Source organism: Ictidomys tridecemlineatus, chromosome 2, assembly GCF_052094955.1.
Source record: "Ictidomys tridecemlineatus isolate mIctTri1 chromosome 2, mIctTri1.hap1, whole genome shotgun sequence".
NCBI classification, from domain to species: Eukaryota; Metazoa; Chordata; class Mammalia; order Rodentia; family Sciuridae; genus Ictidomys; species Ictidomys tridecemlineatus.
Genome location: NC_135478.1, coordinates 17,005,021 through 17,132,378, shown reverse-complemented (window position 1 = coordinate 17,132,378; position 127,358 = coordinate 17,005,021). Strand labels below are relative to the sequence as shown.

The window sequence follows — 127,358 nt, the reverse complement described above, 5'->3', positions numbered from 1 at the left end:
ATTTTCATCCATGTCATATTTGGGGTGAAGCCATTTTACAATTCAGAAGCTAGAATGCTGCTGGTAAATGCACCCATGTCGTACACAAGGGCTCAGCCCAAAAGTCTCCAGGGCACAGATGCATGTCATTGATTAGAAAAAAACTAAATACACCTTCTGGAGAGCATCACCTAAAGTGGAGTGCTCACACATGAGGTGGAACACTGGGGGCCTTGTCAAGAACATGGCAACTCTGTACATACAGAGATCAGCAAGAGAAGAAGCCAGGTACTAACCCTGAGGGAAGTCATAGATCACTGGAGCAACTCTCTAGGCTAGATGGCTCCGTCTGGCCAATATGTGACTCTAAAATTTGCTTCTCCTGAAAGACAGGTCTTGACCTTGCTTTGATTTCTTGGTAGTAAAAGTGTTTCCTGGAGCAGAAGAGCCATATTCCAGGGAGCCAGCACTGCACGGGGTGGTGTGCAGTAGGCACTCAGCCTGGAGAAACAGGTCCAGCCTGAGTCTGAGAGGCCATCCCTGGATGTGGATCTCACCAAGGCACGAGGGTGCTGTCTGATCAGGGGGTCCTGCTTGCCTGGTGCAAGAATGCGGTTTGGGGTTTGGTGCTAGAATGACCTGCTGGGGTTTGGGGTGATAGATCCAGGACCTCTCATTTGGAAACAAGATATCGCAACATTGAAAGTTTCTTTCATCAATAATTGCAATAAGTCATTTCAAAAAATGATGAAGAAATGCAAAATTGACTAACCCTCAGGAGTGCCGAAGCATCTTTTGTACCTGAATTAGCAACTAGGCCTTGCCTTTTCATATAAAAGTATTAAGAAACATTATAACCCAGGTTTCTCTCTGAGTACAAGTTAGGGGGGAAAAAAAAGATGAGTTGGGAGGTCAGAAGCCCCTAAACACTGGTCTGTATGTTACAGTGTTAGTGAGAACAGAGAAGCTGGAACCACAATCCAGAGGCTGAGCTGAGGGGTGCCTGGAGGCAGGACCAGTCAAGCAACAAGGTTGTCTGTTTCCCATTGGATCTGCTGTGCCAGCCCCAGGGCAGAGATGCTCTCCTGTAGATACAGGACAGAGCAGTCTCCAGCCTCCGAGGTCATATCCAAGAAGCTGATTAGAAGATGCGTCTGTAGAAAGACAATTGAGGTTCTTCTGGCCTGATTTCAACACTCTTTCATTCATTCGTTCATTCATGCCAGAAATGATGGGAGTCATCAGAGACACAGAGAAGAGGGGTCTGCCCTTGCCCTCAGGAGGTAGAAGCATGGGCTTCTGGCACACGGCCCAACCTGGGGAAAGGTGAGGCAGCATAAACCAAGCCAGGGTGGGATCCCAGAGGAGGATCAAGAGGTCCCACCATGAGAACTCCAGAAGAGTTTGAAAAAGACATTTGACCTGGGTACCTGAGAGGCAGGCAGGATTCCTACAGGTAGAGTATTCCAGATAGAATAGACAACCCAATGAAGGCTTGAGAACATGAGCCCAATTATCAATTATCTGAGGGACAACAAAATGTCACTCTGGATTTGCGGCCAGAAATTCTGGCATAAATAAAGCCCTCCTCCTCTACCCTGAGCGCAACCTCTTATGTCCATTTGCCTCTGGACAGCAACTTCTGCAGGTCCCTTGGATGCTTTAATGCATCTAAAATGCAACTCATCTGTTCCCTGCAGCCTGGCATCTCTTATATTTCTTACCTCTTTCCACAAAGCCTCCCAGACAAAGGCCGCAAAGTCTTCCTCAAAAATCTTCACCCAGCAGGGAACTGTGGCGCACACCTATAATCCCAGCGGCTCAGGAGGCTGAAGCAGGAAGATCACGAGTTCAAAGCCAGCCTCAGCAACTTAGCAAGGCACTAAGCAACTCTGCGAGACCCTGTCTCTAAATTTAAAAAAAGGGGGGGTAGGGATGTGGCTTAGTGGTAGACAGTGGTAGAGCACCCCTGGGTTCAATCCCTAGTTCAAAAAAAAAAAGAAAAAAAAAAAACTTCCACCAGCTAGTTCCCTGCATGCAGTAGACAGTTGATAATCACTATCAGTCAAAGGAATGAATGAATGAGGAGGATGTACCAGCTGAGAGAGGGACAAAAGTATTCTGTAGAGCCTGAAGAACAAAAAATGGCTGGGCTACTTAAGCCAGGCCACCCCAGAGCCTGTGGACATGGCCTTACTCACCAATCCATCAATTCACCTTCAGTGTGCCAGGAGGTGGGCCGGATTTGAAGAGCGTGAAGGCAAGTAGAGTGCAGGTAACCAATTGCCGACGCAGTGGGATGAATATCTGGGATTGCCTGGTGGCTCAACCCAGCAGAGCCTGCAATCAGTCATGGTGGATGTATTCACACCATGGAAACCAGCAAATGACTCTTCCCATGAGAGGAGTTTGCCAGCACGCCACTCCCTGAGTTCATCATCATTAGGTGGCACGCGGTGCCCATGTTAAGTGTGGGTAAGTTCATATGTGCCTGGCTCTGCCATCCCTGGCAGAAAGAGAAGATTTTTTTTGGTGCTTGTATGGTGCTTTTAACTTCAAACAGAGCTGTTGGGAACCATTTCACATGACACTAACTGCAGCTTAAAGTTCCCATTCTAAAGACAGAGAGATGAGAGCTGCCTGTGGTCACATAGTGAATGGGACACAGGCAGAACTGACTTCCCTGAGTTTTCCATTAGGCCTTTCCTTCCATGGGGACTGATAACCCACGGCTCAGGATGCAGAGACCAAACCAAGACCCAGGAATAGACAGACACAGCCTTTGTGAATCCCAGAAGGAAAGAAACCAACAAGGACTGTATCCCTTCTGGGGACCAGGCACATCCAACCCCTTCCACACGTCTCTGCTTGCTCTTGATCCTTGCAGAAGTACCCATCAGACAAGGGGATGCAGGCAACATGACCTGTCTAAGGTCACACAGCTGGTGAAGGATGGAGAAATCCATCCAGTGACTCCTTGGGGCACTTGGTGCCTTGGTATTGATCATTTCTTTGCTGGTCATCGGAACAGAAGGGCAGAGACTGGACAAAAACGAGAGAGAAATGGAGAGCTCCCTATTCCTCTACCAACCCCAAGTCCTCAAGATCCCAATCATCTGCAGAGGACACCTCAGCCTGTGGCCCTGCATCATCAGTCCCTTGAGTAGATCCAAAGGCCCTTGGGTGTCTAGACATGTTTCTGTGGAGGATGGAGAGGTGGGGGACCACCATCAGGAGGAAGCTCAGCTGAAGGGCAATGGGCAGGAAAACACTGGTTTGTTAACCAACAGGCCTCATTGCCAAATGTCACCCGGTTTACAAACAAAGAGCTTCTGTCTTCTTGGCTCAGCCCTCTTGTTCCTGTTCCTGCTTCTCCTCTGCTTGCCCACTTCTCCTCATAACCGGGACCCCTCTATCCTCTGGGGTCTCTCTTCCCAGGGACCAATCTTCCTGGATCTGATTTAAAAATAAAAATTAAAAACCTGCTAAGCAACTCCCCAGTGATGGAAACAGCTCAGGTCTCCATCCCTTCCCCAATTCTGAGATTTCAACTCTCCTGGCTAGGGTAGCGCCCCGAGTCCCTGGCAGAAATCTGAACTGCGTGAGCACGTAATCACCACATCTGTTGGAATGAAGAATGTGCAGCAGGTCAGGTTCAGGGGAGTCTTCTGGGAAGGAAGTCACCAGCCAAGGGCAGCCTGGAGGGTATCAATGACTGGCTTAGGGCCAATCATTAAAACTTCTTCCCAGAAGGAATGAAGCCCTGGCCCAGGGAAAGCCCCAGCCAGGAAGGCCCAGTCCCCCTTTCTTGGGGCTGCACTCTGGCCAGGGAGAGGGAGGACTCTGGGCCTGCTTTCTACACCCCGTGAGGACAAGGTCAGGAGGACCCTTCACTAAGGAGGCCGAGATGGACACAGAAAAGTCAGGAGCCTAGAGTTTCCTCCGTTTCCCTGAGTGAAGCGCTGCTCCTCCATTCTCTACGCCAAGAGAGCTGCTACAATTTCGTTTTGCCTCCTTTGAATTTTATATAGAAGAAATCATACAATATGTGCCCTCTTGTATCTGATTTCTTTCATTCACCACTATGTTTATGAGGTCATTCTATTTTTAATTTTCTAATTTTGATTTCATTTTGTAATAATTGCTACTATTAGAAATGCAACCTGTTTTTTGGTATTATCCTTAGGACTTGTAACCTTGTTCAGTTCACCTATAAAGTCTAATTACTTAGAAACTTCCAGGAACACAAGAATAAGAGCTCTGTTACTTTTTTTTCCAATAACTTTGTGCTGGATGGGACTTTCAGTACAACTTTGAATAGGTGTGGAGATAACAGCATCCGGGTCTTGTTCCTGATCCCAGAAGGAAGGTTTCAACATTTCCTGCATTAAATATGGTATCCTCTTGCTTTTGGTTTGTAGATTTTCGTAGATTAAAATGTTCTTTAGATACCTACTTTTGAACATAAGTGAATGTTGAATTTCAGCAGCTATTGAGATCATTGATTTTTCTTTTTTTTTTTTTTGTTTAAGAGAGAGAGAGAGAATTTCAATATTTATTTATTTAGTTTTCGGTGAACACAACATCTTTGTTTGTATATGGTACTAGGGATTGAACCCCAGGCAGCATGACAGGTGAGCGTGCTACCGCTTGAGCCACATCCCCACCTTGATTTTTCTTTTTTGTGATGAATTGCAATGATTTATTTTCCAATACTAAGCCAGTCTTATATTCCGGAGTGTGTTTGTGTGTGTGTATATATATTCTGAACATGTGTGTGTGTGTGTGTGTGTGTCTGTGCACGTGTATTCATTCAGTCTCTAATATGGTAATATTTGGTTTTGAAAAAAACTTTTTATTAAAGTATAACGTACATACGTATATATAGCATATGTAATATAACAAATGCTCAGATGATAAATATATAGTTTGATGGGTTGTAAGTTTTTTAACACCTTCCTATAAAACAGCTCTCAATTTAAGAAATAAATTAGCACCAGCCCCCAGAAACCCCACGCAAGCCTTTTTCCAGTCAATCCCAAAGATAACCACTGTCCTATCATCTAACACAATTAATTATTTCTTATTTTTTGTAAGTTTTTATCAATGAAATTGCATAGAATGTACATGAGTTCTCTTATTTGAAATTTTGCTTATGAGATTCTCCCTTGTTTTCCCATATAGAAGTAGTTCTTGTATTCTCAAGTTCTTATTTATGTGAATCTATCATATCTGTACATTATCTGTCCCTTCTCTGGATGAAACGCTGAGGTCATTTTAACTGGGGGGCTATTACATAGTGCTGAGTTAAACCTGCATGTTCTCTCTACTGGGCTTACACCAAGAAGTAGACTTGCACAGCATGTGCATATGTTCTGCTTCAGAAAATTCTGCCAAACACATTTCCAAGAGTAGTCGTGACAATTCTTTCTCCCACCAATGTTAAGAGAGTTCCAGATCCTTGCCAAGGCTTGGAATTCTCTCTTTCCCATTTTAGTCACTCTTTGGGGGAATGTAGTGGTGTTGCATGATGACTTTAATTTGAGCTTTCCCTGAGGACTAATAAAGTTGAGCACCTTTTCCTGTTTGGGGAGGGCATTAAGATACCTTCTTTTTGGATGGGGCTGCTCATGTCTTTAGTTTTTGTTTTGTTTGGTTGATTTGTTGGTTTGGTGGGGTTCAGTCTGTTTCGTCCTGACTGACCTGCAACCTGTAAATACTCTTTGGAGGTACCACCATCTCCCTCCATGAGCCTGCTGCTCTCCCCCCTCACTTCCTACAAATCCAAATATAGTCTAGCTTCTCTGAGTTCATCCCAACCTGCATTCAGATGATTCCTTTTCCCTTCTTTCATTCGACTAGATGGTCTAGTACCCTGAAAGGCAGGGAGAGTGACCAGAGTGGTTAAAATTCACAGGAGTGGGAGTTTTAAACCAGCTCTACCTTTTGCCCTGAGCTTTGGTTTCCCCATATGAAAATAGGAATAAAATCCTTCATAAAAATAAAATCATTCATAAACCTGCTTAGAACCATGCCTAGCATATGGGGGATGCTCAATGAATATTTTTTCATTCACACCTGAATGAATGTAGGATGTTCAATACAAGACCAAGCCATATTTGGAAACCTTAGTAAATATGCTATCATTGCCATTGTTTCCAGACGTTTCTGAGCCTTGCTACAAGCCAGGGCCAATGCAGAATGCCTGAGGATCTGCAAGGGGGTCCCTTTCCATGGGCTGCAGATGAGTCATGATCCAGGGTGGGGACAGAATGGACAGAGGCAAGCCCACCTACAAGGGAGGACAGGGAGAGAGGAGGAACCTTGCAAAGTGAGGACCACCTTCCCCACAGTCTCCTTCTTGAGACTAAACCAAGCAGTGTGCTCCGAGTCCGGACTCCAGACATCTGTCTTATTGTCTTTGGACACCCATCCCCAACTCAGTTTCCCATACTCTTCCTCTGTCCTGTTATCTGAAACTTTGTGGCTCTCTTTTGTGACCTCCACCTCTTTCTCAGTCACCAGATCTCTGTCTCTTCTCTCTCTCCACAGCTTTCTTCCTGCAGCCCCTCCAGCATCTTCAGTGCCCCCTTTGGCACTACCTGCCCCGTCTCCCAGTCAGCTGCCTCCTAACCCTTAGTCCTGCCTCTGCTCCACATCTCTCCACCTAGGGTCCTCGGGGCTTCAAAGCAAGCTCCTGTCCCTAGGAGCTGAAGGTCACTGGGTTGGAAACTAGGAGGAAGTGATACACTTCACCTCTCTGCAGGCCAGCAGCAGACATGGGCAGACCCATGGAAAGTGCCAACCCAGGGGTGAGCCCAATCCTGCCTGGGTCTTCACCAGCACTCTCCCTCGTTGGAAAGTCACACAGGATGTAACATGGAAGCCAGAGGGCCAGGATGAGGCCTAGAGCAGAACACACTCCTAGAATGAGGAACTGGGGGAGTGTGGACCTGGTAGAGGAAGCAGAACCTGGTGGCTATTTCCAGGATATTTGAAAATCAGCAATTTCCAGGATATTTGGAAACATCTTGGCTTGAGATTGCTCCTATGACATAATTTGACCAAGAAAAATCAAACTCTCTCAGAGCTGAAGTTCTCCTTGTTGCCATTTTACAGACAGGGTCTCCGAGCCCAGGGCAGCAGAGAGCCTACCCAGACCTTCTCTTTGGGGAGGTAGAATCAGGCTCCCTGACTCCTGGCACTGAGAGGTTTTCCCTAGACTGAACACATCCTCATGGAAGACTGACTGTGGCCCAGGTCTTTGTGGAGTATTGAGGTCACCAGTGTGAGTCAGACTCGGTCCCTGCCCCTAAGGACAACAGATAAGGGAGCCAGCAGTTCCCTCTAGGGGAGATGGGAATGTCCACTGACCACAGGGATTCCAGAGGCATGAAGGACCACCCTTGTACCCAGTGCTCTATAAATGGTGGGAGCCCTGCCTTCCACCAGTGACAGCTCTGGAGAAGGGATAACAGGTCCTAAAACAGGCAGGAAAAGCTCCCCCACTCCCCCCCACCAGGGATCCTCCAGCCACCTCCACAAGATGGGCTTGGCTGGAACCAAAGGATGGAGAGAGGGATCATAGGGACAGGATGTGTGGGAGCTGGTGGGTAAGCAACAGAACTTCGGCTTTTACCCTGAGGGAAGCAGAGCCCTTACAAGGGCTAAGGAAGGACTGAGGAGAAGGGGCAGAGAGGAGCAGAAAGGTGATTCTCAAGGCTTCGTCCATAATGCAGGAGAGAGAGGAGGGAACTTAGATGAGGACAGGAGTTGAGAAGCAGTGAGGCAGATTGGATGTCAGACATTCTGAAGGTGGAGAAACCTGGGGTATGAAGGAGAGGAGTGGAGGATGGCACCCGGTGTCTGGGCCGAGACTGGAAGGAGAGAGTCGCAGTGACTGAAATGGGGAAGAGGTGAATCCGGAGCTCCATTTTGGACCTAGTGAGACTGGCGGATCTTGGACACCCAGGTGAGGGAACAAACTCCCCTGGGTGCCACTCAGGGTGCCACCGACACTGCAGAAGTCAAAGGGAGAGGTCTGGAACTTTAGTGAGAATTATTCTGTGAACCATGGTTCCATGACCTCCCTAGGACAATGCCCATATCTATTTACACAAAATGCCGGGTCCAACTCTGGGGGGTTTGTGGGATACTTCACATCACATCTGTGGAAGTCTGGGGTCCCACAATTTTCCTAACCACCCCTTTGAGTCGGACTCTAACCTTTCTGACACACTCCTGCCCTGTACTTGTGGAAGCAGCACGTGTAGCCAAACCTCCATTCCAGCCTTCTGCTCCAAGGACTGAGGATCACCTGCCCTCCTTCCTGCGTGATTCCATCCTTACACATAGACTCAGAGGGGGCTGAGATTTTTTCCTCTGCCCTAGCCAGATCTGGTACTGAGCTTGCCTATGGGTGTTAGCTAAACTTCATGATTGATTGGTGACCTCGTCCTGGCCTCTAGGTGAGAGACCCAGCAGGAAATTTAAGTCCTGGCTTCAAGGACAATAGGCACATTCACAAACCTCAGAAGGATCTGTGTGCAGCGTGGAACATTGTTTATTCATAACCTCACGGGTCACTCTGCCTTGTCTGCAGGCCTCAGTGAACAAAAGAGTTTACTGAAAGGAGAAGGCGGTTTTCCATCAGTGAGCTGCGGTTGGTGAAGCAGGAAATCAGAGGTGTCTGCAGGAGGAAAAAGGAAACAAAGAAGAGTGAAGTCAAACATTCCTAGTGTGTGCTGATAGATGGAGCTGGCCCAATCTGTCTGTCTCCTGGCCGTTCCCCTCCACTGCCTGAGGCCAGACAGGTAAACTCTCCCACGCTGGGCTGGGGAGAAAGGTTCACAGGATGTAGAAGCCTGGCCCCTGGGCCATGTGCCCACCCTTCCCCTCTGTACCCAGCCAACCCCTCTGACTCCCCAGCACCTGCTAGGGCAGGGGGAATGAACCTTCTTCCTTCCCTTTGCTAATTAAATTATGGACCAATTTAGACTGCAACCCAGGGCCCAGTTGGAGTTTCAAAGATCAAGGGAGCTGGTAGCAGAAAGCCCAGAGGTGCAGCCTGGCCAAACCAGAGGCAGGTGACAGAAGGTCACCATAAGGGGCTGCTGACTGGCCCCCAGCTTTGTTCTCCTCTGGGCCCACAGTCCTCTGGGCCCAAGCCAGCTGTGAGAATTGTGACACTGCTCACTGGGAGCAAGGCAGAGCACCTTGCTGGGGAGCAAGAATGAGCAGAAACTCCCCTGGACCGAGGGAGGGAGGGAGGGAAGGTGGGGTGGGAAGCTCTTCCTCAGGGATGGATAGGACAATCTGGTAGGAAAGAGGGTATGGTGTGGTGTGCGGCTGCCAGCTGTCAGTGAGGGACCATGTATTCACTTTATGGTAATCACAGGGACTCTGAGGTCACAGGCCAAGCTGGGGAGGGAAGAGTAGGCAGAGGCTCCAACATGGCTCCTAGGAAGAGTTATAAGAGCCTACAGGAGGCACCCCAAACCGAATTCTCCCCTGGCCCAGACCTTCACCCCTTACAGAACTGTTGACATGGACCAATTCCCTCACTTTCCATAGGTCTTGACACGCACACAGGTAAAGTCGTCTTCTCAGAGCTTTGGCATCCACGTTCACTGCTGTCATGCCATCGGTCGCTGGCGCACTATATTTGCTGGTTGCAGAAACCAAGGCAAAGTCAGATCCACCCTTCAACAATCGTTGCTCAGGCTGAAGCTTGGAACAGCCGTGGATGTGGGCCAGACCTGTGCTATAGCCCACTGAGCAAGGACCTTCTGCTTTGTGCAGATGCCTGAGGAGGCCTTCAGGCTGTAGCTGGGCACTCACTTCTTCCCAGAGGAGGAACCAAGGCAACAGAATGGATGAAACCAGGAGGATTCTGGAGAGACCGAGGCCAGAACTCCACTCTCTATGCTTCACCCAGAAAGGGCACAGGTAGGAACCTAGGGGGAAAAAAAAAATGTCCCAGAGAAACTTCTTCAGAATCTTTTAAGGTCTGCCTGAGAGAAGAAAGACAGAAAGGGGAGGAGAGAAGGAGGTTGGCCTGTCCCCTGGAAAGGAAAGGAGTGAGTGCAGGGTTTTGGGCTCTCACAACTCTGTGTCACTAGGCCTGACTGAGGACTCACTCTGCCCCAGTCCTAGAATCACAGGTGTTTGAGCTGGAAGTCCCTAAGGGGACTTGGCCAGCAGCCTCAATTCCTACAAGGCCCACATGGAGGGATAAAGAAAGCTATGGGGCCAAGAAAGTCCAGCTCAGCCCCAAGGGCAGGATCAAGGTGACCTACTACAAAACAGTATGCTGTGTTGCCAGGCCAGACCTTATGTTTTCCTTACCTCTTGATTGCATCAAGAGGCCATGTCACAGGGTACACACTACGATGTTCACACGAGGAAATCACCCAACGACACGTGCTTCTTGGAAAGTGTCCCAGCCTTAAGCAGTGCTTGAGTATATATGCTCTGGCATAAATTCTTGAGGCATCGCTCCTTTATAAGGAGCACCATGATAACTGTCTTGGTACAAGGCGCCGGAAGGACATTGCAAGGAGGGACACTCTTGCAGTTTCCATCATGGGCCAGCAGAGGGCAGTGCAGTGCAAGCACGCGCTGGGTACTCTGCGCCCTGGGTGTGCTGGCAACCTTTTCAGCACCATGAGTGGGTCCTGGAGCAGCCTATGTGCTCTGCATGCCTACTGTCCAAGTCTCTCTCTAAGCTTCTGCCCAGCTTGCAGCCCCTACGATCACATATTGAGCTGCCACACCACCTGTACATGGCTCAGGTGCTCAGAAGGCCCCTTGTCCTTCCAAATACCCATACCACTGGTTTTTGACCCAGGATGGCTTACTGCTGGCCCATCAGCTCCAGGTCAGGACTAGTCTGACCACATCCCTATCAATAGGAAACTTCTCCAAGTTTGTCCTTCCTTGGGCTGTCAACCTGGAAGGTGAGCTCAGGCACACCCTGTATGGGGATAAAGTTTATTCCAGCCAATGGGTAGATGATTGTCCAGGGTGGGGGACAAATTCTAGATACTTAGTGCCAAGCAGCATCAACAAAGGATCTTGAGTAAGGGTGATGGGAGATGGAGAAAAACACAAAGAAAACACAAATTTTCAAGTAAAGCTGGGGCCAGGGGGGACACAGCACGCTGATGGAGGAACAGTGACCCAGAACTAGCTCCACACGTTTATTATATAGGGTCTCATAATTAGGAAGTGAAACTATAGGGACATTGTAAGTTGTGAGTTTTCAAGGCTTGGGAGTTATCAAGAGGCTTCTTTGTGCACTAAAAGTTACAGAGCTAGAAACTCTTTGTGGCTATCCTGCTGTTCAACAGTGCTAGGAACATCCTGCAATTATCTTTCTTCTGTACCCAGGAAGCCCATTGTACTGGAATGTGTGATAACTGTTAGTGTCAGAGCCAAGTGTCAAGGCTGTTAACATCTTCGCCTTTTGGAAAAGGAATGTTTCCCAGGCTTGGCTTTTGCCAGCACCACAGGATCAGCCAATGACCGGGCTCTCCTCTCCTCTCCACAGCTTAGAATTGGTACTCCCGAAGGTCTGGGATTTTTTTTAAAAGGAGAATGAGGAAACCGCAAACTGTTTGTTGCAATTATATTCGTTGACAATAACAACACAGGATATTAATCAGCGGTGGGTCACTTATGTTGTATGACCCAGTTAGAAATTGTGATAAGAAGGAAAAGGCTTTTAATGAGGTTATTCATTATCTTCATAGCATTAAGCAGTCTGCAGAAACCTACCACACTAGGTCAAAATGACCTATGTGACCGTGGTCTCATGCCTCGCGGTTCCCAGAGCTGAAGAATTTTGTAACTTCATTTCTGTTTGGGGTGTGTGACATTTTCAATAACCTTTCTCAGTGACTCTTACTCAGCCTAGGGTACAATGCAGAGTCTCCTTACTAACTCCTCCACTATTCTAGGAACATTCTCTCTGGGACAGAAAGTGTGCCTTGGTCCTAGAGGAGTGTGTCCTAATTTAATAGAGCCGCCCAATTGCAGCACCTCGGGGTTGAGAAAAAGTCAGCGGGATGAGAAATGCAAGCTCGGGCTAGAGTTCTGTGCACCTGGACTGGTGTCGGCAGCAGCTGGCTAGCGGCCCACCCCCAACCCCAGCCTTGAGCATTCACCTGGATCTTGGTCCCATGTGGTTCCTTCCTCATTGCTCTTCCTGGTTTTCCTCTGTGACACTGGAGAGTGTGTCTGATGCCCCCCGGACCAGGTAAGCTTCTCTGAGACCCTTCAGGCCTAAGGGGGTAGGGGCAAAAAGGAAACTAGACTAAAAGAAACCCCAAGTTACAATAAACTCTCATCTGAGTCTGGGGTATTCTCTATTCCCTGAGCTGACCCGTGGCATCCTTTGCTGGCTGAGGCTTCTTGCAGCATTTAGGGGATAGAGTGCATTCACTCTCTCGGGCCCAAGCTGGAAAATACTGACTAGTGCTGCTTCCAAGACAGTCTGCAGCCACATGCCAACCACAGGCTCTCCTGGTTCCCCGAGGAAAGGCCCAAATCAGCACCAGACCACCCAGCAGCACCCAGTAGCCCAATGGACTGGGGCTCTTAAAGAGGCTCTGTAATTGTTCCCTCATATTTTTTTTAATTTATTTATTTTAAACAGTTATACATGACAGCAGAATGCTCTTTGTTTCATTGCACACAAATGGAACACAATTTTGCACTTCTCTGGTTGTACACGTAGTGGGGTCACACCATTTGTGCAATCATACATGTACCTAGGGTAATGATGTCTGTCTCATTCTACCGTCTTTCCTATCCCCATGATCCTGTCCTTCCCTTCCCTCCCCTTTACCCAATCCAGAGTTCTTCCATATTTCCCATACCCTGCCCACCATTATAGATCAGCATACACTTATCAGAGAAAACATTCAGTCTTTGGGTTTGGGGGGATTGGCTTATTTATCTTAGCATGATTTTCTCCAACTCCATCCATTTACCTGCAAATGCCATAATTTTATTCTCTTTTATTGCTGAGTATTATCCCATATGTGTATATAACAGTTTCTTGATCCATCCACCTATTAATGGGCATCGAGATTGGTTCCATAGTTTAACTATAGTGAATTGTGCTTCTATAAACATTGATGTGGCTGTGTCCCTGTAGTATGCTGTTTTTAAGTCCTTTGGGTATAGACCAAGGAGTGGGATAGCTGGGTCAAATGGTGCTTCCTTTCCAAGTTTTCTAAGGAATCTCCAATCTGCTTTCCAGATTGACTGCACCAATTTGCAGTCCCACCTGCAATGTATGAGTGTGCCCTTTCCCCCACATTCTCTCGAACACTTTTTATTTCTTGTATTCTTAATAAATGCCATTCTGACTGGAGTGAAATGAAATCTTAGAGTAGTTTTTATTTGCATTTCTCTAATTACTACAGATGTTGAACGTTTTTTCATATATTTGTTGATCGATCGTATATCTTCTGAGAAGTATCTGTGTGGTTCCTTGGTCCATTTATTGATTAGGTTGCTTGTCTTTTTGGTGCCAAGTTTTTTGAGTTCTTTTTATATCCAGAGGATTAGTGCTCTATCTGATGAGTGTGTATGGTAAATCCTCCTTCTGTAAAGAGTCAAATGGTAAATACCTAGGCTTTGTGGGCCAAGAAGAAAATTAACGATATTATGTAGGCACTTATAGGATAAGAGGGAATGAAAAATTTCCACAAATCTCTATTGATGAAATTCAAAATGCAACAATAATGATACAATTTTTTGTTGGTAATACAGGTCTAGAAGAGTGGAGTCCTTTTGAATGGAATACTACCAAAGTTAGAGTTCCTTATCTATTGCAAAGGTCCATTTTATAAACCATTCTTAGTTCTGAGATATACAAAATTAAATAATGGGCCAGATTTGGCTGAAAGCTGAAGTTTGCCAAACTCTAGTCCATTCATTTTCACTTCTATATAGTATTCCACAGGTTGGCTCTAGTGTAATTTGTTCAATAATTCACTAAGGTCAGATGGAGGTGATTCTATTTGGTTTTGTTTTCAAATGGTATTTCTGTAAGTATTCCAGTACATATCAGTGTTCTAGATACGTGTTTCTCTGTTAGTTAGTGCACATAGAAGTAGAATTGCCAAATAGAACATAATCTTTAATGCCAAACTGCTTCCAAAGTGGTTGTACTAATTTCTACCAATAGCAGCAGTAACATTTGTCCCTATTGGTCCACGTGTATATCAACACTTGGTGTTAAAGAAGTTCCAGAACATGCAAATCTCACAGCCACATAGTGCCACATCATTTTGACTGTCATTTTCATTTCTGGATTACAAGTGAGTTTGAACCCCATCTTTTCAAAAGCTCATCAGGCCAGGCACGGTGATACATGCCTGTAATTCCAGCAGCTAGGTAGGCTAAGGCAGGAGGGTCACAAATTCAAAGCCAGCCTCAACAAAAGTGAGACGCTGAGCAATTCAGTGAGACCCTCCCTGTTTCTAAATCAAATAGAAAATAGGGCTGGGGATGTGGCTTAGTGGTTGAGTGCCCCTGAGTTCAATCCCTAGTACACACACACAAAAAAAAGTTAATATTCTCTCTTCTATAAATTGCTGAATCATATCTTTCACCCATTGGGTTGTTTATGATTTTCTATTGGGTTGTGTATGATTTTCTGACTGATTTGTACAAGTTATTCATATAGTCTATTAACCTTTTCTTAGTTTAAATGGGTTAATGACACCTTCTCCTATTTTGTGTTTTCCTTTTTCAAACCACATAGATCTTTATGTCCTCTAAGTATGTACTTCAAAAAGTTTCTAAATTTTGTTTTCCTTTATTCTACAGGAAATTAAGATAGGGGACTGTTGTTTATTGGATGGTTTATAATCCTTGAGCAATTTTTAATAACTATCTTTTCTAAAAATCTTCAGTATATCACCCTCACTTACCATATTTCTGGGTACCAATTGGTCTATTTAGGTGGCCAGTTTCTGCACATTGCCTTGATTGCTATAGTTTTCTTTATTATTACTATAGTTTCTTTAAAAAAAAAAAAAAAACAACAAGCTTTGATGTTTAGTAGGAAAAATCCCACCTCAACTTGATCTTTAAAATTTTCTTGGTTACTTTGGCCCTTTGCTCTTCTGTTCAAATTCTAGAACCAAGCTTGACAATGAAGTCTTTGAAAACATCCATCATGATTTTGACTGAAATTTCATAGTGCTTGAAGATTAATTGAAGGAGAATTGACATTTTTTGCATATTTAATGGTGCATTATCGTTGTACATAATGGTGGGATTTGTGGTTACATATTTGTACATGCACACAATATAACAATATAATTTGACCAATATCATATCCCAGTTTTTCCTCCTTTTCTCTCCTCCTCCCCCCCCCTGGTCCCTTACTCTGCTGATCTCCTGTTGGTTTTTAGGAGATCCCTACCAACAACACCCACCTTTCTTTCCCCTTTTTCCTCTCTAGCTTCCACATGTGGGAGAAAATATACAACCCTTGACTTTCTGAGTTCGATTTATTTTGCTTAACATACTGTTTCCAAGTTCTATTTTCCTGCAAATGACATAATTTCATTCGTCTTTAGGACTAAATAAAACTCCACCCACCACATTGTCTTTATCAGTTCATCCACTGATGAACATGTAGACTGGTTCCCTAGTTTGGCTAATTGTGAATTTTGCAGCCCCCATCTGTCTGGTTCCTTATCACTTGTTTGTCTCAAGGTTGAACACTCAACCCCACTCAAGGCTGAACATTCAACTCCCACCCGCCTGGTGCAAGAGAAACCCACAACCAACATCTGCCCAGTCAGCCTGAGGGCAGAAGATGACACCCTTAGCAACTACTGTATGATCCAATCATGGTACACCAACAAGGCAGCTTGCAGACCCAGAGACCCCATTAGATTTTGGCTATAAAAACTCTCTCCTGCCGGGCCCCCCTCACTCTCTCTCACTCTTTCATCTCTCTCTCTCCCTCTCTCTCTCACCCCCCTTTTCTCTCTTTCTGTTCTCTCTCTCTCTCTCTCTCTCTCTCTCTCTCTCTCTCTCTCTCTCTCTCTCTCTCTCTTCTCTTTCTTCCCTGTCGATCAGACACCACCACAATAAAGATCTCTTGGTTGCTCTGAGTGTCTTGGTCACTTTCCTTTCATTTTGGATATTAATCCTCTGTCAGAAGAGTAGCTAGCGAAGATTTTCTCCCATTCTATGAGTTCTTTCTTCACATTCTTAACTGTTTCCTTTGCTGTGCATAAAGCTTTTTAATTTGATGCCATTCTATTTATTAACTCTTGGCCTTATCTCCGGAGCTTTAGGGGTCTACTGAGAAAGTCATTGCCTGCCCCCATATGTTGGAGTGTTGAACCTATGTTTGAAAAAAATCAACATTTTAGTGATGTTTAATCATCTGGCCCATGGACACAGTATAGCTCTCCTTTGGGAAAAGATTTGGATCTTATTAGTTAATGTCTATTATAAGTTAAATAATTTTTCCCTAAATTTTTTTTCAACATTTTTTGTTAGATTTACTCTTAGGTCCTTTTTTTTTTTTTTTTTTTGTAACTGTTATTGTGAATGTCATTTAAAATATCTTTCATTTTCTAATTGTTGTCAGTATATAAATATGCACATGGCTTTGGTATATGCCTCTTATAACTTGAACTTTTATAAATTTTCTTCATTTCTCTTTAGATTTTTTGGGGAGTTTTCTTCTATGTAAGTAATCATGTTCTCTGTGAATAGTCTCACTTTTAAATTCTTCCTTATAATCTTTCTTTTAACAACTAATTGGGCTGGCTAGGACTCTAAGGTTGAATAGTTTAGTTAAGTAATGATGTCTACCCTTGACTCACTTCTGATTTTAAAGGGATAAATAAGCTTTTGCTATTTCACCTTTTGGAATGGTTTTTTTTTTTGGTTGGTTTTTATTAGGGACTCTTTATCAGACTAAGTAATTCCCTTCTATTCCTAGTTTGCTAAGTTTGCTTTTTTCGGTTTCAGTGGGTGGTTTGTTTGGTTTTGGGCTTACATGGACTTTGGATTTTACTGAAAAGCTTTTTTTTTTCCCAACAGTTTTGAATGTACAGGTTATTATGATGAATTGCAATAATATAATTTTCAAAGTTTAAATATTTTTGCATTCCTTGCAAAAATTTAACTTGATCAAGAAATATTTTTAAGTATATAGCTAGAGTCATTTTGCCAATTTGTTTTGTCTTATTTAATGACTTAAGTTGTTAGAGGATATTGGTAATTTGTTTTCTAGGCTGCTTTTAGGATCAAAGTTATACTAGCCCAATAAAAATGATTTACCAACTGTGATATTCTTTCTATGACACATGGAGGGAGAAATTATGTAAGATTGGAATTATCAAAGTATTTGAATACTTTGTAGAAGAATCTAGAACACAGAACCTGCTGCCATTCTCTGTAGTTTTCTTTAATAATTATAGGACTGTTCAGATGTTAAATTCTCTTCAATAAGTTCTACAACTTTAGAAAGCTATCCTTTTCCTCTATATTTCCAAATTTATTGTTGTAAAGATCCCCAGAAAAGACTTGATACTATACAGGGGCTGGGGATGTGGCTCAAGCGGTAGCACACTCGCCTGGCATGCGTGCGGCCCGGGTTCGATCCTCAGCACCACATACAAACAAAGATGTTGTGTCCGCCAAATACTAAAAAATAAATATTAAAATTCTCTCTCTCTCTCACTCTCTCTTTAAAAAAAAAAGACTTGATACTATACAATAAAGCATCAACAAAAGGTAGTCACCATGAATAGATGTTAAACCTCAACATTAATCAGGGAAACATAAATTTAAACTATGATGAGATAATCTCCACATGCCCCCCTTAGAAAGGCTAAATGTTAAAGAATAGTAATATAACTGTTGGTGACAATGCAGAGCAATTGAAATGCTCATACAATACAGGAGGAAATGTAGACTGGTACCACTTTCAAAAACTGACAAATCTCTTGGAAGACACATCTAAGAATTTGCAATATTACAACAGGCAAACACTGAAAGCAATACACATGCTTAATTACAACAGTATAGATAAATATATTGTAATATTCATTCAATGGAATATGAGGAATAGAAAATGCATAAATTACTGTTATGTGGAGCAACCTGGGTGAATCTCACATATATACTGTTGAAGAAGCAAGACAAAATGATGCATGTAGTTTGATTTTATTTATGCAACATTTTTAAAAAACAAAGTGAAACTGTATTGTTTACACCATTACATCAAGCTTAGTGTTATGGGGAGCTGCCTCAGAAAACACTCTAAGTCCAAATTCAAATCAAAGAGATCTTTATTTACCTGGCCAGGGACTGTCACCCACCCATAGAGACTGAAGCTATGTAAGAGAACAGCAATTTCCTGGCCTGTGGCTTGGGAATTTAAGGACACAAACCACAGCTCAGGGACTTTCCTTAGCATCATGCAAGCAAGTCAATCATAGAAGCTAAGATAGCAATTAGCACAGCAACTCAAGACAATCGCATCTTGGACTTGAGCAGGTGTTAGACAACCATATCCTGAGTTTTCAAGCAGATGGTTAGTAGGGGGCGAGAATCTAGTGCAAAGTCTTGGATCACCAAGGCCACCATATCCTGGGTTGAATACATTTTGTAGGGTACTAAGTACAGAAAACAATACATTATAAGAAAACAGCCTTTATTTCAGTTTCTCAGAAACAGCTCTTGTAACAGTGTTTTATAGAAGGCAGCACAATGAAGTCTTAGGGCTGTCTATGACAGTTCTTGCTTAATAATTGCCTTATCTCACTTAACAAAATCTTATATCTCTAATATATATTTTTTACTAATCTAGAACCTATAACTTACACTCTTATTGACTGTATTTATCAGTTCACACCACAACATTCCCCACTGGTTTTATGAGACTAAATCAAATCATTGTTTATTTAAGTTTCATGTTATCTAAGTTGACCATGTCATAATCATATTTTTCAAGGACCAGCAGTCTAATCTTTAAAAGCAGGCTTCCTGTCTTTTTCTGGCCTCAGGAATTTCCAAGTACAGCTGGGTGCAGTGTGCATGTCTGAAAGGAAAACAAAACAGAAAGTAAAAATCTAGGGTACTGTTCATCGTTGGTTGTCCTCGGCTGTATCTTCTGTTGGAGCGGGCTTCTTGATTTGGAAGTGATGAATCCAGTGTTGTTTTCCAGTGACTTTTACAGCAGTAGAAGTGGTCAGGATGGCTGGAAAGCGTCTGTGCCCGCAAGGTTCCAAGGTAAATGGATAATGGCTCCGCTGGAATAGGTGAGTGAAGTTCTCTCCCGCAACTAGCTGCCGGACTCTTTGTTAAAGCCTGAGTCTGTGGGAGGCTTGCTGGAGAGCCTGGAAGGACTTAAGAAATGAGTGGTCACTTATTTCAGCTAGTTTTTTATCTTTTAGTCTGGGAACCAGCAGGGGTGGTCTTAGAACAAAGGGAAAAAGAAGACCCGTCCAGTCTATGCCAATCTCCAAGTGTAATTAGTCAGGGTGTCTTTTAGATTTCTATTTATCCTTTTTACTTGTCTTAAACTCTATGGCCTATATACAATGTGCGTCCCATTTAATTCTAAAGACTTTAGAAAATTTTTGAGTTATCTTAGCTATGAAAGCTGGGCCATATTGGACCCATGGCTACTGGGAGGCCAAATTGAGGAATTATCTCCTGAATAAGTGTCCACATATATCAGCAAATATTTATAACCATATTGTCTAGGTTTTACTTTAGTGAAGTCCACCTCTTATTTTTCTCTTGGTGTTTTTCTTTATAGAGATGTCCCTGTCTGTACATGAACAGTAGCAAAACCATACCCACTTCAGTGTAGATATTAATAGATTTTCCTTTGCTGGGTCTGAGAGCCTAGGTAAGTGCAATTAGCTCTGCCTTTTGTGCAGAAGTTCCAAGTCCCAGAGGTTGATCCCAGACAACTTCATTTAAAGTAACTTCAGCTATCCCCACATACCTGATTCCATTTTGGACGTAGCTATTGCCATCAGAGTAGCATGTCTCGTCTGGGTCTGGCCACGGTGTGTCCATCAGGTCCCACTGGACATTCTGGAGTGACTCCAAGATTTCCTGGCAGTCGTGCAGTGGCCCAGAGGGATCATCATCAGTCTGAGTTCGCATCCTTTTGCTATTCCCCTGATTTCATGTACAAACAGCTGAAATGGCTTCAGAACATCTGAGAGGGCCAATGCAGGTGCAGAGACTAGGGCTTGCTTACGTTTGTCAAATGTCTCTTGTTTTTGTTTGTTTGTTTGGGTTTGTTTTTTCAGTCCAAGTCAGAGAGTCCTTTTTCCCCCCCTGTACTAACATACAGGGGCTGGGCTAGTTCAGCAAAACCAAGGATCTAAAGGTGGCAATACCTAATAGCCCCGAGGAATTCTCGAACCCGACACTTAGTCTTGGGGCGAGGAATCTGCATGATTGCTTTAATTCTGTCCTGCGACAGAGTCCTTTTTCCTTCTTTCAGGTGGTAGCCCAAGTAGGTGGCTGTTGAGGTGCACAATTGGGCCTTTCTAGGTGACATCCGGTACCCTAAGGTCTTGAAGGTTTCTAACAAGTTGCTGGTGGGCTGTTCACATTTAGTCATAGTTTGGGTTGCTGTCAGGAGATCACTTACATATTGTAAAAGTTCAGTCTCAGGGTGTTGCTGCCTATAAGCTGTGAGGTCCCGGCTTAGGGTCTCATCAAATAGATTTGGAGAGTTTTTAAATCCTTGTGGCAACTGTGTCCAAGTCAATTATCCTAAAAATCTCCCTTCTGGATCTGACCATTTAGAAGTAAAAATTGGTTGGCTTAGCTTAGCCGATGGCAAGTTGAAGAAGGCATCTCTGAGATCCAGGAGAGTGTACACTTGGCGAAAAGGAGGCAATGAACTGAGAAGAGTGTAGGGATTTGGTACCGTGGGTTGAATGCTTTCCATCCTCCTGTTGACTTCTTTTAGGTCCTGTACCAATCCGTAGTCTTTTGTCTCAGGTTTCTGGACAGGCAGCAATGGCATGTTTTAGGCTGATTGACAGGGGATCAGTATATCAGCTTCCCTGCAACCTGTGGATGTGAATGCTGTGACTTTTTTAGCTTCCAGTCTGATAGGATAGTGTCGGATCTGCACAGGGGTGACAGTGCTATTGAGCTGCACTATACTAGGTGGCAGGTGCTTCGCTAAGCCAGGAGAATTGGATTCTGCCCAAACCCCTGGGATTTTTTTTTTTTTAATCTGGTGAGATCAGAAGGTGGGGTACAGGGGTCTTTTGTTAAGAGCAGGTATTCTTCCTCAATTGGACAAGTATGTGTGTGTGTGTGTGTGTGTGTGTACATATATATGCATATAAAAGCTTCTGGCCCTTTTAATGACAGGTTGGCTGTGCCTCACAAGGAACACGTGAGTTATCCTCCCTTTTTTAAGTCAGTTCTCATTAGAAATTGGCCCCTTAGTTTCCATTCCTGGGGGCTATTGTTATTTAGGGAGTAGAGCTCTTGGGGGTTGTTGTCCAGGGGCTTGAGGCCTTAAGGTGCCTTGAGACTCTGACATAGCCATCACCGTGACTCTTGTCAACCTTTTAGCCTGTTTTTCTTTGTTGGGGGGTCTCTGCTATTATAGACCCTTTAGGCTATTTCCACCCATTTTGACAGCATCTTTCCCTTGAATCCTTCCTGTCTCTGTAACTTTTTCCTAATATCTGGGGCCGATTATGTTACAAAAGCAATATTAAGAGTGCTTCTATTCCCTGGAGCCTCCGGGTCCATGGGTGTGTACACATGATAAGCCTTGAGAAGGCACTCCAGGAAAGCAGTCAGGGGCCCATCTGGTCCTTGAAATGTCTCACTTACCTTTGCCAAATTGGTGGGGTTTCTACTGGCTGCTTTGATCTCTCTCAGTGGAGCCTGGTGTACTGATCAGTCCCCTCCATACTTGTGTTTGTCCAATGGGAAGAATTGGAGGGAAAATGAGTTCCACGTGAGCTGGATCATCAGAGGGTTGGCCATCAATGCCTAGAGAGTAGTTTGGGGGCTTTTCTTTTGATTTTAACAGAGAAAATATTAGTAGAAAAAGGAACATATATTATGAAAGGGCTTCCTCTTTCTCCCGATGTGGTAGGGGGAGCCTGACAGAGGGGAAGTGTAGGGGTATAGGATGGGAAGGCTTGGGCATCGAGGGGGTACTAGGCACCTGAGGGACAGAGGGATCCAGGGGAGGAAGATCCGGGTCCTAGGAGCTCTCTGGTAGGACCTGTTTCTTCAGGGAGGAAGGTTTTGTTAGCAAGACAAGTTTTGGTTTGGGTTTTTTAGCTGTTCCTGTAAGGCAAAATCTTAACCATCTTGGCTCCTCTAGGAGGATTTCAATCCAAACCTGTATATAGGGCAACTGATCCGGATGGTCAGGCCACCCGGAGATGACCCTATGAACTTGATAGGAGGTGGAGAGGCCGGTGGTCCCTTCTGGGGCCATCCGACTTAAAGCCTGGCCAGTCTAATTCACAAAGTTTTCTGAGAGAGGAAGCATGACATGATGTTTTATCATTAGTTGTTCTCTTTGAAAACTCTTTAAAGTTAGACAAAAAAAACATTTAAGGGGTTTACAAAACGAACATGGAGTAGACTGATTTTGACCCATAATGAGACTGAGACCAACAGTGAGACACACAACAGACAAGGCGCCATAAACAAACCTAATTGACCAGAGATTTAGATGGAGTTTCCAACCCCCAGGATTTTTAAACCCAGATGGGCCAGAGAGCAACGTCTCCACACTGCCCTGGACCGGGAAGTATGTGCTGCATCCAGCCTTACCTGACGTTCCCAGACTGTGGAGCCACACAAACCAAGTTCCAAGTTTCAAGCTTACCTAGTCGCAGGTGCAAATTGCAAATGCCCTCAAATAGGCAGTTTGCAGGTTTGGGAGGAGCCAATGAGGAGAGGACCCAGGGCTGGGGAGTTCTCCTCAGAGGCCTTCCCCAGCTTGTCTCTGACTCACCAGGTCTCTTGGGTGTTTCTGAGCATTCTCTCATTTCTGAGAAGAGAAATATCTCTTTCATCCCAAACAAGCCCCCAAGGGGTTATTGGGAGCTGCTTCAGAAAACTCTCTATGTCAGAATTCAAATCAAAAAGAGCTATATTTACCTGGCCAGAGACTGTCACCCACCCATAGAGACTGAAGCTATGTAAGAGAACAGCAATTTCCTGGCCTGTGGCTTGGGAATTTAAGGACACAAACCACAACTCAGGGACTTTCCTTAGCATCATGCAAGCAAGTCAACCATAGAAGCTAAGACAGCAATTAGCACAGCAACTCAAGACAATCGCATCTTGGGTTTGAGCAAGTGTTAGACAACTGTATCCTGAGTTCATGCAGGTGGTTAGCAGAGGCGAGAATCTACTTCAAAGTCTTGGGTCGCCAAGACCACCATATCCTGGGTGGAGTACATTTTGTGAGGTACAAAGTACAGAAAACAATATATTATAAGAAAATAGCGTTCATTTCAATTTCTCAGAAAGAGTTCTTGGAACAGTTTTTTTTATAGGAGGCAGCAAAATGGAGTCTTGGGCCAGTATATGACAGTTCTTGCTTAATAATTATCTTATCTCACTTATCAAAATCTTATATCTCTAAATTTTTTACTAATCTATAACCTATAACTTACACTCTCATTGACTGTATTTATCAGTTCATACCCCAACACTTAGAAAAATGGTTTCCTTCTAGAGATGAGGAAGCATTTTTGATGAGAGGAGGGAGGGGACACTTGGGGACTTCTACAATGATTGCAATATTTTATTTCTTGAACCTAATGGTATTTATATGAGTAGTTGCTTTATAATTCGGCTGACAATAAGCATATGTGTTTTACCTGCTATTCTGTAGTTACATGGCATTTACAATAAAACATCAAAGTTCAAGATCTTAAAACCAGGATGTATGAAAGAGAAACAGATGTGTACTTATGCCTATTTTTTTTAATGTGGCCTAAATATTTGAGCCGTACTTAGGGTTATCAGAATAGCTGCAGGTTAAACAAACAAACAAAAAAAAAAAAACAAACCTTAAGGAAATACATCAAAGAGTAAACTGGAAGTCCTTCCAGGAGTCAGTAACAGGTGAAGCAGGGGTGCCTATGGTGAGACCCTGGGCCACCACTCAATAGTTCCCTAATTAAAGTTATAAAATGCCCTCCACTGTCTCTGCATAGTGTATAGTATATAGTGTCTGTGAAAAAGCGTTTGCTTGTTTTGTGCATAACTCTTTATTCAGGAAGTCTACTGTAATTCTAGACAATTCACTGGGACTGAGGAGGATCCGGCTCAGGCAAGGGTGGGATTAACATAGAGTTTTAAGCCTGGGCTTGGCTCACTCAGGTCTTTCATCAGTGAGACTCCCAGGGACTAGGGCAGCACAGCCAGCCCAGGCCACTCTCCTCTGCAGGTCACCTCGCCGCTGCTTTCTCCCTTTCCCTTCACCAGGGCTTGAGGTATATTTTGTGGGGTGGGAGGATATAAACCATAAAACTTGAATCATTTGGAGAATCATTTGTGAAGGTTCTGTAATGTAGTTTGTAAACTCATGCACACACAATTCGGGCAGAGGGAGGCTGACTCTTCTCACTTCAGGCCCCCAAATGAGAACTTGGCCCTAAGTTCAGACCCAGGAACTGTGGTCCAGATGGTGCAGAGACACGCCAGCCATTGGCCATAATTCTGGCACGCCTGCCACACTTCCGGGACACAGGCCACACTTCCGGGCCCTAAGCGTTCTCGCGAGATTTGTAATGTTTGGCATAGACACCGCTATAGCTGATGCTGCTGGTTTTCGAACCTTCATGGTAGGGGATGCTAGTTCGGAAGCCAGGGTCCCTGCAGCGTCTGGCTGGGGCAGAGGACAGAAGGCAGAGCATTCAGGCACCCGGATTAGGGTATTTAGCAAAAGATAAAATCCAGGATGCCCAGTTAAATTCGCATTTCAGATACGCCAGGAACAAACTATTAGTAGATGATACTGACTTTAGTGTAGGGTACTTGTACTAAGATCGTCTCTCACCTGGAATTGGAAGTTCACTGATGCCATAGTTCAAATGCAGCTGTGATTCCGCAGCCCGCCCCAGCTCCCGCCCTGAGGCAGCCCCAGGAGCTGCTGACTGTTTGCCAGAATTAGGAATTGGGGGATAAAGCGAGAAATACTGAATCCCAGGGGAAACACCGATGAACCACCACAGCCAGGAACAACTGGAACTCACGAGCACGTGCCCTTGACGCATCCCATGTAACTTGAGGGCAAAGCTCAACCAGCCCCAAATTAGGTAGCTCTACCCTGGCTCCACCTCTAGTCCAGAACCTAGAAACAGCCCTCCGTAAGTATTAACACCCCACAGGAAGGAATTGCTGTCTTTTCCCCTGGCGATAGCCCCATTCTCCCTTGAGTAAGTATCTACTTTCATAAATAAACCTCTGTCTATGCCTTTGACTGGAGCATGCTGAAAATCCATCACTGTTGGTCGTCAGTTCCCCCTTCTCCCTGGAAACTACTTGGACTCTCCTTCAGAGACAACTTTCCCGCACCCCCAGAGGCGGGGGTTGTGCTGGACCCAGAACATTTAATAACAATTATTTATATTTAGACTTTTTTCACCATTTACAACAGAATTGTGAAAAACAAGCTTGAAACACACAAGAAGAAAAGGCTTCAAAAAACACTAAGCCTCAGAGCAATGAGGCTGGAGGTGTTCGTTTTCAGAACCAGGGCCCCTGAGCTCCATGACCTCAGACCTTTTTTTCCTCCTGACCTGTGTAACTGGTCGAGATGTCACAGGTACACCTGCTGGGTGGTGGCAGGGGAGTCCACAGGCTCTGAAATCACATGGCTTCGTATTGGTTCTGAATTGCTCATTACATAAGCCGTGGCCTAGGCTGTGAATCTTATCTCAGGTGGTTGGTGAGTTTGGGTCAATGAATTTTGTTGTTGTTCTTTTGTTTTGCTCTTGCATTCAGCACAGGGACAGTGCAAAATGAAAGAAAAACAGTGGAAGCCATATTTATTAAACAGCTTAGCAATAAGAAGATCATAGAGGTTAAGATTGACCAAGTTTGAAAGGGAAAGAGATTTACTTTGAATATACTTACCTCAAATACACTTAAAGTTTGGAATCTGAAAGAGAGAACTCTGTTAATATGACTAGATCGTGGATGATGCCAAGTCCAAGAAAGACTCAGCAGAAAAAGAGGCAAGTTATCAGAGGAAAATGGAGATAATTTCCAAAGCCCAGACCCAGAAAACCATGGACAGTTGCCTTCCTAAAAGCTATAAGACAACTGCAAGACCATCCCACCCCTCTCTCTCTCTCTTCCCATGTCCAGACCTCAAGCCGGCATAGTTCTATGGAACCATAATACAGTTTGGGACAGAATTCACTCAGCACTTAATCAAGCAATTACTAAATACCCAAGCACTATTCAGATAAATCAGAATTCCCTCCTTTTCTGTCTTAGAACTGGCAGATTCCTAAGAACTAAGGCAAGAAGTGATTTAAAAGCAAATAAATGAAAAACAGGATAGTGAGAAGAGAGTAGAGAGAGGCTAAAAGGAAGGGTTATTATTTTATTTAAGGAAATTAAAGAAGTCCTGTCTAATAAGGATATTTGAGAGAGATAGAAGAGATAACAGGAGCCATAGTCCAGCAGATTGTGTTTAGGGAAAAGAGGCCACCAGAGCCAAAGGTGGCATTTGAATTTTTGGAGGAATTCTTCAACAACTCTGTAAAGCATGTTTTTTTAAGAGAGAAGGGAAGAACATGAGCTAAGGAATTAATAAAATTGTTCAGTCAACAAATAGTAAGGCTCTGAACCCATGGAAGTGATAGGAAGTAGGAGAAAGAAGGCCACATGAGTTTAGGCGTGTGCTGAGTTCTCCTCCTGTGCCCTGCACCTGATAGAGAAGCAGGCAGGGGACTCCAGCCTTCAGGACAGCTGGGATGCCCAGGAGGTTTTATTTCCTAGGGCTGCTTTAAAAAATAAAACCCGTAATAAACCTATTCTTTTACAGTTCTGGAAGGGTCAGCAACACAATACCACGTTTCCTCTAAAGGCTCTCAGGAGAATCCTTTCCTGCCTCTCAGAGTTTCTATGGGTACCAGACTTTCCTCAGCTTGTGGCAGCCTTAAGCCAGTCTCTGCTTCTGTCTCCACGTGGCCCTCTCCTATGCCTCTGTGTCTCAGATGTCCCTCTGCCTCTCCCTTATAAGAATATCTGTCCTTGGGTTTATGGCCTACCCTGTGTCTAGGATGATCTAGTAATATAGTTTAGTTTAGGTGTTGTGTTTAGTTTTGCCTGATGAGTTCTTAACCCAGTTTTGAGGCCCTGGCTGGTGGTAAATCCATTTCCCTTCTTGAGCAGATGAAGCCCACACTCCAGACCACTGTACACTTGCCCTAACAGCTCCAGGGCCCCAGATACCAGCTGATTGGGGAGAACCCATGTGTCCCCAGAACCCTTGAAATTATTCAAATTAGCCAATCCACAGGGAGCCCATGAGACCTACCTAACTCCAGGGCACTTGCCACACATGAGCTCTCCTAGCTGTACCCCATCTCCAGACACCCAGTATGGCCCATCTGACAGGCTTCTCTAGTTCAAAGCTGTAAATACTAAAAAGTTCTGCCTTCCATTGGTCTTCATATCATTGTGTCATATTCTATCATCAAAAGAAACTTCAAATCTTCCACAACAGATCTCCTCTCCAGTTCCTTAATTACATCTGCAAAGGTCCTTTTCTCCAAATACACACTCGCAGGTGGACATGTCTCTTGGGGTGCTACATTTCAACCCACGGCACCCTCTTTGAGAAGGCTGATAGCAGTTCTTAACTGGCTGGTGAGAGAGTGCAACTATGGACTTTGGTCTTGGGGACATAGACTTGAGACAGAGGACAGCAGAGGCCCTGGGATTCTGTGGGATCTAGGACTGTTGGCTAATTACACTAGGAGTTAGTAACCTTCTGAACAAAAACTGGATAACAGCAGAGGCTTAAATTCAACACCCCAATTCTACCCATAGAAATGAGGGAGAAGGCAAATCACTAGATAGACAAAGGAGAAGACAGTTGCTTCTTGTTATTTGGTCGTTCTGGGCTCTTACCTGACGCTCCTGAGGGAAATGTAGAATTGGGTTCCTGAGAACCACTGGCCACAACATTTTGGTAATCTGATTGATGCATGACCTTGTGTTTTTACTGTCTAAAGACATTTTACTTAGTATATATTGTTGATTCATTAACATTGAATTCACAACCAACGGCATTATATCTCAGGGCTGAATGAAGCTTACCTACCACTTGCATTTCTCTGTAAGGAGTACTGCAGGCTTCTTGCTGTTAGGAACAGTACATGGCACTTCAACAGCCTGTTTGGGAGCTGTTTCAAACAGCGAAGTCCCCGGTGAAATGCCCCAAAAAATATGAACATGGCAAAATGGACCTCAAAAAAGAACACTTTTTTAGTAAAAGCTGAAATAAGCAGGCAAAGTGTAGCACAGAGAAAGAGACTGAAGAGAGAAGAAGATCAAAAGAGAGACATCGAAAGGGCTTCCCAAATCTAGTTAGTTTATAACTGAGCAAATAATGTTGGGAAACGAAACTGGTGAGGGAGGAGGGGAGACTGCCACCGTGTGAGCCTGCCCGGGAGGAGCTGCATCCGGGCAGAGGCAGTGGGCAGCTGGACCTCAGAAAGTTTTCTTCCCCTCCTCCTCCTCTTTTCCTTCCTTTCCTCCCAGCCAAGAGTACAGCTTTCCTCTTGGGAGAGAGCCAAGGACACAGGTCAGTGGCTGCATTACAGGAAGAACCACCGTGTTCATAGACAATGCCTTGAAGTGTGGCCTCCAGGAATCTCGTCCACCTTCCCTGGGCTGTTGCCACTCTGGCGCTGGCCCCCTACTCTGCCCACCCCTCCTTCCTCCTCCTCCTCCTCCTGTGCCTCTTCTGGAGGAAGTGGTGTGATAGCAAAGCACCTCTGGGAAGAGGGTGGTGGCTTCTGGTTGGTCTGGAACCAGTGGCCTCTCACCCACCTAGAGAATTGTCACCTCATCTCCTGGGACAACATCAGCTTTGGTTGCCAAAGGGTGAAAGATCGGGCTTGAGATCTCCATTCTCCCACTCATGCTAGGAAACTGGAGGCCACTGAGTCTGCAAAACACCCTTGAACTGTGACTAGTCATGAGTGAGGACCTAGAGGGCATGGAACAATGATGCTGGGATCCCTGCGAGGTCCCACAATGGCCGTGTCCTTCTTCTCTGTGTCTCTCCTCCTGGAGCATGAACACAGCATCCCAGTGTTTAAGGATTTTCAAATATTAGGACAGAGAAGAGCAACTATGACCTCCCTCCACCATTGCAGGGACTCCAGAGGTAAAAAGGTGCATTCCAAGTGAAAGGTAGGTAGGCAACAGAGACACACTGAGACTGATTCCAGAGCTGTCTTCTTTGGTCATATTTTGATAAAGCCATGAATTCTGTGTCTTTTGAAATGCTCTCTGGAGCCTGCTGCCAATCTCTGAACTTGGAAACTAACTCAACTGACCTCTGCCCCTGGGGCAGAGATCTGTCCCATGGTCCCAATCTAGGTCTTCACAGCGAGAGACATTCGGAGCCCTCATTCTCTGAAGTGGACAACCTCGCCTCCTGCCACACACCTGTCAGGACTCCGGAGACCCCAACCCGCCCAGGCACACCATGGCGGACAAGAAGGGTCAGGACATAGAAGCATGGAGGCAGGTATTCCAGATGTTAATTCAGGAGGTGAAACCATGGCACAAATGGACCCTCACAGCAGACAAGGGCCTTCTTCCCAACGTCCTGCAGCCGGGCTGGAAGCAATACCAGCTGTGGACTTTCGCCAGGTGAGAGGGGAATGCTATGGTACATGTGCCAGAAAAATCCTTGCTTGTTTCTGACTGTGCACACTTGTCGCTCTTCTTGTTCCACCTCAAAATTGTGTCACTTGATAGAGGTCTGAAGAGGTTCCCCCAGTCGGGAGAGGGCGATCCCAAATCCACCCTGGCGGGTTCTTGACCTACATCACAGAAAAGAATTTGAGGATGAATCAGAAAGAGACCCAAGTGAGATTTGATTAAGAAAATAAGGGATACACAGGGAGAGAGAAAGAGTACAGGGTGTCTCAAAAATAAGACTTGCTTTGGGGGGGTCTAAGACTCTTCTTTCAAAGGAAACTGTATGAATAGGAGTGAGCTCAGTTCTTTTAATTACAGAGAAGAGGGCAGTTGGTGGTGGTCCAGTTCTCATCTTGTGGACATCTGGTTGATATCTGGTTAATAGAATTTGTACCTATATCATAGGTCTCTAACAATATTTTTCCTTTGTTTAGTCTAAAAAAAAAAAGAGGTCGTATAAGCTAGCAATGTATGTAGGCATTAATACTCTAAGAATCATGGGATTTTAAAGAATTCTGGCCTGGGGAGCAAAAGTGAAGGTATTCGCGGACCTTCTTAGATTTGAAGTGTTAATCTCTTTTTCCTTCTGTTTATTTTTTTCTTTATTCTCGCTTGCACTTATTAAAGACTACAAAAAGAAAGAAGCCCATCCATCAAGTTTTGACTTCATGAAATATCTTCTTTCCCATCAGGCATGGTGGTGCATGCCTGTAATCCCAGAAACTCAGGAAACCCAGACAGGAGGATCATGAGTTGAAGGCCAGCCTGAGAGACTTAGTGAGACCCTGTCTCAAAATAAAAATAAAAAAGGGCTGGGAATGTGGCTCTGTGGGTTCAAACTCTAGTACCCCCCACCAAAAATCATTTTTCTCTATATAATTTCAGGCCTCAGCACTGGTTTGGGCTAATGTTCAGATAAAGAATTCAGTCTGCAGAGGTGGCAGGGGAGATGGGAACAGGGAGGAGGAATGGCAGCTGTTTCACTAAAGGGATGTGACACTTGTTCCCTGCCTTGGGAGATTGGGGGCCCACCTGGGTTTCGTGCAAGGAAACCCCTCAGGGAGAATCCAGAGGAGCAGGGTACTGAGCAACTCACATCAATCCTGCCCACCTCTACTCTATGCTGATAGAATCTTTTAAAAATAGGACTCTGGGAGATCACCCAACATTTCACCCTTTCTTTTATAGATGGGAAAATGGGGCCCCAAGACCTGGGGAGGGGGAGGGGAGAAGGGCCCTGCCCACTACACAAGGAGTGGAGTCCTGGGATAAATCCTGCCTCCTGCCCTCTCTGGGAGGGTCCAAGCAGAGGAGGCGGAGCTTCTCCTGGCCAGAGCAGGCATGGGGAGCCCCTGACCAAACTTTCAATCTGTTTGTTTGGAAGAACTTGGAACTCTGGGCTGGCACATTGTGAAGTGAAGCCAGAACACCATGACCAGGCCAAGGCAGTGAACGGGCAGCTCAAGGTGGCCCAGTCCCCTGTGCAAAGCCAAGTCATGCTGACTTCCAGCTTGTGGACATCCCAAGGCTCAGAGCTTCTAGGAGTCTTCCCCAAGGCTCATCCTCAGGTCCATCCCGGTGTGGGAGAGTCCACACTAACTTATTCTGCTCATTCCCCTCTAATTCCCCATCTCAAACTGCCGGCACCCCTGCATCAAGGCCAGCAAAGCTGGGCTCAGCTGCTGTGACAATACACCTAGGTTGAACCTTGCACATGGCTCCCAAGTTCCCTGAGGGGAGAGCTGGAGAGGTAGAAAGAGCACATCACTGCTGCCCATACTCCATGGACCATCTGGTCCCAAGGCCCCCACCTAACTGCAAGAGGGGCTGGAAGTGGGAGGGTGAGCACAGATGTCTCTGCCATGCTGTGGCCCTCTGCCTGTCCTATAATTCCTGTCATGGGTGTACCACGTGCTTCCTGCCTTCTTTCTCTCCCAGTCCTAAGAGGTACTTGTGCAAATATCTGAACTCAGAAAATTACCCTCCTTGCTGAGACACGGTGTTGTTTCCTTGAACCCTGTTGGAGGCCAAGGCAACATTCTCCAGGCTACCTTGAGCCAAGGAATGGGGTTGAGGGGGGCAAAAGAAGACAGTGTTGCAGACAGTGATCTCCCCTGATGCTGTAGATCAGTGGTCCTGGGCAACCAAGGGCCGGCAAAGCTTCTCTCTAGGACAAGGACTTTTCAGTCTCTCTCCCTGATCTATCTGGAGCTTTGTGACCTAACCAACACCCACTGTTGTCACTCGTGGACTTCAGTAGAGGGATCTTGGGAGTTGCTGCTCTGGTGGCCTTTGACCTGTTGGAATTTGAAGGATCCTTGGCTCAGGGTCAAGAGACTGGAGCTCCAATCCAGTCTCTTGTATTCACTGGGCTCTAGAGCATGGAGCTCCCAGAGGTGCCCCCATCTCTAATGAGGGCACATTGGACTTAGAAGGTGCCCAAGGTCCCATTCCCAGCCCAGACGGTTTGTGATAGACCATTTTGATCACAGCACTGTGCACTGGAGATGAGAACAAGGAGCTCAGTGGTTTCTTCCATTGCTAGTCCATGACCCCAACCCAGTCATGTGTCTGTTGTGTTCAGTGACTCCTTCCTCCCTCAGCAGCAGCCCATACTCTGGCTGAAGTTCCCATCTTCTATCTCCACAGGTTCCAGTGTTCTTCCTGCTCTCGCAGTTGGGCCTCTGCCCATGTCCAGGTCCTTTTCCACATGCACTGGAGTGAGAAGAAGCACAGGGGCCAGGTGAAGATGAGGGTCTTTGCCCAGAGATGTAAGAAGTGCCCCCAGCCTCCATTTGAGGTCCCTGAGTTCACACAGGAGAACATCTCAAGGGTCCTGAATAACCTGGTGATCCGGATTCTGAAGAAATGCTACAGAGAAGGATTCAAGATTGCAGAGGAGATTCCTGCGATCAAGGATATCTCTCTTCAAGGGCCACATGACAGTCAAAACTGTGAGGCATGTCTGCAGGGATCCTGTGCTCAGAGTGGGTTGGGCCTGGCCAAGGAGTCACCAGTGCCCACACCCTCCAAGGATGCTGGGGAACCCAGGCTAACTGCTGCTTGTACCAATCTCCCCTGCTCACAATCAGCCTCTAGAGTGGACAAGATCCTTACATCAGCAGTGAGCCTCAAAGTCTCTAACCCTCCCAAGGCTGACCCCAAGGTCAGACACAGCTCAGAACCACCAACTGCTCCAAGAATTCTAAACCCACAGGTGCCACCCATGTCAACAGTGAGCCCCCAAATCTCTAACCCTCCCAAGGCTGACCCCAAGGTCAGACACAGCTCAGAACCACCAACTGCTCCAAGATGTCTAACCCCACAGGTGTCACCCAGGTCCACAGTGAATCCCAAAGTCCCTGACTCTCCCAAGGCTGACCCCAAGGTCAGACCCAGCTCAAAACCAACAACTGCTCCAAGATTTCCAACCCAGCAGGTGCCACCCAGAAGCTCACCTCCCCCTGTGCGGGCCACTCGAATGCCTTCTCCCACAAAGAACAACACAGCAACAGATGCAGCAGCCAGGGTCACCAGACCAAAGGCAGGAAATCCATTGCCCTCCTCCTCCTTGCTGGCTTTGCCCATCAGCCCTACAAACTTCCCCACTTCTTGGAGCCCAGAAGCAAACACCACTTGCCAGATGGAGAGTCGAATCCAGATCTACCCCGAAAGTGGGCATTTCTATTCCAGCCCATCCCGGAATTGCGTACCAGGGCGCTTAAGCACTTCCTGCTGTTGTCTCCTTCTAATCATTGTTGTCGTTGTCACAATGATTATGGTAAAAAATACTTTCTGAGCCTCAAAAACCTGACACTAAGTGAAACAAGAAATTAAAATCTGGACATGAAATGTCACATGTTAGTATGATCCCTGTGATATGAAATGTCCAAAAAATCCACAGATAGGAAGTAGATGGGTGTCTACTGGGGCCTGCAGGAAGGAGGAAACGAGAAGCGAGTTCTTAATCCTTATGGGGGCTTTGTTTGAGATGGGGTGATGAATCTGTTTGGGAATGAGATGGAGCTGGGGGTTGCACCACAGTACCAATAAACTAAAAGCCACTGAATTGGTCATTTCAAAAAGTTTAATTTTGTGATGTGACTCTCACCTTGATATTTTAAAAAGCACTATAGCTTTTTTCATTCTTGAGAGAACTGAATCTGAAGTGGTTAGAACTCAGAAATTTGGAGATCTTATGAAACCTGTGAGCCTTTTTACCAGTAAATTTTGCACAAATCCTCTGATATCAGTCTGTGGAGGCATTTGCAGTAAAGGTTTTAGGCTGAAAACCCAGGTACTCAAAAGACAGTGGGTGGGGCTGGGGTTGTGGCTCTGTGGTAGAGCACTTGCTGGGCATGTATGAGGCCCTGGGTTCTCAGCATCACATATAAATAAATAAACAGAGTAAAAGATCCATTTACAACTAATATATATATATATATATATATATATATATATATATATATATATAAAAGACAGTGGACTCCACAGGGGTGCGTACAGCTTAGGGGTAAGGCAAGATGAGACACTGGGGAGGGAGATATATCCTTAAAAGTCCATTTAAGGGGCTGGGGTTGTGGCTCAGTGGTAGAGCGCTTGCCCAGCAGGCATGAGGCACTGGGTTCAAGCCTCAGCACCACATAAAAATAAAATGATGATATTGTGTCCACCTAAAAATAAAAATAAAAGTTTATTTGTTTCATTTAAAATGTATTTCTTGTAGCATGTTTATAGTATGCTAATATATTAAAATTATATCGTAAATATTCATGTATGCATGAATTATACATATGCACACATTTGGAATGTACACTTGATGTCTTTTATTGACTGTATTATGCAATAAAAAATGTTGAGGGGAAACTGGGTGCATGTCTGCAATCCCAGCTACTTAAGAGGCTGAGGGATTGCAAGTTTGAGGCTAGCCTCAGTGACTTAGACTTATATTCTGTCTCAAATTAAAGTAAAAATTAAATTTTTAAAAAAGTTGGGGATAGGGCAGCTAAGCACAGTGGCACATACCTATAATCCCAGAGGCTTGGGAGGCTGAGACAGGAGGATCACAAGTTCAAATTCAGCCTCAGCAACTTAGAAAGACCCTGTCTCAAAATAAAAAATAAAAAAGGGCTGGGGATGTAGCTCAGTGGTTAAGTGCCCCTGGTACGAAAAAACAAAAAGGGGGTGGGCCATAGGGATGTAGCTCTGGGTTCAATCCTCAATACCACACTTGCAAAGTGTGTTTAATTCATATGGAACAATAATGACCAAGACTTGATGAGCAAGTTATGAAAAAATAGCCACAGGTAGGTCTTGCCTTAGCAGACATCAACGCTGTGATTAGAACATACGATGCTAGCACAGAGTCAGTGGCCTTGCAGAGCAAGCCAGAGCTGAGAACCAGCGCCAGCCAGTGCAGGCTGAGGACAGGCTATGGAGAGCTGAGAGGGGCCCCTGCAGGGTGGGTCCCTATGCTTGCAGAGCAGGAATGCAGTGGGCTGGACAGGACCTTGTTGGGGCTTGAGTTCAGACGTAGTCAGGACCTCCCAGGTCTATTCCACTTTTGCTCAGCCCATGCTCTGCGGCATTGTTAGTTCCAAGGTGAGGTTTTCTGGTGGTCTCTCCTGGAAGCCCAGAGCTGTACCAAAGTCACCCAGCCCCACCTGACTGGGCTTTCCTTTGGGTTTCTGACCTCCTAGCATTGCATAACTACCAAAATTCCAGCTCTAGCCTTTAACCTCCAGCTACTATGTTCATTTTTTCTTGGAACAGCACCCTGTGAGTGCACATCTTGGGAATCAGCCAACTGACATGGGGGAGGGTGGAATGGAATGCAGACTTTGGGGCCTCTTCTCTCTGTAGTTCCCTTCTCCCTGGGATTTCACCTTCAAATTCCAGGGGCTGACATAGGCTCAAATTCTGACTTCTATCTCCTTCCGTCAAACAAAACTCCCTCTTTCTGCTTTGCTTTATTCCTTGGTTGAAATTTAGAAAGTCTCAAGCAAAACCAAGGTGTCTAGGACTTACCTCATGTGTGTTCCCCTTCTAAGGACTGCTCCATGGAGCCCACCCATACTAAGCACTCTCCAATGCTCTCTAACATTTTTCTTGGTTTTGCCCAGATTCTGATGGCTCTTTTTAGTGGAATTGGTCCAATCCTAGCCACAGCCAAAATCTGAAAAGGTTTTGGAATTGTTAGTATAAAATCTCAATAGAGTTCTCCAGCTCCTCACCTGCAGGGTGCCCTCTACCACAGGAGTAGAGATGAACTCTAAGCCAGCTCAGATCATTCTCCCTTAAACATTACCTTCATCTAGGGCAGTCGCATCAAGATAGAGACTCTCAGCCCCAGATGCAATTTAACATTTTCCAGTGACCAAATTTTTAAAAGGAAAAAAAAAAAAAAAACAGGTGAAACTTATTTTTTAACCATTTTATTAACCCAATGTATGAAAATACCATCATTTGAACATGTGATTAAGATCGAAATTCTTTATTTTATTTTATTGTGGTAGTGGAGATTTACTGTGGGGGTGTTTAACAACTGAGCCACTTCCCAGCCCTTTTATTTTTATTTTTTATTTGGGGACAGGGTCTCACTAAGTTGCTTAGGGCCTCACTAAGTCCTGAGGCTGGCCTCCAACTTGCCATCCTCCTACCTCAGCTTTCTAATCACTGGGATTATGGGCATGCACCACTGCACCTGGCTCAAGAGCAAAATTCTCTCTTTTTTTTTTTTTTTGTACCAGGGATTAGACTCAGAAGCACTCATCTACTGAGCCACATCCCCAGCCCTAATTTGTATTTTGTTTAGAGACAAAGTCTCACTAAGTTGCTTAGCATTTTACCGTTTCCAGGTTGGCTTTGAACTCACGATCCTTCTGTCTCGGCCTCCCAAACTGCAGGGATTACAGGCATGTGCCACCATGCCCGGCTCAAGAGCAAAATTCTTAGTGAGATATTTTAAAGATATTCTTTTTCATACTAAATCTTTGAAATTGAATGTACATTTTACACTTACAGCACGATTTTTTCCCCCATAGGAAATACTGATCTGTTTAGACTTCATAAAACTTATAACTAAAGACAGATTTGCCTGCCATGTTGTTCTAAACATAATGACAGTTGTTCAATAGAATAGAGAACCCATTTAAATTTAAATATAAAGTAATATTTTTAGAATCTATGAAATTTAAATGTCAAGTAATATAGTAAAATCAAATTAAATAGCCTTTCTTCAGTCACACTAGCCAAGTGCTTCACAGGCATGTGAAGCTGATGACCACTATAATAAATGGCACAGATCTGGGACATTTGAATGAAAGGAGACTTCACGTTATTATTATTATCACCTGTCATAAGAATCCTCACTCAAGGGAACCACAGGAAGTTTCAAATATTTCTGATGGGGGCAATAATTGATTAGCATACATGATATTAGAAATGGCTTTTTGTGGACGAAATAAGTGGCGTTCATGGTATGCGGTTGTATAGGTACCTTCCCCTCCCCTATAAATGGGGTACGAGAATCTCAAGAGCCCAGGGTCCCCCACTTTGAGAAGGATGCTTGTGCTTAAAATCCTGGCCCTGTGTTCCCCACTGAGCAGAAGATCTCATGACCTATTAAGTTTCTGCCATCAGAGTAATAGTCAGTCGGCCTGGGTGGCAAGCTGAACCCAAAGACTCTCAGGCCAGGTGGCATGACTGGGAACATGCTCACCAATAATGAATGTTCATCCTTTGGCAGAATACACTCCCTATTGCTTGGTATCCAGTTCTGTGGAGAGCAGCCTTCTGCTGAGAAACACAAGGGAGAGCCTGGTTATTTGGGATGGTCAGACAGGTGCGGGTGAGACCCACACTGTTTACTGGGATATGTTTTCTTGAATTTGAGGAAGTCACAAAATAGTTTAATAGAAACACAGGGCTAGGAAGAGTTCAAGGTTAATGTAAGAAGTGGTTTTTCCTTAAAAAATAATTTGGTTATTATTCCTCAAAGGAATATCCAAGGAATTTCTCTCTCAATGTCAGTCTTTTATTTGTAGTCATTCCCATCTTCCTCTTTCTGCAAGCTCAGATATCACTCGTCAAATTCATGTCATACATAGCTCAGAACAGCCTTCTGAAGTAATCAGGGTTCTCCAGAGAAACAGCGTCAACAGGATGTATAGAAATCCATGAGGGAATCGATTATGGAAGTGGGCTCACGCGATTACAGAGGCTGAGGAGTCCCATGATCTACCGTCTGCAAACTGAAGAACTAGGAAGACAGAGATTTAATTCAGTCTAAGTACAGTCTAATTAGCTAATTAATTCCAGTTAAGAATCAGGGGATAGAGTTCAAATGGCCATCCCTAGGTCCAAAGTTCTGACAGTCCAAAGCTCTAATGTGCAAGGTCAGGAGAGCAGGAGCAGATGGGTGTCCCAGCTCCAGTGAATTCGCCCTTCCTCCTCTGGTTCATGCTAACCCGGCCCTCTATGGATTAGACGATGCTCCACCCCGACACTGGTGAAGACAGGCTTCTTTAGCCAGTCCATTGAGTCAAATGCCAATCTCTTCACAGAAATGATGTCTTCCCAGCTAGCTGGGCATTGGGTCAGTCAAGTTGACCTCTAACATGCCATCACACCTTCCTGGTCTAAACCTTTCCAGCTCATGTCTAACTAGGTCCTGAGCCTGTATTTCATCTCCTCAAACTTAGTAAGAGGTAAGAAATGAGCAAGTATTTTCACAATTTTTACTCTTTTTTTTTTTTTAGTTTTTCAAGCTATTTTGCTTGTATATTTTCCTGTAGATATGATAGAATCAACTCATCTAGGTTTAGGCAAAAACGTTTATTGGTATGTTACTGAGATTACATTAAGCTTACAGATTAATTTAGGGAAAATTGAAATTGGTAGCCAGTAAAACATTCCTATCCAGGGATATGGTATATATTCCAATTAGCTAAAGGATTTTGTGTCCTTCATATATAATTTTTTGTTCTGTTGGTTGGTTTTGGGGGGGTTTGTTTATTGGTTTTTTTGTTTTGTTTTGTTTTGTTTTGTTTTGTTTTGTTTTGTTTTGTTTGTACCAGGGATTAAATTCAGGGGCACTCAACCACTGAGCCACATCCCTAATCCCTTTTTTGTATTTTATTTAGAGACAGAGTCTCATTGAGTTTCTTGGGGCCTCACTAAGTTTAGCTGCAACTGGCTTTGAACTTGCAATCCTCCTGCCTCAGCCTCTTGGCCTGCTAGGATGACAGGCTTACACCACCGCACCCAACTCATTGTGTTTTAAAATCTTCCACATATAGGTTTTTATATACACATTATCAGATATTTTTATTATAAATTTATTTTACTTGCCCATTGAATCTTCTAGCTGTTATTGCTATATATGAAGGCCTTTGCTCTCTGTTATTTTAAATCTCACAACTCTGCTGACTTCTTTTAATTTTTATAGCAATGCTTTAGCTGATGCTCTTGAGTTTCCCAGGTAAACAATAACATCATCTGCAAAATGTACTCATTTTACCTCCTCCTTTCCAATCCAACATTGATATCCCTATTTTCTTTCTCTTCTCTACTTATATAATTGTAGCATGGAGTTTAGAAGAGATGTCTCTACTTTTTCCTCATTAACAGCATTGGCCTGGAAACTCATCATCAAGGTCTATATCTTTGAGTATTTTATAATCAAGAGTGGATAGTCAATACCATAAAAACAAAATGTAAAATCCATAAGTAGACTCATATGCAAATTTAGTATTCAGAGAAGGCATAACCTCAAATCTGTGCAGATAGTCTTTTTTTTTTTTGGTAAGTAATTGAACTCAGGGGCACTCAATCACTGAGCCATATTCCACAGCCCTATTTTGTATTTTTTTTGGAGACAGGGTCTCACTGAGTTGCTTAGCACCTCGCTTTTGCTGAGCTGAATTTAAACTCATAATCTTCCTATCTCAGCCTCCAGAGCCACTGGGATAACAGGTGTGCACCACCACACCCAACTAAGATTAGGCTTTTTAATAAGTGTTGTTGTTGTTGTTGTTGTTGTTGTTTTAATATTTGTTTTTTAGTTGTAGGTGACCCAATACCTTTATTTTATGTATTTATTTTTATGTGGTGCTGAGGATCGAACTCAGGGCCTTGCATGTGCTAGGCGAGTACTCTACCACTTTGAGCCACAACCCCAGCCCTTAATAAGTGTTTTTAGAATAAAATAGCCTAGCCAAAGGATAAAAGATAAAATTAGAGCTAGTCTTTTTTTAAATTTTTTAATATTTATTTTTTAGTTTTTGGCGGACACAATATCTTTGTATGTGGTGCTGAGGATCGAACCCGGGGCCGCACGCATGCCAGGCGAGCGTGCTACCTTACCGCTTGAGCCACATCCCCAGCCCCTAGAGCTAGTCTTCAAACCATATACCAGAATAAATTCCAAATAGATTAGAGATCTATCTGTAAATGAAACCTTACAAGTATTAGAAGAAATCATGGGTGAATTCCTCCATGATATGGCCTCAAAAATGAGCACATCCAATCCCCAGCATCTGTGACTATGTACCCTTTATGGCACAAGGGACTTTGCAGATATGGTTAAAGTGAAGGACCTTGAGGTGGTGAGATTATCCTCGGTTATCTTGGATCTCAGGTGGGTGCAATATAATCACGTGAGTCCTACAAATGGTCAATCTTCCCTGGTTCTTATCAGAGAGACATGACTACAGAAAAGGGTCAGAGATGCATCACTGCTGGCTTAGAAGATGGAAGAAAGAGGTTGGGAGCCTAAGAGAACAGGGATGGCTTCCAGAAGCTGGAAAATTCGAGGAAACAGATTTCCTCCTAAAACCTGCAGGAAGAAACACAGGGTTGCTGAAACCAGTTTCTCCACTTCTGCTGGAAGGTGGGGTCTGCATAAGCTGCTGCCCTCTGCAGCCAAAAAAAAAACCCCATTTTAGTGTTAGCAGCTAATCAAGGCAAGAGATGCCTGATGGCATCAGCTCCCAGGATTGAAGCCAGCAAAGCCAGATTCTTCTCCACATATTACTGAGGGGCATGTTGCAGCTCTTAATGGTGGGCTGTGCCCTCCAGTGAGAGTCACAGCAGACCCCAGAAGCTTGATACCAACTTCTTTCCAGTTTCTTATCTCAAGCAAAAGTGAAAAGAGTAGGATTTATTCAAGTGGGAAAAAGAGACAGAACTCTTAAAGGGTGAGAGGGGACCCAATAGCAGTTTGCTGCTTGAGTGTGCTAGCGTGCACTTGGGTCAATGCTATCGATCCAAATTTATATTAATCAGGTCCTGAAAGTCTTAATGCTATTGGTTGGCCCTGCCATCTCCATTTGGGTCTACCTCATTTGTTTTCTTGCCGTGCCTTAGGATATGGGATGGTGGATTGTGGCTGCTTGGGGTGCTGGACTGCCGTAATGTGTGGAGGGACATCCACACCAGGTTGGGTCAGCTGCCTTGGGTGCGACAGGTTGGTGCACCTGGCTTGCCTTGGCCCTGGCTCACCATGCCTCAGAACTGCACCGGCATGGTGAGCTCCATGCCTGTGCTTCAGACCATCCTGCTGCATCTCCTGGGACTAGGGATTGGATTCCCTGTCAGTGCCCTGATTTTAGCCCAGTGAGAACTATATTGGACTTCTGGCATACAGGATTGTAATATAATACCTTTTTATTTTAAGCCAACAAATTTGTTGTTATTTGTTAGAACAACAATATGCAATTACTACATCCTGCCTGTGAAACTAATGGACAATCTCTTGGCCCCCTCTTGGGTCACAATCTAAGCTTCTGACTGCTCTTTCCTAAAGGTTTATTCAGTAGAAATGTTGAAAATAGTGGCACAAGTGGGAAATGTCATAGGAAAGCCCCCCTAGAACCCAGGAGGGGGAATGGCAAGCTGGACTGATGACCTTGAATCCAGCAAATTGTTCCTAAACAAATAAGAAACATCTGGTTACGAGGAACTTCAGATATAGAAGTGGGAGCTGTGCACTAACAGAAGTCTCCTGTGAGGAGTGTTATTTTAATTTGTCAGATTAAATTACTACATACAGAGCTTCCCCGATGTCATTTCTCAGCCCCAGAGGATTTGGCTTCTAAAAGACTCTAATTACCTAAATTATGATGTCACCTTAATTTCAGTGTTAGTTAATGATCATTCTGTCTTCTGTTCTATAATGAGAGCGTTTTTAGAGTAAACTGGCAAAGGTGACAATAACAAGAAGTTAACTGGAAAGGATCATTGAAGAACAGAAACTCAGCACGAGACTTCAGAGAGCTTTGATTCACAGAAGAGGTAACTGTAAGCCAGACTTGACATTGGAGTTTACAAAACAAAATGTCATTATTTTTAATTGTGGTGACACACACACACACATAAAATTGACTATGTTAACCACTTTAACAAATACAAAGTACAGAATCAAATAGTTACTTTCACATTGTTGTGAAACAGATCTTCAGAACTCTACACCTATTTAAAAAATAACTTTTGGGCTATGGCTATAGCTCAGTTGGTAGAGTGCTTGCCTCTCATGCACAAGGCCCTGAGTTCAATCCCCAGCACCATAAAAAAATAATAATAATTTTCTCTTTCTCCCTCCCCTCCAGACCCTGAAAAAAATCACCATTCTACTCTCTTTCCATGAACTTGATTATTTTAAATACCTCACAGAAGTGGAATCATACAGTATTTGTCTTTTTGTGACTGGCTTATTTCAATCAGCATAATTGTCCTCAAGGTCCATCCCTGAGGGCTGAGCATGGATCTCAGTGGTAGAGCATTCATGCCTTGGATTCAATGTGCACGCCACACCCAATAAAGTTCATCCAGGTTGTATCACGCACGTGTCAGAATCTTCTTCTTTCCCAAGGCTCAATGCTATTCTATTGTATGTATATACCACATTTTGTTTATTCATCTATCAATGGATATTTTATTGGTCATTGTAAATTGTGCTGCTGTGAACATAAAAGTGTGCACATCTCCTTAAGAACTTGCTTTCACTTATTTTGGATAGACACCTACAAGTGTGATTGCTGGATCCTGTGGAAATTCTATAAGTTTTTAAGGAACCACAGTATTGTCATAAGGGTTTCAATTCCTCCCCATCCTTACTAATATTTCTTTCTTGATTTTTGTTTATCGTGGCCATACTAACGGGTGTGAAGTGATATCTCACTGTGGTTTTGATTTGCATTTCTAGAAAATGCAATTTTTGTGGTGCACGTTCATACTTTTGAGGCAATATCATAAATAATATAATTATCTACTGGAAGTAATTGTTGGGAAAACAGCAAAAATGCAAGTGCAAATTCTCTGCAGACTCGCTATTGGTCATCAAACTTTTGAGCACAGTCTAAATGTATTAGCCAAACTCCAGAAACTTAAAATCTTATATGAGACAAGACAGATACTGAAGGGATCCAGTTCAACCCAACTGCAGAATATCTAGACTCATAAACTCTATGATTGCCCCCAAGTAACCCTGGTCTGTTTCCCCCTGCATAGTTTCCATAGCTATAAATAAAACAAAACCATTAGAGTGGCATGTGGAGCTTTGGACTAGACACTGTCACCATCAGCACCGGGAATGCTTCTGATGTCCTTGTTGTTCAAACCAGGTACACTCTGATTTAGACATAAGTCACTTTTGTCCTGGCCACTATATCTCCTACACCAACATGCTGGCTGAGGAATCCCAGGAGAGATGCCCTAAAGAATCAGAAGTCTCTTCCAGCTCACTCGATGAGGGTAATATTTCCCTTTACAGGATGAACATTGTTCTTAGCCTCATGAATATTGGAAAAAGCAGCTTGAAGAGAAGTGTTTGCTCTGTACAATTTTATTTTTTTCAACTTTAAATACCAAGTGCTTCTCACTGGCAATTTTGAAATAACTCCTCTAACAAATAATAAGAATTCTCTGGGGCTCTAATTACATTGCCACCCAAACATACTAAGCCTGGGCTACAAGGAATACCGTTTAGCAAGGACCTGGAGGATTCTGCACGGGACTTGGCAGAACAGGGCTCTGTGTTGTGCCTTCAGTTCCAACATTCTTGATTGCACACAAATCCAGCAAAGGCTGATTCATAAGAGCCGCAAAGGACTCTCCACAGATATGGCATATATTTTAGGAAGACTAGGCCTCTGGCAAGGAGTGAGATAATTAAACTAAAATGAATAAAGTTCTGGAACCTCCACTCCACTTCAACTCTTTCAGAGCGTAACTTCTCTCCTGATTTATGCAGTGGTCACCTTTCTAGCACCATAACAAATACCTGAGATGAGCAATTTGTGGACAGAAAGGGTTATTTGGAGTCAGTTGTGGAGGTTTCAGTCCATAGCTGGTTGGCCTGTCGCTTTAGGATCTGTGGCAAGGCAGCACATCGTCAGAGCAGCACAGGGACAGCAAAGCCACTCCCCTGATGCCCAGGAAGAGAATGAGAGCGAGGGAAAGAATAGGTCCCACAATATCCTTCAAGAACACATCCCCAGTGACCCAAAGACCTCTCAGTGGGACCCACTGCCAGGCATGGTGACACTGGCCTGTATTCCCTGTGGCTCAAGAAGCTGAGGCAGGAAGATTGCAAGTTAGAGGCCAGCCTCAGCAACTCAGCGAGGCCCTAAAAAAACTTAGTGAGACCCTGACTCAAAATTTAAAAGAAAAGGAAAAGAGAGAGAGAGAGAGAGAGAGAGAGAGAGAGAGAGAGAGAGAGAGAGAGATGCAGATTCAATCCCCAGTTAAAAAAAAAAAAAGTTTTCATCACCTCTCAATAGTGCCAAGATGGGGACCAAGCCTCGTAACACATGAACCTTTGGGGACTCTTGTCCTGCAGCAGTCCATGAAAGAATCTTCTCACTTTCCTCTCTGAAGTAGTTTATAACATCCTTATCCCAGAGTATCCCCACCATATGCAAAAAAAAAAAAAAAAAGGAAAACTCTTCTTCACAACAATAGAGATGCCAAGAAGCTTCTGAACAGGACTGGCTAAGTTCCCCCAGTCTATCACCACTAGTCATTCCCTTTGGTCCTCCAATCGTGTGTCTCTACAACTACCTACTTCTTTATCACACTTACAAAAAAAAAAAGCTTACCTGTTTCTTTGGATCTTCATTTTTGGGGGGTGGCGTGGGGCACTGGGGATTGAATCCAGGGGCACTTAACCACTAAGCCACATCCCCAGCCCTTTTTTTTTTTTATATTTTATTTAGAGATAGGGTCTCCGTGAGTTACTCAGGGTCTTGCTAAATTGCTGAGGCTGGCTTTGAACTCGTGATCCTCCTGCCTTAGCCTCCTGAGCCACTGGGATTACAGGCATGCGCCACCGCACCCCCGTGGATCTTCATTTCTGAAGGCTCTTGTATCATGTAAAACTTACATTAAATGTGTTTTTCTTGTTAATTTGTCTTTTGTTATCAAAGTCTCAGCCATGAACCTAGCAATGGATGAGAAAGGAAATCTTTTCTCTCCTACATTTCCCTCATAGAAAAAAATGGATGTTGTTGTCCATTTTGAAACCAGAAGACCTTTCTTCTAAGAAATATTTTATTCTTCTCTCATTCCTTTAATGTTCCTACAAATATTCTATTATGTAAATAACGTTTCTAAATTAAGCATCAGAAGCCAGGCATGGTGGTGCATACCTATAATCCCAGCTGTCTCTGGAAGCTGAAGCAGGAGGATAGCAAGTTACAGGCCAGCCTTAGCAACTTAGTAAGACTCTATCTCAAAATTAAATTTTTTAAAAGGCCTGAGCTGGAGGTCAATGGCAGAGCACTTGCCAAGCATGTGTGAGGCCCTGGGTTCAATCACCAGCCCCGAAAATAATAATATTAATTTATAATAATTATAATAATAATAATAATACATGGTTCCATATGGATCATGTAAAATTTTTTATTTTAAATCTCTAGGATATTTCTACTCAGAAGCATTTTCTACCTTTGGAACTTTCTGTATTTTTATACTTATATAAATAAATTAAGTAGTATTTTAATACTACTTAATTTTAATACTACTTAATTTTTAACATATTCAAATAACATGCTTCTTTTCAGAGTATTATATAACATGAAATATATATATAAATGCAGTTTTTTTCACTTATTTATATGTGACACTGAGACAGCTGGTTTTAGTGAATGAAATAAAATGATATAAATTATAGACAGCCTCTCTGTGTGAAAACCCACTCCCCTTTTCACTTATAGTTTCCATTTGGCTATAGATGGCATGAGATAAAACTTCAAAATCCTTCAAGTAGTGCAACCAATAATCTTGATTATATTTTTAAAGTGTTAATGAAAGCAATTTTTCATTTTCCTACTCTTTTTATCTTTTAAACTTCTCAAGAGTTTGTTTTCAAGTTGGAACAACCCTTTATTGAAGCATTACCAGGTGGTTTTTAGAATGGTCTGCTTATTTTCTATCTGATGAGGATTAAATATTTGAACTTGTCCAAAACATTGACTTGAACAAAAACCTGGGGTGTTAAAAGTAACCTTTTTGAACTGCATGCCTCTGAGAACAGATTAGCTCTTCGGATAAGAAAAATAAAAATCACCTTTCATTAACTTCCAAAACCTCCAACTGGCTATACCTTGTTGTCACACAGGGCAATTACTTGTGGCTATCTGAATTAAATTCCACTTAAAATACAGTCCTTGAATCACATCAACCACTGTTCAAGTGTTCAAGAACCCTGTGTCCGGCAGTTACTGCGCTGGGTGACAAAGATACAGGACATTTCTTTCACTGCTGAAAGCTACTCTTGGACATCACCAGGCTAGACCATGAAAGTCAATGTGTGCACATTACCCTTCTTAATCACAAAAGCTAGTTAAGCATTTCTTCAAGACCATCAGTCACATCTTGTTTATCTTAATCTAAGACAATTGTATAAAAATAGGAACTTTGTAAGATTTATCCAAATCATGTGATGTGACCTAAGATCACAAAGCCCTGAAGTGAATCCTACTATAACATACGGTCCCACGGGCCTCCTGGGCCATGGTCACTGTGGGTGGAGTTTCCCTGCAGTACCCACAGGGAAGCCTTGCCCAGGATGAACTCAGCAGTGTATGCAGTGGGTCTCCCAGACTCTAAGTGGACCCCTGGGAGGGAAGACCCCCTGAGGGCATTGCTTCTGTTTTCTGTGCTCAGGTAGCTCCCAGAACCCCCAAGGTAGCCACTCAGGAAAGGATGGTTGCTGTCCAGGCAGGCCATTCAAAACTTTCCACCCCAGCAGGGCTCACACTTCTTCCTTGAGGGACTGCCACACCCCAGCTGAGTGTCTGGAACCCCATGCACGGGCAGCCTTCCCACCCCCAAGGCCCAAGTCACACCCTGGGTCTCTTCTGAGAGCCAAAACAGAGCTCCAAATATTCTTGCCAAAATATAATTTAAAACATCACGGAAGTAACAGTTCATTTCAACCCAAGGAACATTAGTTACTCTCAGTAAAAGAAAGAATGTATTAAACATTTTCAAATAACAAAACTCTGATCTGACTTGTCCAATATGAAGGTTCTTTTCACGACCCTTTAGCCCTTGATTTCTGAAAACAGTGCATTCAGTGTCAGAATTTGGTCATTAAATTATAATTTTTTAAAAAACCTTCTATAATATTAAATGTGCATTATTTGGAAACAATTGTATGCAAATGAACCTATAAATACCAATATATAAACTAATTTATCAATTCTTGAGCCCATAGAGGAAGATTATTCATACATTTGAAATTTGAAAATTATTTTTCTTAATGACTATGACAGTGGTTAATAGACTTTGTCCTAAAACTCAAGCCATGATTCCTATATGACATGACCTCTACACAAAGTTGTAAAGCTCCACAGGATGGTGAGATTTTGCAGTCTTCTGATGAATGATGTTAAAGTTGAAGGCTAAAAGATACCTTGGTAGTATAGCTGGGCACAGATTCTATGAGGAGAAAAAAAAATACTTCATTAGTCATTCGCCCTTTTATTATTATTGCCACTTAATATTTTAAGCACGGAGATAATGTGTAAGTGGTGAATAATGAATTCATCACCGTTAAGTTAACCATCACTAATGGGTAGCCAAGCTTAGGAATGTTTATATGTAAGATGGAGTCATTAAATCTTGTCCTTGGCAATCTTTCCAAACAACTAACACAGCTGTGTCAAGGATTTAGAAAGTATACAGCCCTATAATAATAAAAGTTGAAACAATAAAAATAGAAATAGATGGGCAAAGACAAGGGACTATAGGTATCAGGTGGAAGGAAGGCTGGTTTATGAGAAAAATTTGGGCTATCCTAAGCCAAGCATGACCTTAATAAGTGCACCTTCTCTCTGCCTTGCTCTTTCCACTAGTTACTACCCCATCCCTCGGCCTTCACAGCTAAATTTTGTCCAAGGATGTTTTATACCAATGGTTCTCAGAAATGTGGGTTGTCTCAGACTGAAGGCACCAACACGACCAAGAGTTGTTAGAAATGCTCCTGTGGAGACCCCATCCCAGACCCAGAGTCCAAAGTTCAAGGAACAGTGAGGGCTTCAAGCTCCTCATCAACCTCAGACCACAGGAGGTTGTAGGTCCAGGTGGACTGGCAGAATCTAGTGTTTTCTGCTGATAGACATGGATTCTATAACTGATGGGGAAGGAGAGAAAAAGGGAAGACTTCGATAAAAGCAAAGCAAGCAGGTGGGGTGCAATGGCACCTGCCTGTAATCCCAGCAGCTCGGGAGGCTGAGGCAGGAAGATTTCAAGTTCAAAGCCAGCCCTAGCAACTTAGCGAGGCTCAAAGTAACTCAAGGAGACCCTATCTCTAAATAAAATATTAAAAAGGGTTGAGGATGTGGCTCAGTGGTTAAGTACCCCTAGGTCAAATCCCTGGTACCAAAAATAAACGAATGAATGAATGAATAAATGCAAAAGAATTTTTAAAAATTCAAAACACACACATGACCATATCTAACTTGGACTTTAAGAAATTGCTATTTCTTGGGTTGGGAGGATATAGCTCAGTCAATAGAGAGCTTGCCTCACATGTACAAGGCCCTGGGTTCAATCCCAGCACCACCAAAAAAAAAAAAAAGAAAAAGAAAAAAAGAAATTGCCATTTCTGTAGGTCAAAACTAGCTGCATATTAGTAATATCATTTGATTCAACCTAATATGAATATATTTTTAAAGGATCAAATTATTACAATTGTTCAGAAATAAGTGAATGGATCAAAACTCATCATCACTAAAGGTAATTTTAAAAACCAAGTATCTTTCATAAATGAGGTATTTAATTTAAGTAAATACATTTCTATCTATTTGTCACTATTAATAACTACTGAATAATAAATAAGTTTAACTGATTGACTTTAAAAGTGAATTATTATTTCTGTTCTCATAGATTCAAAACTTCATATCTATATCCTCTAGTTCTTTCTGGTATTTTTACATAATAGCACTATTATTATGTATTTTTACATAATAGCATAAAAAATGAATAAAGTAACAATAAAGATAACAATAAAGTATTTTTGTTTTTGTTTTAGTTTTGGTACCAGGGATTGAACCCACAGGCCCTTAACCACTGAGCCACATCCCCAGTATGACCACCCCCACACCCCCTTTTTGTCCAGCTGTAGATAGATACAATACCTTTATTTTATTTATTTTAATGTGGTGCTGAGGATTGAACCTACTGCCTCACATGTGCACTGAGATACAACTCCAGCCCAGTCCAGCCTATATATTTTAGAGACAGGGCTCACCAGCAGAATCTGGCCTCAAATTTGGAATCATCCTTCCCCAGTCTCCTGAATCACTGGGATTACTGGTGTGCACCACTGTGCTGGGCTTAGGTTTCATATTTTGCATAAATTTCTACTTTATTTCAAAATAATTCAGCACTTGAGATTAGGAAGAGCCAGATTAGAGGTAGCAATAGAAATTATCTTCATTTTGTTAAAAGTTTTTTAGTTTACCAAATAAATGGCATTTTTCATTAATGCCAATGAAATCTCTGAGTGTCTGAATGACTAATTCTTCAGACACCTGCTAATGACGGGGAAGAGTGCTCACATGTATGGTGTCTCCTGAAGGGGGCTGAGGCAACCTGCCCACAGTGCCCATCCCCAAAGGCAGTGGAGTCCGCACAAACTCCTCCCTAAATTCTGTGAGGCTTGCACCTGGACTATTAAAGAACCGGAAAATTAAGCAGTGATTATTAGGCATCTTGCATTTTTCCTTGTGTGAGTTTGTTTTGTTGTTGTTGTTTGGTGGGGGGTGGGTAGTGAGGATTGAACTCATTCAATCACTGAGCCTCATCCCCAGCCCTGTTTTGTATTTTATTTAGAGACAAGAGTTTCACTGAGTTGCTTAGCTCCTCACCATTGCTGAGGCTGGCTTTGAACTCACCATCCTCTTACTTCAATCTCCTGAGCCACTGGGATTACAGGCGTGCACCACCGTGCCTGGCTCTTTTTGTGATCTTTACACAGGTATTTTTTGATTTAGATGATATAACTTTTTCCAAAAATGTAAGCAGACTTTTGAAATGGAATCGTTTATTTTCCCCTTAGCATAGAATGTTGTTTTGCAAATATGATTTAGTTTAAAACTCACAAACAGTTAATAATAGAGCCCTTGCATCTCGAGTGTATGTTTCTCAGCCTCTCTGCCCAATACTTGATGACGTGTCCGGCATTCAAGGACGATTTTTAAGGAAATTTATCATTTGGGTTCTTTGGTGAGGAGTAAATGGTTACAGAGTAACCTGACTCCCTAATCAATGAACTTTTTGTCAAAATGATTTATGTTAGCAAATATATTGTATGATCAGTGGAATTCTTCATATTTGTTTTAGATAATTTTAAATATGAGCAACTCACCTCTTTCTTTAAGATCCTCAATATAGGCTTTCATAAATTCTTTATCAAAATGTTGCCGTTCCTGTTCACTTTCCATTATCTCATCATCATCTTGACCCTGGGCCTTATCAATAGGATTATCCATCAGACTTATGAATCTATTCAAGAAAGCATGGAAAATACCACATTTCCAACTGTTCATGTTTAAGCAAAAAATTCCTAACGTTAGAAGCCAACCTTTTGCAGAGAGCAGTGATTCACGCCTGTAATCCCAGCAGCTCGGGAGGCTGAGACAGGAGGATCACAAGTTCAAAGCCAGCCTCAGCAATGCTCCTTTATCAACCTCCCAAATTGTTGGAATTATAGGTGTGTGCCACCATGCCCAGCCTGTATCTAATCTTTTTATTGAACATTTGTCAGCTCAAAGAGCTTTCATCCGTTACTCTGAGATTGCCAAATTCTACAGCTGCACCACTGGAAGTTATTTCAGTGATGTGATGGGTTTACCCTGACTTCTCTCAGATGTTCCCTGGTGCCCAAATGGGTTGGATCCTCCTACCTGTCTCACCAGTGATCTTCTCCCCAAACAACATTCCTAACATAGCGGAGGAGGACCCTGGAAGACCCATTCCAGGGGAAGGAGTAGAATAGAACAGGTGGGGAATGTCTTGTACCTCTACTAATCTTGCATTTACGCAGGCATGAAATGGGTCTCTCTCTTCCCAGCAGTGAAACCTCTGTATTTGTTTGCCACATGTCCTACTGCAGTGACAGAGAGATAAGGAAGACTTAACTCTACGTTGATAGTGAGCATTTACCAGTGAGAGAGAACCTGTGGCCTTCACAGAAGATGGGTCTCTGGACACAGAGAGAAGGTGGTTCTCGCCAGAGCTTCCCTGGGTGAAGGTTCTGGAAAGGCTCCAAGCTGCTAAGGCTCCAAAATGGTCTCAGGGTAGAAGGGATAGGGGAAACCCCATGGCTCCAAATTTTGGCAGGATGTGCTCCAGGGAGTCACACCAGCTGTCTCAGAGTTATTTGAGTGAATGATGGAGCTGGGGCTTCCACGGCCAGGGTAAGAAAGACTATGTCTCCCCCAGATCCCAGGCTGTTTGTATCACATTTGCAATGGATGATTATCTTAGCTTAGGGTGGTTTATGGGTTCGTTTAGAAAATCAAAAGGACAAGGCACCCAGGGAGGGTTTCGTGAACAGTGGCTGACCTCCCCAGGAACAACAGGCGTATCTGTGCTGAGCAACAGGGGGCTCCTGGCATCCGTCTCCCAATGCCTTCAATCAGCAAGTAGCATTTGTGCAGAAATCCTGTTCCCTGGTTCCCTGAGCTCTATCTTCCCATGCCATGTGCACCAAACTTCCAAATCCAATGAAAAGCAAACTGGGATCAGGTTCTCTAGGGTAGGAGAACCATCTAATCTGGTTTTGAGACAGGCTCCCAGGCTCTGGAGGCTCTTTGCTCTCTCCCTGTGTCTGACTGTGTCTACCAGGATCTCTGGTCTACTCACTTCACTGGCGTGGAGGAGTCACAAAGGGCAGTTGGGAGCTCCACCAAATGGTCCCCACTGACAACCAGCAAAGTGAGCTTCTTGAGGTTCAGCAAGCAGTACGGGAGGTAGGTCAACTTGTTCTTATACAAGAGAAAGCTCTGCAGTTCTTCCAGCCTGAGGAGAAGTAGAGAGGATCAGAACACGAGGACTTGGCCTCCTAGCCAGTTACAGATTCCAGAAGGCAACCCCTACTGAGCGGATTCCATCTATGTGATGGGTATGAGAACAAGCTGAACTTTACATTTTAAATAAATAAATAAATAAAACCACATCAGATACCATGATTTTTTTTTTTTTTAAGTTTTTGCTGACTTAATCACCAGTGGAAGACACAGATAAAGCAGCAAGGTAGCTGGACGTGGTAGTGCACCCCTGTAATCCCAGCTGCTTGGGAGGCTAAGGCAGGAGGGTCACAAGTTCAAAGCCAACCTCAGCAACTTAGCAAGGCCTAAGCCACTCAGTGAGACCCTGTGTCTAAATAAAATATGAAAAAGGACTGGAGATATGGCTCAGTAGTAAAGCACCCCTGGGTTCAATCCCTGGTACCCCCGCCCCCGCAAAAAAAATAAATAAAAAGCAGGATAAATACATTGTACAATTCACAGTAGGTCACCATGGGGCCTCAAAAACCAGTATATCCCTTCCTCTCCATGTCTCCTGTATTTCCAAGGGCCAACAGAGCACAGGAAAGAAATCACACCAGTGTTAGAATGAGAACAAACAGATTTTGGAAACAGATTTCCTTTCACACAGTTTAGAAGCATGGTTACTCTTCTCCCACCATTATATTCTCACACTAAAATGGGAAGAAAACCGCAGAGTGAAAAGGAAATGAGCAAAATATTTTCCAAATATATTTAACTGTTTTCCATTTTATTCTAATTCACTGACCCTCCCTCCATTTGTCCAGAAATCCTGTTCCCTGGATTTTTCTTTCATTCATTTGCAAAGTCGTGACTAATCCCACAGATATTTCACAAAGTTCCTCTCATGTTTCAAACTTGGACAGTCCCCAGTTATTCTCATCAAAAATCCTCTGAGCTCTGTCTTCTCATGCCAGAGAGAGCATTCTACGCATGGTGTGTACAAGAGTAGGAAAATGTCATCTGGGGTGGCACTCAGGCCCCGGCCATTGCTGGCCTCTGTCCTAAGAGCTTACTTCTATCTCTTGATAAATAAGATTGTAGATTCAGGAGGCCAGAGATTGTGTTCCATTCAGCACTTTAAACCCAGCCCACTCATGGGAGCCTGATAATATTGGTGAAATGAATCGATCAATCAATCAGTCTTATATATTTTAGTATAATAATTATTTTTTGAACATGAAATAACTACAAGGATACAGTTTGAAAACAAGCATACTAGTTGTTGTTTGAAAGATTGTGTATAAAAAAAATCAGTAAATGAAAATAATAAATATTGTCCTCACTAATATTCTAAACATAGAGTGATAGGTTTCTATTTTATATGTAATCATTTTCTACTTCTATGGAGCAATGGAAAGGTAATGGTGCTGTTTTATGAAAGAATGAAGCAAATTACAGTTCACCAAGACAGTGAAGAGGTACTCAAATGCATGTATCCATATACATGTGTGATGCCAATTAGAAATTGTTTTATTCTATAATTTCCTAGGAGCAATACACTCTGAAAAATTAATTGATCAATTGATTAAAATGATTAATTAATTGATTCAAAGCATATTCAAGTGTCATGCATCTTAACAATGTTCACAGCGTTAAGGCGTTAGTAACTGATTCATATACCTCACCTTCGGCAGGCAAGTAGCTACCTGTCTATATCTTGTGGCAGGTCATTCAGGTTATTGTTGCTGATATCCAGCCACTGCAAATTAGACATCCTCAGGACACAGATCGGGACACTGGAAAACTTGTTTGCTGAGATATCTACGAATGTAACTTGCTTCAAATTACTTAGCTAAAAAGGAATAACAAAATATTCTAATTACCATTATAAGAGTGGGAATTAAGTTCGATTAATAATTTTTAGATTGACATTTCTTCTTCAAAGGCATCTCTAGGAATCGATGCAAAGCAGACCAATCCAGTATGTATTTTGAAGCATCTCCTATGGATCTTTTCCTGGGTTTCCAGGATAAACTTCACACTGTGGCTGCCTTCAGGGAGCTTCTACTTTCATAAATTAAAAAAAAAAGGAGGGGTGGGAACAAAATAAAATCTAGACCCTTCCCTCAATCCATATGTGCTATAACATGAATGAAGAACTTCAAAAATATCATGCTAAGGGAAAGAATTCAGACTCAGAAAACGATAGCATGATTCCATTTCTAGGAAATTTCCAGAAAAGATAAGCTTAACAGAGATATGAACAGATTTGTGGTTGCCTACTGCTGAGGGCAGAGCAAGGAATAATAGCAAGCAGGCAAAAGGAAAATTGGGAGATAGGTGAAGGAAATATCCTAAAACTGAATCATCCTATACACTTAGGATGGGTAAATTTTATGACATGTACATCATACCTCAATGAACGGGGGTGGGGAATAGAAGAAGGGGTGGATACAGCAGCCTACCAGGGTATGCCCCAGTCCAGATGATAGACAGCTCTGGGGTGGATCAGGGTGCTAGGGGAAAGGTTATGAATGAGCAGTGGTCAGACATGATATACTCTGAAGGACCAGCTGGATGGGATTTGTTTAGGTTATACATGGCTCATGAGAGCAAGAGAGATCAAGGATGAATTGATGTACTTCCAGCCAGAACATCCAAGTGAAGACTGAGCCATTCCTGGATTGGGGACGACTAGAGGATAAGCAGATCTGTGCAGGGAATCCAAAACTCTGCACCCTCACAGAGACAAGCATCAGATATTGCTGGAATGAGATGGGTGCTAACAGCAGAAGCAGCCACATCCTCCCACCCAGGAAAGGAAATAACACGCTTCCTGGGTGGCTGGGTAATAATCATTTTTAGTAATAATCATTTTTAGCCCATGCCTCACTGGCAGAATTGTATGGTCCTTTCTCCGTTTCAGCACAGGAAACTCATTGAGTTTTATTTGACAATGAAAACTGTATACTTTTATCTTCTCCATTTTATCAAAAAAATTATTCAAAATCATTTCTCCCTGAACACAGACCAAAAGAAATAAATGAATCTTTTTAAAAATTCTGTGCATTCTGTGCATTTCTTGAATCCTATGACAATTCTAGACATCTACACGTCGGTTAGGAGCATATGAAAAAAATGTTTTACCCCTGGATTTATCTGCAGTTTAGCCATAGTAGATAAATAAATAAGGATTTGCATCAGAGACGACAGGCATCAGATATTATATAGGCATAAAATTATAATAGCTCATGTGAAAATAAGATGTTTTCCCTCAACAGCATTTCTAAATGCAGGCCCTGGTCTAGTTTCATAACATTTTTAAAGATGTTATGATTATGGTCATAAGGTAATTGAAATGTCAGAAAAATGTGATGGATTTTATCTTCTAAAAATTCTTGCCCACACCATGGACCATTCCTGTAGGGAACTGAATGAAAGTAAATCATGAAGCAGAAATGTTTTCATCTTACTTCAAATGGGAGCTCCATTAATTCCAGATTTCCAGAACAGTCCAGTCTTTCTAGATTTTCACAGTCCCCTAGTTCTGGAGGAATGCTCTTCAGATGGTTGAAACTCACATTGAGTTCTTTCAGGTTCTTCAAACGACCTGGCATCAGAAAAAGTTAAGCTCCCGTGAGTAGGTCCTTCAGGGTCTTTAAGAACAAAAGCGAGCCAGACTTGTTGGCACCCGCCTGTAATCCCAGAGACGGGAGGCTGAGGCAGGAGGATCCAGGGCATCCTGGGCAACTTAGTGAGACCCCTGACTCAAAATAAATCAATTAAAAAGGGGTGGGGATGTGGCTCAGTGGATAAGTGCCCCATCACCACCAAAAACAAAACAAAACTGTATTAAGTCACTTATAAGCACTGTGAGCCTGCCCCCAAATGAGCTGGATATGGTAAAATCTGGCTTCTGGACCAGGCTCTCAAGAAGTCCTCAAGTCAACAGCTGAGTGACGGTGGCCAAGTCATCTGACCTCCCTAGAACTTGCTTTCTCCAATCCATAAAATGAAGGGGCAGGAGATAAAACGGCCCTTTATGTCAAAGTTAGAACTTTTCAGCACTAAAACTTCTAAGCTCCTGTCTGCCTTTCCAGAAACCAGGCAAGGAATAGAGGCATTGACCTTGCCTTGTCTTGACTTGACTTCACACTATTCCCCTGCTTTGTGGATCACTAGTAGAAGAGACAGCACACGTACGTGGGTTCCCTTTATAATCAAGTCCACCAAGGGTGATACAGATGACCCGGGAAGATTCTGCACACGTAACACTAAAGAACACCAAGCTCAGGAAACACAGGGCTTTTACAGCAAGCAGCCAGCAAGCCTGCTCTCTGGGGGAGATGTCACCTCATCCTTTAAAGTCAGCAGCGGCATAAACAATCCTGAGGTCAGGCTGGGTAAGAGGGTGTTCAGGGGCCTTGTGGTCTTGACACACCTGGTAAGGTATGTGCAAACACCAGAAAAAAGCTCTGAGACCCCTGGAATAGCCCTGCCCAGTGACATACTTAAGTACTTGGAGGAGGAAACCCAGTATTGGCACAGTGTCACCTGCCCAATAGCTTCCTGCTTACCACAGACAGACAAGAGCGCTGGAGTTTCCTGCTACACCACATACCAATTTCAGCTGGAAGACATGAGATTTGGTTTTTTGGCAGATCCAGAATCCTCATTGCTTGAAACAGCTCAATGTATGTAGGAATGATTTGAATCAGGGTATTGCAAATGTGCCATTCTTTCAGGTGTGTCTGCTCCTTCAACGAGTCAGGCAGCTCCTAAGAGAATGAATGACGTGGATCAGAACCAGTCCTCGGTGTGCACAAAGCCCCCTGAAACCAGTTCTTATTTAAAGAACAAAAAGCGATGCTGGGCATGGTGGCACAAGGCCTGTAATCCCAGCCACTCAGGAGGCTGAGGCTGGAGGATCGCAAAGTCAAAGTCTCAGCAACTTAGCAAGGCCCTAAGCAACACAGCGAGACCCTTGTCTAAATAAAAAGTGCTGGGGGCAATTATGAAGAATACAAGCAATAATAAGTGTTGGTGAGGATGTGGGGGAAAAGGTACATTCACACATTGTTGGTGGGACTGCAAATTTGTACAACCACTGTGGAAAGCACTATGGAGACACCTCAGAAAACTTGGAATGGAACCACCATTTGACCCAGCTATCCCATTCCTCTGTTTATACCCAACATACTACATACTACAATGACGCAGTCACATCAATATTTATAGCTACGGAACCAACCTAGATGTCCTTCAATGGATGAATGGATAAAGAAAATGTGGTACCAAAAATGAAATTATGGCATTTACAGGAAAATGGATGGATCTAGAGAACATCATGAAATAAGTCAATCCCCAAAAAAAAAAAAACCCAAAGACCAAATGTTTTCTGATAAACTGATGCTGATCCATAGTGGAGGCAGGGACAAGGGGGGTGGGGGTAAGGGAAGAAGGAAGGAACTCTGGATTGTGCAGAGGGGAGTCAGGGGATGGGAAGGACAGTAGAAGGAGACAGACATTATTTCCCTGTACACATGTATGATTACACAAGCCAAATGAACCTGAACCATGTACAACCAGAGGAATGAGAAACTGTGCTCCTTTTGTGTACAATAAGTCAAAATGGACTCTACTGTAAAATAAATACATAAATAATTTTTAAATAGTGGGGGAGCTGAGGATGTGGAATAGTGGTTAAGCACCATGAGGTTCAATCTCTAGTACTAAAAAAAAAAAAAAGAATTTTTTTAAAATATAGACTATGCTGTCCTAGGGAGGGCCACAAGGTCCCAGCTGCCCAGCCTTAGAGAGGTCCAAGAGGATCCCGCTGTTCTTTTCTATGCTGCCATTTCTCAGAGGAAAAGATGGGCAAACCCAGTCCACAGCAGTAATGGGCTCCTGTTCACCCACTGGAAAGCTGTCTCAAGGCCAAGGCCTGGGGCTCAGGTCACTCCCACTTCCTGCAGACAGTGGGCTGCACTCACCTTCCAGTGCTCCCCCGAAAGTTCCAACACAAATGGGTTGCTCTGCTTGCCCTTGTCCTTGGCAAGTGAGCTCAGCCTGGAGAGCGAGTTCCTCTCGATCTTCTCCAGAAGCCTCACGCTGGTGTCAATGAAGCCATTCTTACAGTACTGAGCCTGGGGGATGCCCTTCCTCCTGCACTCGGCAACGAAGTTCCACTCCTCCTTTATCCTGAAACAGGAGCAGGGGCCACAGTCACTCTCTGGGGGAATGGCCACCACGGTCTTGAGAAGCAATTTGGGGCCTGGAGCATTGGTTCATGCCTATAATCCCAGCAGTTTAGGAGGCTGAGGTAGGAGGATCACAAGTTCAAAGCCAGCCTCAGCAATTTAGCAAGGCCTTAAGCCACTTAGCAAGACCCTGTCTCAAACTGGACGCAGTGATGCACGCCTGTAATCCCAGCAGTTTAGGAGGCTGAGGCAGGAGGATCACAAGTTCAAAGCCAGCCTCAGCCATTCAGCAAGGCCCTCAGCGACACCCTGCTTCTAAATATTATACAAAAAAATGGCTGGTGGGCTGGGGATAGAGCTTAGTTGGTAGAGTGCTTGCCTTGAATGCACAAAGCTGAGTTCAATTTCCAGCACACCAAAAAAAAAAATGGCTGGGAATGTGGCTCAATGGTTAAGCACTGGATTCAATTCCCAATACAAAAAAAAAAAAGTGATCCCTCCAAAATGTTAATGACCTATAGCACCACCACTGTAAATTGTTGTATTCACAGAACTCTTCTCGATTCATGTCTCTAACTTTTCTTGCCTCGTTTCTTAAACCGAACTTGAAGGTAAATTTTGGCAATAGTATGAGATGGCGGCTGATAAGCCCTATATAATACATCTTTCCTAGGTCACTAATTGCAAATTGACATAAATATTTCACAGATTTTGTATAGCCAATGCAAATGGAGAAAGGGAAATTAGACAAACCCCATTCAGAATGGATTATACACCAAATACACTTTGTGTTTCTTTTTGAAATGTTTTGTCTTATTGCTTCTGAAACCTAATGAAAGAAAAGTCATGATGAGAATATAAACTATTTCTTAAATTTCCATTCTCTTCCTTGAGAGGAATTAAAATAAATAAAATGTCATTAAGTTTATGCTTTATCACCCACATAATTGAATCTGAAAACTTCTCCAGAATTAATTTTCATAGAACTTCAAATATGAGATAAATATACAAAACAAATGCCATTAGAGTGTTCTACTAATTTTTATTTATTTATTTGTAAATTTTTGATACTGGAGATTGAACCCAGGGGTGCTCTACCACTGAGCACCAACAATCTAAATAAAATAAAATAATACAAAATAGGGCTGGGGATGTGGTTCTTTTAATTTTTTATGTTGAGACAAGGCCTTGCCAAGTTGCTGAGGTTTCAATCCTCCTGCTTCAGCCAGCCAAGTGGCTGGGATTATGGCCCCTGCACCCAGCAAGCTCTACGCATTAAATCAATAAATGTGTATTGAAATATCTTTTACCTTAGGAAATAAGCCCATGATCCAAGCCCCGCTGGCAAATGGCCTCATTGGCTAAAAAATGCTTCACTCAGAACCTGGCAATAGCTCTTTTATTTCTCCCTCTAAATGATCAAGTTTCATTTAGATGGAGTGGTTTTCTGTATTTTATCTCTACAACTTTTAACAGTTGATATGTAATTCATGACACAAATACAGCAGTATAAAATGAAATACTCTGAAGAGAAGTAGCAGAACAAGTTGGAAGATTTTACATATTTTAGTAAATTTAAGCTAACAAGTTAATTGCCTTTTACGATCAGGCATTCATCAGTTTGTTGTTGTTGTGTTTTGGGGGGTTTTGGTTTGTTTTTGTTTTTTGGTATTGGGGATTGAACTCAGGGGCCCTAACCACTGAGCAATATCCCCAGCCCTATTTTGAATTTTATTTAGGAACAGGGTCTCACTGAGTTGCAAAGCACCATTGCTGAGGCTGGCTTTGAACTCATGATCCTCCTGCCTCAGCCTCTAGAGCCACTGGGATTACAGGTGTGCACCACTGCGCCCTGTTTATCAGTGTTTTTTGTTTTTTTGTTTTTTTTTTTTTTAAAGAGAGAGTGAGAGAGGAGAGAGAGAGAGAGAGAGAATTTTTAATATTTATTTTTTAGTTCTCGGCAGACACAACATCTTTGTTGGTATGTGGTGCTGAGGATCGAACCTGGGCCGCACGCATGCCAGGCGAGCGCGCCACCGCTTGAGCCACATCCCCAGCCCTTTATCAGTGTTTTTAATATATTAATTTCTGTTCAGGAAACAGACTCTAAGAAAAAACTAAGTTAACTTTCAAATAGTACTAATAATCATGAATTATATTACAGAAACACAAACACAACTATAAAGAAGAGAAATTCATTTCCACCATTGCTAAAGGTTCTGTGAAACTAAAAATTTCTTTCTTGAACATTCCATTTCCCTCCACACCCCTACACCATGTTCCTCTTCACCTGCCCCACCAACTTCAGGGCTGCTCTTCTTACCTTGAGCTGGAAAAGCCTAAAAATCCCCAAGAAGGTTTTTGTCTTAGATTGAAATGAGGCACAGCACAACTAAATGACACTGAGCCTAATTCAGAATCAATCCTACCTGTGTGAACTGTGTAGAGGTGTTTACACCTTTTGTTGCTTACTTAAGGAGGACAACTATTCGGCCATTTGCCATCTGGATGTGGGTCTGGACTTGTTTGAGAACTAGTCAACCAATCAGAATCTCATTTCACCTTAACCACGCCCATAGTGCCTCATCCGAGAGTTCTGGTTTGGATTTCTTCACAGAATAAAAGTTATACACATATGCAAAGTCACCTTTCTCCTTCTCATACATTTATCAATCTTGTACACTGCTAATTGGCACTATATAATTTACCATTGTAGTGGTACCCCCTTCCTTCACAGAAAAGTCTTAACTGGGATTCTCCAGAAATCTTCACCATGGCTGATTTTAGGACTGTCAGCAAAAGAGTCTCTGCAAAAGAGTTCAACGTAGATAAACTTCCTATTTTCCTGTCGCCCTGTTTTACTTGGCCACCGGCCGGGAAGAAATCAGCACTCCAGGTGCTGAACGCCCCTTACTAGTTTTTTACAAACTCATATCCAGTATAATAGTTTTGTAGAAGTGTGTAAACAAGTCCTCTGGCCTTGAGCTGGGCTTCACAGAGATGTCTACATTTTTAAGATAAGAGAAGATACAAATTGGGCTCTTCAGTAACAGCTGGCAGGGGGAGCAAAGAGAGAGGAGAAAAAGTTCTCCCCTTCTCAGGTGTTGTCCTTGAAGGGTTAACTTGCCCAAAACAGTGACAGAAAAAGCTGCTTTTATGTGAACTTCTGCAGATTGTGCACTTCTGAGCCCCTCCCCTTACATGCTGGGTATAAAATTCTGAAACCACCTGAACTCAGCCAAATAAAACTGTTTCCTGCTATCTTCGGTGCCTTGCATCATCTGTCCCTAAAACACCATAAATTCATATCTTCCATGAATGCACTTTTTACAAAACACTAACTCAACTTAGTTTTTGTGTTCATAACTTTCTTTGACTCATACTTTAGGAGTTTATATGAGAGTTCATCCGATTGCATCATTTCAATTTAAGTAAATGTGCCAAATGAATCGAACCTAGATCCAGCTCAACAGGTGAGGCATGACAGAGAGCTAGCTGCCCCAGGGGCACCAGTAGACATAGCCAGAGCCAAGAGCATCAGAGAGCTACTTGAGTGAGCTCAGTGAAGGCTGGCTAAGCACCGTCTATGGCGTTTGGCAGTAGAGGAATGGCCAGGGCATCCCTGTCTCCCCTGGTCTAACATGGTGCTTGGATTATATGTAGGTTCTTGCAATTATGGGTGTTTCTGTTAACAAACTGAGTGCGCATGTGTTCAGCAACAGCGTCAGGGTTCTGAAGTCCAACGAGGAAAGTACTGCAGACAGGGAGAAATCCCAGAGGAAAAGCATCTTCCTCCAAGGCGACAGTGGCCTGCCTGAATGTCACTCACTAAACAAGCAAGAACAACAGGCACAAAGACACATACTTTTCCAAGGCGCTTTTCTCGAGCCTTTCGGCCTCCTTCTTCTGCCAAGCTTTGTGCTTCTTGACACGAGTTTCCCACAAGGCTCTGACAACAGAAATGTCAAACACCACCACTTTATGTCCCATTGTGGCAGCATGAAATTACCTATTTGGAAAAAAAAAAATACATATGTCAGGCACATAGAAGAAAATCACTTTAACGTGAACTTTAAAAACGAAATATGAATGAATTGCCTGCCTTAAATAATGATGGCATGCCCTAGGACTTCCAGAATGGCAGTTTCTTATGGTTAGGTAATACTCTTTGTACTCAAGTCGTAATTCAACACTCACCCTAAGCCAGCTCCTCTAGGGCATCACATCTGTCCCCTACACCTCAGCTGGCTTCCCAAAGCCCCTCGGGCATTCTCCAAGCCCCTTGGCTCCACATTCTATGGAACTTTCTGATATATGCATCTAATCTTTCCATTAGATTGTCACATACTATACGATAAGTTAAATGAATTAATCACAGCACACACAAACACATGCGCACACACAGACATAGTCTCTTCAGTAGAATAGTAGGTGTAACTCCTTAGTTATATTAAACCTCCATAAGAAAAAAGGCTTTGGGGAAGCCGAAGCAGGAAGATCCCAAGTTCAAAGCCAACCACAGCAATTTAGGGAAGGCCTAAAGAACTTAGCAAGACCCTGTCTTAAAACAAAAAGGGTTGGGACGTGACTCAGTGGTTAAGCACCCCTGGATTCAATCTCTGGTACCAAATAAATGAATACACTTGAGTGAAGGCACAGTTCCAATCTGCCTCCTGTGATTCCCATGTCCCTTCACTTTCAGTCTTGGCAATGCACTCAGCTAAATTTCACGTGCACCATCCTGTGACCAGTCCGGAATGTGGGTGGTGACCTGCTTCCCGTTCAGGTTCGTGAGCAGTCCAGGAGTTCATAAACAACCTTACAAAATTGCTTTTTCCTGGCTCCGTTTTCTCTCTGATGCCTTCCAGATTCCTGGACCTCCCTTTTTCAGTCCTCCAGCCCAAAAAACCTGTTCTGAGGAGAAGCACCAAAAGGGCTGCGGAGGGAAACAGCAATGATGGTTTGTTCCACACTCTCAGGACTCCAGTTCTAGACATGTGACCACCGATTGCCACCTGCTAGAGACATTCTCAGGACAGGGGCAGTGAGCCCTGTGGGGAAAGCCTTGGCAGACCTGGTGGGCAGAGAGGTGGGGAGGGGGTTGGAGGATGTCGGCTGCTGTCAGTTCCCACCGTCTGCCCCGTTGACCTCCAGGCAGGTGACCATGTGTTCTCTCCTCCAGTCATCTCAATCAAGGTGGACAGCTGGCTGGAGGCAAGGTCACCTCCTAAGTCCCAACTCCTGAGCTGAGATGTCATTGTTGGTTGCCTGGCCGTTGCCAACAACAGTCTCCAGTGTGTAGATGGCAACCAGCACGGGGCTTAGTCTGCACAAGGCGCAGCTGGCAGGTAGACGGGCGCTGGAAGTGCTGGTCCTCCCCACACTTCCTCCATTCCTCCCTGTTTACAAGGTCCCCTCAGCTTCAGATGCCCTTCCCCACACCCTTCCCTACACACATGGCTTCCTCCACACACCCTCTAACCTTTGGGGATCTCTCCTCAGTCTGGCCTTCCCAGACTCCCCATTTCAAGGAGAGAGTCTCCTCTTATTTTCTCCATCTGTTTACTTATTTACTTCACAGAACTTAATGCAAATTATTTTATTTTTGTGGGTGTTGTTACGTTTTATTTGTCCATGAACCAAACCATAGAAAAACCACAGCTCACTGACAGGAGCCCCCGTCAACACCAAGCAGGTCACACAGCAGCAGACAGGAAGACCCGGAGGGGAAGGAGGCTTGAGCCCTACAAGGGCTGCAGATGCCAGGCTCCTGTTTCTGAACCTCAGTACAGAGACACATGCACTGAGCCAGTGACTTGGTGTGTGTTTCTGTCCTTCCATTCCTGGGAACCCTCAGTAACTGACGTGTATGTCAATGCAGGAAAGACGAGCGCAGGTCCATCCACGGGACCAAGTTCCCAATCTAGGGAATATTTCAGCTCCAAATGCTAATTAGACAGCAGAGGCTGAACCAACGGCTGCAGGAGCCAGAAGAGCAATGCCCTGTGGTGGGGAACAGGAGAGGACCAGAGAGACCCAGCAGGAAGGGGAAAGGGCCATCCATACAAATTTGGTTGAAGGACTTTCCTGCCCACCTCCCCAACTGAGTTATATCAGAATTGCCTTACAGAGCCATCTGCACTCTGGAGCCAGAGGGCATGACTGGAAAAATATGTCCCCTGGCACCAGATCTCTGGTCTTCACTCAGAAGTCATATGCCAGGGGGAAGGGGGAGGCTTTCTGTCCAATGACAGACTGGGCTGCAGGGGGGAAGGTGCGGAGTGGGTATCAGGCTAGCACCTCAGACAGCACAGGAAAAATCTGGGGGAGTCTGACAGGAGACTCAACCAAGTCTGCCATTTTTTTTGGTGCTCCCTACGTGAAGCTGAGAAAGAGAAAAGAGCAAAGAAAGGAAGGGAGGGAGACAAAGCAGGTACCAGAGTTCACCTGAACCAGCCGGCTCCCTTCTCCCCACCCACTGTCCCTTGGTGCCCCCAGCACCTCTCCCCACTTCCCTCAGGCTGAGCAGCTCCAGCCCTTCCACAGCATCCTTTCAGAGGTGTCTTGCATATGGAGAAGACCCCATCAACAGCCTGGCTGAGCTCAAGAGAATGACTGTAGCCTCCAGGAATGGCTAGGGACACCAAGGTGTAATAGGGACCATAAGAGGAGCTTGCGTAACTCACAAATTCCATTCCCTCACACACGGCCACTGTCTGGACCCCAGAGTTGGATGGCAGAATGTGCTCCTCATAGAAACAGTGGGCTGGACACTGAGGCGCACGTCTGTCATCCCAGCGGCTCAGGAGGCTGAGGCAGGAGGATCACGAGTTCAAAGCCAGCCTCAGCAACGGGGAGGTACTAAGCAACTCAGTGAGACCCCATCTCTAAATAAAATACTATTAAAATAGGGCTGGGGATGTGGCTCAGTGGTGGTATGCCCCTGAGTTCAATCCCCAATACCAAAAAGAAAAAAGAAAAAGTGAAACAGTGGAGTTAAGTGACAGGCAGGGCGAGGGGGGGTGGGGATGGGACATGACACCCAAGTGAGGTCAGTAGAGTCAAAACAATGCAGCCACATTCTGAATTGAATGAACTTTTATGCTACAGGATCCAAATTTCCCCCAAAAAACACCAGATTATTTTGATGGTAATTTGTTAATCGAGTTTCAAGCCAGGAGAAGCCAGGGAACAGATGGGATTAAGAAGATCAAGTCTGAGTCAGACTGCCTGGGCTGGAATTCTGCCTCTGGCTTATTGGTCGCCTGTCCCTGAGGACTTGTCCTCCCTGTTCTGTTGTGGACACAATGGAACAACAGCATCAGCTTACAGAATTAGTGAGAGAGCTACCTGTGATCATTTGAGTCCAATGCTTTAGATGGTGTCCAGCACCAGGAAGGTCAATTATTTAAAGAAAAGAAATTATAACAGACTTTTAGTAATCAAAGGTAAGATAAAAGCCCAAAGGTCCATGTGCATCCAAGGCTTTCTCACCCTGCCCGGTTAGTGAGTTTCAAGACGAGATTGGTAGATAGACCCCGGCAGAACGGCGGGCGCATCAGGGCTGCTTAAATCTCCCTGGGATCACTTTTCACCCTCGCCCCACCCCTTCCGCGCCCCCAGCCAGAGGGCGGGAGAAGCTTTCCGGAAGGAAAGACTGCCCGGCCTCCCCACCCCCGCTCCCATCAGGTGTCAATCATACTTCTCAAGGCCCCGAAAAGACGCAAACAAATTTGATTTATCACTCCTGGACAGAACTCTGGAGCAGATTGAGCTCAGCCTTGGACACCAGGGCAGTGCGCTCAGAGTAACCCATCATCCAGGAGCAGGGTTCGTGGGGACCCTGCCACGGGAGCAGCCCCACGGATGGCACCTACGAGCCCCATCCGCTCTCCCAGTGCCCCACTCAATTGTAGTTTTTGAACTAAAATAGACATGGATGACTACCTCCCCAGTGTTTGGGGGGATGATGTCCCGTCAGCAATCTGGCTGAGCTCACCGCGCACCGGGGAGACCGGAGCCACCAAGCGCGCGGCCACCGGCAACTATCCAGCAGGGTACACGCCTCTCCCCTCGCAGCAGGACAGCCCACCCACCTGCTCCTCTGACATCCCTCCGCCGCCGCCACCGAGACCGGCCGCCACTCACCTCCCTGGTGCGGGTGGTGCAGACAGTCCAGGGTCTGGCCACGGGGCCGATCCGGCTTCAAGGCTGTTTACACCCGCGAGCAACACCCGGAGTGGAAGGGCCGCGCTGCCCGGAGCCTCCCGGGCCTGTGCGCTAACAGGCTATATTTGTAAGCAGATAATATGATCTGGAGGACATGTGCTGATAAACTATCTATCTATTCTATGTGACTCAGCCCAGCAGGAGACAAAACAGATTTGGTAGGGGAGGGCTTGGCAAAGGGCACCAGCCCGCCAGTTTGAGCCCCAGAGCAAGATTGTCGGCACGCCTCCGAAAGCACCAGACCTTTTCACGTTAGAAACCCCCGAAGTGGAACAAGCAAAATAAGGTCAGAAAGGAGAAAGGGTCGCAGGTTCTTGGCACTCTAGTCTAGGAACCAAACAAGAAGCAGGATTAAAACACATGGCAATGTAAAAGTTTTTTCAGTGTTTGAGGCCAAGTGGAAGGTCTTGATTTCATCCTTCCATGTTTTTCTTTTTAATTTCCTAACATAGCAATGGTCCACTTTATGCTTTGAATATAGAACTTGCTGCTCTGTTACTACGATTTATTTTTTAAATGGACAAGTTTCTTTCTCTCTCTCTCCCCCTCCCTAATCTCAGGGGAAACAAGATTACATTTCTTCCCCATCCTGGGCGGAATTATCTGTCCTTGAGCAGTCACCCACCATAGGAATGTAGTATCCAGACTTTGGGGATGGCACCAGAAGACCTCAGAGATGACTATCTCCCAAATTAACAAGTTAATTAAAATTCCAACAGAGAACACATGGAATATAGCCTTTGAATAACCTCTTTACCCCCCCCCCAAAACACACACACAAACAGAGAGACAGACAGACAGACACACACACACACACACACACACACACACACACACACACACGCGCGCGCGCGCGCGCGCGCGCGCGCGCGCGCGGGTTCCTACTAATGGGCAGAACCACAGCCTCTGGGATAGGAGTCCCCTGTGTTTCTCCTTTGCTAGCAAAGCAATAAATCTTTTTCCTTTTTATCAAAACCATGTGCTGGTTATTGGATTGGCACTGGGAACAAGGACAGAGCTTTAGACCTTCATGTATTTAGGTTCTCTTTAGAGAATTTATTAATTGGGCAAATTTGTCTTGTCCAATATGACATGCAACAATAAGGTGATAATTAGTCATGGAACTCCTTGCTGTCCCAAGAATTCAACCCCTTCCTGCCTGTAACAGCAATGGTTCCTAATACACCTTTGCCTTAAAACTGAAAACCACAGCTTTTATGTCATGTATACATCATAGTTCTAATTACAAAGTTGTTTTATTTTTAAATTATTTTCTATATGGAATTTATTCTATTTGCTGAATATATAATTTTTGACATTAATAACAATTATTTTTAATTGTATACTAAGCTATTGATGGGGCCCAAATAAATCTTTGCAACTATATTAAATCTCACCACTAATGTGTTGGATGTGCTTTTTTTTTTTTTTTTTTTTTTTTGTGGTGCTGGGGATTGAACCCATGGCCTTGTGCATGTGAGGCAAGCACTCTACCAAATGAGTTATATCCCCCCAGCAGGGATGTGCTTTTTATTACTTAGAGTAGAATATTAAAATTATTTTTCTCTCTTGCTAAATAATGTAATAAAGAATTAAAGTCAGCTTACTATAATAGTACCTGCATACTGTTATGGTTAGATTTTAGGTGTCCCCCAAAAGTTCATGTGTGAGACAATGCAAGAAATTTCAGAGGTGAACTGATTGGATTATAAGAGCTTTAACCAAATCAGTGCATTAATCAATCCACTTGATTAATTAACCGAGTGCCAACTATAGGCTTGTTGAGTGTGGCTGGAGGAGGTAGATCATTGGGAGTATGCCTTCAGGTTTATGTTTTGTCCTTGTTGAGTAAAGCACTGTGCCAGCGCGCGCTCTCTCTCTCTCTCTCTCTCTCTCTCTCTCTCTCTCTCTCCCTCTCTCTCTCTCTCCCTCTCTCTCCCTCTCCCCCTCCCTCTCTGCTTCCTAGTGGCATTTCCCCTGTTACTTTCCTCCAACAGGATTCTTCTGCCATGATGTTCTGCCTCCCCTTGAGCCCGGAGGAATGGAGCCAGCTGTCTATGAACTGAGACATCTGAAACCATGAGCCCACAGTTGACCAAACACATACCCCTGTATGTGTGTGTATACATATATCACAATTCACAACAGCCAAACTATGGAAGCCTAGGTGTCCATCAGTGGATGAATGGATAAAGAAAATATTCACCCATAAAGAAGAATAAATTATGTCATTTTCAAGAAAATGGATGAGGGCTCGGGATGTGGCTCAAGTGGTAGCGCACTTGCCTGGCATGCGTGAGGCACTAGGTTGGATCCTCAGCACCACATAAAAAGAAAGATATTGTGTCCATCTAAAACTAAAAAATAAATATTTACAAAGGAAAAAAGGAAAAAGGACTTGCCTTCCTGTTTAGAATCTAAAAAAATAAAAAAGAAAGAAAGAAAAGAAAATGGATGAGAACATTGTTAAGCAAAATAAGCCACACTCAGAAAGTCAAGGGTCATATGTTTTCTCTCTCATATGTGAAAGAGGAAAAAGGAAAAGAGGGGTGGTGAGAGTTTCCTAAAACTCAAAGGAAGATCATTAGAGGAAACGGGGAGAGGAAAACTGGGAAATTATTTTGGCTAAATTACATTATTATACTGTGTACATGTAGAAATATGATTTTTGTAGCCAGGCGCGGTGGCACATGCCTGTCATCCCAGCAGCTAGGAAGGTTGAGGCAAGAGGATCGCAAGTTCAAAGCCAGCCTCAGCAATTTAGCGAGGAGCAAGCAACTCAGGGAGACCCTGTCTCTAAATAAAATACAAAATAGGGCTGGGGATGTGGCTTGGTGGTTAAGTGCTCCTTAGTTCAATTCCCGGTACCAATAAATAAATAAATAAATCCCTGTTCAGAACAGAACGCTCTGTCATTTGTTCTAAGATTCATATTTTATTTAGTTTTTCTCTGGAGGAAAAAAAAATCCAAACTTCTTAACCAACACAATTTCATTCAACTGGCAGAGGCCAGAATTCAGAGCTGAGTCAGTTCATCCCTGTGAGCTGGGATGATAAATGGATGTGTCTCTCTGAAAGCTGACCTCATATCCACCTGGTACACCAACAACAGGAACATAATGCTCAGTGTCACCCCCTGCAGGAGGAAAACTTTGCCAATGGCCCAGATCTATGTGGAAACCCAATGGCACTTTGTTCACTCTCATTCAGCCAAACAAATGAACAAGATCAGCTGGTCCCATCATACTACAGTGACATGTGCGTACCCAGGTTTACAGCAGCACAATTCACAGCAGCCAAACTATGGAACCAGCCTAGGTGTCCACCAACAACGGAGGAATGGGAAAAGAAAATGCGGTATATCCACAATGGAGTTTTATTCGGCCATAAAGAAAAATGAAATTGTGTCATTTGCAAGAAAATAAATGGAACGAGAGGCCATCATGTTTAAGTGAAATAAGTCATCTGTTTTCTCTCATATGTGGAAGCTAGAAAGAAAAAAGGAAAAGAAAAGTTGTGGAGGGGTTTCATGAAAATCAAAGGGAGACCAGGAGAGGAAAGAGATCAAGGGGTGGGAGATGGGATAGAGACAGGAAGTGCTGGCTAGTGATATTGGCCACATTGTACTGTGATATTGTGTGCTTGTACGAATATGCAACAAAAAAACACCTCATCACTATGTACAACTATAATGCACCAAGTTTTCTTTTAAAATGATAGAGAGAGAGAGAGGACTTATTAGGCCAAATGTCAGAACTATTAAAAAGCTACAGTCTGGCATTGGTATAAGAGACAAATAGACCAATGGAACATCTAAGTAAGTATGACATAGAAAAACAGGAACAATTTGTTCCTTATGAAAATAGTATCACACTGGGCTGAGGATGTAGCTTAGTGATAAAGCACTTGTTTAGTATTCCAAGGGCCTGGGTTCAAACCCCAGCACCTCAAAAAAAAAAAAGTTTAAAAGTATTTATATTCATTATATTTCTGCGGAACAAATTCTTACAAACTTAATGGCTTATTCAATACCCACTTACCACCTCGGTTTCCATGGGTCAGAAATCCCATCAGTGGGTACATTACAAAGTACCCAGGTCATTTGTGCACAGGACATCTCTTCACTAGAGAACTTTAATCCATTTCTGAAAGCAGCTTGGGCATTGTGCCCCAGCCTCCCACCCTCCACTTGCATTTAATCCATTTCAAAACCTATTAAGAGCTGTGAAGAATGCCCGAATGTAATGAAATACAAAATCCACTTAAGAAACACTTTTAAATGAGATGGGCCAGGTCTTGTGAAAACCAAATGGACCTCAGCTTGCCCTCCTAGTGTAACTCTTAGCAGCTTGTCTGCCCATCTGTCTGCTGGGGCCAGTTGGCCTTGACCTGGTCAGTGGAGAATCAGGAAGTGACCACACCTTCTCTATCAGCAGTGTTTGGATCACACTAAAACAGGCACTTGGTTTAGATTATTGGGCTTGTCTAAGAGGAGGGCTGGAGGCCAACCTTGGAAATCTCTGGCTCTTTCATTGCTCAGCACAGAATAGCTGGTCAGTATGACATAGGGATTTAGGATAAAGAGATATACTGAGTCCTAAAGGAAATGTCTATGAGCTCTCGAGATGCACAAAGCACAGTTGTAAATCTTGAACAACAGGCCCTTGGCTCATGCCCTTGTATAATGAAGGGAATTCACAAGCCCAGGAAAAAAGGACATGAAATTGTGCAGCTCCACCCTGGCTCCACCTCCAGTTGGGTCCCCGATAAAGCCCTTCTATAAAGGCTAGATAGCGGAGTTCTCCCTTGAATCCTCCTTCCTAAATAAGCCTCTGTCTATGCCTCTGTCTGGCTCATGCTGAAATTCTTTTCCATCACTTCTTATGCCAAGAACCCCATTGGCCCTGAGTTCAAGTCCCCTCCCCTCTGGGAACTCCTCGGATCCTTCTCCAGAGACATCTCTTCTGTGACACCTCGACTGTTGGGTTTGTTGGTTGTTGGTTTGGGGTTTTTTGTTTGTTTGTTTTGTTGGTGCATTTTGGTAGTAGGAATTAAACCTGGGGCACTCTTATCATTGAGCTACATCCCCAGCCTTTTTAAATTTATATTATTTTATTTTTTGGTTCTGGGGATTGAACCCAGGGGTGCTTAAACATTGAGCTAAATCCCCAGTCCTTTTTATTTTATTTTATTTTTATTTTGAGACAGGATCTGAAAATTTGCTTAGGGCCTCACAAAGTTGCTGAGGCTGGCTCTGAACTTGCCATCTTCCTGCCTCAGCCTCCTGAGTCGCTGGGATTACAGATGTATATCATTGCACCTTGTTTATATTTTATTCTGAGACAGGTTCTGGTTAAGTCGTCCAGACTGACCTCAAACTTGCTGTCCTTAACCCTCCTGCTTCAGTCTCCCAAGTAATTATTCAGTCTCCCAAGTAGCTGGGATTACAGGAGTGTGCCACCATGCCCATTTTAGTTGTTGAATTTGATGGGAAAGAAAAAGATTTTATATCATATTCTAAATTCCAAGTCATACTCATTCCTGAAGTCTAACTCAGACTTTCTCTCATCAACCACGGTTCCCAGTAAATGCATCAAAATTATCTTGTCCAGCAGGGCATGATCGTACACTCCTGTAATCCCAGCGACTGGGAAGGCTGAGGCAAGAGGATCGAAAATTTGAGTCCAGTCTGGGCAACTAGGTGAGCCCCTGTCTTAAAATAAAAAGTCCTGGGAATATAGCTCAATGTCCTGGATTCAATTCCTGGTACAAAAAAAAAAAAAAAAAAAACTTCTATATGGTGAATAAATCACCCAAAATTCTGCATATGAATAATGGCTTGAAGCATTTAGGATTTGCCTTTCTTTCCTTCCTAGTTGGAGAAGGCAGCATGCATTGTTCTATCTCCCATTTGGAGAAACAAGTTGCTTTCCTGTGGCACTTCTTAAAAACCTTACCCTGGTCCCATCCCCACATTTCAGAAAATAGGGCTGAGACTTCCAGTCCTGTCTGCCAGAGATGTGGCAGATGGACTAAGATTTAGCCAAAAGTTTATCAGCACAGGCAGATGCTGCAGAGTTTGGGAAGCTGAGATTTCTGAAAGTCCCATGTTTCGGGACCTCCTGGTGGGGGGTGGGTTTTAAGAGATGGGGGAGGGTTCGTGAAAGACAGAAAAACAAGCCTTTTACAACACAATGTTGAGAGATAAGGTAAATTCCAGGGCTGGGCCAGAACAGGCTCTCAGCTCCACATTTGGAAGCCCACATAGGGAGGACAGTATCAGCAAGTGCTTCCCAGGGCATTGGCATATAGCCTGAGAATCAAAGAAGTCAGTCCTAGTGATGAGCTCTGAGAGAGAGAGAGAAAAACAGCCCCTCACTAAATGGAGACCTGGATCTAGGAGCATGACCAGCCTGCTTGTCTTTTTAGTTTGATGAACAAAACCTCTGATGTATGCTTATATGAGATCAACTAAGAACAAACACACCATCGATTTAAATGTTACCAGATTCAAAGACCTACACCATGTGGCAGCTTCCTTGGACCCCTGTCCAGTGACACAGTTACCAGCCAGGGCTGTACATTTGGCACACATTGGTAATTCCAGCTACTTGGGAGGCTAAGGCCAGAGGATCACAAGTTCAAGGCCACCCTCAGCAACTTTGCAAGGTTCTAAGCAACTTAACAAGAGACTCTTGTTTCCAAATAAATAAATAATAAATAAATAAATAGAGCTGGGAATGTAGCTTGAACCCACCCCTGGGTTCAAGCCCCAGTGAATTTTCACTGTGAGGGACATTGAAAATTACCAGCAGGTCACAGAAAACGAAATGCAAACATCAAGTAAACACAGGGAACCAGGCAAGTCCAAATGAAAACAAAATACTATTTTTCACATACGGAAATAGGAAGGGAAAAATGGGGTCCTCACTAGGAGCGGTGGTGTACTCCTATAATTCCAGCAACTAGGGAGCCTGAGGCAGGAGGAGCCCACATCAGCCTGGGGAACATAAGTGAGACCCTATCTCAAAATAAAAAAAGGACTGGGGGTGAAGCTCAATGGTAAAGCCCAGCCCTAATACCACCGCCCCCCCCCAAAAAGTGTCCTCTTCTAAATCCTTCCCCATTCCTTCTTTACCATTTATTGTTTGAGTTTGCAGATTTATGTATGCAGGAATCTATCCTCTTAAAGCCGGCACAGAAACTTGTGGCAAATGTTGAATAGTTTCCCAGTTGTTATTTGTTAAATTCTCCAGTGAAAACAGCAAGTATTAACTTGTTAATGAGTTGGCCAGGGCCTGCTGGGTGGATGGCAGCCACAGTGCTTCTCAGGGGCTATCAGAAGCTGTAGGATCTGGCCTTGATGGGATTAGAGGGGCCCCAGAATTCCCTGAGCCACCTCCCCCACCCCTTCTGTACATCTGGTGGCCTGGCGAAATGGAATATTCCAAGGACTGCATCAGAAAGTGCTCCTTGGAACTTTCCCTTTCCTATCCTGTGACTGTGCAGCAGAAATGGTGTTCTTTTCATGAACCCTTTAGTTGGGATTTAATTCTATGTGTGTTCAACCAGTGAAACTAGGTCAAGCTGACTTTTTAAAGCTAAAATCTATCCTATACTCTAGATTTGTTTTCCTCCTTGAATGTTATTTTATTGCTTATAATTCATTTTTATTGGTGTATTATAATTATACAGAATAGAGGGACTCACTGTGATACATTTCTACATGCATACACGTAACAAAATCTGGCCAATTTCATTTCTTAGTATCTTCCCCGAATTTTAAAAGGACACTGAAAGTATGTCCGTTGATTATGATGCTTTTGTTGGTTTTAGATCAAATGCTGATTTTGTACTTTAAACACAGCACTCACTGTCCTTGGGCCAGCCTTGTGGCCTCAGTTCAGCTCTTTGGTGGGGTTCTTTTTTTTGTCTTTTTTGGAACTGGGGGTCGAACCCAGGCAGGGCTTTGCGAATGCAAGGCAGAAGCTTTGCCACTGAGCTACATCCCAGCTCTCAGTTCAGCTCTTAAAGTTCCATAATAGCATCTTCAGATAAAGAAGCACCACCCAGGTATGTTCTGTTACCTGTTTTAACACAAACCGGCCCAGTCTCTGGGGAGAAAAAGACATTTAAGCTCCCAAAAGCGATTAGTTGTCTTATTCATAATCTGACATTAATAACGTCCATGTAGTTTACCTTCTTGGCACACTGGACCGAGGAGGACCGTGATGCACAGGGGCCCTACAAAATTTGCTGCAGAAAGTAATGTCTTTGAGCCTCCCGGCAGCTCCAAGGCCTTTCTTTTTGCGGAGTTGGGCCCCACCTCCGACCTCCTAGAGTTCAGGGCCAAGTTCCCCGGTTGGTGGTAGGTCCTCCACCAATCGCAGCCTGTGACCTGAAGCTCTGAAGACCTGAGGAGTTGAAGTAGCAACAGGAATTGCATTGCTAACTGTGGTTGAGGTGGAAATGTAGCTGTGTCCTGCCATTGCTGAGAAGGATCTCCACTTCCCCCAAAAAAAGTAATTTCAGTTTTAATTCTACCAAGGTCAAGTGTAAAAGTAAAAAAGGGCTCTTAGCCCTTAGGATCCTGGTATTCACCCACAGAGGCCCTGATGCTGACAGTGGTCTCAGATGCAGCCTCGGGTACAAGAGTTGGGCAAGGGCACAGGGAGATCAAGATAAAAATGCAGAGAAAACCCAGGGGGAAGGCCAAAGTGCTTCTAAAGATTTTTCTGGAGCTCTCTGCCTGGGTCCGGGCTGCACAATCCCACCGGCCAGCAAGGCTCTCCCAAGCCCAGCACCTGCATATCCCCTTCCGACCTTGGTCTTACCCCTCACCCACCTAACTCCTGAAGGCAGGGGGCACACCTTTGCTAGACCACCCGAGCTTCCCTAGGGTGGATCACGGATCTCAACGACCTTTTTGTGGAAAAACAAAGATGAAATCTACTTTCTAGAAATAAAATTTGAGAATAAAATGCAAAGGTCTTTAGACACTCCCATACGTGGTGTTTGGGTTTTTCTTAATAAAACAATGGTTCTCCATCACTTCAAGTTGGGATCAACAACTTGATAGAATAATCGAGTTGCCCCCATCCCCACCCCCCACCCCCGGGGAGGGCGGGGGGAGTAAATCTGGTATTTTTCACCGGTAACTGAGGATAACCGACCTCAGGGATGGTCACTTTCTTTTCCTTTCCTTTCTTTTCAGGCGTCTTGCAGTTCACTTCCCAGCCCTGCAGCATTAGGGCATTCTAAGGGGGCTGAGCCTCCTGCCTCCCCGCCCACCTGAGGGTCCTTTTTGCCACCTGAAGGAAGGAGGATCCCCCGGAAGTTCCTTGCTCAAGGTCAAAACATTCACTAGATTGTATTCGCTAGAATACCCTAGCTTCCAGGACATCCCGGTTCCTGCTTCTCCTAAGACCTGGGGCAAGCTTCTTTTTCATCCGGGATACTTTTTAAATTGTCATTTTTCACTTCTGAAAATTAATGTTTTTCCTTTAAGTGTTTTGGCAATGACTTTATGAGTTAAAGCCACTGCTTACATCCCCCGCCCCCTAAATTTTTAAGAGCTGTGGACTGCAGGAAGATGGAGCACTTCTCTTCCAGGTAGGAGCTAATCTTGAACTGTGGACTTGATGGCTAGAGATTGCCAGCTTAGGGAATCATTTTTCTATACCTCTCTGATTTTGTCTTAATCGAACCTTAAAAACTTTCCAACAGCTCTGCTGTTTTTCCTGAAAAAAACTGGTACTTCAGACTTACAGTCTACTTTGCCATGGGCTTTTGACATTTCTAATCATGCTGCTGATGAAATGTTTTCCGACTCTTTTATAAGGAATTACCAATATGATAGCCAAATTAAAAATCTGCTTCTGAAAAGGTCAAATATATAGAGAGACTGATTTTATACTTGCAAAACTGTTAAGAACAACAGCAAAAAAAAAAAAATTAACCTGAAAAACTTTCCAATTACAGGTTTAATTGAAATAGTTTGTGAAATGTAATTTGATAACACAGAATATCATTTTTTAAATTCGTGTGTGTGTGTGTGTGTGTGTGTGTGTGTGTGTGTGTGTGTGCGCGCGCGCGAGCGCTGAGGATTGAACCTGGGGTGCTTTACCACTGAGCAACATTACATCCCCAGCCCTTTTTACTTTTTTTGTTTTGAGACAAGGTCTCACTAAGTTGCTGGTCTTTCTTACTATGTTGCTGAAGCTGGCCTTGAACTTGTGATCCTCCTGTCTCAGCTTCCTGAGTTGCTGGGATTATATGTATGTGCCACTGTAACCAACCATTTTAAAATTTTTATATGAAAACTCTGCAAGAGAGAAAAAAAAATGTAAGTTTTGTGAAATAGATAAGATTTATTCCCTCTTTAACTCATGTGCTTGTGAGTTTAGGCCCTCAGAAATAATGAAGAGTTGGATATTGTTGATATTTCTTTGTTAGCCTGAGTTAGCTATAAATAAATAAAGAAGAAAGGTGAGATTCTGCAATTCCTCTTTAGTGGTCTGTGGTCTTGGCTCTGTGTTGAGAGGACCCAAGTGTTAATTCCAAGGGTTTTATTTGCTTTGATTTGCTAACGGGATGTCCCTATTTCCTCTTCCTAGGGTGATTTTCATCATGGCCATTTCCAACATGTTTGAACTGGGATTAGTTGCTGGTGAGAAAGCTTTTGTTCTTTTAATCACCAAACGTTTTTCCCCCTTTTTTGTAGTCCTAGGGATGGGAACCCAAGTTCTTGCGCATGCTAGGCAAGTGCTGTATCTCCAAGCACACCCCATCCTTCACTATTTTGTTCTTTTGATCACCAACTATTTCTATGTGGCCTAAAATACAGACTCCTGGATTGATTTTTATCATTAAGGGTTGGGCCACCATGAATTTGCACATGCATCTCTGGGAGACCCAGGCTTTAGAGATGGAAGCATTCAGTCCCAGGAGAAACCTGCAGTTCGTTCCCGGTCTTTCCAGTTTGTGCCATCCATAGGAATACAGGACAGTAAGAGCCACCTGCCTTAGATCACCCCTGACCTGGTCCATCTTGTGGACTTTTACCTAAGGGGGTGGGCACATGATGCTGGGTGGGTGGGTGGGTGGGTTGGGTTGGTGAGACTGGCATGGCATATTTCACTTCCCTGGTATGCAGTTTCCCTCCCCTGATTCCACTTCACACTGGGGTCCCTGAGAACCGGCACTGTCAAGTGCCCTGAAAGTGATTTCCCCAGCTCAAAAGAAGAGCTAGCAAAAGGAACTGTGGAAAGCAGAGTCCCACTTGTGAGGCTGACGGTTTTCGGACATCTGTAAACATTTGGGGGAGAAGAAGCACTGGGTTTGCAGGAAATGTCCCCAGTTTTTTTAGTCTCTCCTCTTACATTTCAGGTAAGGAGCTAAACAAAACTTGCTGTCTGAATGGGGGCACCTGCATCCTGGGGTCCTTTTGTGCCTGCCCCGCTTCCTTCTATGGACGGAATTGTGAGCATGATGTGCGAAAAGAGTAAGCTGTGAAAGGGGCAGGAAGCAGGTGCAGAGGAGAGAAAAGGAAATGTGAGAACTTAAAGTAGGCATCATCTGTTTCTTCCCAGGAACTGCGGATCGGTGTCTCATGGCGCTTGGCTGCCCAAGAAGTGTTCCCTGTGCAAATGCTGGCACGGCCAGCTCCGCTGTTTTCCTCAGGCCTTTATCTCTGGTTGTGGTAAGCGTGTTCTCTCTTTCGCCCTTTCGGGGTGCTCAGTTGCTCATGGGGTGCTTAGTTTACCTGGTGTCTTCTCCTACATCCTGGCCTGCTAGAGGCTGACAGCCAAAGTTGTGCTGATCAAAGCGTCCAATGCAGTTGTGGGCATCCAGGGCTCCAGGTGGGAGCTGCCCCAGCATCCTTGAGAGGTGCTCCCTGGGATGGCGGTCCTGCTGCCTTTCAGGAGCAGAATTCTTTCAAGTCTGATAGTCAGTGAACTTCTATTATAAAGGGCATTCAATAAATAGAACAAGGCTGTGCCTTAAACACCAGGAAGTACTACTCTCTGGTGTCCTGTCCTTTGGGAAGGGACCCAACAATCTCCAGGAAGGCCACGCAGTTAGAACCCACCTTGATGGTGAATTCCTGACAGCACTTTGACTCTGTTCTTGTCCATTAGGAACTTTTCCCTAGGTCCTTAAAGGGCTCTGGTGATGGCTCTCAGTAGCCTTCACCTTACTGATTTGAAGAAGATAATAGAAAGAAAGACAGGACCAAGAGAAAGACAGGAAGAGTGGATAGTTTCCCACCTCTGCCTGAGCTGGGTTTTTAGGGCCAACCAAGTTCAGAGGACTCTCCTAATTCTAACCTGTAAATTTTTTTTTTTTAAATGGTGCTAGGAATGGAACATGGCCTTACACATGCTAGACAAGTGTTCTACCAGTGAGGCTACACCCCCAGCATCTTGTTCTGATGTCAGGAATTTAATATTTCCAAGTCCTGAAAGCAAGTAAAATGTGGGACCACCCGCACAGGGATCCTGTCTTTGTCATTTACATTCTGAGTGTCAGGCCTGGGGTAGGTGTTCCGCAAGTGTGGGTTTATAATTGGATGAACCGGGACCATGTTTTCTTTCTAGAATCTGGGTCCCAAAATGTGCCCCATTATCAGCACTTAACCAAATTCTATCCCATCCCTGCAAATGAAGCTGTCTCCCCTGCAGTAGGTATCAGGGGTGAGAAGTACCCAGGGAAGAGCAAATTAACAGTCAGCCTGGGGCAACTTAAAATTTTTCAGGGAGTGTGAATTTCATGTAGTCTGCGCTGCTGATCCTATAAGCACATTGATCTCGTCAAATGTTGGGCCCTGACTAATTTGTGGCTCGTGCAGATATGTCTTATGTGTGGGCAGCAGGATGAACTGCCAGAGGGATTTTCTTTAATGACCAAGTGTCTCTACCTTTCAGAGAGCCGCGTGATGGAAGAGCACCTTGCAGTTTCCAGGACTCCAGAATTAGCCCCATCTGCATGGACCACTCTCATGCTAGCTGGCCTCTGTCTTTCTATACAAAGTTACTGCTAATTGACATTTGCCTTTTTCTGGAAATATAAGTTTAGTTACATGTGAATTTCATGATTAGTAAAAACTACAATGCTCCGATGTCCTAACTAAATGTCTTATCATTTGTTATTTGCCTTAAAATAATGCACATGTTTCTGTTCGGATTCCTAATACATCCTTAAAGCACCAAGTACTTTTTACCTTTGCTCTGCTGTCTCTGTAAAAGCTACTTTAAAAAATAGTAATTGTTATCCCTATTGACCTTGTACCCAAGTCTTGTGTTTCTTAATTTGTAAAGTTATTCTATAAAGTCTTATTAAAACATACTTGATTTTAAATAGTTGGATTCTACAGATTATTAAAAGCAATTCTATTGTGAAAGTGAGGGCAAAGTTTTGAATAAATTAAAGTCAATTAAGACAGTAATGTTATTTTTACCTTTTTTCTTGTTGGATACCAGGGATTGAACCCAGGGGTACTTAACCACTGAGCTACATCTCCAGCCCTTTTTATTTTTTAATTTTGAGACAGGGCCTTGCTAAATTGCCTAGAGCCTCACTAAGTTGCTGAGGCTGGCTTTGAATTTGCAACTCTCTTGTCTCAGCCTCCAGAGCCACTGGGATTACAGGCCTGTGTCACCATGCCCAGCAAGACAGTCATTTTAAATGAAAGAAAAGAAAGCCTCTCTGAGCATGATGGTGCATGCCTGTAATCCCAGCAGTTTGGGAGGCTGAGGCAGGAGGATAACGAGTTCAAAGCCAGCCTCAGCAAAATCAAGGTGCTAAGCAACTGAGCGCCACCCTGTTTCTAAATAAAATACAAAATAGGCTGGGGATGTGGCTCAGTGGCTGAGTGCCCCTGAGTTCAATCTCTAAAGTAAACAACTAAAGAAAACAAAGCATCTTTAAGGAAAGGCAATGGAGGTCAAGAGAGGCAAGCACTGGAGAGATAGAAGTGGTGTGTGTGCCAAGGAGAAAGAGGAAGTAAAGGGGAGCGATGGACTGGAATAAAGCAAATGATTACTTGATTGATGTTTAGATGGTTGTAGAGAAGCAGTTAAAAAGCTCAATTGCAGGGCCGAGGTTGTAGCTCAGTGGTAGAGCACTTGCCTGGCACATATGAGGCTCTGGGTTCAATTCTCAGCACCCCATATAAATAAATTTTAAAAGTAAACGTATTATGTCCATCCACAACTAAAAATATTAAAAAAGAAAAAAAAGCTCAATTGCAGGGCCAGTTCCCGTCATCTATAGAAAGCTACATAAGACAAGGATCCTCTACTATCTCAAGGTATTAAAAAAAGAGAATGAAGTCTCCTTGGAGGGTAAAAATTGTATCTAAATTTTCCCAACAAGATTGCTTAAGCCGGGTGCAGTGGTGCGCGCCTGTAATCCCAGTGGCTTGGGAGGCTAAGGCAGGAGGATTGTGAGTTCAAAACCAGCTTCAGCAAAAGTGAGGCACTAAGCAACTCAGATAGATCCTGTCTCTAAATAAAATATGAAAAAGGGCTTGGGATGTGGTTCAGTGGCTGAATGCCCCTGAGTTCATTCCCTGCTACTAAAAAGAAAAAAGAAAACAAAAGATTGTTTTAATTTTGTTTTCTCCAAACTATGCAATTATTTTAACAGTTGCAGAAGAAAATGTTCATAATATATTTAGACATAAACCATAAAACTATGATAAAACCCATTTTTGTAATACATTCAGTTTATAAATATGCACAGTAAAAAATGGGAACACTATTGACCAAAATGGGAACCTTAGTTATTTCTAGGTGGTGAGATAAATGGTGCTTTGTGGGGGGTAGATTTTTTTCCTTTGTGCACTTTTGTGTTTTCCAACGTGAGGATGCATTCTATCTGTTTTCATATGGAATGTGCTGGCTTGAAACTGAGGAAGCCACAAGAGCCACAAGCTCCAAGCAGATGCCCACTTTTTGTTTCCCTCTATGGTGGAATGTTTCCCTCTAGTGTGCGCTGCTCTGGGGGACAAGATTTGCTTTCATCATTTAGGTACTGCTTGATCCACAAATTGTGTTTTTCCAAAATAATCCTCTGCTGTTGCAAAATTGCAAACCGGTGGAATTTTTTCAGTGCCCAGTGGAAAGCAAGCAAAATGGGATAAGCATGGAGGGAGAGTGGCTTGGAGGCTGGTGACAGTGGGACCATGTCCTACTGTGGATTTGGGTAATGACTACATCACAATATTGGAATTAAATGAAGTAAAGCAAATGTAACAACTGCACAAAATAGGACCTCAGCAAATCTCATATTTTCAATCTGAAAAAAAATTTTTATTGGGGCCATAAATGGAATTATTTTTTTGTTTGTTTTTTAAAGAGTATTAGAAAGTAAGCCTGGTGAGGTGGCACACACTGAGGCAGGAGGTGCAGAGGCTGAGGTAGGAGGATAGGAAGTTCAAGGCCATCCTTAAGTGTCCCCTTGGACCATTTAGACAGAACCCAAGTCAAAAAAAAAAAAAAAAAAAAAAAGGGACTGGGGATATAGCTTGGTAGCTCAGTAGTAAGAACTTTCCTGGGATCTCAATTCCCATTACAAAAAAAAATGGTTTTCTTATTTGTCATTTGCATGGAAATAATAGCTGCATGGTAGGTGAGGATGAAGAGTGTTTTCAAACTTGAACATTCACATGCCACCTTGATGATTTGGGGCCACATCATTGTACATTTTTCTTTTTACATCAAGTTGTTTTTTTATTGTGATAAAGAGTACTTACCCTTTGGTCATTTTTAAGTGTACAGTTCAGTGGCATTAAGAATAGTCACCACCATCATCTCCAGAACTTTCTTATCACCCCAAACTATAACTCTGCACCCGTTAAACTCCCCAGTCATCTTCTCCCAGCCACCTCTATTATGCCTGAATTTGACTATTTTAGAAACCACAGGTGGAGTTGCCGCAGTCTGGCTGGGCACAAAATAACCGAGCCACCACAAAAACTTGTAGATTCCAACAGCAACTCTTTATTCCTGAACTCTCACCGGCACTCTACATGCATGTTCTGGGGAAAATTCACCTCCACCGGGCTCTGCATCCCAAATACTCTCTGAATCCCGGAGAATTCAACGGGAACTCAAGGAGTGGGTGCCTGACGCAGCAGGATATGCCCTATTCCCAGCAGGATCCACCTTAAACCTGGAACCGCCCTAAACCCGGATCTGCCCTAAACCCGGATCCGCCCTAATCCCTGAGCAAGGTAACCTTTCATGCAATGTCACTGCAAATGACCTGGGTCCAAGGCAAGCCCATTTCCACAATGGAGAGTCCTCCCTCTAAGCAACATTGGGTAGGCTGACAAGGAAATTGCCATGCGTCATTCCTACTTGGCTATGGCTCTCAGCATGGAGTCACATGAATTTGTGCCTTTCTATGTGGCTTATTTCATTTAGCATATCTATAAGGTTTGTGTTGCAGCATGTGCCTGACACATTCCACAGCGATCATGCTGCTATAGACATTGGTGGGCAAATATCTGTTCTGATTCCTGCTTTCAATTCTGGGTCATGTGCTGGGTCATATGGCAACGTATCCTTAATCCAAAAATTCGAGTTCCAAAATCTGACATTTTTGAGTGTCAACATGGCACAAGTGAAAAACCCAGTCACTTTCAGGAATGTGTGTATGAAATAGTCTATGTTTGCACTTGGCTCCCATCCCTGAGAGAACTAGTTACACTTACACACATCTCTGGAACTTGCCCTGTTTAATTCAAAACACTTGCTGACTGCCAACTGTTCCTTTCTGGCTAGGGGAATTTAGATAACTTTCTGAGATGTCTGTAATCACATGTAATTAACCTTATACTTGGGAAATCAAAATGGGGGTGGGTACCAGGAATTTGAACCTAGAGACACTTAACCACTGAGCCACATTTAAATTTTTTTTTTTTTTTTTTTAATTTAGAGACAGGGTCTCACTGAGTTGCTTAGGGGTTCTCTAAGTTGCTGAGGAGGGCTTTGAACTCATGATCTTCCTGTAAAAGGGGTCCGGCAGAGCATTGGAGGGAGAGACTACACAAGAGACTTACTCCATGTAATTGGCAAAAGGGGATTTATTGGGGATCCATTCCAGCGTGCCGGGGCTCCGTGCTCACTCAAGAAGGGAGAGCAGCCCAGAGCCCAGAGCAGAGGTCAAGCAGAGCTTAAGTACACTTTCTGGAGAGGGCCGTGGGCTTTGCATACATCAGAACAAATCATCATGAGGCGCGGGAAAATTGAACAACAACTCTGAGACGTGATTAGCACATTCATTGGCGGGAACAGGTCAGGCGGGGGTGATTGGTCATTCCTAAGCGGGTTACACATTCAAACTGATTGGTTCGGGCCCTGTGACAAACTGCACAGGGCCCTAGGCTGAGTGGCCAGTAGGGCGTTGTTTTAACTATCTCAGGAATCTGGGTGTAACAGAGGAACTTAATAATACCTAATCTTTTATATTCAAGCTTTCCAGCTTAGAAACTTTACCCTTTCACTCCTACCTCAGCCTCCCAAGCTGCTGGGATTACAGGTGTGCACCTCCACACCCAGCTGGAAATTAAGTTTTTACAAATAAAGACAAGAATTATGAGGACAATCCTTGTGAAATTTATGGAAGCTTTCATGGGAAAAGGATGAATTAGCCTGGACCAACTATGGAATTACAAAAAAAAAAAAAAAGGAAAAAAGTAAGAGGAGTGGCTAGATGTAGATATTTCTACTTCATTGAACATTCCAACAAGTTTTACTATGATGATATCAATAAATACAAGAAAAGCAAGAGGGAACACTGTACCAGGGTAAATGATTGCTGTGGGCTGTGTGGCAGAGGAGGTTCCTGGGAGCCACTGGAGACTGCAAGGCGATCTCCTGAGTGCTCTGGAGAAACAGCGGTAGCAGGCAAGGGACAAACTGCAATGCAACTTTAAAAGTAAAAACGCCAGGAAGCAACAGTAACCTCTGCTTATGCCTCGGGAAGCTAGGGTGGCCCTTCAGATTTTTCTCCAGTTCAGTCAAAGGACCTGACCTTTGCGCTCCCACTTGCACCGTCATTTCACCCACTGCCTAGGGAGAGTGTGTCCTTAGTGAGAGGCTCCCTTACAATCAAAGCAACCAACAGCCCCAGTCTCTGGAGCTAGTGCCTCAATCTGGAGGGGAAATCCGCAATCCCATCACAGCCTCCTCTTTGCTGTTGATTCCACCTCCTTTAAGATCCTGATTGGCCGACTTTCCCTGGCAAACACAAGATTTGTGGGACCGACTAAGTTCCCTTCAGCTGCTGCTAATCTCGGGGTACAACCCATCTGATCTCCACAAACCTCCTCCCATTTGGCAGTCCCTCACTTGGAACCAGCAGCCCCTCTGCTGCTATCTATGGCTTAACTGGCAGGTTGAGCAGACCCTCATCCCTCCAGGGTCTCAGCCCCTGATCCCCATGCTCTTTTCAGGCTGTTTTCCCATTGACCATCAAGTTGGAACCTGGGCTGACCCCTTGCACTCCTATAGCAGCAACTAGTCACTAGGGGTCTTTCCCTGGGGAGGATGTATCTCGTTGGCCACATCAATTCCCTTCAGCCAATGGCAGTTCCCACAGAGATAACAGAAACCATCAGCAGCCAACCCTGCTCCATCCCCAGGGGACCATCCCTGCCTGTGCACCCCCATGCTCCAGACCCACTGCCTTCCACATGCACCGCCCAGCTCATGCTGCTTGATTGGCATCCTTACAACTTCCCATTTTTTTTAAAAAATGAAACCAGATGTGTCATTCACAGATCAGCTCAGCACATAGTTGGCAGTATTCAAGGAACCATGAGCTATTCCCATTTATTTGTCACTATTCTTCTTCTGGACCCACACGCTTCTGCCAGAACACCTCCTACCCACAAAGCCCTGAAGCGTGTGAGTGGAGAGTCCAGATCTGGCTCCTCCTCTCTGGAAAGGGGGCAAGAGGAAGAAGTGGCTCAGGCCACCTCAGACCACCAGGCAGTGGGGGCTGATGATGGCTTTCCAGGTGGAAATTGTGTATATGCATTCCCTTAATTTAATTTTTATATTTTTAAGATGTTCTGTGGTACTGGGAACCGAATCCAGAGGTGCTTTACCCCTGAGCTACAATCCCAAGCCTTGTTTTAATTTTTCTTTTCTTCTTTTTTGGTACCAAGGATTGAACCCAGGGGTGCTTAGCCACTGAGCCATATCCCCAGCCCTTTTTATTTGTTAAATTTTGATATCTGTATTTGGGGTAAAAATGGGTGTTCAAAACCCAATTGAGTCAAATGTATGAAAGATGATATATCATGAGCTCTGTAATGTTTTGAACAATCAATAAAAAAAATTAAAAAATTTTAAAAAATGTTGATATAGGGTCTTGCTAAGTTACTTAGGGCCTCAGAAAGATTCTGAAGCTGGCTTTGAACTTACGATCCTCCTGTCTCTGCCTCTTGAGCCACTGGGATTACAGGCATGTGCCAATATCCCCAGCATTATTATATTTTTTTTTTGACAGGGTCTCCCTAAGTGGCCCAGGCTGGACTTCATGTTGTGATTCTCTGACTCAGCCTCCTGGGTTGCTGGGATTATAGCTATGTGACATCATCGTGCCCAGTTTGTACTCCCTAATTTAAAAAAAAAAAAAAAAGGAATGAAAGAAAGAAAAGAATAAAAGACTCATTGCTCATTAAAGAGAAGACAGAAGAAACAGAGATAGAGATGGAGCCCTGGTGCCTTGGTGCCTTGGTAGGGCAGCACAGAGGTAAGGGCCAGGCAAAGCAGCTCAGAGATCGGGTCCCCATAAACTCTGCTAAGGAAAGGACAGGGACAAGATCAGAACTACGGAACAATCTTGAAGGTGGAAGAAGCTTCCAGAAGAATACTACCCACAGTTAATACATCTGAGAGGTCAGGAGGAAATTGTTTTGAACCCCAATTTAATCAGTCAGTTCATGATGTTCAATGGGAAAGTATCCTGGTCCCCGCTGGCCACACACTGGTCACTCTAGGCCTTGCCCACATTTCAAAAGCTGTCATAGCTGTCAGTAGGCCTTAAGTGGTCATGAACTTTAGAAATGTAATGCCCAAAACACCATATACGTTGCCTACATCTAAAGAACTAGGTAGTCATCTGCCACAGACTTTAAAGACCTTGTAGTTTCCAGAATAAATGCATTAAAGCATAAAGTTGAGAGAGACCATCAAGCCTCACTATAATGAAGTGATTTTTTCCATGTTGGCTGTTCTACAGAAAAATGTTTTACAAGTAATGTCATCTTTTTATGTCTCCCTTATCTTTATGTCTTTTTTTTTTAATGGATACATGTTTGGGTAACCTGAAACCATAAGCTAATGTACTGTTACAGCAAAATAACTAATTTTTTTTTTTTTTTTAAATATCCAGTTCCGGTGGGAGAGGAGACAGGTTCGCTAGTGCTATTTATTTTATTTATTTTTTTTTTTAAGAGAGAGTGAGAGAGGAGAGAGAGAGAGAATTTTTAATATTTATTTTTTAGTTCTCGGGGGACACAACATCTTTGTTGGTATGTGGTGCTGAGGATTGAACCCGGGCCGCACGCATGCCAGGCGAGCGCGCTACCGCTTGAGCCACATCCCCAGCCCCAAAATAACTAATTTTCCCTTGCAAGAACTAGGTATATCTTTAACCATCTTTGTGAAGAATAACAAGATGGATTTTACAGAGGATATTACGGAACAATTACAGAGATCTGAAAAAATAGTGATTAGCTGAGCTCCGTCGCCTACTGTAAAACTTATGAATACATAGCCATTAATAAGGTTTTATTATTAATTATTTAAATCATTATTATTGATTTATCACAATTGATTTACTACATAGTTTATTCTTTTCCTTTTTTTGGGGGGCGGTGGATACCAGGGATTGAACTCAGGAGCATGTGACCAGTGAGCCACATCCTCAACCCTATTTTGTATTTTATTTAGAGACAGGGTCTCACTGACTTGCTTAGGGCCTCACTAAATTGCTGAGGCTGGTTTTAAACTCATGATCCTCCTGTATCAGCCTCCCAAGCCGCTGGGATTACAGATATGCACCATTATAGCATAGAGTTTATTCTTAATGGAAAAAAAAATCAGTCCTAACGATTTAATCGTAAAACGATTTAAATTAGAAGAGAAATTCAACCTTAAAACACCTTGTTAACCTTGATAGCATTGCCTCAGTAGAAATGAGGTTTGGGGTTTTTTTTGTTTTGTTTTATTCTATTTTGTTTTATTCTATTTTGTTTTCACACACTTTTAGGAAAGGTCATTCCTTACCCACATGTAATGTAGTGATCAAGATCTTGGGCCAGAGCATCCAAATGCCCACTATGTGGCATTGGGCAAATTACTTATCCTCTCTGCACCTCTGAAGGCTGATGTGAGGACTAGATATAAAGTTAATTCATTTAAAGACTAAGAATGATGCTTTCCCACCCAGTGCAGTGGTGCATACTTGTTAATTCCAACTACTTGAGAGGCTGAGGCAGAAGGATTGCAAGTTGGAGGGCAGCCTGGGTAACTAAGTGATATCCTGTCTCAAAATAAAAAACAAAATAAAAAAGAGCTTGAGGTGCGGCTTAGGGGCAGAGCGCTTGCTTAGCACTAGCAAGCCCCAGTCCAGCAAAAAAAAAAAAAAAAAAACTCTTCTTTCACAGGGCATGGTCTATACGTGACGCTCAGAGGAGTCCATGGATCTCTCTCTTTTTTTTTTTTATAGATAGAGAGAGAGAGAAGAGAATTTTATTTGTAATATTTATTTTTTAGTTCTCGGCGGACACAACATCTTTGTTGGTATGTGGTGCTGGGGATCGAACCCAGGCCTCATGCACTCCAGGCGAGCGCGCTACCAGTTGAGCCACATCCCCAGCCCTCATGGATCTCTTAAAACCTGCTCATGGTCTTAAGTTTATGAAACCAGCGTGTACTGGGGACTGGAGATGACCTTTAAATCCCTCATTTCACAAGGGTATCCAAGGAGACTTTAGGATGATAGGTGGCTTTCCAAGGCCAAGCTCTGACACTGCCCAGTCGTACTAGTCTTAGCTGGGCCTCTGAACTCTTCCAGTCCCTCTGAAGGTGCCCTGGCAACACCTTGATTGGCACTTAACACCATCAGAGCCCTCCACCGACAGGAGAAGGCCTGGGCCTCCGGAGGCCCTCAAACCCATTGTCCAACAGCAGCCCTGGCCAGGTGCTGGGGTCCTACATAGGCGCCAGTCACACCAGGACCTGTACCAGTATTTGCTTACTACCCTTGGTGACAGCAAGGGGAGAGCCCCATCCCACTGTCCCTTCAGCCAACCTGTCTCCTTGAGCCGGCCTCGGGGCTGGCCAGAGAGCTGTCCCGTGGCAGCGATGCCCTCCAAAGCCACGTCCCTTGGAACCCACAGGCGTGTGCCTGGGCAGGTGTGACTGGACTCAACAGCCTCATGTGGAGTGTCAGGAAACACCCCCAAAAAGTCCTTCACCCAAAATAATCTTCCCAGAAGTACTGCCAGAGGATCTTTTTTCTTCAGAGAATGACATGGAACATTGTCTGGTGACAATGCTGGTGTAATCCAGGACGGCTTGCTAAGGTGTCCCCCTGTACAGCCCAGCAGGGACCACTGATCCAAAGGTAATGGAATACGGATCAGATTTGTAAATCTCAGGCCAAGAGACGTGGGCTCAGCTGTCAACTCTGTCCTTGGCTATGGCCGATTTTAAATAAGGTCCTGGAAGAGAAATCACCAGGGGAATGGACCTCCAACTCCCTACAGATGCCCCGCCCCAGGGGCTTCAGTGTGGTAGACCATTAAGGCCCCCAGCAGCTTCAGAGGGAAGCATCTGCCAGAGCGCAGGGGCTGCTCCCTACAGACGCTCCAGGTCCTGGCGCTGTGTCAGTGGGGTCTGCAGCAGGAACCATCATTTGGGGGCGCTTCCCTCGCTTGTCTTATGTCTTTGATTATATTTGTTGTATCGTTTAACATTTTTCCTTATCCTCATCGATCACTCATTAAATTAGATAGTATAACTGAAAAGCACTTTGCCAACTAAAAAGTGCCCTAAAAGATCTGTATTCAGTTTTTGTTGTTGTTGTTCTTGATTTTGGTACTGGGGATGGAACCCAGGGGGGTCTTAACCACTGAGCCACATCCCCAGCCCTTTTTTTTTTTTTTTTTTTTTTGTATTTTATTTACAGACAGGGTCTTGCCGAGTTGCTTAGGTTTCCAGAACCCATAGTCTTGAACCCTCTCACTAAGTTGCTGAGGCTGGCTTTGAAATCACGATCCTCCCCTGGGATGACAGGCGTGCCCGACCACGCCCTGCTGTATTCAGTTTTCATCATAGCAGGATCACAATCATGACCTGATCTTGCCATTGATCGAAAGGAGCTAAGAGTCAGCAGAAGGCCTGGGACTGGACTTGCTGAGCGAACACAAGAGGAGATGGAAGATACTGCTTCCTGTTCAACAGTCCCCTTGGTCCTGGTGAAGGGGCCCAGGTTTGTCCAAAGTTATAGTCACCAGAGACAGTGGCGTAAGGGATACCGCCACTCAGGAGGCTCCTGGTACAACTCCTAGACTTCCCTTGGATTTGGCCCAGCCATACAGAGACCTCTTTATTTACGGTGGCCAATTTAAAACAAAACTAAACTAAACTAAAAGATGTCATGACTGTCAAGGACTAGCATTTCTCAGGGAAAATAGGTTGGGATATTTGCAGTCTCCACACCTTTGTGACCTTGGCCCTGTACACCTTCTCTCTGCCTGTGCTTGGTGATGTGGTTCCTTGGGCTGTACATTCAGGAGGGTTTTCTGTTTTCCAGTTGGTCCGTAGTCACTTCGGGACAGAGGTTGAGCACTTGCCCTGAGATTCACAGCTAAGGGAGCTCTCAGGGGTCCCATGGGGTCAACGGGTTTCCAGAACCCACAGTCTTGACTCCAAGCCTCTCTCTCCATTGAGCAAACCCTTACAACTCCATCCTAACTGGACATTATGTGGTCATCGGTTCTTTAATTGACTACATTGGCTAATAGTTGCTTTCTATTTAAGTTTCAAGGATTTAACTTTGATGTTCCTACCTCCTCCCTGTTAAACGGTGACTCCACTCACGGACACGCTTTAGACAAGGGTGGCTCGAATTACGCCATGGTAAGCATGTTTTCTGTGGGATGTTTACCACTTATATTTAATATGCCCAGTATATGGGCCAATTTCAACCAGACACAAAGCAGCTTTAAGAGCGCTTTCATGCTTTGAGATTAAGCAGATGTGAGTCCCAGCCCTGCCGCTGACAGCTGTGGGATTGTGGGCATGCTACCCGGTCTTTCTCAGCCTCGATTTTTTCAGGGAAGATAATTTTATGCAAGGAATTTCAGTGAAGAACCACAAAACAAAATAAGATGCTTCACAATATAACATCCCCAAATACTAGTTTCATCTTCTCCTTCCTCCCTCTAATAGAGAAGATGAAACTTCTCCTTGGCTTAAATTGAAACACTCCATCTTTTCTTACTATTTCCACATTTCTTCTGACCATGAGGTATGGGCACAACGAACGTAAACGTCCTTGTAAAAGCATGGTGTGGTCCTGGCAGGAATGAAGCCTGCCCCGTGGAGCATCAGGAGGGAAGACTATTTGTTAGCAAATAGGAAGGTCTGTCTTCCAGCCCTGGGTAGGTCCTTCCTGGCCTGGTGAACCCAACCCAGAAAAGCAGTCAAGTCAAGTCTGGAAATGTCATGTGACCCATATGAATATTTCATGTGTCCCAAAGCCCAAATGATGAAGAGGTTGGGATCAGCTGAAGAAATGTGTTGACTCCCCCTACCCCATGATTTCTGCTTTATTGACATTGAACTTGCCTATAAAAGGTCTAAGCACAGCCGAGGGCAGTCCTTGCAACTCAGTAGTAAAAGAAAGCATCTTCCTCCAATGAGGGGTGTTATGGTATGGATAAGAGGTGTCGCCCCACAAAAGCTCATGATAGGCAATGCAGCAATATTCAGAGGTGAAATGATTAGATCCTGAGAGTTGTAAACCTAACTAGAGGACTAGGCCATTGGATGGATTAATAATTTGAATGGATTACTGGGTGGTGACTGTAGGCAGGTGGGGCATGGCTGGAGGAGGTAGGTCAGGGAACCTGCCCTTGGGGATTATATATCTTGTCCCTGACTCTTTTCTCTCTCTGCTTCCTGGCTGCCCTGAGCTGGGTAACTTTTCTCCACCACGATGTTCTGCCCCAACCCAGAGTAATGGAGTCGGCTGACCATGGACCAAGACCTCTGGAACAGTGAGCTCAAGATAAACTTTTTCTCCTCTAAGTTGCTCTTTTTCTTTTGGTACTAGAGATTGAACCCTGGGGCACTTGACCACTGAGCCACATCCCCAGCCCTTTTTTTTAATATTTTATTAGAGACACAGTCTCGATGAATTGCTCAAGGCCTCACTAAGTTGCCGAAGGCTGGCTTTGAACTTGCGATCCTCTTGCCTTAGCCTCCCAAGTTGCTGGGATTACAGGTGTGTGCCACTCACCTGGCCTAAATATTTTGGTCACAGTGACATCAAAATTGATTAACACAAGGGGCTCCATCACAAGGGCCAGCAACAGTCTTCCCCGGGGCTCTGCCATGTCCACACCCTGGGATATAAGTGGGTCTCCTGCCAGCCCTCTCTGACAGGGCTCATAACTTCTTCAGCTTCCACTCATCCCCCCAAACTCAATAAAGCAACCCCCTGCCTCACAACATCTCTGTGAAGCGGCTGGCGGGTCAGGTTCCCACTTTGCTGGAGCCAGATCAACTCCTGATGGTTAGGATTCCTGGTTTTTTTAAACCTAGTTGTTATCTTCCATAGATAAGTCCTCTCCTCATGCTATTGATTTCAGTTTCTCCCCGCCTTTCCCACCACCACATCTAAAAGCCCAGCTCCGAGAGCCAGGAACACATGGTGTACCAAATGCAAATGTTCCCAAATCCAGCTGGGCCTTGGCAACCCCTGCAATTTTCCTTCATTTATTTTTGGGACAACCGATGGTCAAAAACCGAAGCGGCATAAATCCCCTATTTCTTAGAAGGGAGAAGGAGGAAAGGTTTATTGTTGCTGTGAGAACACCAGTAATAACAGAAGCAACCTCTCCATTTACCAGGCTGTGCTCTGGGACAGGAGCCACACTGAGGGGCAAAGCAGCTTCATTTCCAAATGCCCTTCAAGAGCTGTGGCCCCTGCTTCTGTCCTGCTTCCAAAAACCACTTCAGTCACATAGCTTTTGTACAACCCTGTCTTGCCAGGCAGAGTCCAAGAAGCTAGTCATTGGAACTCTCAACCCAGAAAATGCTGGGTTGACTCAGGAGTAAGTGTGACTAGAAATCAATTAGGCTCTGCACTGTCCCCATGACTCACACAGGAGCTGGAGACACAATGGCCACTTTCACTCCCCAGGCACACCCAATGCCAGGAGGTGGCTTATTAGTGCCTTTCTCCTTAGAGAAAAGTGCTAAGGCTGGGGAGGCAGGGTGAAGGGTGCTCAGGACTTCCCTGTACATTTCTTTTCAACTTCCTGTGAACTTTTAATTATTCCAAAACCCAAAGTTCATACAAAGCAAAACAAAATCAAGCCCAACTCGAGAGCCCTTATGCCCTCCACTACTGTGACTGTCCTGTGGAACACAGGTAAGTCCTGTGGGAATCGGACCTGCGTGTGATTGCTCTTCTTATTTTGTATCTGCTAACCCTCAACACTCTTCATGTAGTCTCAACTTCCTTCTCTATGTAGCTCATCATAGGAAACCGCGGGGCAGAGACACGGGAAAGTCTGGGTGTGGCCTCTAAGTCAGGGGTCACCTGTAAGGGGCTGGAGCTCACATTGGATTAAGGATTTGAAATTAGGCTCCTGGACTTCAAAACCAATCTGTCACTCATTACAGTTTATTCACTAACTTATTTTGCAAGACTGGGGATCGAAACTCCAAGAGTCTTCTACCACTGATCTATATACTCCCAGCCGCTTTTATTTTTCATTTTGAGACAATTATCTCATCAAATTGCTCAGGCTGGCCTGAATTTCTGATCCTCCTGCCTCAATGTCTCAAGTAGTTGGTATTACAGGTGTGTGCCACCAAGCACAGCTGTCACTTGCTATTAACAGGATCTCAAGTAAGGTATTTACTCTTGTGTCTCAGTTTTCTTTCTTCTTTCTTTCTTTCTTTTTTTGAGCTAGAGTCTTTCTAAGTTGCTGAGGCTGGCTTTGAGCTTTCAATCCTCCTGCCTCAGCCTCTGGAGCAGCTGGGATTATAGGCATGTGCCACCATGTCCTCCTGCGTGTTTTTATTTTCTTAAGAAAAGGAAATCTTAGCCAGAGCCTCTGAGGAAACGTTATCTTCCAAACACACACACACACACACACACACACACACACACACACACACACACACACACACTCCTTCAGATTTTCTGGAGTCTTAATCTTCTTAGAGAAAGTCTGTAGATACCATGGGTTCAGGGCCATCTTCCTTCTAAATAAGATGCTCAGCTTCATTCCCATTGAGAAGAACTTCATTAAGAATCAAATCCATTGAATAAATTAAAAACAAAGAACGAGATTCTGGAAATTCAGAAGGTGGATTATTCAAAATTTAGTGGAACTGGGAAAAATCAGAAATGCTTGTTCTTTGAAGTTAAAAAAAGAATGAGAAAGGCTATGAAATGCTATGTTAGTGGGCCAGGTGGGGTTTCCAGATCACTTGTGAGCCCAAGAGGGGTCGCAAGTTACACTTGACTTTATAAGCCATTTCTTGGAGGACTCACTCATGGATTCAATGAAATTGAATGTAGGCTTCATTGAACTTAATGTAATCAAAAAGCCTTCCCAGGGCTGGGGATATAGTTTAGTTGGTAGAGTGCTTGCCTCGAATGCACAAAGCCCTGGGTTTGATCCCCAGCACCACACACACACACACACACACACACACACACAATCAAAAAGCTTTCCCAGAGTTTAGTGTCAGTCTAACAATAACACTAACACCAATCCTACAAGATAATCTTCTGCCTATTAAATCCTCAGTATGCTATGGATTTTTAAAAAGAGAAAATAAATATTTAAAATCTTGGGGGCTGGGAATGTGGCTCAGGCGGTAGCGCGGTCGTCTGGCATGCATGCGGCCCGGGTTCAATCCTCAGCACCACATAAAAATAAATAAATAAAATAAAGATATTGTGTTCAACTACAACTAAAAAATAAATATTTTAAAAAAATACTTAAAATCTTAGCTGGGCACCGTGGTACATGCCTACAGTCCCAGCCACTCAGCGAGAGGCTGAGGCTAGGAGGATCACTTAAGCCCAGGATCCTGGCAACATAGGAGGACCCCACCTCAAAAACAAACAAAAAGTTGTGGCTCAGTGGTGGAGCACTTGCCTAGCATGTGTGATTCTGAGCACCACATATAAATAAATTAATAAAATAAAAGTCCATCATCATCTAAAAATAATTTTAAAAAACAACAAGAAAAAAATAAAAAACAAACAAAAACCTCACGATCTTACAATAGAAATGTTTTACTGCCATTTTATCATATTCTCTCTGTTTGTATATAACATGTTATTAGCAGAAAAACATTAAGTCAAAATGGATTTGGGGGGAACAATGGGGACAGAACCTAGAGCCTGGAGCATGCTAAGCATTCACTCTACCACTGAGCAACACCCCATCCCATGGGGGATACTCTTCACCTCCAGTGATATCAGTGTCACCCTTGGCATGGATTCTGTGACTCTTGGAACCTGTCATAAGCATGCCCATCAGAGTGCAAAAGGGTTTGATTACAACTTGACCCATGTCTACTCTCAGGAGCAGAGACCACCCCACATGTTCCATTCAAGAATACAGTTTGGGGGCTGGGATTGTAGCCCAGTGGTAGAGCACATGCCTAGCACATGTGAGGCACTGGGTTCAATCCTCAGCTCCACATAAAATAAAGGGATTGTGTTCACCTATAACTAAAAAAAAAAAAAAAAAAAAAAAAAAATTTAAAGAATACAGCATGCTCACTGAAAGGGTGTGAAGGGCACTTTGGACGGAGAAGCCCTTCTTGGTTTGATGCCTTTTGCTGGAAACCAGTCTGTCACCACCCAGCTCTATCCATGGATTAACAGCTCCATAGAACAACACGCTTCTCTAAGTCATCCTGCAAGGTGACCCCAAAGTGTGACTTATCACATCAACCAGGGTTCCTTAGCCTCCAAAGTTGGAAGGCAGCTTTGCCTGCTGCTCTAAGGATTCCTGCTCACACATAATCCTGAGCATGCTCTGAACTTGAGCTCTGCCTCTGGCCAAGTCATGGCCCCTACAGAGCCTGCCAGACCCGAGGCTTGCCTGTCCTGGGGTGGGCAGTGGGAGCAGGGATGGGGACTATTTTCCACCTGGAAGAAGATCTCTGTGATTCTGCTACTAATTCAGGGCCTGTAACCTTGACCGGCTTGGGCGTTCCTGTAACTCCCCACGCCTGGTATAAAAGGTGGAGACCCTGAGGTTTCAGGACCAGGCCGTGACCCCTGTGAGCCCCGGAGCTGAGGAGACAGAGCAGATTCCATCTCAAAGGTAAAGCTGTGGAACCTGAGTGTGCCTGGGATGAGGTTCATTTTACATTTCTACAGGGAAAGGAAATGGACCTATTCCTTGTAAACCTGGCTTTTTTCAGCTGTTGGGGTTCATCTTTCCTTTTGAAACTCCTTCCTTGTGTCTTCTTGGGAATGACTTAGAAATCTTAATAAGGCTTTTCCATGTTTAATTTACACAATTAAATGATGCATTCAAATCAACTTAAACTTGGAGAAAGCCAGAAGTGAGTACCAGCATTCACATGAGACTCAGATAAGATGAGATATGGTAAACAAAAACAGAACATATTGACTGAGAGATGCCAAAACCACAGAGAAGGGACCCCCTCAAATGCTCCCATGGAGCCACTCCACGGCCTTCTCCCAAGACCAGTGCATGGGAGGGTGCACTTCAGGTTTGGTCTTAATAACTCTGAAGCTGAACTTCCTAAACTGTAACAGGCACATGGATCATCTGGGGATCAGGCTGAAATGCTGTGTGTGTGTGTGTGTGTGTGTGTGTGTGTGTGTGTGTGTGTGTTGCCTTGAGCATGCCAGGCAAGCCCTCTAGCTACATCCCAACCCAAAAATGCATATTTTTATTCAGACTTTGAGCTTGATAAATTCCACCCTCGTACCTAGTCCTGGGTGATCCTGTTGCTGCTGGTTCATGGGACAGTAAGTAGTAAGGCTGGGTGGTTTTCGATGACAGTAAATCATCTTTGAGACTTCAGTGACTGAATCTCATTGAATCGGTAAAAAGTCAAAATAAATACCTTTGACTAAAAGCTTTTTCTGTTCTATGTTTTAAAATTTTTGTTTTTATATTAACACGTAGTTTTAAAAAATGGCCTGTGTGTGCTCATTTCAGTGGATTTTACATACATGCAGTTTGTGGGCTTAACTACAATCTCAATCAGAATACAGAATGGTTGATTTCCTCATCTCCCCGGCCCCAGGCTGCATGCCAGTACTCCACCACTGAGTCACATCCCAGCACCAATACTGTGTTTAAAGGTCAGTTTCTGAGTGCTCCTTGCTAAGAAGCACAATGTTAAGTTTTTGTGTATTGATTTCACATCCTGTATCCTTGCTAAATTAGCTCACTAGCTCCAGGAAAGTTTTGTATGGTTTGTTCAGTGTGCACTTGAATCCAAATTCTGCTTTCATTGGGTGAGCATTCTGTACATCACACTTGGCTCTAGGTAGTTAATGGTGGTTTTGGGTTTTGTTTTTTCCAGTACGGGGAATTGAACCCAAGGCACTTTACCACTGAGCCACATCCCCAGCCCCCCTCCCCTCCCCCCTTTTTTTTTTTCATGTTTTATGTAGATACAGGGTCTCGCTGAGTTGCTTAGGGACTCACTAAGTTGCTGAGGCTGGCTTTGAACTCATGATCTTCCTGCCTCAGCCTCCCAAACAGCTGGGATTAAAGCACCACGATGTCCAGATGTTCAGTTTTTTTTTTTTTGTTTGTTTGTTTGTTTTAATCTGTGATTTCTCTCTACTAGTTCTTTTGATTATCAAGAGAGGAGAAAAGAAGTCTCCAACAGTACCTGTGGATTTGTATTTCTCCTCCTTCCAGTTCCATTCATTTTTGTTCCTGCATTTTGAAGGTTGAGCTGTTTTCAATGCTCGGTTATTTTTTCTCAATTTTCAGGAGTTTGACTATGATATGTCTGGTTATAGATTTTCTTTCTATTGATTCTATTTGGAATTGGCTCAACTTGTTGACTCTACAGATCAATGATTTTTGGTTTTTTTGCCAAATTTGGGAAGTTTTGACTATTATTTCTTCAAACATAACTTCCTGCACCCCTCAATCCTTCTCCTTTCCAATTTTCTGCAAGCCCCTTTTTCAGTCTTTGGCTGGAAATCTGGGACTCTGGTGACCCAGTTCCAGGGTGCGCTTTCTGTGGCCGCCACATTCACTTGGGATCCTTGAAGCTTCTAAGGTGAGGAGAGTCGGGAGGTTCGCTGTCCTCTCTTAGGACGCAGCGCCCCCTAGCGGAGAGCAAGTGTTTCTGCCCTCAGGCTTTGGTCTGCGGACCTGACTCGTATTCAGTTCTTTTCACTGTTGCAACAAATGTTTTCTCCCATTCTCTGAGCATTAGAGGTCCACCCTCCCCAGAATCAGACAGCTGCTTGGAGCTCTCTTTGCCCACGTTCCATTTCTGGGTTTCGGTTTGCCTTGAGTCTTTTTAAAAAATATCTTATTTTTAAATTTTTTATTGGTGCATTACAGTTAGACAGAATAGGTTCAATTGTTACATATTCATACATGCACATGATATAATTTGGTTAATTTAATTCCAAATTATCTTCCCTTTCTCTTCCTTCCTCCCTCTCCTCCCCCTTCCCCTTCCTCTACTGCTCTCCCTTCTATTTGCATGTGACCCCCTCCCCCATTTTATTTATTTTTTCTTGATAGCTTCCACATAGAGAAAACACACGACCCTTGACCTTCTCAGTTTGGCTTATTTTGCTTAACATAGTGATCTTAAGTTCCTTCCATTTTCTGGCAAATAACATCATTTCATTTTTCTTTATGGCTGAATAAAACTCCATGTGTATATATTCCATATTTTCTTTATCTATGTTGACAGACACTTAGGCTGGTTTTGTAGATTGGCTAATGTGAATTGTGCTGCTGTAAACATGGGTATGCATGTCTGACTATTAAAACCAAGGAGTCGAATAACTGGGTCATAAGGTGGTTCCATTCCCAATAGTTTGAGGAACCTCCATACTGATTTCCAGAGTGTTCTAATTTAAAATCCCACCAACAATGCATAAGTCTTCCTTTCCCCCATATTCTCATTAGCACTTACTATTTATTTTTGAAAATAATATTTTTTAGTCATTAAATGGACCTTTATTTTATTTATTTATATGCGGTGCTGAGAATCAAACCTAGTGCTTCATCCATGATAGGCAAGTGCTCTACCACTTGCACTACAACCCCATCCCTTACTATTTATATTCTTTTTTTTTTTTGCACCAGGGTTTGAATTCAGGGGCATTCAACCACTGAGTCACATCCCTAGCCCTATTTTGTATTTTATTTAGAGACAGGGTCTCACTGAGTTACTTAGTACCTCACTTTTGCTGAGACTGGCTTTGAACTCATGATCCTCTTGCCTCAGCCTTCGGAGCCGTTGAGATTACAGTCATGTTCCACTGGACTAGGCCCTTACTATTTATATTCTTGATGCTATCATCAAATTTCATCATCCACTGGAGTGAGATGAAATTTCAGTGTAGTTTTTTGTTGTTGTTGTTTGTTTTTTTGGAGGGGTACCAGGGATTGAACTCAGGGGCACTCGACCACTGAGCCACATCCCCAGCCCAATTTTGTATTTTATTAGAGACAGGGTCTCATTGAATTGCTTAGCGCCTTGCTATTGCTGAAGCTGGCTTTGAACTTCAGATCCTCCTGCCTCAGTCTCCCCAGCTGCTGGGATTACAGGCGTGGGCCACCATGCCCAGGCTTCAGGGTAGTTTTGATAGTTTTGATTTGTGTTTCCCTGAGTGCTAAGGACATTGACAATATTTTCATGTATTTGTTGGACATTTTGAGAATTAGCCTGTTTATTGATTAGGGTACCAGGTTGCCTTGAGACTCAGCTAGGGGTAACAGAGAAAAAAATGGAAAGCTCAGCACCACTCAATAGTGACTAAGACTCTGATCTTCTTCCCCAGTCCACCTCCTACTGTCCCTATTAGTGCCTTCACAGGGCTGCAGCATGTGCTCTGTGCAGACTTGGGAGCTGCGGTGTGTGTTCCTTCCACCTAACCCAGAAATGGAACTCTTCCCTTCAACTTAAGTTATGATCATAAAGAAAAATTCAAAAAGTGATTAAATTTTTAAACTTTTTTTAAAATCTTGAAAAATAGTCAGACACAAGCCTGTTATCCCAGTGACTCAGGAGGCTGATGCAGGAGGATCCTGAGTTCAAGGCCAGCCTCAGCAACTTAATGAGGTCTTAAGCAACTAACAAGACCCTGTCTCAAAATAAAAAATTAAAAAAGGGCTGAGGATGCGACTCAATGGTTAAGCGCCCCTGGGTTCAATCCCCAGTACCAAAAAAATAAATAAATAAAAATTGGGGAAAATAATCACAAAATAGTTGCTTTCATGAGGTGCTGTCTATGCATGAAGCACGTTGGCAGCTATGCACCTTTTGCTGGTCTCAAAGGAGCCACTCTGGCCAAAAAGTCTGAGAATGATCAGTGTAAGCCAAAACTCTTAAAAAAAAAAATTCAATTCCTTAATTTGACTTTAATGCTCTATGTAACCTGAGACTTGAGAAATTAAACTGCTGGCACAGCATTGGGCCTCAAGAGGGACAAACGTTCCTTTGTCTTGTTTGGCTCACTAAACTTTAGTGAGACCCTCATGCGTCATAGATGCCTCACAGATGGTCAAAGTCCAACAAGTTTTGTTGAGCTGAATTAATGAGACTGTTTAATCATTAATTGATTTTGGGACATGAAGTTCATAATTGTCATTGAGGTTAACGCTGATTCTCCTGATACAGCTGCCGCCTGGTAGATGGTGTTCTTGGCTAAAGAGGTCCAAGGGGTTAGAACTATTTATCTATGATAATCCCCTGTTTCCAAAGGGCTTTCCAATGACAGTCTCCTCATCACTTCTGCAAGGTGGAGCAATGGTCCCCATCCTGGAGACCGTTCTCACAGAAACACACGTTCCCTGTGGAGGAATGAACGGGCTGAACCCTCATGAGGAGATGCTGACGGAATCTCCCAGGACGTGAGATAGAGTCGGGGATCTTGGATGAATCTCTAGTCCAAAGACAGAAGAATTTTTTTTTTCTACCTTTATGGAGGCATAGTTTAAGGGTAATAAAACTCCCTCTTTTTAAGTGCACAGTCTGAGAATTTTTGGAGAATGCAGACATGTATGTAATCATCATTACAAACAAGATCCAGGACATGTCCATCACCTTAAGAAGTGCCCCAGGCCACTCTTCAGTCAGTCTCTTCCCCCATCCCTACCCCAAATGAGCCCATGTCTGCTTCTGTGTCTGGCCCAGCAGGTCCCTCAGGCCTCGCCCAGGCCATTCTGGCTCCTGGTTACTCTACTCCCTTGGTCCAATTGTCCTTCCCCTAAAAAGTCATGAAACCTCTCAGACCAAGTCAGGGACTTTCCTCATGCTCCCCGACCCCAGCAGCTATCCCACGAAGTTCCAGTGCCTGTGACAAGTCTGTATCTACTTCGTTCTCCATGATACCTAAAGTCACTGGAGGGGAGACCCTGCCTAATCCCAGAGTCAGCCCTTGAGGATGCGGGGGAGAGTGGCTCTAGGTATCTTTAGTATTTTCTTTCTGCCTTCTTTTTTATGATTTTCCAAAAGTAAATTTCTAAAGTTGACATTACTTTTGTTTCCTGGAAGCTATAAAATGGATAACAGCAGCTGCTACAGTTCTGCTCATAATGAGGACCATGGGTGGGGGGGGGGGGAAGGAAGACAAGGTATTTGTCTAAAAATGAAATGTGTGTTTTCTTGGAGAAGATCTCACTTATTTATACCATCGTGTCACCAGAATATTCTAGCAAAACAACTGGTTAGGTGGTCACGTGACCTAGTAGAGGGAGGTAGAGAGGGATGTCAACCTTCAGCCCAGGGAGAACCCTGCTATTCCTTGGAAAGACACACTTCTTCCTTCTTCTACACATGGGACACATCCCAATGTCCTGGCATAGCGGGGCTCACCTTGTAAAGGACACAGGGATAAAAGTTCTTACCAAATGCTCTTTCTGGGCATGGACCCGTGGCAGGATTGTTAAACCTAGATCTCTGCCCTGTCATCTAAGGATTACTAAGTGGTGACCAACAGGCCAGGGATAGAGATAAATGACTCTTGGTCACGTACCCAAGAAGATGAACACTCACTATTATGGATGAATAGGGAAAATTCATGCTAATTTGCGGTGTCAGTGTTTTCAATTCACTTTGGCTGGTGATGTCCCTAAGCCAGACAATGGTCTGAGATAATCAAAGGGCCAGGACCAAGTTCTTTAATCATAGGTTGGGCAAACCCTGATTTAAAATCCCAGCTCCAAAATGCTCCAAAATCCAAACCTTTTTGCGTGCTTACAGGATACCACAAGTGGAAGATTCCATACCTCGAAATTTTGTTTCATGCACAAATTTATTTAAAATATTATATAAAATTACCTTCAAGCTATGTGTATAAGGTATATTTGAAACATAAATGAACGTCATGTTTTGACTCGGGTCTTAGTCCCCCCAAATATTCTATTATGTATTTGCAAAGATTCTCAAATCCATCCCCCCCACCCCCTCCCCCCCTGCAAAAAAAATCCAAAATCCAAAACACTTTTGGTTCCAAACATTTTAGATGAGGGATAGTCAACCCCTCTATTTATTCAGAATTTTATAAATTGCAAACTTTTCACATTTGTCATCAAATATGAATTTGAGAGAAATTTTAAAGATAAGTAACTTGGTGCCCAAAGAATTTTTGTAATGAGTACAAGGTACAAGGTCGGTAGGGACACAGGACTGGAGAAGACATCTAGCTTCATACCCGTCTCTCCCCCACCCCTGTTCCATTGTCCTGGTCACTCAGAAAACCATACTTCCCCAATGAGCTACATTCTCAGGTCTTTTATCTTATTTATTTATTTAGTTGTTTAGTTATTTACTTATTTCGTTAGTTAGTTATTTACTTATTTACTTATTTATTTATCTATCTATCTATTTACTTTTGAGACCAGGCTTGCCAAGATGCCAAGGCCGACCTTGAACCTGCACTTCCTGCCTCAGCCCCTTGAATCATTGGTATTACAGGCATGCACCACCATGCCTGGCTTCAGTCCCTGGTTTTTGATCTGTCTGCTGAACTCACTGAGTCCTGGTACTTGGGCAAAGTTTCTTCATGTCGAATAGAGAGCATTTTGATCATTTGACATATATAATTCCACACGCAAGCACTGGCACGTGTACAAATGGTCACACGTGTGTGCATGCAGGTGCAGCTCAAAGCAGCTTGCTCTGGGTGTGTTAGACATTGGGGCCCCTGTAGTAAAGGACTTGAAAACTTTCAAAAGTATACAGCCTGCCCTTGCCAGTTCTCATTGGGACCCCCAAGCCGTTTCTGTAATTCCTCAAATGTCCCCCATCGTGAGGAAGGTCCTGCCCATCTCACCAGGATGCTGCCATGGCGGAGGGATCCAAGGTGCACAAATCAGTGGCACACACACTTGCCAGTAAACAGCTGAGGAATGATTCTTCCTGAAGGAGGAAGGAAGGACAGAGGTGTTTGCCGATGACCTGTTCCTGGCCCACCTGTTCAGGTATGGGCCACCTTCCACTTGCATCGACGTCTCAGGTATCCTGACAACAAGAACAGGGAGTGGTGAGCCGAGCCTTGTCCCTCACAGAGGTCCTGTGGCTGGCCAGGGTCTCCCTGGTGGAAATCGTGGGTCTGAATTATCACGGACTCTGTACCCAGGAGAGCCGAGGGCTCCTGTTTTACAGGGTTTGGCTGCTCTTTTCTCTTCCAGGGGATGAACAATCAGTACGCCCGCCGCCGGGAGGTCTTCTGCGGGAACACCTGCCACGATCTCAAGCGCTTTTGGGAAAGAGAGATTGGCAAACAGACCTACTACAGGGAGTCGGAGGAATACCGGCTGGGAAGGAGCGCACTGAGAAAGTAGGAGGCCTGGTTGTCTTTTTTCTTTTTGGTACAGAGGAGTGAATCCAGGGGTGCTTAACCACTCAGCCACATCCCCAGCCCTATTTGGTTTTTTTTTTTTTTTTTTTTTTTTTTGTATTTTATTTAGAGACAGGGTTTCACTGAGTTGCTTAGGGCCTCACTAAATTGCTGAGGCTGGCTTTGAACTCACGATCCTCCTGCCTCAGCCTCCCGATCGGCTGGGATTACAGGCGAACGCCACCACACCTGGCTGTTTGTCTATTTTTTAAAAAAATTAATTGGTCTTTCTTAAAAGAGGCTTTCTTTTTAGATCAATTCTATGCTCTCAGCCAAATTAAGCAAAAAAAAAAAAAATACAAAGGGTTTCCATGTAGCCCCTGCTGCCCCCAACACACAACTGCCCTACTATCAACATCTGCAGCATCTGCAAGGGACCACCCGAGTGACAATCCTCAACTCTTCATTGACTCCTCATTATCACTTTATTAGTCTGTAAAAGCAAAAATCGATTTCTCCAGAATGCCAGATGGGCATTCCAGAGAATGTAATTATTTACGTTTTCCATACATGTGATCCTTTGATGCCGAAAATTAAAGAAACTCTCTCCTTTGTCGCCGTTACACTGTGGGAGCTGAGATGACACATGTGTCTATGAAAAACGATCCCACAAAGGAAATGGATCCTCATTCCCAGCGTTATTATCTGAGTGGCGACACTGGAGGGTGCAGTTCCTAGAATATGGCTGGCAGGGGCTAGGGGTCCCCAGTGACATGCAGACCAGGGCAGGTCACCGTGAATCTGCACGCTCACTGCCCTCAGGCATGTTATGGGAAGCCCCACAGGCTGCAGAGGGGGACCTGGTTCTCTGTCTCCTCAAAGGGAACAGCTCCACCAACTGTATTTGCTGAGGCTCTTGCTTGCTGGTAGTATAGATGGTGGGACCGTGTGCTGGCCATGTGGCCGGGCCCTTGATGCACAGTTGCTAGGCTGGGAACATGCACCAATTCACGTGTTAACCTCACTGTCGCTCTCCAGCCCCAGCCCTCCAGGGGAATCCGCCTTCTCCTCAGAGACACCTGCTCAGCCTTAACCCCCGACACCATCCTATCTGCTCTAGTGCAGGTCAGGGCATCTCACCCCGAGACCCCTGGAGAAACTGAGTTGGTGTCAATCATTCCTTCATTCCTGTCATCTTTCCCCCAGGCCAGTCCACTCAGTGAGGCTGCAATGAATCCTACACTTGAGTGTGCCCTCAAATGGAGTGAGACTGGCCAGAGGACAATGCAGAAACCAAAGGCTCCCAGCCAGGCACAAACTTGGGGTGAACAAAATTGGAAGTTTGTTTAAACAAATTGTACAGTTTGTTACAGCATTAAAAATAATGCACCGTAGCACACGCCTATGATCCCAGCGACTCAGGAGGCTGAGGCAGGAGGATCATGAGTTCAAAGCCAGCCTTAGCAATTTAGCGAGGCACCTAGCAACTCAGCGAGACCTTGTCTGTAAATAAAATACATAAAAGGTCTGAGGATATGGCCCAGTGGTTAAGCGCCGCTGGGTTTGATCCCTGGTACCAAAAAGAAAACAAAAACAAAAATAATGCAGCATCCCTCTATGCATGTAAGAAATAACTGTAAGGTAATTGTATGTGACAGAAAACTAACCTATTTATCCTCCACTCTTCCAATTTGATTCCTGTAGCTTGGCTCCACAGGGGTCCCAGCTCCACCTCCACTCTATGTTGTCCCTTCTCAAAATGGCAAGATAGTTACCCAGATCATTAGGCTTTGGGAGGCTCCACTATGAAGAGGTTCATAAGGGACAGAACATGGGGCCTGGCCTAGTTCTCCTCTCTCCACTGCGCTCCTGCTTAATCCAGGGTCAAATCTAGCAGCAGCAGGACGTGAAAAGATGACATCCTTGGAGGAGAAAATCACAATGAAAGAGAAAGAGTGAGTGAGGCGAGAGCAGGTGCAGAACAGCGGTTAAGAGCAAGACCCTCTGCACCAGGCTGCCTGGGTCACCCCCAAGGTCTCTACCAGATCTCCCTGTGTCCGTTTCCCCGCTTTTTTTTTTTTTTTAATTTTGGTACTGGGGATTGAACTCAGGGGCACTCAACCACTGAGCCACATCCCCAGCCCTATTTTGTATTTTATTTAGAGACAGAGTCTCACTGAGTTGCTTAGGGCCTCGTCATTGCTGAGGCTGGCTTGGAACTCGCAATCCTCCAGCGTTAGCCTCCCGAGCTGCTGGGATTACGGGCGTGCACCACCGTGCCCCGCTCCTCACTGTTTTTCATAGAGAAACAGACACTAGGAGAGGACCAACGCTGAGGAGTTACTTTCTTTCATTACGGTGAGGTAAAGGAGTATGCCCTGGAGCTTCTTTCCTTAGTAAATGAAGCATCCCAGCTACTCACATGCAAAGGTGTGTGCACAAACAGTCCCCATTTTGGAACTGGTCTGGGAGTCAACACAGATGCCACCAATGCAGAATCTGAGCGTTCCTTTCTGCAGTTCCAGAAAGGAACTGGTTCTGTCATCCTCGGGGTACAGCTGCTTGTAGAGCTGGCACACAGATGTGTAGGCTTGCTGGAATTGCCAGCCTGTACTCTGAAATCTGGCTCTACAGGTATCTAGCAACGTACCCACCACCTGACATCTTTCAGGCTAAGGAGAACTGGGCAAAGAGAGAGGAATGGAGAAGAGCATCCTAGGCTGAAGACACGCCATGTGAAAGTGGCCCGAGGCAGTGAGTATGCTGCATATGTGGAACAGAGAAACAGTCATTTTAATAATTTTCTCTGTATTCCCCAAAGTCTCTGCTGCAATGCTAAACATATAGTAATGTGTTCAAGAATTATATGATTGACTGGATTCAAGATAACTACAAAATCATCTCTCTTATGGGTCTTTGCTGCTTACTCTGTGCCCCAACCTTGACCTTCCCTGTAGGATTGGAGACTAGCTACCACCCCCATCAGTTCTCCCTCAGCTGACCCCTCCTCCTAGGGTGATCCTTGATCCCTTTGTCCTGTGTCCTCTGGCTAGGTTTTGTCAACAGGAGGTGAGAGGACTGGAGGGAAATTCCACCCATTTCCTCCCAATGTCCTTCCTGCTCTGGGTCCTGTTTCCTGGAGGTGACTTCATCCTTTCTGTAACACAGCTCCTGCCAGAGGGCTCTACCTCCGTGGCTCCAGGCTCCAGAGCATAAATGAGAAAGGACTGAGAAATAAATGATTAGCACTTGGCAACATCTAGTGAACGTAAATCACATATAAACCATGACCAAAGTCTGCTAACATCAAAAAAGAGATAAAATAAGATGGTTGTCCATCATACCACCCATGAACTAGTCTTGCCAAAAAGAAAGGAGGAGGAGGAGGAGGAGGAGGAGGAGGAGGAGGAGGAGGAGAGGGAAAAGAACTTGTATCTAACCAAGCCTCTAGTTCTACCACCAACTGATAGGATATGGAGGAGATGAGTGGTTCTGGTCACCACAGGTATACAGTCAACAAGATCCAGCCTCTGCAAGCTCTGAAGAACAGCTTGGTTTCAGAACAATTGGCAGGGAAGGGGAAGAAGGATGAGGGAGAACCGACATATTAAAAGAAACTTAACAGAGCGACAACCAGGAATATATGTTCTTTATTTGTATCTTGATGGAACCAACCAAACGGTTAAAAATTGTAAGAAGCTGGGCTCAGTGGCACATGCCTATAATCTCAGCGGATGGGGAGGCTGAGGCAGGAGGATCACAAGTTCCAAGCCAGCTTCAGCAATGGCGAGGCACTGAGCAACTCAGTGAGACCCTGTCTCTAAATAAAATACAAAATAGGGCTGGGGATGTGGCTCAGTGGTTGAGTGCCCCTGAGTTCAATCCCAAGTACCAAAAAATAAATACAAATAAAATTATAATATAATTGGGGGTTTTAACGGACTTGATACTTTATGAAATCAAGTACTTCTGATTAATGTTGCAAGTGTGATGATGGCAAGATAGTTTCCTTTTTAAGGAGTTCTTGTAAGGACAAACTACTGAATATAGTTACCATACCAAATTATTTACAGCATGTGTGTGTGTGTGTGTGTACGAGTGTGTGTATGTGTGTGTGCATGTGCAGATGAGTATTTCATACTGAGTTATTTCCAGATGAAATTAAATGATGTCTGGGTTTGTGTTTAAAATGCAGGGTAAGGAAGATGTGGGAAATAAGATCATCCATGAGCTATTAAAGCTGGGAGTAGGAGTGAGGGTGGATACAAAGGAATTCACAATTGCTAGCCTCTACTTTTTTATGTGCTTGAAATATTGTATAATAAAGGATATTTTTAAAATGTTATCTTGGGAGAAAAAAAAAAAGAGTACCATTTCCCTTCCTCCTCACTACCTCTGTACAATCCAAGTTCCATCCATTTCTTCATCATATATTTTAAGGCTATGTTATGAGGTATATGAGGTTTAGAATGGTAATATCTTTTTGCTGAAGCAAACCTTTTCATTAGGCAATGAGTCTCTTTATCTCTGACAATGTTCTTTTGATCAAAAGCCTTTTTTACCAACTATTTATATTATCACATTTACTTTATTTTTATGAATATTTTCCTTACATATCTTTTTTTTTAAAGTCTTCTTTGTTCTTGCAACTTAGATGTATCTTGGGTTTTTTTTGTTTGTTTGTTTGTTTATTTGTTTTTTTGTACCAGAACTTGAACCCAGGGGCACTTAACCCCTGAACAACATCCCCATCTCTTTTAATTTCTCTCTCTCTCTCTCTCTCTCTTTCTTTCTTTCGTCAGGGTTTTGCTAAGTTGCTTAGGGCCTTCCTAAGTTGCTGAGGCTGGCCTCGAACTTGTCATCCTAGGGCCTTAACCTCCTGAGTCGCTGGATGACCCACGTGCGCCACCAGCGTTTTAAACAGCATGTACTTGCATTGGAGTTTTTCCAACTGGACATTTTTAGACATTAATTGCCAGATTTATTCCTTTTATATTTATTTTAAATGATGTGTTTCTACCACCTAAGAGTATTTAATTTCATTTCCTTCTTTCTCTATTTTTTATTCTTATTTTTTTTCCATCAATATCCATGTCTCCCTAATAAGATGAGAACTATTCCAGAATTTCTTCTCTTATGTTTACTATTTTATCTTTTCTATTTTCTTTGGGTTTATTATTTTACAGAGAAGCTCCCAATTTTGATCAAGTCTGATTTATCCAAAACACTATTTTTCTTTTATGGATTTTGATTTTGGTGTTGTATCTAAGAAGTCTTTGTCTATCTTAAGGTCACAAAGATTATCTTCTATGTTGTATTTCTAGAATATTTAAGGTTGTTAAGTCTTACATTTAGGTTAATAATTCATTTTTATTTTTTTCTCCATTGCTGGAGATCAAATACAGGCCTTGCAAGCACTCTACCCCTGAGCTACACCCCAGCCCCTTAACTTTTTAATATAACATGAGGTGTGGATTGAAGTTCACTTTTTGTATATGGGTATACAGTGGTTCCAACACCATTCATTGAAAAAAATTATCCTTTCTCCACTGTGTTTCCTTGCACATTTTTTGAAAATCAATTACTCATAAACATATGGGTCTATTTATATTCCATTTCTCATTTGTGTGGTCATTATCTTAATTATTTAACTTTACAATAATAGTCAGGTAATATAAGTCTTAACACTTTTTCTTTTTAAAGTTGTTTTTGCTATTCTAAGTACTTTGCACATCCATATTAATTTTAGAAGCAGCCTGTCAATTTCTATTATTTAAAGAAGTCTGCTAGGTTTAATTTGGATGGAGTTGAACCTATAGATCAACTTGAGAAAAACTGATGTTTTAATAATATATAGTTTTTGAGAGATGAACATGATATATATTTTTCCCTTTATTCTGGTCTACTGTAACTGGTTTACAGTTTTCAGAATAAAGATCTTATACATCTTTTGTCAAATTTATCCCTATTTCATATTTTTGTCATTACTTGATTTACTAAAATTTCAATTTTTGATCATTTCTTTGAATGGTAGGCTATTTAGAGTTGTGTTCTTTAGTTTCAAATATCTTGGGGATTTTCCAGATGGCTTTCTCTTACTTATTCTAACTTAATGATTGTGGTCAAAGATCATTGTATAAATTGAATTATTTTAACTTTATTAAGACTTGTTATATGGCCCAGAATATTTTACACTCATAAATATTCCACGTCCATTTGAAGAGAAAATGTGTGTTCTGCTGCTATTGGGGGATTGTTTTATAAATGTCAATCATGTCAAGTTGGTTGATAACAGCGTTTGAATGTTCTGTATCCTTATTGGGTTCTTTGCTATTTTTTTATTGACTGATGAAACGTGAGTATTCAAATCTCTGACTATAATTGTAGATGGGCCTATTCTTGAAGTTCTGTCACATTTTGCTTCATTTATTTTGAATCCCTGTTATTGGATACTCTCACCCACGACCAACACAGACAAGATGACTGGGTTTAAAAGAGCTGGCCGCAACATTAAACTAAGAAAGTGGAGAAAAATCACACAACACAGACATAAGTTTTTCAGATGGAGGGAGGGATGGCTCTGCGACCTTAAGGGTCAGCTTCCACACTGGAAAGAGCACTGGAAATAAAGAGTGTGAGCCCAGAATCCCTTTATTTTATAAGTGGGTGCACCCGAGGGGGATATGGTTTTAAGGGTGGAGTCTTGCTTACTGATGTCTGGTGGGCAGCAGATTGATTGACATCTTGATGAGTCACAGCCATCTCAGGTGCTGTGTGGGATCTTAGGCAGAGCTGGAGGGGGAGGTGCACCCACATCATGCCATCAATCCCTTGACAGGGAGTTCACAGTACCAGGCCTGTCCCCTCCAGAGGCTACTATGCACAACACAAGCCACACTCAGCCCATGGACGGCTCGTGACAGGGTACATAAATGTTGAGGATATTTATGTTCTCTTGGCAAATTAACCCCTTTATTAGGAAACAAACTTCTCTCTGATATTATTCTTTGCTTGAAATCTATTCTGTCTGATATTAATAAAACCACTACAGATTTCTTGCATTAGGGTTGACATGATATTTTTCCATCCTTTATCTTAAAATTTACTAGTCTTTAAAGTGGATGTCTTTGTTTTTCAGTATGATTCATTTTTATTTTATTTTTTATTTGTTCTAATTAGTTATACATGATAGCAGAATGCATTTCAATCATTGTACACAAATGGAGAACAACTTTTCATTTCTCTGGTTGTACATGATGTAGAGTCGCACCACATGTGCAGCCACATATGTACCTAGGGTAATAATGTTCATCTCATTCCACCATCGTTCCTGCCCCCTTGTCCCCTCCCCTTCCCTCTCTCCCCTTTGCCCAATCAAAGTTCCTCCATTCACACCCTCCATCCCCTATGGATCTGCATCCACTTATCAGAGAGAACATTCGGCCTTTGGTTTTTGGGGATTGACTAACTTTACTTAGCATGATATTCTCCAAGTCCATCCATTTACCTGTAAATGCCATAATTCTATTCTCTTTTAATGCTGAGTAATATTCCATTGTGTTTATGTACCACGGTTTCTTTATCCATTCATCTGTTGAAGGGCATCTAGGTTGGTTCCACAGTTTAGCTATTGTGAACTGAGCTTCTATGAACATTGTTGTGGCGGTGTCACTATAGTATGCTGATTTTAAGTCCTTTGGATAAAGACAGAGGAGTGGGATAGCTGGGTCAAATGGTGGTTCCATTCCAAATTTTCTGGGGAATCTCCATACTGCTTTCCATAGTGGTTGCACCAATTTGCAGTGACACCAGCAATGTATGAGTGTATCTTTTTCTCCACATCCTTGCCAACACTTATTATTGCTTGTATTCCTTGATAATTGGCATTCTGACTGGAGTAAGATGAAATCTTAGGGTAGTTTTGGTTTGCATTTCTCCAATTACTAGAGAAGTTGAACATTTAAAGTGGGTTTCTTGTAGGCCACACAGATTTGGATATGACTTTTTTTATATCCAATTTGGCAATCTTTACATTTTAATTGGATTGCTTATACCATTAACATTCATTGGCATGATTTGGCTTAAATCTACCATCTTCTATTGTCTTCTATTTTATTTCTCTCATCTGTTCTTTATCCCGTCTCTCTCTCTTTAGGCCTTCTTTTGAATTAATTGGATATTTTTTGTGATTTTATTTTAGCAATGCCCCCCTCCCCCCCCACACACACACACAGGGTGTCACTGTGCTGCCAAGCTGGTTTTAAATACCTGGTTCAAGTGGTTCTCCGACCTCAGCCTCCTAAGTGCTGGAACAACAGAGGTGTGCCACCACACCCAGCTAATCTGTTAGGCTTTTTAGCTACAGCTATTTGTTATTTTGGTGGTTGCTTTAGGATTTACAGTATTTACCCTTCCCTTATCTCAGTCTACCTTCAGGAGATACTTCGTCGGGCCCCAGGTAGTATATAAAACCTTACTCTGGCAAATTCCCATTTCTCCCCTCCAGGTCTTTGGGCTATTGTACAAGGTACAGTTTTGCCTTCACAAATATTATAAGCCCCACGTTACATCACTAACAGTTTTGTTCTCAACAGTCAATGAGCTTTTCAAGAGATTTAAACAGTAAGGAAAGGGTCACTGGCCTGTCCCAGGGAGCTGCTTTTCAGGTGCTCGTCATTCCACTGTGTTGCCCGATTTCTGTTTGGTGACATCTTCCTTCTGTTTGAAGGACCTTCCTTTCCTTCTGTCCAAAGGACTTCACTGCGTGACCACCGTGGCATGTAGACAGTCTACTGCCGAAGTTGTCTTCAGTAGTATGGGCTCACTCAGTTGCCAAGGCTTGGTCTTAAACTTTTGATCCTCCTTTCTCAGCCTCCCAAGTCGCTGGGATTACAGGTGTGTGTGCCACCACACCGGGCTCTCAGTCTGTTTTTGAAGAGTAGCTTTGCTGTGCCAAGAATTCCAGATGGACAGAGTTTCTTGCTCCTGCACATTATGTTTTCAAAGGAAAATTTCAGAGGATCTAGATTAAAATCCTGGGAACAGAAAGTCCGTTCACTTTCACTTGGGTACTAGATGTATCCAAGCACATATTTAAATCTTCAGGTCTGAGTTCATTGTGGTGGTGCAAACCCTGTCATCTCAGCAACTCGCGAGGCAGAGGCAGGAGGATGGCAAGTTCAAGGCCAGTCTCAGCAACTCAGTAAGGCCCTAAGCAACTTAGCAAGATCCTGTCTCAAAAGATGAAAAGGACTGGGAAGGTAGTTCAGTGGTAAAGTGCCTCTAGGTTCAAACCCTAGGGCCTAAATAAATAAATAAATAAATAACTCTGCAGGTCCTCTGCATGCCCTTTGAACTCCCAACCACACACACCACTGCAGGGGGTAAAGGAAAGGCAGCAACCCGGGATCCATAGCCATGGAGATGAATGCCAGGCTGTGTGTGTTTTGTTTCTATTTTCAGGCTTAGAGAAGAATGGAAGCAGAGGCTGGAAACAAAGCTGAGGCTACGGAACAATCCAGACGAGACTGAAAGGCGGGCAAATGTTGGCTGAGAGCTTCCTGCTCCACTGACCACAGAGGACACAAAGCACTGAGGTCACGCTGCTGGAAGTCAACTCAAATCCCCAAGTCCCTTTGCCTTGCCGGTTGGATCCCCGCAAGGGGGTTCCCTGCCCATCCTCTCCCAATGCGCATGCGCCTCATTTGCCGAGTCAGTCTTCTCCGTGTCGGGGGCAAGTTTTTATTCCAAGTGGCTCTGAAGATGAGCTTATTTATAATCAAGGCTCCAGGCAGCATTCTTAACTTTTACATAATTATCTTCTAATTAAAAAACCCACCTATTTCAACTTCTTAGCACCCCAGAAGGGGTTCCCAACCTTCATGGTCAGAGTATAAACATGGTCCAGGGGCTGGGGAGGTAGCTCAGTTGGTAAAGTGCTTGCCTCACACACCAAAAATAAATAAATAAATAAATAAATAAATAAATAGGAATGGCACTATCCCGCCTAGGAAACCATTGTTTCAGGTAATCCTTTCTCTTGTTCTCTTTCGATGCAAAGAGAAATCGCACCTCTCTGCAGAAATAAAGATAATTTTGTATAACAATGAGGGTCTCCCTCCATTACCATGCAATTTCCCTTTTCTCTCCCTTTCCCTCCCACCTCATGTCTCTGTTTAATGTTGATCTTTTCTTCCTGCTCCACCAACTTGAATCTAATGTATGAAATATGATATGTCAAGAGCTTTGTAATGTTTTGAACAACCAATAAAAATAAATAAAGAAATAAATAAAAGAAATAAAGATAATTTCAATAGTCATAAATAAGGTTTGAAAATACATTGATCTTTGTATGAATTTGTTTTCAAAAAAAATATGTCTCTCAATACTATCAGGATTGTTTTAATACAATTCAGTGTCTTGGTGTCCCCAGTGTATGCATTTCTTTTTTTTTTTTTTTTTTTTTAAAGAGAGAGTGAGAGGTGGGGGGGGACAGAGAGAGAGAGAGAGAATTTTAACATTTATTTATTTTTTCTTAGTTCTCGGCGGACACAACATCTTTGTTGGTATGTGGTGCTGAGGATCGAACCCGGGCCGCACGCATGCTAGGCGAGCGCGCTACCGCTTGAGCCACATCCCCAGCCCCCAGTGTATGCATTTCATCCACGGCTTTAATTAAATGCATGTGTTTGCAGCGGTGAGCTCTCTATCAGCTCAGACAGTGTCTAGCCATCCCAATAGAGAGCGTACCACACAGCTTCTGGACTTTGGAATGTCACTGTCACTCTCTAGCCATCTCTCAGGTCTAGAAGCATCAGTGCCAATGGCAGCTGGGTCTGGGAAACAATCTCTATCCAAGGGAAGGGGACAAAGAGACGAATGGTGGGCACTTCTGGATATTGCCAGTTGTGCGTGGTCCCTCAGGCCTTATGAACATAGGGGCAATGTGGCTAGTGCTACCAGGAGCTCCTCTGGTTTGCTTTACATAGAAATTCCAACTTTATCCTCACCGAAACACATATGCAAGCATTGTTACCATTACACATTTTTTTAATAGGTGAGTATAATGATGCTTTAAAAAGTTTTGTAAGATAACCACAGAATGAATTAGTGAAAGAGCCAGGATTCAAAGTCAGTTCTAACTACAAAGCCAGTTCCCATCCAAATCATGATACCAGCAAATTAATGCCCATAAGTCCTTGTTTCAAAAGATTTGTGCTCAGCAGTAGTCTTTTCTTATTAAATATAAAAATATACATGTGGGTGAGGAGGCCCACATCTATAGTCCCAGCAGCTTGGAAGATTGAGACAGGAGGATGTGAATTCAAAGTTGGCCTCAGCAACTTAGTGAGGCCCTAAGCAACTCAGGGAGACTCTATCTCTAAATAAAAATATAACAAAGGGCTGGGGATGTGGCTCAGTGGTTAAGAGTACATGGGTTCAACTCCCAATAACAACAACAACAAAAAAATCTACATGCAAGATGCATGTTTACACACTGAGAACCTATTAATATCTGTAAATTTTGAGTCGAAGAGTCGCAGAATTGCTAGTTGCTCATTCTGAAGGTCTATATCAGTGCTGTAGGAGATGTCATTAGGTCTTAACTGAACAAAGAATGGGGCACAGTAAAATGTTAGCAAGTATAAGCCCTTTTTCAAATCAAAGGATCCTGGCTCCCTACTCATCTCCCTCATGTCCCGCCTCTCACTTTCTATTTCTCACTTACACTGGATTATTTGTAGAAGGTGGTGTACCTAGATGGTGTAAACGGGATTGAAAATAACGGAAAAGATTGCTAAACTTCTAAGAATGACACATTTTTGGAGTTAAACAAAGGGAATACAAATAAGGACACTTTGAAAGCTGATCCTACACTTTATCAAGATCAGAGTGGTTTTTTTTCCCCTCTAAAAATGCTTTACCAGAAGTTTCTACACCCAGCCCCAACTTCTTCCAACCCCTAATCTCATTATCTCAATAAAAAGTACACTCATCTAGTTACTCAGGTGAAAATCTAGTCACCCCAAAACTCTTCTCTCTCTCTCCTGAACCTCTCACAAATACTTCTGCCAGTTTCAAAATGTCAATGATGCCTTCTCAACATTGTAAGGTTTACAATCTAAACCTCTGTGCCCTGGTTCAAGGGTGACAGTGATTCAAACACAATTAAATGCATCATCTTTAGTATAAATACTGTTTATAAGTAAAACTCAGTGTCTGCTATCTTCTGGAAGGTGACTTCCTCTGCCCCCAGGAGTTAGGTAGTTTACTCAGAAGAGGTGTAAGATCTGGGGACTAGGAAGGGCCACTCAGGAGACCTCATGGAAGTGGTGCTTTTTAAATAGAGAGCTTTATGGAGAAGGAATTCTATCCCCAGGTCAGTGCATGAACATTCTAGAACTCTACTTCCACAGGACACTGTTTAGGTATTATGGAAATGGATGTGTCAGGGCCTGTCTGATCTTCTAGGTGGGGAGAGACACTTGGCAGAACCCTTCTGGTTTCCAGAGCAAAGTACATGACTCCACCAAGTCAGCCTCAGAGAGAAAGATGAACGCATGGCCAAGGGCATGGGGAGTGGGAAGGAGAGGCTTTGGATTAAAAAGCCCATTTCCATGGGGGAAGGTTTTATTATGGATGTGCTGACAGGTGAGACCATTTATTAGTGTAAAATATTTTGAAATATTCAAGCAGGCTCTATTCTGCTTCTTTAGGAAGAATCTGCATTGAAAATACTTTTATTTGTTGGTATATTTGGTAACAGATGTTTTAGATGTTTTTATTTTATTTCAATTCCCTTTTTGTGTGTGTGGCATTGTGGATTGAAACCAGTCGTATTCTACCACTGAGCCACATTCCCCTCCCTTTTGTAGTTTTGTTTTGAGATAGGGTCTCACTAAGTTGCTGAAGCTGGCCTTGAACTTGTGATCCTCCTGCCTCAGCCTCCGGAGTACCTGGGATTACAGGCGGGCATCACCATACTCAGTCATTTTGGGGTTTTTTTTTTTTTTTTTTTTGTATAGTACATAAACACTAGAACAATGAAATTACTCTTCCGGACTGATAACCTCAAGTTAAATTTTCATATCCACCTAGGTACAGGCATCACCTCCAGTTCTATTCTTTTCTAGGAATTTCGCAGGTACATAACGGAGGATTGGCTTGTTCAGGTCTAAAAAGAACCTTAGAGGATGAATGAGGCCTGGAAGCCCAGCTCTCAGTCCATCCTGACTTGGTGTCCTCTTGGGGATCTGAGTCCCAGCTGTTGCCCCAGGAAACCTGGCTGCCCTGGAGAGGAACCGACACTGCTTCCTTTTGTCTCATCCATGGAAGGATCATCAGATAAAGCACCTAGAGGGGGTAGCAGTCAGCTTCGGGAGATCTTGAAACGATGCACTGGCCATGAAATAAGGGCTTCAGCTACATGGTGAGGCCGAGGGAAAGGGCAGACAACTTAGGGCAGGGCTGCGAGGGCCAGGAAGGTTGCATCTTAGGGGTTCAGAGGATGAAACTGGGAGTGAGAAACATTGGCCGCCTTGGCATCCGGTCCAGCCCTAGGGACTGGAACAACACTCATGTGCCAGAACACAAAACTTCTCTGTTGGGCAGATGAATAGAGAGAGGGCTTGCCTCCAGCACAGGCCCACTGCTTCCTGAGCAGTTCCCAGGAACCCCATTCAAAGCAGGCCAAGGAGACAGAGCCACACGGCTCTAGGCATGTTTCCTCCTCCCTGAGCTTAGCTTTTTGAATTAGTCAACACGAAACAGGGGGGTCAGTGGCTGAGCTTTAGACGCCGTTTTACAAGGCCACTTCCCGAGAGGAAACTCCCACCATATCATGACAGCCTGAATGAAGGGCGTTACAGGGCCAGGTGCTTCTGGAACCCTAAACAAGACTGCCCATCCAGCTGTGCCTTGAGCTGCAGACGCACTGCCACATCTCTGCCTGTAGTTGCCCCCTGACAAATAGAACTTTATGCCCTGGGGTGGCTGGAATGATGGCTGGTCCATGCCCCATCTTCACAGTTGGCTCCATTCAAACCTTCCCTGGACCCAGAAGCTATTTTTGAGGACAGCTCCTGAGGCCACAGGGAACGTAAAGCAGGAAGTCATTTGGCTACAAAAGAAGGCAGAGAAGAAACTGGGGAAAGGTGAGCCACAGAGAGGAGAGAGAGAGAGCTTTCTGGAAAACAGGTCTGCAGCAGGTTTAGAAGAATTCACTTCTGTGTGTGAGTGTGTGTGTGTGTGTGTGTGTGTGTTCCTGGGGGTTAAACCCATGGCCTCACACATACTAGGCAAGTGCTCTACCACTACATTACATCCCCAGCAATTTTTATTTTTTCATTTTATTGATTTTGTGTGTGTGTGTGTGTGTGTATGTGTGTGTGTGTGTGTGGTGCTGAGGATCGAACTCAGGGCCTCACGCATACCAGATAAGCAAGCACTCTACCACTGAGCGACATCCCCAGCCTAGAAGGGTTCACTCTTGATCATGGTTGTCTCTGTCAGGGGCCAGTCAGGTGTAGAAGAAAGAGAAGGTAGGGTGTACCGTCTTTCAAGTCTGTAAGTAAACCTGCCCCTTTCTAGGAAATGAGATTCTATCTCTTTTGAGGTTGTTCCTCTCATGCCAACATCCTTGGAAACACAGTCTGGAACATAGGCAGTCAGTGTCTCTGTTCACAGGAGGCACAGAAATGCTGGAGACCCATGAAAATGTCTCCCAACAGCATCCACCCCTTGTTTGCACTGTCTTGGCTTCTGGTGAATTTCCCCTGAGGCTCCTCAGATGTATCTGGCTGGCAGGCCGGGATCACATTCATTTAGTTTGGCTAGTAAGTCAGCTATGAACAGGATCTCAAGCAGAAGGATCAAGCCAACCTGCCTGTAGCTATGTCCTCCTGGGTCCTTGATCAGGGTCCCTGCTCTGACTGAAAGGGTAAAGTTTCTAAGCTGCAAAGCCTGAGTTAAAATGTAAAGGACTAGGTATTGTAAAGTTTCTGAACTGCACACAGAACCTGAAATTCCTGGGGCAGGTAAGATAATGCCCCACTAACCACTTAGTTATTTAATAACCTAGGACCCAGTGCAGTTTGCATTAAGGGCCCAAACCAATCAATTTGAATGTGTACCCCGCTTAGGAGTGACCAATCACCCCCGCCCGACCTGTTCCCGCCAATGAATGTACTAATCAAGTTTAAGAATTGTTGTTCAGTTTTCCCGTGCCTCATGATGATTTGTTCTGATGTATGCAAAGCCCCCGCCCTCCCCAAAAAGTGTACTTAAGCACTGCTTAACCTCTGCTCTGGGCTCTGGGCTGCTCTCCCTTCTTGAGTGAGCACGGAGCCCCAGCACGCTGGAATGGATCCCCAATAAATCCCCTTCTGCAATTGCATGAGTCAGTCTCTTGGTGGTCTCTTCCTCCGACGTTTCGCCAGACCCTTACAGACTAGCTAACAAACCCCATCCACTTCAGCTTCAGAAAGCCATTTGGATTAAGTATCTGCAGTGACTTTTCCTTTTGGCCAGGGCCCTTAATCCAGGCGTGGCAGGGTGTACTAAAATTGCCCAGGCTCCATCTTGGCCTACAAGGAGGAAGTTCAGGGAGATCCTGTCACCCATGACCATGCTGGCCAGAGAGCAGGGGCTGCACCAGAGTTCAAGTGGTGTCATTGACCACTTCTCCTAAAACCAGGGGCAGATTTCATACCACTTTCTCTTTTTAAAATTTTTTTAAGGGAGGGGGGCTGTTACTGGGGATTGAGCCCAGGAACATTCTACCCTTGAGCTACATCCCCAGCCCTTTTCCTTTATTATTTTGAGACAGCATCTCACTAAGCTGCCCAGGCTGGCCTTGAACTTGCAACCCTCCTGCCTCAGCCTCCTGAGTCACTGGGATTATAGGTATGCACTACCGTGCCTGGCTAGTGTCAACTCTTGTCTGAAACATTTCCTTATTGCCTAGAAATCCCACACACGACCATGCATGATGTTTTATCCTATTCTTGAATTGTTTTCTAGACTTTGTATCTCATTTCAACAATATATCTTTTAGCACTGTTAAATGCCATTTTATTCTCTTATTACTTTTTGTAATTCAGGCATTTGCCCAGATAAAGATAAGTGCTTCCATGGTGCACATTTACAATAATTACCCAGCTATTTTAGCACATCTGTTCTCCTGTTTACTTTTGATTTATTTTAATTTCATGTTGAAATAAAAAGTTCCCAGAAGAAAATCTGATTGGAAAGTCTTTATGTGTTAAGGTTGGTTTTAGGTTCACCAGACTTAGTGACCTCATGGAGTCTTTGCATCCAACATAGTGGATTGTATTTCCAGGTTTTGAGACTTCTTTTATGTGTATCAGAAAAAAAAAAGAAATTTCTGTCCTGTATTTCTTGCATACTTTGATAAGCTTAAAATGAAGACATTTCAGATATATGGCTAGTATACCAGCATCAGTAGGCAGTTATTTATTAGTGAAGAGTTAACTGAATGCTGTCAGTAATTCTAATTATTTTTCTCATTTTTGCCTTAATATCTGCAAGAGTAATATTTGTTTCTCCATCACATTTTTATTATGTCTTTTCAGATTCAATCGCTGTTGAAAGGTGGCATGGTGGTGCATGCCTGTCATCTCAACTGCTTGGGAGGCTGAAGCAGGAGGATTACGAGCTCAAAGCCAGTCTCAGCAATTTAACAAGACACTAAGCAACTCAGTGAGACCCTGTCTCTAAATAAGATTAAAAAAAAAAAAAGGATTGGGGATGTTGCTCAGTGGTTAAGTGCCCCTGGGTTCAATACCCAGTACAAAAAAAAAATCAGTATTGTATAATGGGAATGAAAATAGATTAGCCTGTCTCATTCCCTGTTCTGATGGACAGCCCCTAGTGCAGAGCTCTTAAACTTTGTCAGCATCAAACATTTGGAGGGGATTAAGCAGAACTGACTTTTTATGGTATCTGAAAATAAACAGAAGGATTTTTATTACATGAACATGAATAAAAATCTGTCACTTGTCCAATATTTATTCCAAAGCAAGGAAAGCATTGTTACACAGAGGGCCCTTAAAGGAGCTGGGGGAAAATAGAGGTCATTTCAGTTTTACATAAATGAGTCTGTTTTATTCAATAAACCAGTTTTCTACTTTTACAGTAGAATGATCTGAGTTGCCAAAAGGCTATGAGAATCATCCTGGAAAAAAGGAACTTGATTTTGAACTCTTAGCTCCTTGACCACAGGTTAAATAAACTCAGTTCTTCTAAGTGGACTCTTGTTCACACAGGGATAATATTAGGGCCCCGTGTTAGGGTGTCATGAGGATTCAATTCAGTGAGACAGTTTCCATAAACTGCTAAGTTCAGTTCCCGACACTTGGTGAGCTTGTGCTGAAGCACTAGCCTTCTGTTTTTGTGGTCATTACTCTCCTCACTGTCATCTTTGTCATAGTAATAAGAATATGCACCTCTCAATACCACTGGGGACATCTTATATGGCAGAAGAATTGGCTGAAGTTTTTCTGTAAAACAAAACCCCTTTGATTTGAGTAGCCATTTAAATGTCTTCTTTGTCCAGGGTTTTCTAGCCTTTCTCATTGAATAATGAAATCACCAATTTATTTATTTATTTTTAAGTTTTAATTTTATTTTGTGGTGCTGGAGATTGAACCCAGGGCCTGGTACTTTCTAGGCAAGTGCTCTTCCACTGAGCTACACCCTCAGCCCTATCAGTAATTCTGATTCGTGACTTTCCCACTGTCTTTAGCTTACTTTTTACATACCTGCCACCAACTTCTTGCCAATATTTCAGCCATTCCACAATCTACAATCTAAAAATAAATCTTAGCAATTTTAATAAGGCAACTTAGAATGCTTTGACATGCTGAGATTTAAAGACCCCTCATTAAACCCAGACCAGCTGTAATAAACATTGCATTTATTTTCAATCTGAACACAGCAAACAAACTTGGAGAGTGGGCATGGTGGCACACACCTGTAATCCCAGCAACTCAGGAGGCTGGGCAGGAGGATCACAAGCTTAAGGCCAGCCTCAGCAACTTAGTCAAACCCTATCCCTAAATAAAAAATAAAAAGTTCTAGGATGTAGCTCAGTGGTTCAGCACCCCTGGGTTCATGGATGATGTCATCCATGTAAGGAATTTAATGTGATGATCAGCCAGATACCCAGACAGTCTAGGGTTTTTTTTTTTTTTTTGGTACCATATCATGACAGAAGGCAGAGAGTTAACATAGCTGTGACACAAAATCATAAGTGAATATCATTGGCTAGTCTATGGGCCTGCAAACTGTTGGACCCTTTTTCCTAATTGGAATGGAAAAGAACAAATTCACCAGATTAATGCCACATGCCATTGTGCATGAGGCCTTATGAATGTTCTGTAGCTATGGGCTGAAAGCCACAGACAAGTCGGAATGGCCCCTGGCATTTTGCCAGAAGTAATGGTTGAGAGGCGAGCCATTAAGATGATGCTGGATTGATTCAATTGTATGTTAGACCTTTACACCAGTAATAGGGCGGCTCTTGCTGCCTCTGGTGCCCGCTACTTTGGAGTTCCCCGTTGAGTTGAGTTCTTGCGGGATTCTGAGAGTGAATGCGGGCGCATTCTGAGGGAGTTCTGTTTGGTGGTGTGCCGAAGAGAAGCCGCTTGGGTGGCGTTCAGGAGAGTTCCCGGGGAGTGTGTGTGGAGTGCTGTTGGAGTTCAGGCAATAAAGTTTCCTGTTTGAAGTGCTTTGTGGCGGCTGGGTGATTTGTGCCCAGCCAGACTGCAGCAGCTATGATATCACATCTGGCGTGCAGCTGTGATCATGCTACCATTTGATTGAGTTTGTAGTAGTGTAAGTTTTCAGGATCCACTCAGTTTCTGCAGGATCCAGTCTGGTGAGTTAAATGGAGCTATGATACCAACCTGCAAGCGTCAGGTCTTTAGTGATGGCACTAATTACCATCACCCTCAAGATGCAATAATGTGTTTGTGTGTGTGAGTGTGTGTGTGTGTGTGTGTGTGTGTGTGAGTTTTCAGTTTCGGAGGTTTCCATTCAGCCTTTTCCACTAGGGGCTCTGATTTAGTCAGCTTTTTCGCTGCTGTGACTAAAGGATCTGACCAGCACAACTGTAAGGGAGGAAAAACTTATTTCATGGTTTCAGAGGTCTTAGTCCATAGAAGGGCGGGCTCCATTCCTCGGGGCTCAAGGTGAGGCTGAATATCATGGTGGGAGAGTATGGGCAGAGGGATGCAGCTCACATCAGAAAGCAGAGAGAGAGATTCCAGCACCAGATACAAAATATATAACCCATAGCCACGCCCCATAGCCACGCCCCGTAGCCACTAACCACTTCCTCCAGCCACACCCCACCTGCCTCTAGTTACCACTCAGTTAATCCTATCAGGGAGTAATTCACTGATCAGGTTAAGACTCTCTGAACCTTCTGAATCATTTCTCTCTGAACCTTCCTGCATCGTCTCACATGTGAGCTTTTGGAAGACACCTCATATCCAAACCATAACAGGCTCTTATTCCACACACCAAGAACTTGGTGTAATCATTACTCCAACAACGAAGTCAACCAATTGCAACGATACACTCAGTAACTGTAGAAATGAGCACTGGCTGGTCTCTAGTCCCAACAGACCCATTGTAAACTGGACTTCATTTACTAAAGCCAGAACTTCATTTATTACCTGGATCTCACAAGTCTCTACTCTAACAGAAAGACCATAACAATATTTCGGATGTAAAGTATTAAGATCAACTGATTTCTTGTGTCAAATAGCCCTTTCCCCAGTTTATGGACTCCAAAGAAAATGGTCACATGTCACTTTGAGAAGAACTGGGACAGACATGACATTATAGACCTGTGGCATTACACAAGACCCTTCCTTCTAGGGACTCACCCACCTTTTCAGTCAATGGGGTCTGGATCTGAAAATTAGTGATTGTTTCTACAGGCTTCCAAAACACATTAGATATGAGTTTGATCTTCTCTTGGGATCTTTTCTGAGGTATTAAATATCATGTTTCAAGAGAATGCCTCCAAATCAATTAATTCTTTCTCATTCAATTCGTATCCATTCATGGGTGAACTCTCTTGATCAGACACATTTAAAATCAAAATTGGGCTGAGGCTAGCTCATTGGCAGAGGACCTGCCTAACATGTGTGAGGCACTGGGTTTGATCCTCAGCACCACATAAAAATAAATAAAGATATTGTGTCCAACTACAACTAAAAAAATATTTATTTTTTAAATTTTTTTTAGTTTTCTGCAGACACAACATCTTTGTTTGTATGTGGTGCTGAGGATGGAACCCAGGCCGCACGCATGCCAGGCGAGCGCGCTACCGCTTGAGCCACATCCCCAGCCCTAAAAAAATATTTAAAAAAATAAAATAAAATCCAAAATTCTTGTTGTGAGTTTTGTTAGATTGTGTTTTCAAGAAATTGGCCCATTTCATCCAGACTATCAAATTTGTAGGTACAGGATCTTAATGTTCACTCATACATGAGATGTCCATTCTTCCATTCCTGATTTTTAAAATTTAAATTTTTATATTTATTTATTTATTTTTATGTGGTGCTGAGGATCGAACCCAGTGCCTCACCTGGGCGAGGCAAACACTCTATCACTGAACCACAGCCCCAGTCCCATTCCTGATATTAATAATGTGTGTCTTCTCTTTTTCTTCATTGTCCTGGCTTTGGTTGAGCAATCAAACACATATGGATTTCCATGGATTCTATTAGAATCAGCTCACCTGCTTGGCTCACCTGGTGTTTCCCTGCAGGAGATAAGGCCTCTTTGCTAGCTACTAAACATGCCCCCTAACTAAGACACTTAGCCTTTAATTTCCAGCGAAGAGCACCCATTTTCTCAATATCCCTCTACAGAGCATCAGTATAACTCAGCAGGAACCAACTTCTTCCATCTTTGGAAGCATTATCTCTCCCTACATTTGCTCACCTGAAAGACTCTTCAGTATTTCTTGTAGGGCAGGTCTTCTAGGACAAGTTCTTTCAGCTTTTGTTTCTTTAGAAATTTCTTAATTTCTCCTTTATCCTTTTGCAAGGGCAGTTTGGGCAGATACAGATTCCTGGCTGATAAGTTGTTGTTATTTTTTTTTTTCATTTGGCTTGTTGATTATTTTGTTTGATGTACAGACGTGTGTCTTTTAAATTTTTTTAAATATTTATTTTTTAGTTTTAAGTGGACATAATATCTTTATTTGATATATGTGGTGCTGAGAATCGAACCCTGTGCCTCAGGCATGCTAGGCGAGCGCTCTACCACTGAGCCACAGCCCCAGCCCTGTACAGACGTTTTTAAGTTTGATGGACAGTAGACTCATTTGCCTGTTTTTGCTCTTGCTGCCTGTGCTTTTGGTGTCCCACTTAAGAAATCTTTGCTAAATCTGAAGCCATTTTCTTCTAGGGGTTTTACAGCCTCAGGTCTTGCCTTTACATTTTCACTCCATCTTGAGTTAATCACATATAATAGTAAGGGTCCAACTGCATTCTTTTGCAGGTGGAGATCCAGGTTTCCTGACACTATTGACACTATTTGTTGAAGAGACTGTCCTTTCCCCATTGTATTCTTAGCATCCTTGCCAAAAATCATTTGGCAGTTTATGCAGGGGGTTTATTTGTGAGCTTTCTGTTCTGTTCCATTGGTCTGTATATCCATCTTTAGCCACACCAACCATCTCACCATCTTACCATCTTTTTTTTTTTTTTTGGTATTGGGGATTGAACCCAGGGGGCTCAACCACTATATATCCCCAGCTCCTTTTTATTTTTTTATTTTGAGACAGAGTTTCACTAAGTTGCTGATACTGGCTTTGAATCTGCAATTCCTCCTGCGTCCCGGGTTGCTGGAGTATAGCTGTGCACCTCCATGCCTGACTATACCACACCATCTTAAGAAGATTTTTAGAGCAGTGAAAATATTTTGGTATGATGCTTTTAATGATGGCTATATGTCACTATACATTTGTCAAAACCCCAGAATGTATAAGACCAAGAGTGAACCCTAAGGCAAACTATGGGCTTGCGATGATAATGGCACATTATACAGGTTCATCAATTTTAACAAATGTCCCAGCCTGGTGCAGGATGCCAACAGTGGGGAGGACTGTGCATGTGTCGGGGCAGGGTGATATGGGAACTCTGTACTTCCTATTCAATTTTGCTGTAAGCCTAAAACCCTCCTAAAAAATCGAGCCTATTTTTACAAAGTCTAATCAAAAGTTGTTATGCCAAGAATACAAAAGATGCCAGTGAATCACCTTGTGGCCCACAAAAATTAATTTGGAATAACTTATCATCGTTTGTCTAAACAGTGCATCTTGTATCAAATGCCTGTGGGGTGGCACTGCCAGGATTTGACTCTTAGAAGACATGGTTCCACCTTCCCTGCTAGCTCAACGGCACTGGAATGGCAACGAGATTTCATGAAGAAAGTAAATGTGAGTAAAGGACATCCTTTCAATATGGAGCAAAAGGGTCCAGGAGAGGGATGTGGGAGGAGTCATCAAAGGACATAAACTTGACAGCGTCAGCTGGTCCTAGGGCAATTCCCAAAGGAGCTGAGGGATGAGCTGAGAGCTTCTTTTATAGCCCTGTCTGTAACCAGGCTCTGTCAATCTCTGGCTCCCAGGTGGGCGCAGCCTCTGCAAGTGCAGGAGCTGTGGCATCTCCTAGAGTCAGAACCACCTGCTTATCCACCAGAGCTATGGCCTCTGCAGGGGCTCCTCCTAGACCCTCCTGGCCGCACTTGCTTCTACCAAAGCCCTTCTGCCAAAGTGCTCCGCAAGGCTGGACTCTCCCACTATTACATCCCCAGGGTGACTTAGCTCCTTATCAGTTTCTCTAAACACAATGCACATATTAGGAAAGTGGCCCTCGGGTGAAATCTGCTTCATCCTCCTTCAAGTGTGTCCTCTATTTCCTGCTCTGAACTTGACCACAAACCAACATTACAGTCAGAAGAAAGAATACAGGTGAAAGCATCGAGGAGCAAATGAGCACTGAGAATTTGGGTGATATCCAGAAAATTCGTATGGCAGGATCATCGCAAATTATGAGGCTTGATAAATGGCGGAAATGGGGTTGGGAAACAGAAGTCAATTGCTAATGGT

At 43.6% G+C, this 127,358-nt stretch overlaps 4 protein-coding genes and 2 long non-coding RNA genes across 13 annotated transcripts; 4 read left to right on the top strand and 2 right to left on the bottom strand.

The window, feature by feature from the left end:
- Positions 1 to 11,895: 11,895 nt before the first annotated feature.
- On the top strand, positions 11,896 to 34,667 carry Rtp3 (receptor transporter protein 3). Of its 5 annotated transcripts, none has more exons than XM_078037968.1 (3): positions 11,896 to 12,238; positions 29,629 to 29,904; positions 32,605 to 34,667. In XM_078037968.1, exons 2-3 carry the CDS (start codon positions 29,738 to 29,740, stop codon positions 33,752 to 33,754), a joined length of 1,317 nt encoding a protein of 438 aa, XP_077894094.1. In that variant the 5' UTR covers positions 11,896 to 12,238; positions 29,629 to 29,737; the 3' UTR covers positions 33,755 to 34,667. The 5 variants fall into 5 exon arrangements, with proteins under 5 accessions (XP_077894094.1, XP_077894092.1, XP_005332974.2 ...); XM_078037966.1 differs by having other exon boundaries at positions 29,603 to 29,904; XM_005332917.5 differs by lacking the exon at positions 11,896 to 12,238 and adding an exon at positions 18,874 to 19,292.
- LOC120891476 (uncharacterized) lies at positions 18,180 to 23,923 on the bottom strand. Its single transcript, XR_005735909.2, has 3 exons — positions 21,859 to 23,923; positions 19,988 to 21,007; positions 18,180 to 19,379 (listed from the first exon to the last, which is right to left on the bottom strand). It is a non-coding gene; the product is annotated as an uncharacterized LOC120891476 (long non-coding RNA).
- Positions 34,668 to 43,782: 9,115 nt separating the features above from the next.
- Lrrc2 (leucine rich repeat containing 2) lies at positions 43,783 to 66,976 on the bottom strand. 4 transcript variants are annotated; one of them, XM_005332918.5, is made up of 9 exons: positions 66,806 to 66,976; positions 62,523 to 62,666; positions 58,451 to 58,658; positions 57,079 to 57,235; positions 55,931 to 56,067; positions 54,164 to 54,309; positions 52,330 to 52,485; positions 50,831 to 50,967; positions 43,783 to 47,898 (listed from the first exon to the last, which is right to left on the bottom strand). In XM_005332918.5, exons 2-9 carry the CDS (start codon positions 62,645 to 62,647, stop codon positions 47,849 to 47,851), a joined length of 1,116 nt encoding a protein of 371 aa, XP_005332975.2. In that variant the 5' UTR covers positions 62,648 to 62,666; positions 66,806 to 66,976; the 3' UTR covers positions 43,783 to 47,848. The 4 variants fall into 4 exon arrangements, with proteins under 4 accessions (XP_005332975.2, XP_077894096.1, XP_077894095.1 ...); XM_078037970.1 differs by lacking the exon at positions 66,806 to 66,976 and adding an exon at positions 66,754 to 66,774 and having other exon boundaries at positions 47,341 to 47,898; XM_078037969.1 differs by lacking the exon at positions 66,806 to 66,976 and adding an exon at positions 66,152 to 66,265 and having other exon boundaries at positions 47,341 to 47,898.
- An 88-nt stretch (positions 66,977 to 67,064) lies between these two features.
- LOC144375012 (uncharacterized) lies at positions 67,065 to 69,129 on the top strand. Its single transcript, XR_013434272.1, has 2 exons — positions 67,065 to 67,172; positions 68,884 to 69,129. It is a non-coding gene; the product is annotated as an uncharacterized LOC144375012 (long non-coding RNA).
- Positions 69,130 to 76,062: 6,933 nt separating this feature from the next.
- On the top strand, positions 76,063 to 80,245 carry Cripto (cripto, EGF-CFC family member). The gene is made up of 6 exons (XM_005333069.3): positions 76,063 to 76,498; positions 77,503 to 77,555; positions 77,760 to 77,894; positions 78,275 to 78,389; positions 78,478 to 78,587; positions 79,813 to 80,245. The coding sequence occupies exons 1-6, from the start codon at positions 76,479 to 76,481 to the stop codon at positions 79,926 to 79,928; spliced, it is 549 nt and encodes a 182-aa protein (XP_005333126.3). The 5' UTR covers positions 76,063 to 76,478; the 3' UTR covers positions 79,929 to 80,245.
- A 13,182-nt stretch (positions 80,246 to 93,427) lies between these two features.
- Fam240a (family with sequence similarity 240 member A) lies at positions 93,428 to 114,293 on the top strand. Its single transcript, XM_013361815.4, has 4 exons — positions 93,428 to 93,574; positions 96,363 to 96,503; positions 104,058 to 104,206; positions 113,669 to 114,293. Exons 3-4 carry the CDS (start codon positions 104,061 to 104,063, stop codon positions 113,757 to 113,759), a joined length of 237 nt encoding a protein of 78 aa, XP_013217269.1. The 5' UTR covers positions 93,428 to 93,574; positions 96,363 to 96,503; positions 104,058 to 104,060; the 3' UTR covers positions 113,760 to 114,293.
- The last annotated feature ends 13,065 nt before the right edge of the window (positions 114,294 to 127,358 follow it).

Coding starts and splice junctions, on each gene's coding strand:
- Cripto (XM_005333069.3), top strand. CDS start 76,479: ATGGAGCACTTCTCTTCCAG. Junction 77,556..77,759: donor TGAACTGGGATTAGTTGCTG/GTGAGAAAGCTT, acceptor TTTATCATTAAG/GGTTGGGCCACCATGAATTT. Junction 78,588..79,812: donor GGCCTTTATCTCTGGTTGTG/GTAAGCGTGTTC, acceptor TCTACCTTTCAG/AGAGCCGCGTGATGGAAGAG.
- Lrrc2 (XM_005332918.5), bottom strand. CDS start 62,647: ATGGGACATAAAGTGGTGGTGTTTGACATTTCTGTTGTCAGAGCCTTG. Junction 56,068..57,078: donor ATGTCTTCCAGCTGAAATTG/GTATGTGGTGTA, acceptor TTCTGATGCCAG/GTCGTTTGAAGAACCTGAAA. Junction 54,310..55,930: donor TAATGGAGCTCCCATTTGAA/GTAAGATGAAAA, acceptor ATTCCTTTTTAG/CTAAGTAATTTGAAGCAAGT.
- Rtp3 (XM_078037968.1), top strand. CDS start 29,738: ATGGCGGACAAGAAGGGTCAGGACATAGAAGCATGGAGGCAGGTATTC. Junction 29,905..32,604: donor CAGCTGTGGACTTTCGCCAG/GTGAGAGGGGAA, acceptor CTATCTCCACAG/GTTCCAGTGTTCTTCCTGCT.
- Fam240a (XM_013361815.4), top strand. CDS start 104,061: ATGAACAATCAGTACGCCCGCCGCCGGGAGGTCTTCTGCGGGAACACC. Junction 104,207..113,668: donor GGAAGGAGCGCACTGAGAAA/GTAGGAGGCCTG, acceptor TTCTATTTTCAG/GCTTAGAGAAGAATGGAAGC.